At 43.1% G+C, this 144179-nt stretch overlaps 1 protein-coding gene across 1 annotated transcript; it reads right to left on the reverse strand.

The window, feature by feature from the left end:
• Positions 1–2874: 2874 nt before the first annotated feature.
• glipr2l (GLI pathogenesis-related 2, like) lies at positions 2875–64037 on the reverse strand. Its single transcript, XM_060825477.1, has 5 exons — positions 63868–64037; positions 63676–63784; positions 63463–63566; positions 55962–56039; positions 2875–5640 (listed from the first exon to the last, which is right to left on the reverse strand). The coding sequence occupies exons 1-5, from the start codon at positions 63878–63880 to the stop codon at positions 5480–5482; spliced, it is 465 nt and encodes a 154-aa protein (XP_060681460.1). The 5' UTR covers positions 63881–64037; the 3' UTR covers positions 2875–5479.
• Positions 64038–144179: the final 80142 nt, after the last annotated feature.

A 144179-nucleotide genomic window follows, 5' to 3' on the forward strand; every position in this document is an offset into this window, starting at 1 on the left:
TGTGCCCAACATCAAGCTTCCCAGCCACACAAGGAGAGAACCTGGAATCTAAGACATCCATGTCCCACCAACTGAGTAAGTGGCAGTCTTCATTCCACTGTCACTCTCACAGTACCCCACTGTCAGTATGATTCCGTGGACAACATTTCGGTTGCATTGCCCTCTCTCTGTCTCTGGTGTCTGGCACGTACCAATGGGATGGTCATGAGCCCAGTGGAGAAACAGCCTCCTCCACCTGAAGCCACCTCTGGGAAAAGGAGTTCTACAGCCTCAGAGGAGATATCGGCAGAGTGAAAGCTGCATTTCCCCAGATTGGATAGTTACACCTCACGAGTAATGTCAGTCTCCAGGAAGTTTAGGAGCACCTCACTGGGACTGCTCCACACTGACGGAGGATAGAAATGCCCAGGTTGCTGGCACTCAGAAGATGGCTGGAGACTAGACACCTGCTCAGCCCTGGGCAGGAGAGGGTCCAGTGGTGTTGGAGTCAGGGACTTTGTCCACATGCGCAGGGAGGAATAGAAGCTGCAGAAATAGGCAGGCATGTGGGAGTAATGGTCCTTATTTCCCAAAGGTTACAGAAATGCAGCTATGTTATGGCAACACTCAAGCATATGACTACCTGCATGAACAGGTTGCTGGTTGCCATGGAGAATGGTGTCCGGCATCCTCAGGGTCCCTCCAACCACACTGGATCAATATAGATTTCACCAGTTTCCTCATTTCCCCTCCCCTCACCTTATTCCAGAGCCAACCTTCCAACTTGGCACCACCTTCTTGAACTGTCCTACCTGTCCATCCTCCTTCCCACCTATCTGCTCCATCCTCCTCTCCGACTTATCACCTTCACCCCACCTTCATCCACCTATAACACTCTCAGCTACCTTCCCCTCCAGCCCCACCTTCCTCCCATTTATCTCTCAGCTCCCTTAACCTACAAGCCTCATTCCTGATGAACAGCTTATACCTGAAACGTTGACTCTCCTGCTTCTCGGATGCTGCCTGACCGGCTGTGCTTTCCAGCACCACACTCTTCGACTCTGATCTCCAGCATCTGCTGTCTTCACTTTCTCTTGTCCTCTGGATATGCACAGACCTACAGTCCATCGCCCCAGCCACTGGTCCTCAGGAGAACAGGCATGGCAACTGGGGGTGGGGGGAAAGGGGTTTAGGGTGTAAAGAGCACTCCAGGTGCCTGTTCCTCACAAGGAGACAGTGGTGCCAGGGGGCACCCAGAGGAGAAACCACACACAGACCGCTCAGATCCCGAGGTGACCCCTCACATCCATGCCACCTGCACCAGCTCCCACCCCTCAAACTGAGCACACTCTCCTTGCCTCTGACAAGATACCCCTCATTGTGTGAGGACTGTGCAGACACTCATGCTCCTGGGTAGGGGAGTAGCTGAGATGAGAAGGGTCTCACTGCCGAGCAGGGACTGTCCCCACTAACTGCAGACCCTGAGGCTGCTCTGAGATGTCGTGAGAGGGAAGGAAAGAAAAAAGTACTTTTTGAGGGAACCTTGGTCGCACAAGGCACATGTATATAAAGTATCACATTTGTAGAAGTTTATTCGGTTTTGTGACACATCTGTTTGTTTGAGTCTTGTGTAGCTCTTCACACCTAAATTGTTGATATGACCCTGGGCATGTCTTATCGACCTTTCCCCTGAAACCCTGGCAGGAGATGACCATGCCAGGAGTGGGCACTCACTGTATTCCCCCTTGAGGTTAGGTTAACCCTCCCTCCCACATGGCCCTTTTCCCATCCATGCCATCCTGTATCCCGCTTCACAAAACTGTCTCCTCCTTTAAGATTGTCATCCACCCCTGCTGCCCCCGCGTCCCCACACTCCACCCCTGCCAGGAAGTAGTTCCCGAGACACCCTCTTACGGATGTGCTCCTGCCATTCCATCTGAACAAACCTGATGGACTGACTGTGGCTAACTCCGTTGAGAGATCAAAGCAGGAAAACTCTGGATGGGAAGTGCCCAGAGCCCTGTCTGATGCCATACATACCCCTGACTGTATTAGCTCTGCCCCAGACTGAGCACTATGGGTCCACAAGACTAACCCTTTCCCCAGAGTGCGGAGCCATGGACACTGGAATATAAACCTCCTGACCAGACGCCTGACCATGGTGAATTTCCTGGTTGGTACCAGAGATTCCCCTTGATGTTCTGTGCCAGGCTCCCCGACTGACTGGTGTCTCCACGGACTTCAATAAGGACTACTCCACCAAGAGTTTGAGATGTTGTCTGCCTGTTTCGGCCACATTCTGTGTGCCTGCTGTATGAGCTGCTGGTACATGGAGCGGGTGTGAGACTGATGTAGTATACTGCATGTCTGATCCCTAGACTGACTAACAAAGCAAGCCACATGTTGAGAATTCTGAGCATCTAGTGTGCTCTCAATGGGTGGCCAGATAGGAAGCTGTAAATTAATGAGATGTACAGTTAATAAGGCTATTAACAAATAATAATTCCCCTATATAAGCAACTTGCCATTGCCCGGTGAGAATCTCACCTCAGCAAATAGAACCGAGTTAAAAGATAAAGTGATGGCACGATAAACCTTGCTGGATCTCTGACACAATTCTATTACATTTCTTGCCATAGTTCTGGTCATTCAGGCCCTTATAAGATTTAGTCATGGAGCTGGTTAGGAATATGGGGCTTCTTTTACAAAAGAGTTTCCTTGCTTTCCAGGTAGAAGAGCTGGGAAACATAAAACTAACTGAACAGCAATATCACTGAAAGATATGTCTTAACATAAAGAGACATATTTCCATCAGCAGTTTTCATTGTAGATGTGGACAGAGGAATTGAAATTGGGCAAAGCTTATAGCAGGAAGTAACATTATTTAGCCAGGAATTATATGCAGACATAAGATTTTTAATACAGAATAATATTTCGATTTTTCTTTTGAAAATGTAACAGTGCTCAAATATAGAAAGGCATTGCTAACAAGTATTCAGCTTACAAGCAAATCATAAGAATGTAAGAGGAGTTGGCCATTCAGCCCCCCAACCCTGATCTGCTACACAATAAAAGCATTTCTGCCCTATTCACATATTACATGATTCTTTTAGAACTCAAAAATCTTTGGTCTCAGTCTCGATTATACGCATTTAATATGTTAATATGTTCCATTATAAAAGAAAGTGTACAGCATTCAAGTTTCATAGACAGAAGTTAACAGTTATGGTGTCAAAGAAAATGTGGAACCATTTTCCTTTGCAATCCTATTACACAGAAAACATCCTAATATAGTATAAAATCATGGGTAGCACAGTGGCTCTGTGGTTAGCACTACCGCCTCAAACCCCAGGGACCCCAGGTTCGATTCCAGCCTGGGGTAACTGTCTGTGTAGAGTTTGCACATTCTCCCTATGTCTGCATGGGTTTCCTCCAGGTGCTCTGGTTTCCTCCCACAGTCCAAAGATGTACTGGTTAGGTGAATTGACTATGGTAAATTGCCCATGTGTTAGGTGCATTAGTCAGAGGGTGTTGATCTGGGTGGTTTACTCTCCGGAGGGTCGGTGTGGACTTGTTGGGCCGAAGGGCCTGTTTCCAAAATGTAGAGAATCTAATCATAAATGGGAAATCCAATGCTTAAAGGGATTGAGGTGGTGCAATTGCAGCCAATGGGAAAAGAAGCTTGAAGAGATCATGAAAACTAAACCTCTCAGTCATCATCAAATGGTTTTAATTGAATATTTTGTAAAGAAATGTGCAACGAATTTTCATTCCTTGATCAGTGTCCTTCACTGATTGTTTGCAGTGACATGGTTAATCCTAATCCTAAAGTCAGAGTAGCTTTGTAGATTGGTTTCTTTCCCAACTTCTGTCTTTCCTATGGTTAGGAAACCATTACATTTTATACAGGCTTTGGTCTGGAGAAATCAAATTCCCAGTGCCTCATGCAGTTGATTGTTGAATCTTGTACAACCAACCAAAATACGGAGAGTTTCAAGTCTCATTTACGCCAATACAACTTAAGTGAATTGGCCACGTTAAATTACCCAGGGGTTGTATAGATTAGGTGCATTAGTTAGGGGTAAATGCAGAGTAATAGAGTAGGGATATGCCTCTGGGTGGGTTACTCTTCAGGGGGTCAGTGCAGAATTGTTGGGCCAAATGACACTGTAGGGATTCTGTGATTTTAACTTCCTTTTCCTGGTTGAGTGATCTTTGTTACTTATTAACTGAAGCCCCAGAGTACTACTACCATGGAACTGAATCCCTCTTTAGGTAGTTTGTAGTAGGAAATGGAAAACATATGAAGTACTTTTATGATTGCCACCATTCACATTAATTCCACTGCTTAGTTTAGTCCTGTGTTTGTTTTGCTGGAGAATATCAGTGGTCAGTCGGAAACACAAAAATATGAACATATATTTGCATGTGTCTTTTCTCAAACCAAACTAAGGAGAAGGTGTCACTCTATCTACCCGAAGTCTGAGAACACATTTGGATTATCTTAAAGCATGTGGTTAGCTTCTAAAACTTTTCTGGTTCTGCTGCCATTGCTACTTCAAGAGCCAACACATCTCTGTAACACAACCATCTGGATTCTCACTCAAACTGGAAACGGTGTTGATTTCATTTTTTGAAATGGTGGATAGTTTCAATACCATTCCTGTTCAGCCAATTTACACCATAGAATCAACACCATCATATCTAATCTTTTTTCAAAAATTAAATACAAGCTTGCTCCTCTTTGGACTAACAGGTTGGGCAGCGAGAACCTGCAGCCTGCAATCCCCACTTTGGGACTCTCTGGGGAGTAATCTGATCTCAGACGGAACAGGGACAGATTGCACCAAGATGCTACATTTTGCCTCAGAAGAGTCAAAGCGTTCCTCATCACCATGCCTGCTCCCAGCTGGAGGTGAAGATGTGCTGATGTAGCTGAGATCAAGGTTTGTCTAAGCTGTGATAGCTTTCCCTTTATCCCCAATAATAGGTGGGGCTACAGTGAATATGTGTGTCAAAGCCATTCAAGTGAAATGCCCATCTAATGACTAAGAAGGGAAGAATAAATGACTTGCTGAATTACTAAGAGTAACCTGCATGCTCTTGGACAGCCTGAGATCTTGGTGAGATTGCAGAAGGATAATGTGCTCAGTGAAAATCATGTTTCATCCAGGCCCTAAATTGCCATCCACTGCAGTAAGTTATTTTTACACAAAGCCCCGGTAGTTGGGGGTTGTGGAGCAGCAGAGAGTGACATACAGCAGGCTGGCTTTTCATTCTGTCTGGTTTCAAATGGTTGGCTTGTTTTGTAATTTGTAAATAAGGCACAACAGGTTTATCAGAAATAAGACCTTTTAAGCATTATATGAGGAAATGTACGATGAAGATGTTGCAGGATCAAATCATTGGGTGATAAATGATAAAGGTGAATATCCAAGAGTTCATATCCTTCTTTCTTTACTACTGATGGAATCCACAGTCCTTTTCAAATTCTAGAAATTTACTTCTTCAGAGGCAGAACATTTTCCTCAAAATAGCCCCGGTTTGTGATGTTGCCAGCTGGGAAATATCGAGCAACTACAAACGATGAGCCATCGGAGGCTGAGGCCTTCCCAACTCCCAACTTCCTGCTGCCTTTCCAGATCATTGCTGTAAAGTGACCTAGACAAGAAATAAGACGACAAGTTAAAGGCTGGAGTTTCCTTTGGGAAATGACCATCAATAAGAGAGCACTCACCCCTTCTCCCTCAGTGCCCAATTATTCATCAGTTAAATTCAATTCCTTATTGCTCACCAGTTAATCATCAGCCAGTTCAGCATGCTTTATCAAACCACATACATGTATGCCATCGCTCAGAACACAATCCAAGCATTGTGTCACGATTTCTTGATGGCTAGCATTTGTTTGCATATTCAATAAGATAAGATGAATACTAATGAGGTGAGTTGTGCCATTAGTGTGTTTAACAAACAATAATCCCCCTTTAAAAAGCACATCATCGCTGCCTAGTGAGAAACTTGCCTTGCTGCCCAGCAAATCCATAAAAGATGCAGCAACGTCAAGATGTACCTTGCCAGACTTCTTGCCCATTTTTGCCAAAACTCTTGCAATAGCCATATTGTTCAGACCCCAATAGGTTTCTACCCGTGGCATATCAAAGAGTTGAGACAAGGTCAGAGAGAAAATACAGGTAATTCTGCTATAACACTGTAGTTGCGTAGCAGCAAAATCTTGCTTAATAGAAAATCACTTAATATAAATAATAGGGCCTATGGAAAACATGGGGTTTGGAACAGACCAGCATAAAAAACATTCACGATCGCTCAAAATTACCCAAAAGCCTAATACAAAGTACAGCCTGAATGAAGGCTTAAACCCTATTTATTAATGGAATAAAAGTAAATTTAACACATCACATTGAAAGAATACGGTTAATACAGGGACAGAGGGTGTACAGGTGCAGTTGTGGTTGTATGGCAAGTGGTATGTATAAGGGTAATGCAGGAATTAAACAAGAATTCTCTTGACTCAGACGGAGAGCAATGAACATTCATTAGTTTAATTTGTTGAGATGAAGCTGTTCAATGTACAGTGCTGTATCTCTCACCTCTCTGACAGCAGCTGACCTTGGAGCATGTGCAGAACAAAGCGTGCGAAACGATCCCCACTGGAATCGCGCTATCGCAAACAGAGGTAAGTATTCTCAAAAATACCCTTCCCTAATTCTTCAGTGACATTATAGCCAAATCACACTGCTGAAACACACTTTATATGTAGTAATATGACCAATGGGGATCAGCGAGAATGAAAACAATTCACCAGCAATCACCATGATACAAAAAGACAAAACTAAAGGTCCTGTATTTGAATGTGTGCACCATTTTAAACAATGTCACTGAAATGACAGTGCATGTTTAAGTAAATCAACATGATCTGACAACTGTCATGGAAACATGGAAACACAGGTTTAAGAATTAGGTCCCAAATGTCAGACAGACCTCAATGTGCAAGAGAAGTACAAAGCTATATAAAGGTGGAAGGCGAACACTGTTAATCAAGGATGGCATTTGTGCAACAGTTGGAGATGGCATGGATTCAGCAGAGTAGGACCTAGAATCAATGTGGGTAGAGATGACGGATATTAAAGGAAAGAGGTCACTAGTGGGAGTGGTTCACAGGAACCGAAATGTGGGACAAATATACAAGCAGAAATACTAAGTGCTTGAGATGAAGGAACAGTACTAATCATGGTGACTTTAATCTACATATAAACATACACAGTGCCAATGGTAGCCTGGATAAGTAGTTTGTAGAATGCTTTTGAGATAGTTTCTTACAGCAACACATTTTGGAAATGACTAGAGAACAAGTTATATTAGACTCAGTATTATGTAATGTGACAGGTTTAATTAACGACCTCAGAGTTAAAGCACCCCTAGATAGTAGTGATGAGGAGAAAAAGTGAGGACTACAGATGCTGGAGGTCAGAGTTGAAGAGTGTGGTGCTGGAAAAGCATAGCCGGTCAGGCAGCATCCGAGCAACAGGACAGTCAACGTTTCGAGCATAAGTTCTTCATCAAGAATGGTAGCTTCTCCTGATGAGGTAACCCCCTCCTCTCCTGATGAAGAGCTTATTCTCAAAACGCCGACTCTCCTGTTCCTCGGATGCTCTCTGACCAGCTGTGCTTTTCCAGCACCACACTCTTTGACTAAGTAGTAGTGACCACAACATGATTGTGTTTTCAATCCAGTTTGAAAAGAAGATTAGGTCCAAGACTAGCTTTTTAAACTTTAATAAAGTTAGCCATCTGGGCACGAAAGCTGAAGTAGCTGAAGTGAGCTGGCATACTAGGCTAGTGCCTTAGATCAATAATAAGATTTCTCAGCTTTCTTTGCAAACTTACCCATTTCCCATGTGTCACACATTCTGGCATTCCGCTCGATGTACCTGCCCACTCTCTGGGCAGACGTACTTGCCATTGCCGGTACCTCCCAGGATTCCTGAGCCAGTTCTAAGGCCCAGTCGTGCTTTCAGTCAGAGCTGACCTACACTTTCCTATCAATTACTTGGTGAAAGAGAAATTAGTGCCTGCTTTGCTGACTGTAACTTGGGGGCCAACCTCTTCCCTCAGGACCAGCAGAGGAGATAATGGCCTCTAATGCTATCAGCCTACTCCAAGCTTCCCAGCTGGTTCAGTGTGCGTGCAAGGTCCAGCAAAAGGCTCAGCCAAACAAAAAGAAGGTCAATGACCATCTCTGTTCTGTAATCACCTCTGTCCTAGGCCCCAAAGGATCCTTCCACATCCGACAGAGATTTACCTGTACTTCCACACACCTCATCTACTGTCTCCGCTGCTCTTGATGTGGTCTCCTCTACACTGGGAGACAGGATGCCAAATTGTGGAACATTCCAGAGAGCATCTCTGGGACACACACACCAAACAACCCCACTGCCCTGTGGCCAAACACTTTAACCCAATCCCCCCCATGCCACCGCTCAACTCCACTCAGGACATGCAAATCCTGGGCCTCCTCCACTATCAAATCCAAGCCACCCGACATCTGGAGGGAGAACGCCTCATCTTCCACCTTGGGACCCTTCAATGGGATCAATGTGGATTTCACCAGTCTCCTTATTTCCCCTCCCCCCACCTTAGTCCAGATCCAACCATCCAACTCGGCACCGCCCTCTTGAACTGTCCTACCTGTTCATCTTCCTTCCCACCTATCTGCTCCAACTACCCCTTCGACCTATCACCATCACCTCTCCCCACCTTCATTGACCTATCACACTCTCAGCTACCATCCCAAAAGCCTCACCCCTCTCCCATTTATCTCTCTGCTCATGCTCAAAACGTCGACTCTCCTGCTCCTCGGATGCTGCCTGACCGGCTGTGCTTTTCCAGCACCATATTTTTCGACTCTGAGCTCCAGCACCTGCAGTCCCCACTTTCTCCCTGTTATTATTTTCTTGCCTCACATGCTATCTCTTCTACCTCCCACAGCCCAGTCTATCACTCTCACATGCAACATCTCACTCACTCACACCCAGCCAATTCCCCACACTACTTAATGCATGGCTTCTACACTGCCTACTGTCACACTCAGGACCCCTCACTGCCTCTCACCCATCTACACAGGCTGTACCAGACATTCTCATCTAACTCCATCCCTCTCTATGCCTCATTCCAGAAGGAAAGAGCCGGCAATATGGCAGATAGAGCCAGGGTGAGTGGTGGGCTGCCTGACAAGCAGTATCTCACTGCCCAGAAGACAGGCGCCTGCTGTGACCACTCTAAGCGGCTGACTTGTCCCTGGACTGATAGAGGTTGCCCTTGATGGCTGTGTCAAGACTCTCTGACTGAAAGGCATCTTCTTTCACTTGAGTGAGGACCACTCCGCTTAGACATTGAGACATAGCTATTTGGTTGAAGCACATGCAGTATGTTTGCTGCAGAAGGTATGCTGGTACCTGGTACAGGTATGACATTGGCATGGCACACTGCCACACAGCAAGATGCCCACCTCTGGCAGCATCTGTAAGGAGAGAAAAGAGCTGACGTTTCGAGTCTAACTGACCCTTTGTCAAAACTTGGTTTCAGATTCCAGCATCCCCAGTAATTTGCTGTGAGCACAAAATCAGAGTGAGTGCGTTCGAAGAACAAGGAAGCAGCCTGGCATAGACCTAGTCTAATCCCTGAGGTGGGTGTTGGCCTGTGGGAAGGATCCTTGTAGCAGCATTGCAATGAGAGGTACTGGTGTGCTCCAAAGTGGGACAATGAGGTGCAGAACTGTGCTGTGAGGGGATCAGAGTTGCACCATGAAGGGGAGAAGCTGATACATTTCCAAAGTATGTATTGTCTAACAGACAATTAGTGCCCCTGGAACATGCCCTGAGATGTTGATGACTACTGTCCATGATAGAGGGCCAGAGGAGCGAGTAGTGAGCTGGAGTTGCCAGGTTACTGCTCCCAGTTTCAGGTTGGGTACTGTCACCAGATGGTTTCTATCTGACAGAGTGGGAAACTGCATATACGGGAAAGTCGACAATAAAATAAATAAAACTAAATAATTTTAGCAAGGTGGATACGGAAAGGATGTTTTCTTTTGCGGGTCAGCCCAGAACTAGGAGGCAGTGTTTTTCAAATGAGGGGTTCCTTCTTTCAGGACCAAGATGGGGAGAAACATTTTGCTCTCACGAGTTAGGCAACCTCAGAACACTGTATCAGAAGGCAGTGGAGCTGAGATCATGGAATATTTTTAAGACAGAGGTAGATTGATACTTGTTAATCAGGGGAAACAAGGTTTATCGAGGGTGGGGGAAGGAATGTGGAATCTGAAACACAAATGAATCAGCCATCCTCGCCTGGAATAATGAGCAGGTTTGAGGGGCTGAGTGATCTACTTCTGCTCCTGTTTCATATGATCATGTTATTCTATAGAACAGGATACCCCTTTCTTATTTTTTAGTACAATCAAAAACATCAATTCCGAACAGAATCAGTATAAAATGATTCACAGATCGTCAAAGTGTACTCAGAGAGTCAAAGAGACATACAGCATGGAAACAGACCCTTCGGTCCAACCTGTCCATGCCGGCCAGATATCCCAACCCAATCTAGTCCCACCTGGCCCATATCCCTCTAAACCCTTCCCATTCATATACCCATCCAAATGCCTCCACCACTTCCTCTGGCAGCTCATTCCATACATGTACCATCCTCTGCATGAAACAATTGTTCCTTAGGTCTCTTTTATATCATTCCCCTCTCACCCTAAACCTATGCCCTCTACTTTTGGACTCCCCAATGCCAGGGAAAAGACTTTGTCTATTTGTCCTATCTATGCCTTTCATAATTTTGTAAACCTCTATAAGGTCACCCCTCAGCCTCCGATGCTCCAGGGAAAACTGCCCCAGCCTATTTAGCCTCTCCCTATACCTTAAATCCTCCAACCCTGGCAACATCCTTGTAAATCTTTTCTGAGCCCTTTCAAGTCTCACAACATCTCTCCGATAGGAAGGAGACCAGAATTGCACACAACAGCGGCCTAACCAATGTCCTGTACAGCCGTAACATGACCTCCCAACTCCTGTACTCAATACTCTGACCAATAAAGGAAAGCATACCAAACGCCTTCTTCACTATCCTATCTACTTGCAACTCCACTTTCAAGGAGCTATGAGTCTGCACTCCAAGGTCTCTTTGTTCAGCAACACAGCCTAGGACCTTACCATTAAGTGTATAAGTCCTGCTAAGATTTGCTTTCCCAAAATGCAGCACCTCGTATTTATCTGAATTAAACTCCATCTGCCACTTCTCAGCCCATTGGCCCATCTGGTCCAGATCCTGTTGTAGTCTGAGGTAACCCTCTTCGCTCTCCACTACACCTCCAATTTGGATGTCATCTGCAAACTTACTAACTGTACCTCTTATGCTCGCATCCAAATCATTTATATAAATGACAAAAAGTAGAGGATCTGGTACTAATCCTTGGGGCATTCCATAGGTCACAGGCCTCCAGTCTGAAAAACAACCCTCCACCACCACCCTCTGTCTTCTACCTTTGAACCAGTTCTGTATTCAATGAGATCTAACCTTGTTAATCAGTCTCCCATGGGGAACCTTGTCAAACGCCTTACTGAAGTCCATATAGATCACATCTACCAATCTGCCCTCATCAATCTTCTTTGTTACTTCAAAAAACTCAATCAAGTTTGTCAGACATGATTTCTCACGCACAAAGCCATGTTGACTATCCCGATCAGTCCTTGTCTTTCCAAATACATGTGCATTCTATCCTTCAGGATTCCCTCCAACAACTTGCCCACCACCGACATCAGGCTCACTGGTCTACAGTTCCCTGGATTGACTTTACCGCCCTTCTTAAACAGTGGCACCACGTTTGCCAACCTCCAGTCTTCTGGCACCTCACCTGTAACTATCAATGATACAAACATCTCAGCAAGAGACCCAGCAATCACTTCCGTAGTTTCCCACAGAGTTCTAGGGTACACCTGATCAGGTCCTGGGGATTTATCCACCTTTATGTGTGTCAAGACATCCAGCACTTCCTTCTCATAATATGGACATTTTTCAAGATGTCACCATCTATTTCCCTACAATCTATATCTTCCATATCCTTTTCCACAGTAAATACTGATGCAAAATATTCATTTAGTATTTCCCCCATTTTCTGTGGTTCCACACAAAGGCCGCCTTGCTGATCTTTGAGGGGCCCTATTCACTCCCTTATTACCCTTTTGTCCTTAATGTATTTGTGAAAACCCTTTGGATTCTCCTTAATTTTATTTGCCAAAGCTATCTCATGTCCCCTTTTTGCCCTCCTGATTTCCCTCTTAAATATACTCCTATTGCCTTTATATTCTTCTGAGGATTCACTTGATCTATCCTGTCTATACCTTACATATGCTTCCTTCTTTTTCTTAACCAAACCCTCAATTTCTTTCGTCATCCAGCATTCCCTATACCTACCAGCCTTTCCTTTCACCCTGACAGGAATATACTTTCTCTGGACTCTCGTTATCTCATTTCTGAAGGCTTCCCATTTTCCACGCATCCCTTTACCTGCGAACATCTGCCTCCAATCAGCTTTCGAAAGTTCTTGCCAAATACCGTCTAAGATTGGCTTTTCTCCAATTTAGAACTTCAACTTCTAGATCTGGTCTATCCTTTTCCATCACTATTTTAAATCTAATAGAATATGCTCCCTCACTGACACTCCAGTCACCTGCCCTGCCTTATCTTCCAAGAGTAGGTCAAGTTTTACCACTTCTCTAGTAGATACATCCACGTAGTGAATCAGGAAATTGTCTTGTACACACTTAAGAAATTCCCCTCCATCCAAACCCTTAACACTATGGCAATCCCAGTCTATGTTCAGAAAGTTAAAATCCCCTACCATAACTACCCTATTATTCTTACAGATAGCTGAGATCTTCTTACAGGTTTGTTTCTCAATTTCCCTCTGACTATTGGGGGTCTATAACACAGTCCCAATAAGGTGATCATCCCTTTCTTATTTCTCAGCTCCACCCAAATAACTTCCCTGGATGTATTTCTGGGAATATCCTCCCTCAGCACAGCTGAAATGCTATGCTTATCAAAAATGTCACTTCCCCTCCTCTCTTACCTCCCTTTCTATCCTTCCTGTAGCACTTGTATCCTGAAACATTAAGCTGCCAGTCCTGCCCATCCCCGAGCTATGTTTTTGTGATTGCTATGATATCCCAGTCCCATGTTCCTAACCATGCCCTGAGTTCATCTACCTTCCCTGTTAGGCCCCTTGCAATAAAATAAATGCAGTTTAATTTATTAGTCCTACCTAGTTCCTGCCTGCCCTGAGTGTTTGACTCGCCTTTGTTCTCAACTATACCAATCTCAGATTGATCTCTTTCCTAACTATCTCCCTGGGTCCCACCAACCCCCCACCCCCTTCCCCCCCCTTTACTAGTTTAAATCCTCTGGAGCAGCTCTAGTAAATTTCCCTGCCAGTATATTAGTCCCCTTCCAATTTAGGTGCAATCCGTCCTTCTTGTACAGGTCATCTCTACCCCAAAAGAGATTCCAATGATCCAAAAATGTGAATGCATCTCCCATACACCAGCTCCTCAGCCATGCATTCAACTGCTCTATCCTCCTATTCCTGCCCTCACTAGCTCGTAGCACTGGGAGTAATCCAGATATTACTACTCTCAAGGACCTCCTTTTTAAATTCCTGCCTAACTCTCTGTAATCTCCCTTCAGAATCTCAACCTTTTCCCTTCCTATATCGTTGGTTCCAATGTGGACAATGACCTCCTGCTGGTCCCTCTCCCCCTTGAGAACATTCTGCACCCTCTCTGAGGCATCCTTGATCCTGGCAGCAGGAAGCAACACACCATTCTGATTTTTCGCTGCTGGCCACAGAAACACTGTCTGTACCTCGGACTAGAGCGTCCCCTAACACAATTGATCACTTGGAACCCTCGCTGCATTAGAGCCAGTCTCAATACCAGAAATTTGGCTGTTCGTGCTATGTTCCCCTGAGAATCCATCACCCCCTACATTTTCCAAAACAGCATATCTGTTTGAAATGGGGATAGCCATAGAAGACTCCTGCACAAGCTCCCTATCTCTCTTACCTTTCCTGGAGTTAATCCATCTTTGTGACTGTATCTGAGACGTTCCCCCTTCCTATAACTGTCATCCATCTCATACCATTGCTGTTGCAAATTCCTCCTTGCCTCTAACTGTTTCTCCAACTGATCCATTCAATCTGATAGGATTCGCACCCAACAGCATTTATTGCAGGTATACTCCGCAGTAACCCATAAACTCTCCTTAAACTCCCACATCTGACAATAAGTGCATATCACTCTAATAAAGGCCATTTTTGCTTCTTCACAATCTACCGACCCAGAAAATAACACCTTCTTATTCTTCTACAAAACTCTGCCCAGGTTAAATTAATAGTTATGGCTTATATTTAAGTTTAATGATCTTAGATCTTAGATTTCTTACAGTGTGGAAACAGGCCCTTCGGCCCAACAAGTCCACACCGGCCCTCCGAAGAGCAACCCACCCAGACTCATTCCCCTATATTTACCCCTTCACCTAACACTACAGGCAATTTAGCACAGCCAATTCACCTAACCTGCACATTTTCTTTTGGATTGTGGGAGGAAACCGGAAAACCCAGAGGAAACCCATGCAGACACAGGGAGAATGTGCAAACTCCACACAATCGCCTGAGGTAGGAATTGAACCCGGGTTTCTGGTGCTGTGCCACCCAAGAGACATATCTCAAAAAACATATAATCAAGAAAGAACCCACTGTACTTACTACTGCTGACTTTCTGTAGGCCGTGCTTAAAACAATCATTTATCTATTTCTGTACTGTGACTTCACCTAAACAGTTCCTCCAAGATCAGTTGTGAAATTCACTGTTTGTTAATTTTCCCAGGTGCGCTCCCATGTCCAGCGATACATGAATTCAAACAGCAAAGGCAATAACTGTGCAGGTACACTGTGGTGTCAGTTTCTTTGTCTCTCTCGCCTGATCTTTTTCTTTCTCAGGACAGTTAATGTCCATCCCCAGAGTTGTCCTTCACTATGACAGTATTATCAAAGATCCACTCTCTTGTGCAAGCAGGGTGAAACTTGTAGTTTCGTTTTAACTGCCCACAAATTGGTCTTTTGACTCGTAGCACGAGCTTCAGTAGCATCCTGATGTGGTGAGTCACACAGATGTTTGACCTCTAGCTGCTTTTACCTCTCAGATCCCAGCAGACAAACTGTGCCTGAGAGTTTTAAGGGGTATCACTGAAATCCTTTCCTTCTTGAAGCCCATATACATGGCAGTGAGATTTCCAAGGCCTCATATTCCAGATAGAGATACTAATTAGCTGATCTTGAATTAAATGGGCAATTTAAAGCACCACTATTGACAACCCAATATTCTCAACAATTTTCTGGGACTTTGGAGCCTGACAGACTATCCGCACAGGCTACTGCCATCGTCTCCACAGATAAACAACTTCCAACTTCTCAGTAAAAACATCTGGGCCCCTTTTAACCTCAAACCACCAAACCATCCCCATGTCAGAGCCAATATCAGAGCTGGCCACATGACCCCATTCATTTTTTTTAATCTTGAATTCAAGGCACAGTACTAAAACATAATCTTATCAATATTTTAATTGTAACAGCTGCCTGTCCAGATCCCACCCCAATAAAAACATCATGGACAGGATGGAGCTGGAGAATTAGCATGCAGGCTGGCAGATCTAATTTGTGACCTCACCCACCTCTGATCCAGGCACCTTTTGGGGCAAAAAACCCAGTTCTTATAATCTACATTGCCAAATGGTATGTAATATGGAAAAGATTATTTGAGTTTAGAGAGAGAAAAAGAAAAAGAGACAGAGAGACTGAAAGTGAGTGTCTGTGCTGCATATGGGTGTGCACATGTGGGTGTGTATGTGTCTGTGTGCATGTGTGTGCGTGTGCACGGGTGCATGCTTGTGTGCACGTGTGCGCGTGCATGTGCGCGCGTGTGTGTGTTCGTGGGTGCGTGTGTGTATGTGTGTGTGTAGGCTAAACTCACCGCAGTAACAGGTAAGTCCACATCATAGTTTTGCTCCCAAATCCTACTATTATGTATATTCACATCTTTGGTGGCCTTCCATCACTCTCTAGTCATTGTTAACCCAGGTGGAGTAGTTAAAAGGCAAATTAGGTAATGTTTATGCTGTTTGAGTTTAAGGAGGATTTCATTGCATAATCATTACGTTTGTGCTCCAGCTACAGAGTGTACCCAGAACTAGAAATATATTATTGAAGAAAACAGCATTGGCCTCTTGGAATCAGTTGTAGCATTTAGCATCCAGTGTTTAAGCAGCGACTTTACGGTGGACAAACACTGACAACACTACCATTACCAAATTGGGAAAGCCTTCAGCCACTGACAGCTCCAGATATTTTCCAGGCAACATTGTGAACTGCTGCTATTTGGAGGGAAATGTTCCATCTCCTAATAAGTAAGTTTGTATGACGCCAGAGCCCCTTTGGGAGCTAGCTTTATAATAGAAATTGTACAAGACTCTGAAGGTTACTAGTTTTCTTGTGAAGTATATTGCTTTACTTCACCAGCAACCATTAATGGCAACAGTACACTTCAGCAGAGTATGACTCATCATTCTGTCACCGTGTCAGTGAGCAATCCATTATCTATCTAGAGCAAAAGTCAATTTTGTTTTCGACTTCCCTCATCCACCCTTTCCTGCGTACTTGCTTAACACCAATTGTAAGTGCAATTTTTGTCAGTTCTGATGAAAGATCGATGATCTGAAACCCTGGATTTTCTGTGGATTGCAGTGTCAGGGCTGGAGATGGTAGTGGGGGTAAACCCTGCCCACCTACGACACCCTTCCTGCAGCAGTCTATGAACCAGATCGACTGCCCGCTTCGCAGGCACTAAATGGTAACATCACACCATTTGAACAGGCCTGGGATGTTTGTGGAGTCTGCCAAGCTGACTGAGACAGCCTCCCAGGAGCAGGCCAAGCAGTCCTTGGAGCAAGAAGATGATAGAGCCCAGAGAATGAGATGCAGCAACTGCAGCCCTGACACATTACATGGAAAGGTCTTAAAGTTATAGGTGCCATTATCTTGGGAGTTTTCCAAGGAGCAATCTGTAGCTTCTCCTCTTCCACATCTAAAAGTCACTCTTTGGTAACCTCACCCAGAATCTCCACTGAATTAACTCTGAGAAGATCACAGCCCGGTCTTTGCCCCTTCCCCAAAACAAATTCTGTGGCCTCACAGGACATAACGTAAAGGCAGATAAATTAACTGACGAGCACACCAACCATGGTTTAATCAAATAGCAGAGTTGGTTTGATTAGATTAGGTTCTCTACAGTATGGAAACAGGCCCTTTGGCCCAACAAGTCCACACCGATCCTTCGGAGACTAACCCACCCAGACCCATTCCCCCACCCTGTATTTACCCCTAACTAACGCACCTAACACTATGGGCAATTTAGCATGGCCAATTCACCTGACCTGCACGTCTTTGGAGTGTGGGAGGAAACCGGAGCACCCGGAGGAAACCCACGCAGACATGGGGAGAATGTGCAAACTCCACACAGACAGTTGCCTGAGGCTCGAATCGAACCCGGGTCCCTGGTGCCTTGGGCTACAATGCTAACCACTGAGCCACCATGCCACCCCCATGTGTGGCTGAATGGCCTTCCCTTGCTCCTTGCATTCTTCTGTCATCTCAACCAACATCCATCTACCGACTTCTGTAAATGAGCTTATCCAAAACACCATTGCCCAGTGCCTAATCCTAATTTACATCAGATTACTCCAAATCTAATCACGCTGGGCACACCATTCTCTTGTTTTGATATCATCATGCTGTTGGTTTACTGAATAAAATCAACCTTCTGCACTTTGCAAACACCAGGACTGATGTTTTCAAATGTCCAACACAAATTACTTTTCATTATTAACCAATTTATAGAGAGGGATCAAGCAATGATCTTAATTATGTATCTTAAAAGTCAGAAGTCACAAACACCAACAGGTTTAGTCCAACAGGTTTATTTGAAATCACGAGCTTTCGGAACGCAGTCCCTTTGTCGGGTGAAATGCCTAAAGTGACTTCACCTGATGAAAGAGCAACGTTCCAAAAGTTTGTGATTTCAAATAAACCTGTTGGACTATAATCTGGTGTCATGTGACTTCTGACCTTGTCCACCCCTGTCCAACACCAGCACCTCCACATCATGTACATTTTAAAGTCCTTACACCGTGAATCACTCAGACAACACCCTATCCAATAACAGACTTCAGGGCAATGACCGTTTACATGTTGAGGAAACAGATATTGGGGACATATATGTAAATATGCAAGGACAGATGGCCCAGTTTGTAAAATCACCTTCAAGTGACACAATACTTTCAAATAAAAACTGAAAATATAACTGAACAGAAAGATTTGCAGGCCTACGGGGAAAAGAGCAGACATGTGGATTAATTGGATAGCCCTTTGACTCTACGACTGTCATTCAATGAGCTGACACAGCCATGATAGGCCAAATGGTCTCCTTTTGTTCTATAAGATTCTATGTTTCAGTGTACACTCAGATAGCTCAAGCTGATAGATTCTGACAGACGCACACATAACATGGTGATGCTATAGACAGGAACTGTAATTTCCAGGGACCTGGTTCCATTCCACCCTCGGGCGACAGCCTGTGTGGAATTTGCACATTTATCCCATATCTGTGTAGGTTTATTCTGGGTGTTCTGGTTTCCTCCCTTGGTCCAAAGATGTTCAGGTCAGGTGCATTGGTCATGGGAAATGAGAGGATACAGTAGGTGGCTGGGTCTGGTTGGGATGGTCTCTTTCCACATGTAGGGATTCTATGAATATAGACAGATGAGGGAGAAAGCATTAAAAGAGAGTGCTAGTGGCTTTAAGAGGTGCTCACATATAATGTCTGGCTAATGTTTGGCTTCACTTTCATGATATCTCTTGAAGTGTTCCCCCAGGCCGACATCCTCAGCCCTGGGAAACTGGTTACTGTCAGCGCAGGCCATATCATCTGCATGGGACACAGCCTTCCAGAATAAGCTCTCTACTCCAAGCTCTGTTACAACGAGCCACGAGAACAGCTTACGACAAGGGCAGAGAAAACACTTCAGGGACATCTTCAAAGCCTTGCTCAAGTGTAACGTCCTCGTCAGCTCGTGGGAATCTCTTGACCTAGATCCATCTGAACTGGAGAAGGAGTATCCATGAAGGTGACAACAAGATCTCCAACAGGACCAGATGGAGGAAAAAAGCAAACTGCGGAAACAGCAAGTGAAATGTCAAGGCTTCCCAACACCCCCCCCCCCCGATCAAACACCTTCTGCCCACCGCCAGCGGGATATGTGTGATCCCGTGTTTAACTGGTTCAGGTCCACAAACAAATTCAAGAACAGCTTCTCCCCAGCTGTTATCAAGACCTTTGAATGGACCTCTCAAATGTTATTGTTGATCTCTGCGCCTTCTCTGTGGCTTTAACACTGTATTCTGCACTCTGTTCTGCTACCCTGATGCATTTATGTAAAGTCTGATTTGCCTGTATAGCATGCAAAACAATACTTTTCACTGTACCTTGATATGTGACAATAATAAATCAAATAAAATTTTTAAAAAGTCATCCTCAGTCTCAAGGACCGTGTAAACAGTCGGGGTAACAATCTGCACACATGAGGCCATTCAGGCTCCCACAAGGGCCATCACTAACAGGAAGGAATTTCAGTCCAGTCATATGTAGTAGCTCTGTGTGTATAGTCAGCAGTCTGCGTGTCCTGCAGGAATGTGCACATTTTCCTGGTGGCAATCATGACACCTACATGTTCAGGCATTCGTGGGTGTCCAAATATTTCACTCTCCCACATGCCTTCAAGATTGGATTCCTGGTAATAAGAGCTACTCATCAAAGAGATGGTCATTAACTCCTATGGGCTGCTCTAGGACATATTCGCATATAGCAAAATCTAGACCCCATTCAGATTTGACATGATAAAGGGAAATTTACGTTCACACGATGCAAGAGCCAGGCAATGACTTTCTCCAGCAAGAGACAATCTAACCATCTTGCCTTAACATTTAACGGCTTTTACTTTATTACCAACTTCCAGAAGGTTCCTACTGAGCAAAAACAGGACTCTGATAACCTCTTTAGGGCCTTTGGGAAATCATTAATTAATTTCCCTGTGGAGCTCACTGAATATGAGTTCCCTTGGTAACAGGCAATGGCCTGCCCAGTCAGAACTCATCACCTGAGCCCTTTATCAAGCCTTTTATCAAAAAATAAATAAAACAAAGTAGACTGTGATTTACTGGTGGCAGTTAATAGATGGTGATTTTGTGATGGGGAAAAAAAAATCATTCAGTTGTGTGTGATAGCATTTCTGGATATGAAAAAAAAAGACAGAAAAAGAAATCAAAGCAGGCCCAGGATTGGGTCAGCAGAACTGTTAGTCCTTGGCCACAACTAGCCTAAGCAAATCATGAGTAGTGGCTCCATTTTAATGTTCAACAATAAATGATGCTTTCTGGTCGAACTTCGAGTTATTACAAAGACAATCCACATAAATAATGTGACTTCAAGAGCAAGTCAGAGGCTGGGAATTCTACAGAAAAGCCTACTCCGGATTTCCCAAAACCGGGCCACCCATCTATAAGGGACAAATCAGAGTGTGATGGAATACTCTCTATTTGCCTGGATGAGTGCAGGGACATGGAATCCCTTCATCCAAGTCATTCATACGATCGTAAAAACCTGGGGCTCAGCACTAATCTCTGTGGCATGCCAATCATTACTTCCTGTCAATCGGAAGGTGACCTATTTATGCCTATTTTCTGCTTCTTGTTAGCTCATCGATCCTCTGTTCATGCCAATCTGTTACCCCCTACACAATGAGCTCAAGAAATTTGATGTCAGACAAAGCAGCCCACACCATACATACCCCATCCACCTTGTACATCATTCACTCCCTTCACCACTGATAGGCAACAGTAATGTGTACCATCAACAAGATTCATTGCAGCAATTCACCAAAGCTTCTTCAAACGCCCCTTCCAATTTTAATGACCTAGAAGGACAAGAACAGCTAGTACGTATAAGCGCCATCACTTGCAAGTTCCCTTCCACTCTGATACTACACTTTGACTTGGAACTATGTAGCTACTCCTTCACTATTGCCAGGTCAAAATCCTGAAATATTCTTCTGAGCTGCATGGTAAGTGTTCCTACATCCCAAGCAGTGCAGTGGTTCAAGAAGTCAGCTCACCATCGGTTACACAGGCAGGGGAAAATTCTTCCTTACTTCTTGTTCTTGGCTATCAGTAATATGATCTGTTTTTTTTGAGGGAAGGAGATAAAGGAGAACTGGTGGACGTACTGTATTTAGATTTACATACGGCATTTGGTAAGTTGCCATATCAAAAGTAATGTGGAAAATAAGCTCATTGTGTAGAGAGCAGCACATTGGCATGATTAGATGGTTGAGGCTGGCACAGTGTCTCAGTGGTTAGCACTGCTGTCTCACAGTGCCTGGACCTGGGTTCGATTCCAGCATCTACCTGTGTGGAGCTTACACATTCTCCCCATGTCTGTATGGGATTCCTCCAGGTGCTCCGGTCTCCTTCTACAGTCCAAACATTAGGCAGAGTGGCCATGTTAAAATTGCCCTTAGTGTCCAAAGATATGTAGGCTAGATGGATTAGCTAGATGGGCGGCACAGTGGCACAGTGGTTAACACTGCTGCCTCACAGCGCCTGAGACCCGGGTTCAATTCCCGCCTCAGGCGACTGACTGTGTGGAGTTTGCACGTTCTCTGCGTGGGTTTCCTCCGGGTGCTCCGGTTTCCTCCCACAGTCCAAAGATGTACGGGTCAGGTGAATTGGCTATGCTAAATTGCCCGTAGTGTTAGGTAAGGGGTAAATGTAGGGGTATGGGTGGGTTGCGCTTCGGCGGGTCGGTGTGGACTTGTTGGGCCGAAGGGCCTGTTTCCATGCTGTAAGTAATCTAATCTAATCTAATCTAATCTAGCCATGGGAAATGCAGGGACAGGGAAGTGGGTTGGGTCTGGGTAGGATGCTCTTCAGAGAATCGATATGGACTCGATGGTTTCCACACTATAGACATTCTTTGATTCTGTGGTCATCTAATGGGAAAGAGAATAAGCATAAATGGGTCATTTACTGACCAGCAAGATGTAATGATTAGTGTCGCACAGAGATCTGGGACCTCAGATTGCTACAATTCATGTCAATGGCTTCAATGAACAGATCAAGTTTTGGCGTATTTAAGTTTGGCGATGGCACAAAGAGAGGAGAAAGTAAGTTGTAAAAAAGAAGACAGAAGACTACAAACTAATAAAAATAGGTGAAGTAATGTCTGGTAAATGGTGTATAAATGAAATTGTTCATTTTGTTAGGAAACAAAAAGTATATTCTCTGAACATTGCAAGATAGCAGAGTTCTGGGATACAATGGGGTCTAGGTCTCCTCATGCATGAATCACAGACAGAATCACGTAAACAGATACAGAAAAACAAACAGAATGGAATTGTGTATTGTCAGGGAATTTGAATACAAAACTAGGAAAATTATGCTTCAGTTATGCAGAGTATTGTTGAAATCACATCTGAAATAGTGTGCACAGTACTGCCATCCTCATTTAAGAAAAGATGTAAATATATTGGAAGCACTTCATAGAAGGTTTAGTAGACTAATGAAGCTAGGTAGACTAATCCCATAGCAGTATGGTCTCGGTGATGAGCTGGCGAGAATAAATTCCCGTCCAACTCTCCTGGTGACTGGGCAGAAACTCCCACCATCCAGGATATCCTGTCCTGTGCACACACTGTGTGAGCCAACATCCACAATAAGCAGTGGCAGCTTCTTTTCCACACCCTGAAAAGAACCTGCGCTGAGCGCAACTGGCACCAAAAGCCCTATTTGACACGAAGATCATCAACACTGACAGAATAGCCTTTGTCACATAACGGAAAGCTGTTCATAAAAGTCTGTTCAGTTACAATGACTGCAACAGTACATTTCAATCTTATTCCTATTTCTGCACTTGAGTTCATGCACACCTTGAAGCCACCCTTAGCTTCAGGATGCATCATCAGGTCAGCATGAAGGAACATAATGTAATAGGAGACATTAGCCCTTATTGTAAAGGATTGAAATATAAAATTAGGGAAGGTTTGTTACAATGTGACAGGAGACTGGTAAGACCAATTTTGAGTATTAGGGAAACCACATCTGTACAGTTTTGGTCTCCTTACTTAAGGGACAAAAATATCTCTTTAAAGATATTTGTTTGTGAAGGCATCCCAGGGTAGACCAGCATTTATTGTCCATCCCTAAAGAACAAAAGGCAATTAAGAGTCAACCAAGGACAGGAGTAGCCATTTTGGCTCATTGGGTTTGTTCTATCACTCAGTAATATCAGCACTGATCTGGTTGTGGCCTCAGTGGTACTTTCTTGTCCGTCCTCCATAACATTGACTCCATGTTACTCAAACATCTTTCTAAGTCAGCCTTGAATATAATCAACGGCGCATTTCCTCTGTTCTCTGGAATGATGGCAGATTTCCTTCCCTAAAGTGAACCTGACAACCAACAGTGCTAATAGTGAAACTTTATTGCACTAGATTTTTATTGAATTCAAATTCCATCATCTGCCATGGTGGAATTCGAGCCCATATCCTCAGATTATTAGCCTCGGGTTCCAGATTACTAGTCCAGGGACATTACCACCACAGCATCGCATCCCTCTAAGTTGGAAGCATTGCATTGAAAGTATTCGGTGAAATGTTACTGGGCTGATTTTAAGGATGCAGGAATTCTATTTTGCAGGAAGACTGAGCGGGTTGGGCCTACACTCATTGGAGTTTAGAAGAATAAGAGGTTACTTATTGAAAATATAAAATTCTAAGAGGGTGAAACACGATAATTGCTGAACAGACATTTCTTCTCATCAGGAAATCTAGATTTCCAGACAGAGTTTCAAAATAAAGGCTCTCCCAGTTTACTTGGAAATCAGGAGGAAAGCCTTGTCTAAAAGGATTGTTTCTCTTTGGAATGCTGTTCCAGAGAACAGAGGAAATGGGCCATTGATTATATTCAAGGCTGACTTAGAAAGATGTTTGAGTAACATGGAGTCAATGTTATGGAGGATGGACAAGAAAGTACCATTAAAGCCACAACCAGATCAGCGCTGATATTACTGAATGATAGAGTAATCCCAATGAGTCAAAATGGCTACTCATGTCCCTGGCTCTCATCATCTTATGAATCAGAAAAGAATATTTCTAGAATTATCCCTGTTCCCATCCAGTTTCCACAAGTTTTAAGTTTTAAAGAAAATCTTGAAAGTTTTTTTTTACTCTCTGGATGTCTCATAGTGAGTATCTACAAATTATTTAATTTGTAAATCAGTGGTGTTCCAGAAACAAATGGACCAAACTAGAACTACTTAATGAACCAAACTCATCTAGTTTGTGGTAGTAATGCAAGTGTGTAAAATGCAATGTGTTCCAAATTCACACGAGTCCAAGTTGTGGAATTCACTGCTCCACATTGCGGTGGATTCAAGAACACTGAATAAAATCTAAGGAGAAGATAGACCTTTAACTAGTAATGGGAGTTGAGCCCCAGCCCTGCTCCAATCCTAATTTCTCAGTACTCCCCACAGTAGGCTATTGCACAAAATATGGAGACATGGGATTGCGGGTGATTTAGTGGTTTGGATCAGATATTGGCTAGCTGAAAGAAGACAGAGGATGTGACTGATGGGATAAGAGTGGTGCTGAAAAAACACAGCAGGTCAGGCAGCATCCAAGGAGCAGGAAAATCGACATTTCGGACAAAAGCCATTCTAGGTTGATAGGGTTGTTAAGAAGGCATACGGTGTGTTAGCTTTTATTGGTATCGGAGCCTTGAGGTCAGGCTGCAGCTATACAAAATTCTGTTGCGGCTGCACTTGGGAGCATTGTGTATAGTTCTGGTCACCGCATTATAGGAAGGATGTGGAAGCGTTGGAAAGGGTTCAGAGGAGGTTTACTAGGATGTTGCCTGGTATGGAGGGGAGGTCTTACAAGGAAAGGCTGAGGGACTTGAGGTTGTTTTCGTTAGAGAGAAGGTTGAGAGATGACTTAATAGAGACATATAAGATAAACAGAGGGTTAGATAGGGTGGACAGTGAGAACCTTTTTCCTCAGATGGTGATGGCTAGCATGAGGGGACATAGCTTTAAATTGAGGGGTGATAAATATAGGACAGATATCGGGGTAGTTTCTTTAATCAGAGTGTAGGGGTATGGAACGCCCTGCCTGCAACAGGAGAGACTCACCATCTTTAAAGGCATTTAAATAGTCATTGGATAAACATATGGATGAAGATGGAATAGTGTAGATTAGATGGGATTCAGATTGGTTTCACAGGTCGGCACAACATTGAGGGCTAAAAGGCCTGCACTGCGCTGTAGTGGTCAATGTTCTACAAGAGCAGATGTGTACTCCTGAAGCTTTATAAGGCTATGGTCATAACCGCAATTGGAATATTGTGAACAGTTTTGGACCCCATATTTAAGGAGTGCTGTGTTGGCATTGGCATTGGGTCCAGAGGAGATTTACAATTATGATCCAGGGGATGGAGGACTTATCAAGTAAGGAGTGATTGAGGACTAAGGGTCTGTACTCCCCACGGTAGGCTATTGCATAAAATACGGAGGCATGGGATTGCGGGTGATTTAGTGGTTTGGATCAGATATTGGCTAGCTGAAAGAAGACAGAGGATGGGATTAGAGTGGTGCTGGAAAAGCACAGCAGGTCAGTTGGATGAGAGGAATGATTTGATTGAAACTTACAGAATAATGAGAGATGTGAATAGAGTGAACGTGGAGAAGATGTTTCCACGAGTAGGAGAGATTAGGCCCTAAGGGTACAGTGAAGGGAAGGCTCTTTAGAACCGAGATGAGAAGTAATTTATTCAGAAGGTGGTTAATCAATAGAACTCATTGCCACAGAGTTCTGTGAAAGCCAAGCTATTGAGTGTATTTAAGACAGAAATAGATAGGTTCTTGATTAGTAAGGGGATCCAGAGTTATGGGTTGTAGGCTGATGAAGGGCTTATGCTCGAAACGTCGAATTCTCTATTCCTGAGATGCTGCCTAACCTGCTGTGCTTTGACCAGCAACACATTTGCGGCAGGGGAATAGGGTTGAGAAACATATCAATGAATGGTGGGATGGACTCAATGGCTTGAGTGGCCTAATTCTGCTCCTATATTTTTTGGTCTTACAGCCACAGTTTATAGCTTGTTGGAGTCACATGTCACATTGGCAAGAGGTGATTTGCATATAAATCCTGCAAACATTTCCTCCTGTACAATTTTGGATAGCTAACTTTTAGTATTTCATTTAGGTGGGTTTTTTTCAAATATTTAAATAATTCTGATGTTTAACAACAGCTGCAGAACATTAAGTGATCACAAAATGACCTATTCAGCTTCATCACCTTGAATTTAACATTTAACAGTGCTCCGATCAAAGGAGAGGAATAAACACGCCACAGAATTTATGAATGTGCAGTTCTGTCAGCAAGAGTATATGGACAAACTCATAGGAAATCTAGAGCTACAAGCCAGGATTAAATATTTTCATGTAGGGATCAACATTCTGCTAAGTAGCTGAAGCTTTTGGCTTTGAGAAGGATCCATTGCTCAACTATATCTGACTGTTCAAATTGTCTCCCCATGTGTTGTTTCAAGGAGAGGTTGGGAAACATGCAGACTGCTGAAATGACAGCATAGCCTGGCATCTGGCCCAGGCTGATGAACCGAGAACTCCCCTGTAGACGTATTTAAAATCAGTCCACTATTAGATTAGACTTACAGTGTGGAAACAGGCCCTTCGGCCCAACAAGTCCACCCCGACCCGCCGAAGCGCAACCCACCCATACCCCTAACCTAACACTATGGGCAATTTAGCTTGGCCAATTCACCTGACCCGCACATCTTTGTGACTGTGGGAGGAAACCGGAGCACCCGGAGGAAACCCACGCAGACACGGGGAGAACGTGCAAACTCCACACAGTCAGTCGCCTGAGTCGGGAATTGAACCCGGGTCTACAGGCGCTGTGAGGCAGCAGTGCTAACCACTGTGCCACCGTGCCGCCCGTAATTTCACTATTAGTATAGTGAAAGTGTAACATTTATGTGGACCTGCTTCAACAACGACTGTCACACAGTGTGCTGTACGACAATGCTGCTGTCATCCCAGCCATTTGAGAAGCAGCTGTCAGCTTCCATCTGTTTTCTCAGACACTCTCTCTCTCAGGCTGTTATTGAATTCCAGAGGACCCCCTCTCACATCTTCCATTATCCTTCAGTAAATCTAGATACTGAATATGGCCAGGCTGTTTAATGTAGATAGGTCGGTGCAGAATTGATGGGCTGAAGTATCTCTCCTGAGCTGCATCTCGATGACTATTCAGCTGCGCCAGCCACACAATCAAGTCATATCTAATTCTAGAAAGGGTTAGCAAAAATACTCGCAGAACTGGCGAGGGAAGATTGCGCATGTCATCTGTTGCAAAGGCAGAATAAGATTGTAGCAGTAAGGATATCTCACAGTATTGTGTCTGTGAAATAGAACTGAAATCTGACCACCACACAGTTATAATAATCGCGACAATTAAGGCATGCCAAGTCCACATGCTAAACAAAGTCATGCCAGGCTTCTATCAGAATCCATTTGCTAAGTCCTGCAATGATGGCGATCTAGTGAAAGGGACAGGCCTGTGCACCTCGGAATCCTGAGTCAAGAATTTACAGACGGTGTCTTTGGGTAACAGTGTCTGTACTGACTAGTTCTTTTCACAATACTCCCTTGCTCACCTAAAATCGAGTCAGAGGCCAGAGATCGTGCCTTAAAAAGCAGACACTTCCTCTTGGTTGGGAAGTCACATGCTGCAGAATCACCATCTTTGTGGTCAAAGAGAGAAATCTCTATGTTTTGCAGCTTGGAATGTCAGAACACGAATGGATAATCTCATGTTTAGTGACCATCTGGAAAGAAGAACAGCAGTTTTATTACGTGAACTGTCAAGACTCTAAATTGTCATCACTGCCCTCAAGGAGACCTGCCTTCCTGAGGATGGGCAGCTGCAGCTACATACACCTCTTCCACTGGAGAGTAAAGGCTGATAGTCAGCCACGTGTCTAGGAAGTTGGTTTTATCATTCAGTAAAGGATCTTGGATGCACTGCACAATTCCCCAAAAACTCCCCAGAAAAGGCTCATGACATTTTGGCAGCAGCTCAGCCATAAGTGAATGCACCACCACAGCCAGTGCCTGTGCCCTCACCCATGACTCTAATGAAGGTGTTTTGGGAAGCGACCATACTAGCATTGATGATGTCCTCACTACATTCCAAAAGAAGGAAAGATCATCCCTTCTGGCGATCATTAATGCCCGGATTGCCCATGACTCTTGACATTTGGTGAGAAAGCATTAGAAAAATGGCGTGGGAAATGTCAATACAAATGGTGATCTCCAGCTGCAGTCAGCATGACCTTATTATAAACAGAAGGACAGATACAAAACCACATGGAGGCATCTTAAATCAAAGACAGGCACCTCTTGGGTTAAGTCATTGCTGAATCAAAGATCAGAATAATACAGGTATCACTTATTGCACATGAGAAACTGATGCTTCCACAGCAAAACGTTGATTTGTTCAATTAGTGATGAACATCAATGTCTCACTCCCAACTGAAACCTGAATGAAAATGGAATTCCACGTACAGCTCACAGTCTCAGATCAGTGAGACCAGATAAAGTCAGCCATACTGGGCTCCTGTGCCCAGACCATTCAGTTTGAGCCTCAGCAGAACTGGCTCGATAAAAACAATGCAGAAGTATGTGGCCTCCTGGAACAAAGCCAAGCAGTCTTCATTGCCTGCTAAAACAACCCAAGGCCAGAAGCCAAGAGGGCTGCACTCCAGCAGCTCAAGACTACGCCAAAGATAAATTTATATGATAGAAAATTAAGTACTGGAAGAGAAAGCCTGAGAGATCAAATAATGTCGAGATTATGGTGCTGGAAAAGCACGGCAGGTCAGGCAGCATCCGAGGACCAGGTGAATCAACGTTTTGGGCATAGGCCCTTCATCAGGAATGAGGCTTGTGGGCCGGGGAGCTGAGAGCTAAATGGGAGGGGGGTGCGTCTGGGGCAGAAGCTGAGAATGCACTAGGTCGCTGGTGGGGGAGAAGGTGATAGGTCGGAAACGAGGATGGAGTGGATAGATGGCAAAGGTGATGGACAGGTCAAGGGGGAGGTGCCGAGTTGGAGGCTTGAGACTGGTATAAAGTGGGGGGAGGGGAAATGAGGAAATTCTTGAAATCCACATTACAGGGTGCCACGGCGGAAGATGAAGCGTTCTTCCTCCATAGGATGGTTAGGGATAGGCAATGGAGGAGGCCCAGGACCTCCACCTCCTTAGTGAAGTGGGAAGGGGAGTTGAAGTGTTCAGCCACGGGGCGGTGGGGTTGATTGGTGCAGTTGGCCCAGAGATGTTCTCTGAAACAATCCACAAGTTGGCATCCTGCCTCCTCCATCGCCAAACCCTAACCACCCGACGCCTGGAGGAAGAATGCCTCATTTCCTGCCTTGGGTTCCTACAACCACACGGGATTAATGTGGATTTCACCAGTTTCCTCATTTCACCTCCCCTACCTTATCCCAGTCCCAAGCCTCCAAGTTGGCACCGCCCTCTTGACTTGTCCATCGTCTTTCCCAACTATTTGCTCCACCCTCCGTTCATACCTATCACCTTCTCCCCATCTTCATCTACCTCTGCATTCTCGGCTACCTTACCCCAGCTCCACCCCCCTCCCATTTATCTCTCAGCACCCCAGGCCCACAAACCTCATTCCTGACTAAGGGCTTATGCCTGAAACGTCAATTCTCCTGCTCCTCGGATGCTGCCTGACATGTTGTGCTTTCCCAGCAACGCACTCTCGACTCTGATCTCCAGCATCTTCTGTCCTCAGTTTCTCCTAGATCAAATAATGTGCTGACCATCACAATCTACAGTCCAAGTCTAATGGTCAAAATCCCCTTCAGTCAGAAGATAGTGGTTCTCTTCATAATTATGCCACCCACCAACGCTGAAAAGAATATTTCCAATAACCCCTCAATTGTGAGGCCTCACTGCCAGCTAGTAGTCTATTCCCCAGTGATAGTAGCCACCAACAACAGGAAAGCTGAAACAAATTAATCGAAAATACAACAAAAATTGTGTTTCCAACAGTATCCCAACTGAGCTCTTCAAAGATGACAGGATTTTGCTCACATCAAGTTTCTATGCATTCATCTATTGGTGAGGAAAAAAATGCTCCCTCTCACTTCAGAAATTCAACGTTTGTAACAATGATTTGAAGGTGCAGGTGTTGGACTGGGATGTACAAAGTTAAAAATCACACAGCACCAGGTTGCCTGACGACCGCCTGATGAAGGAGCAGCGCTCCGAAAGCTAGTGCTTCCAAATAAACCTGTTGGACCATAACCTGGTATTGTGTGATTTGTAACAATCTTCAAGAAAGGATCATAAGGCTTGAGAAACTTTCAAGTTATTTCCCTCATGTCCATAACAAGGAATCATGCTTGCTCCTAAATTTCTGTGTTTGAGGAAAACTCCGGGAGACGTTTTGGGGTATCAGACCTTCCAGAGAAATCTCTTGTCTGGCCTTCATTGCCAGACAAATCCAAACTAAATGTGAAGAACATCACCAGGGAATACATCAATTCATCAATTGAATCAAAGTATTGGACTCAGTAAGTCATGAGGCTGTGTTGAGAGTGTTGCAAAGAGTGCTGTCTAAGAAACATTACAGTAGATTAGATTCCCTACAGTGAACATGTGATGCCAGGTTCAGGGATGTCTTAAAGCATTGCAGGGCAGTGTGGAACATGTCACTAAAACATCATGGGTTAAGGAAAATAAATGAGGTCCTGTAGCAAATGAGAGAATTGGGTAGTTGATTAAAGAAAAAGATTATAAGATTGTAATCTCCAGATTACTTCCATTGCTACGCGCTACTGAGTAGCGAAGTAGGAAGATGGGTCAGATGAACGTGAGGCTAAAGGGATGGTGTAGGAGGAAGGGCTTCATTTTTTTGGAATCATGGGGACAGCTTCTGTACAAGCTGGACAGGTTGCACCTCAACTGATTTGATGGGGGGGGGGGGCGGGGTCAGAGGGCACAGAGTAGATATACAGTCCGGAACAAGGTCCAATCAGGTATGGAAGGAATGCAATGGCGGAGAAGACATCGGAGCTTGACTGGTAAAGCAGATGAACTGAAGAGCATTGATCAGCACAGGGGAATGATTATTGCAATCACTGAGACATGGTTGAAGGATGGACAGGACTGGCAGCTCAACATTCCAGGGTATCGAATTTTTAGGCAGCAGTGGGGAGGGGATAGTGAAGTAAGGGGTGGGGGGGCATTGCATTATTGAAAAAGGAAACCATCACAGCAGTAATGAGGGAAGATGTCATAGGCAGGTCTTCAAATGTGGCCACCTGGGTAGAGCTTAGAAATAAAAAAGGGGTGATTACTTTTCTGAGGCCTTTCAACAGTCAGAAGGAAATAGACGAGTAGATATGGAGGCAAATCACAGAAAGGTGTGAGAGAAACAGTTGTAGGACACCTCAACTTTTGTAAGATAACTGAGATCGTCTTTGTGTGAAAGGATTAGATGGGGTAGAATTTTTAAAGAGCATCCCGGCTGGCGTTTTGTACCAGAACATAGATAATCCCACCAGAGATGGGGCAGTGTTAGACCTAATCCAAAGGGACAAAGACGGTCAAGTGGTTGAAGTTTCATTGGGCAAGCATTTCGGGGATAGTAACCATAACTCTAAGTTTCAAAGTCATTAGGCAGAGGGTTAAAGATAGTGCAAAAGTTAACTGTTAAAACTGGGGGAAAGATGATTCCAATATCATTAAACAGGATATGACAAACACAGCCTGGGAGCAGCTACTTGCAGGTAAGTCAACATTTGGAAAGGGGGAATCCTTTAAAAGTAGTATAGTGTGAATTCAGGGCCAGACTGTTCCTCTAAGGATGAAAGGCGAAGGGCAGCAAGTCCAGGAAACCCTGGATGAATACGGATTACTGAGAGTTTGAAAAGGAGAAAGAAAGAAGCATATGTCAGATACAGCACATTAAAAACAGGGGAACCCCTTCAAATGTACAGAGTGTGGGAGGTTGCTTAAAAAGGAAATCAGGAGGGCAAAGGGGGGGGGGGGGCCATGAAATATCTTTGGCAGATGGGGTCAAGGAAAACCCCAAGGCTTTTTATAGCATACAGAGGAACCTTGATTATTCGGCATTCGATTATCCGAATATTGGATTATCTGGCAAGATCGCAAGGTCCCGATGCTCGGTTAAACTATGATATCCAGCATTCGATTAACTGAACAAAATACTTCCCGCCCGTGTCCTTCAGATAATCGAGGTTCCTCTGTATTAAGAATAAGAGGATTACCAGGGAAAGAGTGGGCCGATTAGGGAGAAACGGGGCAAGCTGTGCCTCGAGCCAAGTGGATGTGGGTGAGGTCTTAAATAAATACTTCACAGAGGAGAAAGATCTTGCAGCTGGGGTTATCAGTTGGCAAGGTGAGGCTCTAGAACACATTTTAGATGTTTTAGCAGGCATAAAGGTGTATCTATCTCCAATACCTAATGAAATATATTTCAGGCTGCTACCACAGGCAATGGAGGAGATTGCTGGGACCCTGGTGGACATATATAATACTACACTGGCCACAGGTGAAGTGCAAGATGACTGGAGGATAGCTAATTTGGTTCCTTTGTTGAAGAAGGGCAGTGGGGTTCGGCCAGGTAATTTCAGGCCAGTGTCAGTAGTAGGGAAATTATTGGAAAACATTCTGAAGGACAGGATTAATGAATACTTGGAAATGGAGGGATTGATCAGGGATAGTCAGCAGATTTGTTAGAGGCAGATCCTGTCTGATTAATTTAATTGACTATTTGAAAAGGTGACTAAATATATTGATAAGGGTAGTGCAGTTGATGTGGTTTACATGGATTTCAGTAAGGCCTTTGACAAGGTCCAACATGGAATGCTTGTCCAAAAGGGAATAGCCCATGGGATCCAAGGCAGATTGGCAAACTGGGTCCAAAATTGGCTTCCAAATAGGAGGGAATTGAATTGAATTTGCTTTATTATCAAGGAGCATTGTGAAACGGTGATGGTGGAGAGTTGTTTTTGTAATTGAATGCCTGTAACCAGTGATATAGCACAGGGATTGGTTCTGGGACCTTTACTGTTAGCCCTATGCATTAACAACTTTGATGAGAATATGGAAGGTTTAATTAGAAAGTTTGCAAATGACATGAAAATTGGTAGTGTTGTTGTAATTAGAACGATGGTCTCAGGCTGATATTAATCAGCTGATAAATTGGGCAGAGTAATTTACTCCCAATAAATGTGAGGTAGTTCATTTTGGGAGTTTGAATAAGGGAACAATTTACGCAGTGAATGATTGGTCCCTAGGGAGTACTGAGAAACAAAGAGACTTTGGTATAAAAGTCTATCGATCCCTAAAGGTGTCAGCACAGGGAGACTGGGTGCTTCATCAGGCATATGGGATGTTTGCCTTCATTAGTCAGGGTGTACAACATAGTAGCAAGGAAGTTTTGTTACAATTTTATAAAATATTGGTTAAGCCACAGATGTAATATTGTGTGCAGTTCTGGTTGCCACACTATTGGAGGGATGTGATTACACTGGAGATACTCCAGGATGTTGCCTGAGATGAAAAGTCTCAGTTATGAAGACAGATTGGATAGGCTAGGTTTGTTTACCCTGGAGCAGGGGAAGCTGCATGGGGAATCTGATTGAGGTAAATAAAACTATGAAGCATAGACAGAGTAGATCATGAGAATCTCTTGCCCATGGCAGACGTATTTAACACCAGAAGGCACATGTTTCAGGAGAGGAGCAATTGGCTTAGAGGAGATTTAAGAGAAACATCTTCATCCAAAGGGTGGGAGATATATGGAACGTGCTGCCTGAGAGGGTGGTAGAAGCACACACACTCTCATATTTAAGAAGCATCTGGATGAGTGCTTAGAATGTCAGGGCATAGGAGGTTATGGACCAAGCGTGGGTAAATGAGATTAGTGTAGTTTGGCATTTGTTGGTGAAAATAGACAAGGTGGGCCAAAGGACCTGTTTCTATGCTGTATGACTCTGTGACTCAAAAGCTTCAGTGGCAGATCTGAAGCAGTCACCTTCAAAATCCAGAGTCAAGATCAGAGTGGTGCTGGAAAAGCACAGCAGGTCAGGCAGCATCCGAGGAGCAGGAAAACCAATGTTTCAGGCAAAACCCCTTCATCAGGAAAGGATACAAGTGTCAAGCAAAGCTCTGAGATTGTCCCCACACTATTTGTAATCGACCTGACAGTGACTATTCACTTCAATGATTAGATGCCCTTTGGTGAATGTAATAAGTACTGCCTAGATGGAAAATTCTTTAACCTTAATCACCTCCATACCAATGGTATAAAGTGCTCACCACAAACATGCAGTGTTGCAGTATACTTTCCACCAGATTTGCAAGCTGCTTTTGAGTTCTTTAATTCTGTGTCCAAAAGACATGGACTGTCCTTAAATATTGCCAAACTAAGACTCATATTAACTCAGGCTTGGTCTGCCAAATATCTCACCTCCCATAAATGGTGAAAGCGAGAGTCTGGAAGATGTTAAGCACTTTCTGTACTTTGGCAGCCACCCCCCTCAAAAGGTCACCATTGAAAAGGAGATTCAACACCAGGTTAGCAGTAACAGTTCAGCCTCCTGAAAACTCCAACCATAAGTGTTCAACAATAAAAGTTCTGCAAGTCTCCAAAAGTCCAAGTGGCTGTTGTCACAAAATGCCTATATTGCAGTGAGACATGGACCTTGTATCAGTGACACATAAGAGTGCTAAATTCTATCAGCAATGCACCTTATGTATCCTCTAGATTCAAAGGGATGACTTTGAACAAACATTCATGCCCTTCAAGCATTCAGGCAAGACTCCTGCAAAGTGAACTATGATAGATGGGACACTTTGTCCAGGTGGCTGATAAACATTGCCCCAGCAAGCCCTAGTTTCTCAACTCTCAAATAGCTAATGTTCAAGTACAGGACAGGGCAAATACTTCAAAAAACATTCTGATACTCCCTCAAGATGTGGTAGCATTGACACTACTTATTTGTCAGGGCTTACTGCTAAATGTTCCAATAGTAAGAACTTGTCCATGGAACTGCATCGTGCTTTGAGCCTAGATGCTTTAATGATAAGGTGGTGAAGTTTCAGGAAGGAAAGAAAAGGAAGCAAATCCTGGACTCTAAATCCCACCATGTCACGGGGCACCTTCCTCTATGTGCTCTGTGGGTTGAGAATGATTCTGTTCAGTCACATGAAAACCAATGGCAGAAACATGCAAATGCAGAGTGACAGCTGATAATGGACACTGATCAGTTACCAGGTCTGGATTTTATCCTTCCCCCGCCTTTAACTGGAATATTGACGCCTAGTCCAGCAACTTTGTCACCACCACTCTCACTGAGAGCAGCTATTTCATGAAAGAACAGACACATCCTTTTACACCAGCTGCTGGATCTACAGTGCCTTCATTGCTGAGCAACATCGTTGCTAGACAAGAGCCGAGAGGCCTATCCTTTACTCACACAGATACCAATCACATTATGGGAATTTTCCACAGCTCAACATCTGTAGGAAATATGTGCAAAACAGCAAAGATTACAAATCATAGCCAAATCTTAATCTCGACAGATCACTTTCCTACAGTACATGGAGTATCCTATGATTCATTTAAGTTCAACCTCTCTCAGCTGTGTTCTCACAGAGTTGAAGCTAATTCACTTAAACCATGTGCAAAACCAACATACTCCTGTCTTAAGTGATAATCCTCCATTCAATAACAAAGCAGCTCAGTTGTATATACTGAAAATTATTTAAAGCCACAACTGGAAATTAAAATCTTGAAAAATACATTGGATAAGGGGGGAGAAGTCTGTAAACTTTACTTTTGAGCGCTCTCTCATTGACAAGATTAGCTTTCAGATGTTGGCCCTGTTTTCGGAGTTCAGTTGGTTGTTGGTGTCCTGGTTACAAACACTAATGTGCTGACTCGTTGCTAAACCAATTTCTGAAAAATCCAGGCTTAGCATTTGTCCAGGTTGCCTCAAGCATTAAAACAACAGCTTCTCAGAATTAATTCATGTTTTATTCCTTACTATTGTCAAAAATTGTTCAATTCCTTTTTCATGGACTTGGTCGAATAGCCTAATGTAAATCATATTCCTGAGAAGTGGCTATAGGGTGAGCATTTAGCCCAAGCCCATAATAGAACTAAAAGCTACGAATTTCACCATAATGGACAGCTTCACCGAATCAAGGAGAAGGTAAGAGAAGTTGACAAAATGCATAACTTTCATTCTGAACAAGGCACTTCTCATTTTTGTGAGGCCGAGCTCCTATCAAGCACATCTGTTTTACAAATATAGCTGACTATTTAAGTTATCAACTGCAATAAGATTTGAGGGCTTAGAGGTGGAATACCCAAAGTGCGTCGATTAAAACTTGGTGGATTCATTTCAATTAGCAAGTTACCCCTTTGGAAAGGCGAGATGTCCATTTAGATTAGTTCCAAAGCACATTTGAAGGTGGTAAGGTAGCTACTGCAACTCAGGTGTCCTTTGTAACAGTTAAGCATCACTCTACATTAATCTACTACATTCACACTCATTTCAAATGTCAGCAGAGCCGTCAAAATTAATGCTAAAACTGTCAAAGCACCAGTTCAAATTGTCAACAGTTCATCTGAAAGTTTGCTGTAAAGGGGATGTGTCAAAAGCATCAAAAGACTTATTAAAAGGGAGCTGTTATAGCATTCAACTGTTATTTCACTCAGTCTAATAAATTAAACATAAAGGTCTCCATTGCTGCATGACTGATTTATACAACAATATATCTGCCATTTCTTCATTTCATTGACTACTAGATCTGGTCATAGACTGTTTGATGTGAATAGGAATGGTAGGTGTAAGATGGAGGATGGTGGAACAGAAGCATGGGTTGCCATAAGGGGTGTAAATGGGCAGTGGGGTGATAGGTGGGCATAGGTCGACATGATGGGCATGAGGGGTCACGGATTGGAATGGAGGAGGCATGGTGAATGTATGGGGAGGGTGAGTGGGTGTGTGGAATTAGGATTGGAGGGATTTTAATTTTTATTAAATTAAACTTCAACAGACAGCTATGCACCCAGGGATCCATATTCTCACTCTGGTGTTGCCCAGCCTTATAAACTCTGCCACCCCAGAGGAATTATCTGACCTCTGGGGTGGCTTTTTCTTTCGTCGGGTTTGCAGAGCTGGGAAACATCTTGACCCTGCTCTCCCAACCCAGCAGTGGAAATCCAAGTCAAAGGATTGAACAGTGACAATCACTGTTAGCAGGTGATCCAAGGCTGAAAAGCTCTGTTTGACAAACTTCCTGAGTGAAATAAAGAAATAAAGACTTTACTGTTCTACTTGTTTGCTCTGCCCTGGCTCAGGTGCCTGCTAGCCAGTGTGAGTCCCCTTCACTGCACCTTTACTGCTGGAACAAGTTGTTTTCTTCAGCGTCATCTCGCCTCCACTGATATTCTCTGAGTCCTTGCCAGACTTCGGCAATGCAGCCGCCACCGATGCCACTGGGTACCACATCGGCCTGAAATTGGCTCTGCTGTCACCATGGGTCTGCTTCGGCCCTACCTTGTCAATGCAACCCGGTCTCATACTGGGCCCAAACTCACCTCTGCCGTTGACTCCATAATCTGCACTGGACTCAGAGGCTGCCAGGAACCTAAGCTCACCTCTGCTACAGCAGGAATGAATGTTTTGAGTGTTTTAGGGGAAGATAAGCCCAATATTCCCATGAACTTTGTTACACATAAAGCCTGCTCGACAGGTTGGCTGTGAATTACAAAGTGCAGCTTTTAAACAGCTGGTTAGCAATTAAACGCCAATTAGGGTTGAGTCGAAAGCATACAGCAATTCTTCACAATGGCACAGTGGAGACCTATGGGAAACAATGCTTCCTTTGATGGTGAAAATCTGGAAGCCTCATGTTTGCAGATATACCATAAGAACATGCATCTGCAGAGCGCTCTCCACAGAAATATCAATTCAAGTTGCATCAATGAGACGATCCAGTCTCAAAGGTTCCTGAAACCTGGCTGCAAGTGTGAATGTTTGCTGTGACCAGCTAAGGCCGAATATGCTGTTCACTGTTACCCAAATTTCTTTTTGTGCAAGTCAAGGATGTGGTATATTTCCAAATGCAACATCCACACTTTGCTGCGGGCGGTATTTCTAGCATATTATAGCTGGCTACATTTCCAAACTCAAACCTAATTGAAATATTAAAAACACATCAAAACTTTCCTTACGGAAGATCCAAGATGGCAGCGACCCAGCAAGTCCGAGTCTGTAGTACTCCACCCAAAACTCAGGCAGAGTGGGCTACCCACCTCCACTACACCTTCCAAACCATTCAAAATAGCTTTTACCTAATTTATTTAGTCATTCTGCATCTAGCGTGTGTAGTTTGGTGTAGTACTAAAATGACTAAAGGAAAGAATGCCCACAGCTCACAGCAGGCAGGATCCCCTCGCCCATCCCCTCCCCCTCCAGCAGCAGCATAGACGTCCACGGCCGCCTCCGGGGACTTACCTACGTTGGCGAGCCTGTACTCTTTAATTAACAAGCTGCAGGAGAAGATCGACGTCTTCATAGAGGAATCCAGGTCTAGGTGGGAATTGTTCTTGGCCGTGCCGCAAAAGCACGACCGAGATATTGAAAAAAATCAAACATCGCATTGGAGGGGCGGAGCTAAAGGCCGCGAACTCGGAAGTTGCTGCAGAGTCGGATGTTGGTCAGGTCTGGATGCTCGAACATCAAGTCCGGGTCTTAGAAGAACACATCGATGACCTCGAGAATCGGGGTCGCCGAAAAAATATTCGTTTGCTGGGCCTTCCCAAATGGGAAGTGGAAGGCCAGCCTGCAGTGGCTCCCTCAGATATTGAAGCTGGAGTCTGGATCAGGCCAGGTGCAGGTAGAGTGGGCCCACCGGTTTGTTATACGCAGGCCCAGGTTGGACCAGTGCCCCCGCACGGTCCTGTTCCGGCTTCAGTGTTACAGAGAGAAGCAAAAGCTTCTGGAAGCCTCCAGAACCCTCCGGAAGGATCCCCAAGCCATGATATATAAGGGATCTAGGATTATGCTGTTCCAGGATTTCTCTCCAGCTTTGGTCCACAAGAGAAGGGTATTTGATGAAACGAAGAAGCGTCTAATGGACTTAAACATCCAGTATTTCTTACATTACCCAGCGACGCTGCGCTTAGGCCACAAAGGATCCATCTATAACTTTGGATCGCCGGAGAAGGCCAAAGAATTTTTGGACTCTCTTAAATAGATTGTAAGAATGAATCCGTGTGGTCAATGAGGCTGTTTTGGTCCCCCCCCAGCTCCCCCCAACACCCCCCCACCCCGGCCCTCCCCTGGTCTACACTTTCTTTTCTTATTATTTCCTTTATTGTTTAATATCGTCTCTGGGGGGTAGGGAGGGGGGCTTATTTGCTCTCCAGTATGCGATTTCCTTTTTATTTATATAAGACGAGCAGTTTGGTTGATTCGTGTGGGGATGGTGTTTGTTCTGTTCTATCTCATTTCTTTCTTAGACAGGGTTTTCTTTTTCTGTTATCATACTTAGTTATTACCTGCTGAGATTATAACTTTATAGTTTTATATGCTTATACTTGGTATTATCTTTACAAAATGTATCTAGGCATTGGTGTGGGTGGGGGGGGTGGGGAGCTCACTTTCATCTTTAGCTTTATAGCACACTGGAATTTTACTATGTGGTGCCTGGGTTGAGGGTGGGGCGCTGGTTGGGATAGGATACGATGGGTTTACTGAGCAGAAGGGATGCCCTCTAGGAGTAAGGGGGAAAATCTCCTTTTAAATGTGTTTTATATTTTTCTTATTTAGAAATAGGTTTTCACTATATTGACGTGAGTGCATTAAAGAATTTCTATTTTTGTGAATTTTCTACAGTCTATGCTCAGGGTATTTTGGGTGGGGTTCTTCCTACCGGGATGTCTCGGAATTGCCTGGACGCTCATGGTTAATCATTCGATTAAGTGGTGCACCTGGAATGTTAAGGGGAGTACTTCACCAATCAAAAGGAAGAAAATACTATCAAACCTCAAAAAAGAAGGGACTGATATAGCTCTCTTACAGGAGACACATTTACTGGATAAAGAGCACTTGAAATTACAACAGGGAGGATTTGATTAGGCCTTCTTTTCATCGTTTAGTTCAAAAAGTAGGGAAATAGTTATTCTCATTTGGAAGAACCTTCCTCTTAAAATCCTAAGTCAGATAAAGGATGAATCTGGATGGTATATACTGATCAAAGCCCTCATAAATGGAGAGGAGCATGGGATTTTGAATCTTTATTGTCCTCCGGCACACTCTTTCAAATTTATAATGAAAGCTTTCTCCAAACTGATGGCTTTTGGGGTTTGTTATACAATTCTAGGAGGAGATTTTAACTGCATTATGGGCCTGGAGGTAGACAGGATACCCAAGAGTACTGTCGGTATATCTCCTAGATCCAGAGGATTGGCAGATTTGAATAAGGAGCTAGGATTAGTAGATGTGTGCAGGTGCCTTCATCCGCAAGGCAGAGATTTTTCTTTTTATTCTACTCTACATAAGTGAATTGATATTGGGAGCTTTTTGCTCCCTCTACTTTTCTGAATTCCACACTATCCTGTAAAATAGGTAATATAATAATCTCTGATCACGCTGCAGTATATATGGAAACCAAGACCAGGGACAATGAAACGACCCCCCAACATTGGCGTAAGGATTCTTTTTTAATGAAGGATAGTAAATTTGTAAAATATTTCTCTCAAGAATTCAAAACCTTTTTGGAAATTAACTCAGGTACAGCCAGTAACCCGTCAGTGATGTGGGAGACCATTAAGGCCTATCCGCGGGGTCTGATTATTTCATACTCGGCAGAAAAAACAAAAGGAAAGCAACAGCGTTTACTCGAGGCTCGCTTGAAGCAGCTGAGACAGCGTATGTTGATAGGCCCTCTGTTGTTAAGTTACAAAGGATTACAGCCCTTAGGACAGCCCTGAATACTGCGCTTACCCAAACGGCAAAGAGGGAAATATTATTTGCAAATCAAAGACTATATGAATACAGCGATAAGCCTGGTAGATACCTAGTGTTTCTCGCAAGGAAAAAAAAGGCCCCTCAAGCTATCACGTCCATCAGGGAAAGTGCTGGTACTTTGACTCATGATCATAAAAGGATCAACACAATCTTCAGAAAATTTTACTTTGATTTGTATAAATCACAGGATTGTGAGGATAGAGCTAAGAAGATGGAGTCCTTTAAAAAAACCTGGCCTTTCCGGACTTAACCCCGGAACAGGGGTCGATCCTGAATGCTCCCCTGACAATCCAGGAAGTACTTGACGCAATCAGGCAGCTTCAGAGCGGTAAAGCACTGGCCCAGATGGATTCCAGGCTGAATTCTACGAAGAGTTTATAGGGATACTGGCTGGCCCACTTATAGTCATGTATAATTATTCATATAGTCAGGGCTGCCTCCCTGCTTCGTTGAGAGATGTGAATATCTCTCATTCTCAAAAAAGGGAAGACCCCAGAAGATTGTGCATCATACAGGCCAATGTCTTTACTAAACGTAGATTTTAAATTCTTTCTGAAACATTAGCATTGAGGTTGGAGAGGGTTTTACCATGCATCATATAAGAGGACCAGACGGGGTTTATCAAGGGCCATAGATCATCTAATAATATTAGAAGGGTTTTGAATGTGACTCAAGTCTGTCATCAGAAAAGAATACCAGGAATAGTAGTCTCATTGGATGCGGAGAAAGCACTCGACCGGGTTGAATGGTCATATCTGTTTTACACACTGGAAAGGTTCGGTGTCAGAGAGGTATTCGCTAGATGAGTCTCAATATTGTACAATGACCCCAAAGCAGCCGTGATTACCAATGGCTTAGGCTCGGATAGCTTCAGTGTGGGTAGGGGCTGCTGTCAGGGTTGTCCTGTCTCACTGTTGTTATTTACGCTAATAATTAAGCCATTAGCGGAAGCTATACGGGCTGATTCTAATATGATAGGTGCAAGGGTTGGAAATCTCTTCAGAAATGTGGGACGACATTTGGGAAAATGCCAGGAAGATCGCTATATGTAATAGAACCCAAGCTACTCAATTAAAGATACTCCATAGGACTCATACAGCGCCAGAACATTTGGCAAAATTTAGGGCAGGAGCATCTCCAATGTGTCCTAAATGTAAAATAGAGGCGGACACTCTCACACACTGCTTATGGACATGAGATAAGATCCGCAAATAATGGGTCAGAGTAGCAAATGCTCCGACAGAAATCTTGGGAGCAGAATTAGGGTGGATCCAGTATCTCTTCTCCTGGGCTTTTCGAACCTGCCCTCCCTGGATGTGCACAGGAGGAAATTATTCTCCATTCTTTCCTTTCGTGCAAGGAAAAATATCTGAGTAAACTGGGGAGCTGAGGGCCGTCCAGGACTTTCGAATTGGTATAGGTTGGTCATGGAATGTATTCCCCTTGACTTCCTTACAAACATGGAGCACCAAAAAATTGAATTATTCTATAAAATATGGCAGCCCTTTCTGAACTATATGGATACAGATATCTCGGCCATTTTGTCAATGGTTTTTATCTCGTTGTGATAGTGGTTCTGGCTGGTCAGGGGACCCTCGGGGGGAGGAATGCCGTACATATAGGGGTTTATTATGACTTGATGTTAATTCGTTCTGAGCATGTACCTCATTATTTAATTATTACGTTATCCTTTTTATCTTTTTAAGTAATGTAAGATATTTTATTATACTTTCTGGTTAGTTATAGGTTAGATTAGTAGTTAGTTGAGTGCTTTTTCTTTTCTTTATTTTTTCTCTTTGTTTGCTACATCTTGGCCATTATTTATTTAATATCTAATTGTATATTAATGTTTGTATTTGTGTGTATTATTTTGTAAGTTTGTAATGATATGTTATATAAAAATTTTTTTCTTTTTCTTCAATAAAAATATCTATCAAAAGTAAAGCTTTCCTTACCACAAGACAGCATGGTGAGGTCAAAGGGCTAAAAATAATGAGGAAGCCAGTCAGGTTTTTGATCTGCTAACTGATCGAACATAGAGGCCTGAACTGTGTCAATATTAGCTTTGGCTTGCCATCACAGGCACTAGATATACTATTCATTTGCAATGGAACTATCATTGTGCTTTCATTGATTGACAGTTCTATAAATAGAAAGTGCCAAAATCCTTGAATAAATAGGATAGCTACTGGTGACTATGTTAGCTCCTGTGCAAGAATACTTTTACATTTTTATACAGAATCACAGTATAGAGCACCTTCCAGATCCATGAGAGAGTCCAAGCCTCGAAGGGCAGAATGGCCTACTCCTGCACCTATTGTCTATTGTCAGAGCAGATATTATCTGCATAGATAACCTTCCTCGACCAGGTTGGAGGTGGGTAATTGTGTACATGTTGCACATGGTTGAAGCAATGGCAGAATCCTGGGATAGCCCATTCATCTGGTTACTTCAGGTACAAGTTTTGTCACCCATCTGGACCCTGACCTCCTGTCAACAAGTAGCAGTTCGATGGCGTCAGTAACACAGGAAGGGAGAACTCTTGATATTTTGAAGAACAGGTCAATATGCCAGCCTATATCATTCACTGCAGGGAGCTCAAGGAAAAATGACCCCATTTTGAGATTTCTTTGAAAGCCATTTATAATGATGGGGGTTAATGTGAGAATCTGATCACGTACTTCATCCTTACCTAAAGCCTTTCCGGTCCATTCTCAGGATGTTTTCTATACTTGGGTTTGATGCACTGTAGAATTATACACTTTACTACCTTAAGGCATGTTGATAGTAGGAATACCAGCCAAGAGTTGGATGATTATTTGGAGTCTTTCCTGGCTTTGGCAGAGCGATGACTTTCAAGATACACCTGGATTTTAGCAGCTTTCCCTCACATGTGACCCCAGTAAAGAACTGGGCCAACTAAAAGAAGTCCCATGGCCAAGGTGGTTTAGGAGCTAAGGGACGATGTTTAAAATTATACTTCTTTACCATGGGATGCATGATTTGATTAACCTTGCGCTGAACAACAGTAAAAGATAGTGAACGAAACATTAACTTCCTATCAGCGATAGTGGAGACTCCAGGTAATAATTCTCTCTGTGACCATAATGCAGCATCAGCTGGACACGAGCTTCTTTCCTGGGCCAGGACAGCCTGTGTGGCATCCTGGAGACCTCAGAACTCATCAGTTGAGTGTTTCCTGGATCAGATCGTCTCTTGTAATCATTGACTCCTGGCGCCCTAGGCCTGGCACCTCCACGATCACCCAACTCACCCTGTGCAGCAGGAAGTGCCCCTGGATGCATGCCCTGCCCCAACCCTCTCCTATGTCCTGTTCCAAGAAAGTCGCACCGTCTTCTGTCTTTGCCTCTTCAGAGTGTACCCCCTTTTTTTGGGCCAAGTTATGAAATGTGCAGCAGCTCCCATCCTGACAATGCAGACAGAGAGAGTACATCTTCAGCAGGCCAGTGGCTTGCTCAGTGAGTGCTGTGCCAAGTTGACAACTATCAATGAAATTTTCTTTTATGGTGATTTTTGTGGTGCTCACACAGTGAGGAGCAGCCATCTCCACAGAGGATAGCCCTTGTCCTTTAGAATCCACTCCCAGAGTCAGTGGGAGAGATGAATGAGCATTGACTAGTGAAGAATGAAAATGTCATGGCACCTTGCAGGAAAGTGTGCACACCCCAGCAGGTTGAAGCAACAGGCCTTTCAGTAGGTGAATCATCCCGCTCCACTAATAGGTCCTTTGATGGCAACATGGGTGCAGTTAATACCACCCTGGACTCTGGGCAATTTGACAATGGTGGCAAAACCCAGCATCTTCTGAGCTTGGGGTCTGAAAACTTGATGCAGTCTCCAGCCTTGGCAAAGATGGCAGCTGTGATTTAGATTCTGGAAGTGTCCTATCAGCTCGGAAAATACTGAATGTAACTCCTCTATTCAGGAAGGTAGCATGGCAGAAAGCAGGAAACTACAGGTTAGTTAGCTTAATGTCTGTCTGAGGGGAAATGCTGGAATCTATTATGAAAGAAGTTATAACAGGGCACTTCGAAAATCTCAATGCAACAAGCATGGTTTTGTAAAAGGGAAATTGTGTTCATCAAATTTATTAGATATTTTTGTGGAAGTATCAAGTATTGAGGATAAAGAAGGACCTATGGATACAGTCATATTGTATTTTCAGAAGAAGGGTAACATATGAGCAGGGATAGAGAAATGGATCAGTGGTGCTGGAAGAGCACAGCAGTTCAGGCAGCATCCAAAATGCAGCGAAATCGACGTTTCAAGCAAAAGCTTTTGCTGCACTTTGGATGCGGCCTGAACTGCTGTGCTCTTCTAGCACCACTGATCCAGAATCTGGTTTCCAGCATCTGCAGTCATTGTTTTTACCAGGGATAGAGAAGTGGTTCGCTAACAAGATACAGCAAAGGCATAAATAGGTCATTTTGGTTTGGCAAGATGTAATAAGTGAGTCCCACTGGAATCAATGTTAGTGCTTTGACAACTTAAAATCCATTTCAATGACTCAGATGATGGGATTGAGGGTATGGTTGCTCGGCTTGCTGATGACAAAGCAGGGAAGTAAGTTGTGAAGAGGATGTGAAAGGAAAGGGCAGTAGCAGGTTAGAAAAGTGAGCAAATGGATTATAATGTGGGAAAGTGTTGATTCATCCACTTTTGCAGGAAGAACAAAGTATTTATTTATTATTTTAGTATTATTTCAATGAAGAGAAATAGCAGACCTATGGTCCAGAGGGATTTGGAGATTCAGATACATGAATCACAAAATGTGAGTGTAGAGGCACAGCAAGGGATTCGGAAGATAAATGGGATGTTGGTATTCATTGCAAGGGGAATGGAACATCTAAGTGGGGAATGCTTTTCTACAGCTATACAGGGCATTAATGATACCATACCTGGAGTACTGTGTACACACTTTTGGTCTTGTCATTTAAGAAAGAATGTAGCTGTGTCAGAAGCAGCTCAGGGAATGTGCACCTGACTGATTCCTGGAATGGGGAAAGGAGGTTATTGATTGAAGAAGGATTGGACAGTGGGGTCCTATATCCATGAGGGATTAAAGACTGAGACACAATCTTATCGAAACACTCAAGTTCCCGATGAAAGTTGGCAGATGAATCCTACAAGGTTGTTTGCTTTTGGAGAAGAACTGGGGGATACAGTTTAAAAATACAAGGTCTCTCACTGAAGACGAGAATTCTTTTCTCTCACGGGTCTGCAAGTCTGTGGAACTCTCACTCTCAGACCGGGGTGGACACAGGGTAATTGAGGTGGAGATGAATTCAAGATGAACAAGTTGGGGCGGGGGGGGGGAAAGGAGGAGGAGGAGGAGAAGGGAGGTGAAAAGTTTTGGGTTAGGCAGGAAAGCAGAGCTGAAGCCACAATCAAGTTAGCCACAGCTAAATGGTGGGTAGGCTCCGGGAGCCAAATGGCCTCTGACTGCTCCTGATTGGTATATTGGTGCATTACCATGGTGACGCAGCAGTTTCCAGCTGACCGTGAGATTTTACAGGGGCCCACAGCCCTGAGATGATCCAGCACAGAAGAAATTCAAGGTGATGGTAACACTGACTGCTGCTGACTGGTTATGGCAGTGAGTGAGGGAAATGTCAGCTCTGCAGTTACAGAAGGTACAGAAAACTATGATTATCTTCCTGGAGAGGAGCAGTCTCCTTGACATCCAGGTAATTCTGCCTCCTCCAGTCGATTCCGTGCCCAGGATAGGAGCTCCTACATCTTTGTCGCCCTCATCTTGCTACTGTACCACCCTGATGCCTGGGTCCCTTTGTCAATGCATGTGCTGCCCTTGCACTACTTTAATGGCTTTTACTGCAGCAGTAGCCATTCCCAGGTACACCTTCCACATCCAACAGGATAGCCAAGCTGGAGCGAGAAAGGGCCTCAGACATCCCGTTTTCCCTCTCCTTTGATAAGAGTGTATGGAATGAGGTCAGCCAACTGGAGCTCACAGAATATGAGTTCCCTGATTGGGGCTGTTAATCTGGTCCAGGGAGTTCTGGCTGACAGGTATAAAGGGAAGTTGCAGACGTACTGACACTCTGATAGCTGACGCAGAATGAGGCAGTACAAGACTGTTCACATGTAAATAAAGGGTGACTTGGTGATGGGGGTACTGACTTCTGTGGATTCATTTCAACGAGCACCTTTGATTCCTCAATCCATGCAGTGAACCTTTTCGGTCTGTTGCAATGCCTCTGACTAACCTTCAGAGTTTCCCTGCCTTCTGAGTCACCTTCATTTCTAGTCACACCTTTCTTCACTGGCCACCAACAAAGAACCCTTGAATTCAGCCTCCACCCACAAGTTTCCATTCGGTGTAGATATTTTTGAAATCAACCTGTTCAGAAAGATGTTATTGCACACCTCTGAGAGGGTGGAACTTGAACCCTGGTCTCCATTATCACTGCACCACAAAGGACCTCATCGACTGACTCTAAAGGCCTTAACAAGGTCAATTGTCCTTATAAGTAATTATTCAGAGGCATTGCCCTTTTCTTGCACTACTGAATGTAGTGGAGAGTGGAAACAGAGGTTGAACACTGTCTACTCTGCTCACAGTAAAAAGTGAGGTCTGCAGATGCTGGAGATCAGAGCTGAAAATGTGTTGCTGGTTAAAGCGCAGCAGGTCAGGCAGCATCCAAGGAACAGGAAATTCAACGTTTCGGGCTAAAGCCCTTCATCAGGAATCCTTGGATGGTTCCTTGGATGCTGCCTGACCTGCTGCGCCTTAACCAGCAACACATTTTCAGCTCTACTCTGCTCACAACCTGCTCTTCCTCTCCCCATCCTGTCGCAATTGCGTCCCATGGTGGGACAGCAATACCTAGCTCCAGGAATCGGCGGCTGGCACTTGGGATTGCAGGCATCACTTTATAATGCAGCAAAAAGGAGCTTGAATGATAAATCTGTCAGAACTGCTGCTGTCCACCAAGCCAGTGAGGATCAGAGCAAAGCAGGGTCTCCATGGGTGGTTCAATCAAGATGGAGGAAAGAGTCACAAAAGAAGTTTACTTTTAATACACAAACATCATGGCTGATATCACCCAGCTTCTAGGATAAAATGTGGACTTATAACTTCAATTCACATAGGATTCATGTTATTTAATGAGTACATGAAAGTTGTTATGCTTGCAGACATGAACAAGCAGCTTCTGAAAATATCTGGAGGCTGGTTACCACATTCATTATGATGCAAACAGTCGTAACCAATAACCTCAGGCCTTTGAATTATGTTCAACAGTCTATTAGCAAGAAGAAATAGTGGGAAGAGCTTCCAAAGAGCTTTGCTGTTTTGTCACACAGTATGCTAGTTAATGAAAACTGAGCTAGCCCCGCCACCCCCCCCCCTGTTGAAATGACACTAATTTTTCCCTCTTCTAAATATAAAGGTTGTAACTGATTCTCAATTGTAATGTGTATAATCAATTAAGGGACTAGACACGTGGAGAGAATAATTAAATAGAAGTGGCTTTTGTTAATTTTCCATTCATCAAATAGTATAGCTGATTTATCAGTGCAAATATGATCAAAGTGGTGTGGTTTTGAGCTGCACTGACCCTGAAGATTCTGGATGTGATTTTGTTTTACCTGCAGAATTAACTGGTAGCTGTTTGTTCTCTCTCTCCCTTCCCCCAGATCCCCATTAAACAAAAACTGACAAACTCTGGAAAATGAAAAAGCACTCAAAACATCATCTAAGTTTTTGAACACTTGTGAAGGCAGTATGAACAACATATAAAATACAAAAGAAAAGCTGGAAATGTTCAGCAGAGTTCTGACAAGCAGTCATCAACTTCAATATCAAGGCTATATTTCTCTGCTGCCAGACTTGCTAAGCATTTCCACATTTTCAGTGTTATTTGTTATTTGACAATCTTGTTCCCACAGTTAAGCCCAAAACCCTCAACTTTACGACTCATTTTCCAAGCTTTCTATCCAAAGCCTCAACTTGGACTGAAATCTACCATAACCTGCATGACTCAAGCTGCTTCCACTCACAAACACCCTCTCAACACTGTTCAATATGAAAATGACCATTTTCTATCACATGGTCACTAGCTCTCTCCATCTTACATTGTTCAGAATCATTCTAAGTGAGTGGGCAAAGCTTGGGAGATGGAATATAATGTTGGGAAATGTGAGGGCATGTACTTTGGCAGGAAGAATAGAGGGGATGAATATTATTTAAATGGTAAAAGACTGAAGAAAGCTACAGAAGAGAGGGAGTTGGGAGTCCTTGTCCATGAATCACAAAAAGCTGGCACCCAAAATTTGGCAGGCAATAGGGACGGCAAATGGATTGTTGGCCTTTATTTCAAAGGGAATGAAGTTTAAAAGTAGGGAGATTTTAAAACTATACAAGGTATTAGTCAGACCACAGCTGAAATAATGTGAAAATCTGGAGTCCATTACCTAAGGAAAGTTATACTGGCATTGGAGGCAGTCCACAGAAAGTTCACCAGTCTGATACAACATGCAGGGTATAGGAACAAGGAGAGGTTGAATCGATTGGGCCTGTACTTGTTGGAATTTAGAAGAATGAGAAACAACCTTATTGAAACATATAAGATTCTTGGAGGATTTGATAGGGTGGAGGCAGAAAGGTTGTTTGCCCTTAGTGGGAGAATCCAGGACAGAGGGCATAATCTCAGAATAAATGGTTATACATTTAGGACACAGATGAGGAGGAATTTCTTATTTCAGAGGGCTATAGTTCTGTGAAATTCTTTACCACAGGGGCTGTAGAAATTGAGTCATTAAGTATATTCAAAACGAAGATGATTAGATTCTTTTAATGAGTAAGGGAAATCAAGGGATATGGAGAAAAGACAAGAAAGTGAAAGAATATCAGATCAGCCATCATCTCATTGAATGGCAGAGCAGGCTGAATGGCCTATACTCAGAATGCTGTACTCATAATGGACTATACAGTCCTGGTCACTGCAGTACAATTATATATACCCTGTTTAAAGAGGAAGAGGGTGAAGGGTACAAAGGATTTTGAGCATGATCTCATTGGAAAAAGATGAGAAGTGATAAGATTGTAATTTTTAGAGTTATAAAGTGACAAGTTAATGCAGGCATAGATGGATGAAAATACAAAACTATTCTGGAGGAATACTTCAATTAGCAGGTAGTCAATCAACAGTCTGGGGGTTACAATTGACCCGAAACTGAACTGGACCAGCCATATAAATACAGTAGCTATAGCAGAAAGTCAGATATTAGAAACCCTACAGCGAGTAACTCACCTCCTAACCCCACAGAGCCTGTCCTCCATCTTCAAGGCACAAATCAGCAGTGTGATGGAATACACACCACTTGCCTGGATGGGTGCAGCTCCAACAAAACTCAACAAGCTTAATACCACCCAGGACAAAGCAGTCCATGTAACTGGCACCACTTTCACAAGTCACCACTATCTAGGAGGACAAGGGCAGATGGTAATGCCATCAGCTGCAAACCATTCCACATCACTCACTATCTTGATTTGAAAATATAATCGGTCTCCCATTAGTGTCACTAGGTCAAGATGCTGGAATTCCCTCCCTAACGGTAAAGTGAATGTGCCTATATCACATGGACTACAGGGGTTCAAGACAATAGCTCACTACCACTTTCTCTCCAGCAATTATAACTGAGCCAGTGACACCCAGAGCCTGTGAATAAATAACAAAATCTTTGGAAAAGGCTGCTTAGGGAAGTAATAGAAGCAGATAATGCAGACTTCTTCAAATGCTATTCTTTATTTAATTTATTCACAAAGTGTGGGTGCTGCTGACCAGGCCAGCACTTATTTCCCAGATAGCAGTGAAGAATCAACCACATCACTGTGGATCTGCAAAGTTAAAAATCACACAACACCAGGTTATAGTCCAACAGGTTTATTGGAACTATTTTGGACTGTAACCTTGTAATGTGTGATTTTTAACTTTGTACACCCGAATTCAAAACCGACATCTCCAAATCATGACTGTGGGTCTGGACTCATACATAGGCTATATCAGATAAGGAGACAAAAAAAACTGCTGGAATTCAAAATTGATAGGTATGAGGCTGGAAGAACACAGCAAGCTAGGCAGCAACAGGAGGTAGAGAAGTTTCAGGTGTAACCCTTCTTCAGGACTGGGAGTGGGTACAGAGGGAACTGCAGATAAAGGGGGTGATGGGGGCAGGGTGGTAAAGACAGATAGAGGGTACAACCTGATTGGTCAATGGGAGGAATGAATCCAGTTGGTGACTGGGAGTAGTGGAAGGGAGGTTATTTGAAATTGGAGAACTCAATGTTGTCTTACTTCCAGATTTTTACTGAACTCAAATTCCACCATTTGCTATGGCAGGATTCAAAGCCAGATCAATATCTGGGTCTCTGGATTAACAGTCTAGTGATAATACCACTAGGCCATCACCTCCCCTGAATTACAGCATTTAAAAGGCATCCGGATAGGTATATGAATAGGAAGGGTTGACAGGGATATGGGGCAGGTGCTGACAAATGGGACTAGATTAGGTTGGGATAACTGCTCAGCATGGACAAGTTGGACCGAAGGATCTTTTTCAGTGCTGTACATCTCTATGACTCTGAACAGACATTAACGAACCAGATGAGTTTTTACAACAATCAACAATCAGCTTCATGTTTGTGGGTGGCACAGTGGTTAGCACTGCTGTCTCACAACACCAGAGACCCGGGTTCAATTCCCACTTCAGGTAACTGTCTGTGTGGAGTTTGCACATTCTCCCCGTGTTTGCATGGGTTTCTTCCGGGTGCTCTGGCTTCTTCCCATAGTCCAAAAATGTGCAGGTTAGGTGAATTGGCCATGCTAAATTGCCCGTACTGTTAGGTGTAGGGGAATGGGTCTGGTCTGATTGGGTTGCACTTCGGAGGGTCACTGTGGGCTTGTTGGGCTGAAAGGCCTGTTTCCACACTGTAAGTAATCTAAACTAATTGGACTCTTAACTCCAGAGTTTTATTAAGTTCAAATTCTACCATCTACCATGGTGGGATTCAGAAGTGGATGCCCAGAACATTACCTGGATGTGTGGATTAATAGTCTAGCGATAACATCATGAGGCCATTCCCTCCCATAAATGCCAATAAAGTAAGAATCAAAAAAAACTTTTGGGATAAAATAAGGATGGATGGAAAAGAGTGAAACCGAAAGACAGAAGAAGGGAGACTGACAAGGCAGGGCAGAAAGAGAGAGAGAGAGAGAGAGAATGGGTAAAGGAGGCTGCAAGGGTAAAGAGACAGAAGCGAGGGATGCTGCAAGTTCAGTGCAGGACAGTGGGAGGCTTCAAGTGTACTGATAATGAAAGGGAGGCCACACATAAGAGAGAACCTTTTAAAATCTGTCAACAAAGGAACAATTTGCTAACTAGGAGCAAAAAAAAAACTTGAAATCCCTGAGGAAAGAATTCCTTGCCAATAAATGTGGATGTTTAAATTGTTCTCTCTGCTAAGTGAACTCTGACAAATGTAGTAAGTTTCGGAAGGAATGGGGGATTTTGAACTTTTGTTTTCAAGCTTTCTTATCAACGGTAGTTTTTCTCATTTATTTTCATTGTGGGTGCACAGACAGACTGTGATGTTAGTTAACAATATTGTTGTATAAAAATAATGCCAAGTTTGGTGGACAGTGAGCTCAATGGACCTTAAACTTTGTTTATCCAGCAAACGCTGTGCAGAAACTGAATACAGCTTAGAGTCAAAGTCATAGGGATGTACAGCACAGAAAGAGAGCCTTTGGTCCAACTCGTCCATGTTGACCCAAATATCCTATATTAATATAGTTCCATTTGCCAGCAATTGACCCATATCCCTCTAAGCCCTTTTATTCATGTACCCATCCGGATGCCTCTTAAATGTTGTAATTGTACCAGCCTCTACCACTTCCTCTGGCAGTTCATTCGACTCATGCATTACCCTCGCCACCCCTCAGGTCCTCTATAAATAGTTCCCTTCTCACTTTAAACTTAGGGTGACATGGTGGCTCAGTGGTTAGCACTGTTGCCTCACAGCACTAGGGTCCCAGGTTTGATTCCAGCCTCGGGCAACTGTCTATGTGGAGTTTGCCCATTCTCCCTGTGTCTGCGTGGGTTTCTTCTGGGTGCTCCGGTTTCCTCCCACAGTCCAAAGATGTGCAGGTCAGGTGAATTGGTCATGCCAAATTGTCCATAGAGTTAGGTGCATTAGTCAGAGGGAAATGGGTCTGGGTGGATTACTCTTTGGAGGTTGGTGTGGACTTGTTGGGCCAAAGGGCCTGCTTTCACACTGTAGGGAATCTAATCTTATGCCTTCTAGTTTTGGACTCTCCCAACCAGGGAAAAGAACTTGGCTATTTACCCTATCCATACCCTTCATGATTTTACAAACCTTTATAAAGTCACCTCTCAGCCTCCAAAGCTCCAGGAAAAATAGACCCAGCCTATTCAGCCTCTCCCTATAGCTCAAACCCTCCAACCCTGGCAACATCCTTGTAAATTTTTTCTGAACCTGTTCAAGATTCACAACACTTTTCCTAAAGCAGGAAGGCCAGAACTGAACGCAGTGTTCCAACAATGGCCTAACCAATGTCCTGTACTGCTGCACAACCTCCCATCTCCTATACTCAATGCACTCACCAGTAGAAGCAAGCATTCCAAATGAATCCTTTCTACCTGGGAATCCACTTCCACGGAACAATGAATCTGCACTTCAAGGCCTCTTTGTTCAGCAATATTCCCTAGGATTTTGCCATTAAGTGTACAAGTCCTGCCCTGATTTGCCTTTCCAAAATGCAGCATCTCACATTTATCTAAATTAAATCTGATCTGCCACTCCTCTGCCCATCGGCCCATCTGATCAAGGTGCCATTATACTGAGATAATGTTCTTCATTGTCCACTACACCATCTATTTTGGTGCCATCTGCAAACTTACTAACTAAACCTCCCATACTCACATTCAAATCATTTATATAAATGACAAAAAGCAGTGGACCCAGCACCAATCCTTGTGGCACTGGTCATAGGCCTCCAGTCTGAAAAGCAACCCTCCACCGCCACCATCAGCTTCTATGTCCAAGCCAGTTCTGTATCCAAATGGCTAGTTTTTCCCGGATTCCATACGATCAAAGTTTGTTAACCAGTCTAATATGCATACCTAGACAAAACACCTTACCGGAATGTGTATCTGGGACAGTTCCTTGCATGAATCTGTCTATAGCTATTATTTACTTGTAAAGATATTTTGAATCATCCATTAAATCAAATAAACATATCCAAATTTCATCAGAATATCAAAATATTCAGCAAAAAAGATATTCTTACTTGCAGTACTGACTGTACAAAAAGCAGAGTCACTCGATTAATCATAGCCTCTTCTGCTACTAAGGGGACTGAACAAATTATAGCTCTCCTTCTTTCAAACTTGAAGAGGAGCCTTTTTGAGAGGGTCTGGAGTGCAACTGGAATCTCATCAAATTATGCAAACCTATTTACTCAATCTAACTAAAGCCTAGAGATAAATGACACAAACAGACACAATCTCAAAATCTTTAACAACCGCTACTGTTCAGAGAAGCAGTCATCAAAAAATAAACAAAGTCAGTTAAATTTTGAGTGTTGGAAAGTAAGCCTTCAATTCAATAGAAAGAATAGTCAATTCACACTTTTCCCATGAAATAGGTTAGAGCAAGTCATAGTGCCAACCTTGTCAGAGTAATAACAGTCAAAGGAACACATACAGTTACAATTTATACATGGCCCAAATGCCCAGAGGCATGTTAAAATGAGCAAAGACTTGTATTATACATTTGATATTTTAAAAGGAGAAAACTGAATTTCCATGAGCATTGTCTTTCTTTCTCCTGGTTTGCCTATGCCACAGATAACTCACTAACATCATTCTCAGGCCAACAGGTATTAAATCAGAGGTGTACTTCTACCTCTCCCTGGCCTTTCCTGTTGGTAAGTAGCTTACAGCTCTCCAATGTATGTAATAACACTGATGAGGTTGGCAGCTCCGCTTAGAAAATCAGCATGCTTCAGGCCAACAGAGCAACTTACATCTTACTAATGAGCTGGATTCAAACCAATGCCCCAGAGGGGAACAGTAACATTGCTCAGTCTATTGACTTTTTAATTTGCAGATTTTCAAAACCAATGGTGAAAGTGAAGGGTACAGAAAAATCAACAGTCTTTTAGCACTGGAAAAGTGAAGTCTTGTAAAGAGGAAAGGAAGGTTTTGCAAGTATCAAACACCATGAGTTTAGTCATTTAGTTTTTCCGCAAAATCTTTATTCAGAATGATTAAATGGATGTAATTATTTGACAATCGCTGTCTTGGTCAGTGGTCATTAAGCATCTGCTCTTTTGCAACATCAGAAAATACAGAATAGACAGCTTCAGAATAACATCTAATAAAATCTTCCAGTGACTGTAAAGTTATTTGCGTGTTGAATACATCTTCAGCTTTAGAAGTAGCAGAATAGTCACTACATGAAGCAATTAACTAAAAATACGACTTACCTGTACCCGAGGAAAATCCAGGACAATTAAAATTGTAATTCTTTATCTCACTGTACCATCTTTCAGACACCTCCTTACCTATAGGAAGGAATAAAGAAGAATGTTTCATTCTGTTTCAGTTACCTTTTATTGAGAAAGGACATTTGGAGAACAGTGAGAGAATTAAAGAACAGTGCTACTTACCACAATACACAAAGTCACATATCATAGGAATATCTGCTTAAAATTAGCTTACACTGGTATATTCGGTTCCTTTTTAATTTGCATGAATGGACACAAGAACAGCTAACCCATTCGTTTTTGCAGGACTGTGTTTTTCAAGGTTTGTGGTTAATTGTTCATAATTAAAGCAGAAAAAAAGCCACAGTCACCCTATTTGAATGTGCAGGTCCTGAACCTAAAATATTATGTTCACTCCCAAGTCACGCAGCAGCAGGACTCCCAGCCTTAAGCACCTGTGTTAAAAGAAACTCATTATAACAGCAGGGTCTTCAATCCACGGAGAGAGGAGGGCTACACACAGGTACGAAAATGGAGTTAGCCTCACCACTGCTAGTTGCAAACCAGAGGCTTGTCATGGCAGACTATTTAAAAAGTCTACTTTTGTTCTTTGGGTCTTCATCCCAGCTGCTCTGTCAAATATTAGGCCCTCTTATCCAAACAACCCCTGAACCTACCCCCTCCACCCATGTCCAAGGTAGCGTATGCTCCATATCCACCTGATGGTCCTTCACAGATGCCATGCCAAGACACAACCCCCTGCCAATTCGCAATGGCCTCCATTCCAACTCATGTCCCAACGCCTATCCCATGAAAATATAATCCTAGATCATGTCAGCCCACCTAACACCCTTTCCCTGGACATATTCCATGCCAAGTCACCTAGTGTTCACCATAGGCAGACTTGAAATTAAATAAAGTTCTAAGTATTTATTACAGCCTATATTTTATTTTAAAAGTGCTCTTGTTCATGAAAGTTCATTCAAATCATTTAACCTCTTGGGTATTCCTTATAAAAACAAACAGACTTTCAGTGATAACCCCACAAAGACAGGAAATTCTTTAATAACTTCTTCGAGCTACCAAGCTGTGAAATCAGGACCCCGATCAGATAAGCAGTTTGTGTAAAAAACATGTTGACATAATGATAGCCATTGGCGTATGGTCAACAGTCACTACTATTGTAATTGCTACAAGACTTTTATTAACTCTCACTAACTAGATGTCATTTTTCTTATTTTAAAGGGCTAGAGTTTTAAGTCACTTTATAGCTAGATAGTTCAACTTACCTTATCTGCTTTTCAAGAATTTTTATAAATGCACTAAAACGTGTGAAATCCACACTATAAGCTGAAGCACTTTCTACATCAAAAAATGGACTGAATTGAAATGGATAATTATGTTCAGGTTGCTCCCCACCAACCCCCTGAATTGTTTAAGCCCACCCCCTTTCTCCTACACATGAAAAGGGTTCTGCTAGACTGGGTGGTGAGACTATAGGACCTGTAGTTGATCCACTGCTTTGAACTCTGCAGAGTCTCCATAATTGAACAGAAGTCCAGGCTGCCAACTGTGTTTCTCACTCCACAGATGCTGGCAGACTTCTGCTTTTCCTTGAGATATGTTGGTTTGGTTTTACCATCAATGACGAGAGGAAACAGACAGAGGTTTACTCAGCAATATTTTCATGCTCTGTTGAACGCCTTTCACCTTTCCTAGCTACTGTCACTTTTGAAGCAACGTCACTGAACTCAAACCTTAAATCTGATTTCTGTCCACATATGCTGCTAGACCTGCTGAGTTTTTCCAGTAATTTCTATTTTTGGGTTACTAATGTCTTTTAGGGAAGGAAATCTCCCAACTTTGCCTGGTCTGGCCTACATGTCACTCCAGCCCACAGCAATGGACAATTAGCGACAGGCAATAAATACTGGCTTTGCCCTGCCATCCCCCAATGCTACAAGCCATGAATAAATAAAATAAGATTCTCACTGAGTTTAGCTGAAACAATGCAAGAGATCAAAAAGGTGCAGAGGTGAATTGACAAATCTCATGGAAGTCAGGAACTAACCATACAAACCAATTCACATGGTAATAACAAATTTTGAATTATGTAAACTGATTGTGTTTTTTAAACAACACAGCAACATTCGAAGATTTGACAATATCAGTCTATCCAACCTTGAGAAATCATTAACAATTGGTAGTAATATTGGTTTAGTTTTTTGTGTGTACTAACAAAAAGCAAGTGAATGTGTTTCTTGGATGAAAGTGACAGCGATATGGCACTACGTACTGTTAATAGGCAGGGATCAGGAACTCAACATATGGAAGATTTCAAGTGCAAATTCACATTCTACTATTCCATGGAATAACACAATAGAATAGAGGTCCTTCAGCTCAGTGAGTCTGTACCGCAAAAAAATACCACCACCGATACCAGTCACATGTACCCACACTAGGCCCGGGGCCTTTAATGTTATGACACTTCAAGTGGTCATCGAAGTACTTTTTAAATGTTATGGAGCTCCCTGCCTCAACTATCCTCCCATGCAGTGCATTCCAGAATGCTAACAACAACTTGTGTTTCTGTAGTGCCATTAATTGATTAGATTCCCTACAATATGGAAACAGGCCATTTGGCCCAACAAGCCCACACCAAACCTCCCAAAGAGTAACCCACCCAGACATTCCCCTACCCTATATTTACCCCTAACTAATGCACCTAACACTATGGGCAATTTAGCAAGATCAATTCACCTGACCTGCACATCTTTGGATTGTGGGAGGAAACCAGAGCACCCAGAGGAAACACATGCAGACATGGGGAGAACGTGCAAACTCCACACAGACAGGAATTGAACTGACGCAGGAATTGAACTTGGGTCCCTGGTGTTGTGAGGCAGCAGTGCTAGTCAGTGAGCCACCATGCCACCCACAATTAGCTGGCCAAAAGAAGCACTTCCCAGTAGAAAACTCAAGTAACATTCAACAACAAGGCATGTTAGAAGATATTCAGCCAGATAATTAAAACCTAGACAAATAGTTTTAGGAGAGGAGCATCTTAATGGAAAAGATGTGAAGAGAATTAGGAGAGGATTCCAGACCATAGGGGTCACTGAGGGAATGGTGGATTAATGATGGGGGAATCAAAATAAGCAATGCACAAGACACCAGATTTGGAGAAGCAGAGAGGATTGCAGGGAAGGAGGAGAGGGGCAAGGCCTTAAATGAATTTGAAATCATAGATGAGAATTTTAACACTGGAGCACTGCCAGACTGGATGGCAATGCAGGTCACGATGACCGGTGAACAGGACTTGGTGGGATTCGTAACGTGGGCAGAGCAGAGTTTTAGATAAGCTTATGTTTCTGTCTGATGTGGAGGTGTTGGTGTTGGACTTGGGTGGACAAAGTCAGAAGTTACAGGACACCTGGCTATAGTCCAACAAGCGCATTTGAAATCACAAACAAGCGCTGCTCCTTCATCAGATGAAGTGACCTGATGAAGGAGCAGCACTTGAAAACTTGTAGTTTCAAATTAAACTGCTGGGACTATAACCTGGTGTCATGTAACTTCTGACTGTGTTTGCATAGGGTGGAGAATGGGAAGCTGGCCATGACTGCACTGGAATAATTAAATCTAAAAGGAAACAAAAGCAAGGACCAGGTTTTCTGCAGCCAACCATCCACGGCAAAAAACACCAAGTAACGCTATCAAGGTGGGAATTGCTGATCCTAATGATGGCACAGACATGTGGTCAGAAGCTCAACTCTGAGTCAAATGTAATACCGAGCTAGTGAATGGTGTACTTCAGCCTCAGTCACCAACTCCATCCTTCTCCCTGGCAACTGCCAAAGAATTAAAGTTTGTGGTGGGTGCAAAGGTGGTGCTTCCAGTTTTCACAATATTTTGGTGTACAATGAAATTTCTGCTCATTCAATGTTGAATAGAAACAAACAAAAGAGATGAGCTGCCAGAGGAAGTGGTGGAGGCTGGTACAATTGTAACATTTAAAAGGCATATGAATAGGATGGGTTTGGAGGGATATGGGCCGGGTGCTGGCAGGTGGGACTAGATTGGGTTGGGATATCTGGTCTGCATGGACGGGTTGGACCGAAGGGTCTGTTTCAATGCTGTACATCTCTATGACTCGAGAGAGGTGCTGGTGAGGTAGAGCTGGAACATGACAGGGGCAGAATTTCCCTCTCTCTCAGGTGGATTTAACAGTAGTGAGCAAAATGACTTAAACTGGGCAAAAGTCAACAAACCAGATTATCAATGAGAAAGTCTCTCCTGATTAAGTCCTCATGCCTTAGATAGCAAGTTCAGAATCTCACCATTGCCTGATGGGAAGTTTATACCTATGAATTTTATTCTTGTTTTTTAATTCATTCGAATGTAGGCTTTGTGGAATGTAGGCTGGCCAGCATTTATAGCCCATCCTTAGGTGCACATGAGAAGGTGGCGGTAATGAGCTGCCTTCTTGAACTGCTGCAGTCCATCTGCTTTGGGTTGACCCACAACGCTGTGAGGGAGGGAATTCCAGGATTTTGACCCAGTGACAGTGAAGGAACGGCGATATACTTCCAAGTCAGGATGGTGACTGGCTTGGAGGGGAACTTGAACATGGTGGTGTTCCCATATATCTATTAATTCGACTCGATGCGTTTCTCCTACATAATCAAGAAACTCCAAGTTGCAAAGGCTCAAATAGTAGAACAGACAAGGTACCTGGTGACTTGTCTTGTCAGCATCCACTGAAGCTCATGGGTTAACTATTGATCTTCTCCTTACACAAAGTTACTTATCCTTCACAAGGTGTCTCCATGGTCAAAGTCTGTGCTCTCCCTAGTCTCTACATCCATGCAAATCAACATCAGCAAAGCACCAGCCTCATAATATCATCATGCTTACTCTCAGTCCAATTCGTCCGCAACTAAAGGTATTTAAACATGGACCTTAGAGCTGAGAGTAAGCAAGGACTTACTTGCTTGTGGCAGCTCAATTTGCACAGAGGGACAGCCAGGCACCTTCTGTTCTGCACACAGGTTTTAGCACAGACATGGAGTCAGACAGCCTATGTGTCTTAGCCTGGTTTTTGGCACAACAATTCTTTTGCACTGAGTTAGAGACAGGCAGACTGTGTCTTAGCCTTCCTTTTAGTGCAAATGGAAAAGCAGGAAGCTTTTGAAAGTCACTGAGGAGTAAATGTATCAAACAGAGACAGGGTTGACAGATCATGGCTAAATGGCCTATTTCACAGTGGAGACTGCACTAACCGAAGCTGCTATCCCTGTCCAAGCTGCTGTCCAGGGTCTAGTGGAGTAACCTCTTATTGTGGTCATTCAGGAAGAAGATTGATTTTTTCTGCATTACACCAGTAACTCCAGATCCTTTTACGCATGGAGGGAAAACAGCTTATTGTCTTTTCTTGGGGTGGGCACCGTAGTTCAACAGACAGTGCTTGAAGAGCTGTCCAGCTGGACTTTAAATATGATGCAAAAGCCTTGGAAGATGGAAGCATCCTCAGTCCTTTGCTTGTTCCACAATTCACCAAGCAATGTGTCCAAAATCTCACTCACAACAAGCTGAGAAACATGCGACTGTGCAAAATAACTCAGGCCAAACTATGGCAGAAACGACACAATGAAATATCAGAACTTCAAATTGGAAAATCCTCCCAATAATGTTTACAGATGTCACTTAAGGACAGAATGGAGATTAGAAATAAGAGGGAGTCACCAATAAGTCTTTTCTGGGTTTGGTGGGGGGGGGGGGGGAGCAACCGTGCTAACAGTGTGGAAGGGGGTAGAGAAACAATTGCAAGTAATACTGTGCCTATGACTGACTAAATGAAGAATCAATGTGCAGGGAGAGTATTGGTGTAACATCAGACAGAGTAGTCATTCATAATAAATGCTGCAGCCAAGTTGAGAAGAATGTGAAGAGTTAATTCACAATTGCCATAGTCACAAAGACTTTGGTTGGGGATGTTTCAATGCTGTGGCAGAAAGCTGGTCAGATGGCCGCAAACAGGAAGTTGGTGTATACATGGGCACATTTTGGGGGTAGCAATGCATTCAAATTATGCAGAGTTTATTGTGGACAATTTATGAAATATCACCTTATGTTAGTCAGCCATATGAACACACTGGCGAGGAGAACAGTTCAGAATTTAGGAATTCTGTCAGAAGGAGCCTCCTGACTACCCAAAGCCTGTTCACCAGCAGCAAGGCACAAGTCAGGATTGTACTGGAATACACTCCACTTGCTTAGATGGGTGCAGCTCCAACGACACTCAAGCAGCTCTACACCATCTGGGGCAAAGCAACCCGCTTCTTTGGCAGCACAATTATGACCTTCACCATTCACTCCCTCCACCACTGATGCACAATAACAGCAATCTCTACTGTCCATACGGATGATGTGCAGGTGCTGGTGTTGGACTGGGGTGGACAAAGCTAAAAAACACACAATGCCAGGTTATAGTCCAACAGGTTTATTTGGAAGCACTAGCTTTCAGAGCACTGTTCCTTCATTAGATGGTTCCCTGATGAAGAAGCAGCACTTCGAAAGCTAGTGTTTCCAAATAAACCCTTTGGACTATAACCTGGTGTATGTGATTTTTAACTTTATCCATATGGAGGCATGGTGGCTCATTGGTTAGCACCGCTGCCTCACAGTGCCAGGGACCTGCGTTTCCACCCTCCAGCAACCGTTTGCAGGAGTTTGCATGTTCTCCCCGTGTCTGCATGGGTTTCTGCCAGGTGCTCCAGTTTCCTCCCACACTTCTAGGATTGTGCATGTTTGGTGGGTTGGCCATACTAAATTACCCATAAACTTTCAAGGATGTGTAGGCTGGGTGCATTAGCCATGAAAAATACAGATTTACAGGGGGATGGGTCTGGGTGGGACGCTCGCTGGAGGGTCACCTGTTTGGTTGAATAGCCTGTTTCCACATTGTGGGGATCCAGAAGGACAAGAGCAACATGGGAACACCACCACCTACAAGTTCCCCTCCAAGCCTCCCGCCATCCTAACTTGGAAATATATCACTGTTCCTTCACTATCGCAGGATTGAAATCCTGGAATTCCCTCCCGAACAGTACTGTGGGTCAACCTATAGCTGGTGGACTACAGTAACCCCCCACCCCCCCCCCCCCCCCCCCACTACCTTTTCAAAGGCAATTAGGGATAGGCAATAAATGCTGGCCCAGTGAACAACACCCACAAAAGAATGTTCACCACCACCACCACCTTCCCCAAGACAATCAGGGATGGGCAACAGATGCTGGCCTGGTCGGCAAAGTCCACATCCAACGTGAATAAAAAAAAACCTGCGGGCTGACTGACGGAAACATGGTAAAGATCTGTTAGATTCACCTGCCACTTCAGTCGTCTCCCAATGTGCAGCTTTCACCTCGTGGGAAAACCACCCCCCAAATGACCAGACACATCTATACAGTGAACAGGCCTCATCTGTGAAGTATGGTCTCACCGGGTTGGTCATACGATGCCCAGGCGAGGTTCTCTCCACACTGTTCGCGGCTGGATTCAGGGCTGTGTTTGAGGACCCGAGTGCTGGCCAGAACCTCCGCGTATCTGCACAGCGACACCGACAGAGACAGACAAAGACAGAGAGAGACAGAGAGTCAATGAGAGCAGGCAGCATCCAAAACCCAAAATCTCCAGGCAAGAAGAAGGAGCTTACTGTTTGGCATCTTTACAGAGTTTGCTGCAAAGTTGCAATCCCGGAACACCATGTTTCTTCCTATAATCGTTGTGAGTTTTTAAAACTTCACGGGAAAACTCCTTGGAAGCTGAAATAATACATGCAACAAATCACCATTACAGAATAAACACCAAGGGGGAAAGGGATTCAAATCCACATGAAAAGACTGACCTGATTTGCCCATGTTAAGCTTCTAGCTGGAGCTCTTGTGAAGAGTTGCTGAGGGATTTGTTACACAGCAGCCGCTGGTTACCTCACTCTCACCGCCAGCGCCTTATAAGGAGCAAAAGGCAGCCTTTTCCGGGATGGAGTCCGGAGACCGAGCGATGGCCACGTCCCACCGGCACTCCGAGCGCCACTCCCTCCCTCAGCTAGCGGAGTGCAACATCACCCCGGGGTCACACACATCCCACCCCACCCCACCCCACCTCGGCGGGGCGCAACAACTGTCCCAAGGTCATTCCCCCCCTCCCCTCCCCCAGGGTGTAGCTCTGCCTCAGGGTCACAGCCCCCTCCCCCCAAGGTGTAGTTCTGTCCCAGGGTCACTCCACCACCCCCCCCCCCCCGGGGTTTAGCTTTGCCCCAGGGTCACACCCCTCCCCCCCAGGGTGTAGCTCTAACCCAGGGTCACTCCCCTCCCCCCCCCCCCCCCCCAGGGTGTAGCTCTGTCCCAGGGTGTAGCTCTAACCCAGGGTCACTCCCCCCCCCCCCCCCCAGGGTGTAGCTCTGTCCCAGGGTGTGGCTCTATCCCAGGGTCACACCCCTCCCCCCCCCAGGGTGTAGCTCTATCCCAGGGTCACACCCCCTCCCCCAGGGTGTAGCTCTGTCCAGGGTCACTTCCCCCTCAGGGTGTAGTTCTGTCCCAGGGTCACACACCTCTCCCCCCAGGGTGTAGCTCTGTCTCAGGGTCACTTCCCCTCCCCCCAGGGTGTTGCTTTATCCCAGGGTCACTCCCCCCTCCCACCAGGATTTAGCTCTGTACCAGGGTCACTTCCCCCTCCCCCCAGGGTATAGCTCTATCCCAGGGTAATTCCCCCCCCCCCCCCAGGTGTTGCTCTGTCGCAGGGTCACTCCCCCACCCCAGGGTATAGCTCTGTCCCAGGAATACTCCCCCCCCCCCCCCCCCCCCCCGCATGTAGCTCTGTCCCAGGGTTACACTCCCCTCCTCCAAGGGTAGAGCTCTGTCTCACCCCCCCCCCCTCCCCGGGATGTGGCTCTGTCCCAGGCTCTAACCCCCACCCTGGGGTGTAGGTCTTACCTGGGTCACAGAACCCCCACCCCCGCTCCCATCCAGGCATGACTCTGTCTCAGTGTCACTTCCACTCCTTTCCCCCATCACTTGGGTCTATCTCTATCCTGTGGTGACCCCCCCCCATCACGAAGGGTGCATCTCTGCCCTGGAACCACTCCCACCAGGGATAACTCCCCCCCCCCCATGTGTAGCTCTGCCCCAAGGTCTCTCCCTCCACTCCCAATGGTGCAGCTCTGTCCTAGGGGAGTGGCCCGCAGTACTATCTCAACATTATGACTTCAACTGACAATACTGGTATTGCCCTCAAGCTCAATTTATCTGACTTTTACAATATAATTGTGAAACAAAGTATATTGAGAAATTAAAGATATTGAGGTCAGAATCCATTCACTTAAAGCTCAAAAATAGCAGAGAATTGCACTACTTAGCTCATTGTATAGACATACAAACAGCATTATAACATGGAGACATCAAACAGCAGAAGAGCATATCTACAGTGAAATCACAGAAACATAGAAGAATTGTGAAGTGGTGCTAATGGGAGTTAGCTTTTTTATGCTACCTTGTCATTGGTGGCTAGGTTGGCATTTATTGCCCATCTCTAATTGCCCTAGAAACAGTGATAAGCTGCCTTTTTTTTTAATAGATATTTTTATTGAAAATTTAACATGTTTTTACAAACTTACAAAAAATACACACAAATACAAACACTAATATACAATTAAATATCAAATAAGTAATAACCAAAACCTAACAACCAAAAAGAAGAGATAAAGAGAAAAAAAAGGAGAAAATAAAACTTAACCATCTACTAATCTAACCTATACCTAACCAGGGCGTATAATAAAATTTCTTACATTATTCAAGAAAAAAAAGGATAACATAGTGAAGTACACACTTGAAACTAATTAACATCAAGTCATAATAAAAAACAGTATTTGTACAGGACTCCTCCCCCAAGGGCCTCCAGACCAGCCAGAACCACTACCACAACTGGATGACAAAATGGCTGAAATATCTGTATCTATACAATTCAGGAAGGGCTGCCATATTTTATAGAATAATTCAGTTTTTTGGTGCACCATATTTGTAAGGAAGTCAAGGGGAATACATTCCATGACCAACCTTTACCAAATCGAAAGTCCTGGACAGCCCTCAGCTCCCCAGTTTATTAAGGTATTTTTCCTTGCACCAAAAGAGAGAATGGAAAATAATTTCTTCCCGTGCACATCCAGGGAAGGCAGGTTCAAAAAGCCCAGGAGAAGAGATACTGGATCCACCCTAATTTTGCTCCCAAGATTTCTGTCAGAGCATTTGCTACCCTGACCCAGTAAGTGCGGATCTTATCTCATGTCCATAAGCAGTGTGTGAGAGTGCCGACCTCTATTTTACATTTAGGACACATTGGAGATGCTCTTGCCCTAAATTTTGCCAAACATTCTGGTACTATATGAATCTATGGAGTATCTTTAACTGAATGGCTTGGGTTCTATTACAGATGGAGATTTTTCTGGCATTTTCCCAGATGTCGTCCCACATTTCTGTGGATATTTCCCACCCCAATTCCTGATCCCATGTTCTAAGCAATCGTTCCATGTCTTCCGAAACTTCATTATATAATAAATGATAGAGACTGCTGACCGAGGGTAAACCTATTGGCCACAACACTCTTCCCTATCTGACTTATAAAGGCTATCTCGTAACATAGTCTTTTTCTACATGTAATCTCAAATTTGGAAGTATTGAAAGAAGTCTCCATTAGGTAGTCCAAATTTCTGGTGCGGCTGTTTAAAAGACATCTTGAGCCCCTCATCAAACAGATCCCCTAAACAGGAGATACCCCTGGACCGTCAGGATTTAAATGTAGCGTCGGTGAGCCCCGGTTGAAAACCCCATGCCCCGACTATAGGAGTATAAGGGGAGGTTTTATGTGAATTATCCTCATTTTGCCGCATTATCTTCCAGGCTTTAATTGTGTTTAATTCTATAGGATTTTTACAATGGTCCATAATGACTTTCATCTTATCTAAAAATAAGAAGTTAATAAGAGGACACTTTGCTTGAGAAGCTTCGATGTCCAGCCAGATTGATTGCGGATCACACAAAACCCAATCAGCTATGTAGCTTAATAGAGAACTCAACTGATAATTCCTAAAGTCTGGAAAATCCAGCCGTTCCCTTGCTTGTGGAAGCTGTAGCTTCTTTAACTTCATGCGCGACCGTCTATGATTCCAGATGAAAGAACTAAGCCAACCGTATAGTTTGCGCAATGCCGGCCTCGCTAGCATCACAGGGAGCATTCTCACAGGGTATAGGGGACGGGGCAAGATATTCATTTTAATTAGAGCTATTCTACCTAGCCTGGAAATTGGAAGATCCCCCAACGTTAAAGGTCCTGCCTTATCCTTTTCAGTAGATGCACAAAATTGACCTTATACAGCTGGCCAAATACTGGGGTGATAAAAATGCCTACATATAAAAAAACCCTCCAGAGACCACCGAAAGGGAAAATGAGACAGTCCAATAAGTGGGACATACTAGCGAGACCGCCCATCGGCATGGCCTCCGATTTTGAGAAATTAATTTTGTAACCTGAGAATGCACCAACAAAATTAATAACTTGGATCAGGCAGGGCACGGATATCAAAGGAAAGAATCCATACTGAGAAAAAGGAGAACATCTGCATAAGGGGTAATTTTATGTTTATGAGTGCCAACTCTTGGAGCTATTATATTAGAATCAGCCCGTTTAGCTTCTGCTAATGGCTCAATTGTGAGTGTGAATAGTAACAGTGAGAGAGGACATCCCTGACGGCAGCCCCTACCCACACTGAAGCTATCCAAGCCTAAACCACTGGTGGTCACGCCTGCTTTGGGGTCATTATACAATGTTGAGACCCATTTAGCAAATACCTTTCAATGCCAAACCTTTCCAGTGTATAGAACAGGTATGACCATTCAACCCGGTCAAATGCCTTCTCCACGTCCAACGAGACTACTATTCCTGGTGTTCTTTCCTGATGACAGACTTGAATCACATTCAAAACCCTTCTAATACTATTAGATGATCTATGACCCTTGATAAACCCTGTCTGGTCCTCTTTTATGATATATGGCAATAGCCTCTCCAGCCTTAATGCTAATGTTTTAGAAAGAATTTTAAAATCTACATTTAGCAAAGATATTGGTGTGTATGATGTGCAATCTTCTGGGTCCTTTCCTTTTTTGAGAATGAGAGAAATATTTGCTTCTCTCAACGAAGGCAGGAAGCAGCCTTGACTATATGAATAATTATACATGTCTATAAGTGGGCCAGCCAGTACCCCTATAAACGCTTCGTAGAATTCAGCCTGGAATCCATCTGGGCCAGGTGCTTTAACGCTCTGAAGCTGCCTGATTGTGTCAAGTACTTCCTGGATTGTCAGGGGAACATTCAGGATTGACACCTGTTCCGGGGTTAAGTCCAGAAAGGCCAGGTTTTTTAAAAAGGACTCCATTTTCTTAGCTCTATCTTCATAATCGTGTGATTTAAACAAATCAGAGTAAAATTTTCTAAAGATTGTATTGATCCTTTTATGATCATGAGTCAAAGTACCAGCACTTTCCCTGATGGACGTAATAACTTGAGGGGCCTTTTCTTTCCTTGCGAGAAAAGCTAGGTATCTACCAGGCTTATTGCCATATTCATATAATCTTTGCTTTGCAAGTAATATTTCCCCCTTTGCCGTTTGGGTAAGTGCGGTATTCAGGGCTGTCCTAAGGGCTGTATTCCTTTGTAACTTAGCAACAGAGGGTCTATTAACATACGCTGTCTCAGCTGCCTTCAAGCGAGCCTCGAGTAGATGTTGTTGCTCTCCCTTTTGTTTTTTCTGCCGAGTATGAAATAATCAGACCCCATGGATAGGCCTTAATGGTCTCCCACATCACTGACGGGTTACTGGCCGTACCTGAGTTAATTTCCAAAAGGGTTTTGAATTCTTGAGAGAAATATTTTACAAATTTACTATCCTTCATTAAAAAGAATCCATACGCCAATGTCGGGGGGCCATCTCATTGTTCCTAGCCTTGATTTCCATATACACTGCAGCATGATCAGAAATTATTATATTACCTATTTTGCAGGATGGTATGGAATTCACAAAGGTCGAGTGCGCAATTCTAGTGTGACACTTATGTGGATTATAATAAAAAGAGAAATCTCTGCCTTGCAGGTGGAGGCACTTCCACATATCTACTAATCCTAGCTCTTTATTCAAATCCGCCAATTGCCTGGATGTGGGGGATATACCCGCAGTACTCTTGGGTATCCTGTCTATCTCCGGGTCCATAATGCAATTAAAATCTCCTCCTAAAATTGTGTATCGAACCCTGAAAGCCATCAGTTTGGAAAATGCTTCCATTATAAATTTGAAAGGATGTGCTGGGGGACAATAAAGATTCAAAATCCCATCTCCCTCTCCATTTATAAGGGCATTAATCAGTGTGTACTATCCAGATTCATCTTTTATCTGACTTAAGACTTTGAAAGGGAATTTCTTCCGAATGAGAATGACTACTCCCCTACTTTTTGAATTAAAAGATGAAAAGAAGGCCTGATCAAATCCTCTCTGTTGTAATTTCAAGTGCTCTTTATCCAGTAAATGTGTCTCCTGTAAGAGAGCGATATCAACCCTTTCTTTTTTGAGGTTGAATGCATTTTCTTCGTTTTGATTGGCGAATTACCCCCTTGACGCTCCAAGTGCACCACTTAATCGAATGAGTAGCCATAATTATCCAGGCAAGTCCGAGACCTCCCGGGAGGAAGAACCCCATCCAAAGCACCCCGTGTGTAGACCATAGAAAATTCACAAAAATAGAAATTCTTTAATACACTCACACCAATATAGTAAAAAACTATTTCTAAATAAAAAAATATAAAACATATTTAAAAGGAGATTTTCCCCCTTGCTCCCAGGGGGCATCACTTCCTATCTGAAAACCCATCGTATCCTCTCCCAACCAGTGCCCCACCCTTGACCCAGGCACCCTATAATAAAATAGAAAAATTCAAGTGTACTATAAAGTTAAAGTTAACGGTGAGTACCCTACCCCCCACCCCTACCAACACCAAGATACATTTTGTAAAGATAATACTACGTATAAATATATAAAACTATTAAGTTACAGTTTCAGCAGGTAATAATTAAGTATAATAATACAAAAAAAGTGAGGAAAACCCCGCTCTAAAAGAAAGCAAATGCCCCCCTCTCACCTGAAACAACTAAACCGCCTGGCCTATTACAAAAAAAAGGAAATCACTTAGTGAAGAACAAATAAGCCCCCCTCTCTACCTCCCGGAGATGATATTAAACACTAAAAGAAATAAGGTAAAAAAAGAAGGGTAAACCGGGAGAGGGGGAGACAGAACAGCATCATTAACAACATGGATTATTTCTTACAATCTATTTCAGAGAGTCCAAAAATTCCTTGGCCTTCTCCGGTGATCCGAAGTTATTGCCAGATCCTTCGTGATTAAAACACAGCATCGCTGGGTAGCGCAAGGAGTACTGGATGTTTAAGTCCCTTAGACACTTCTTTGTTTCATCAAATGCCCTCCTCTTGCAAAGCTGGGGAAAAATTCTGAAACAGCATGATCCTAGATCCCTTATATGTCATGGTCTGGCGATCTTTCCTGAGGGTTCTGGAGACTTCCAGAAGCATTTGCTTCTCTCTGTAATACTGAAGCTGGAACAGGACTGGGCGGGGGTTCTGGAGCGACCCGGGCCTGTATACAGCAACCCAGTGGGCCCATTCTACCCGCACCTGGCCTGATTCAGCCTCCAGCTTCAATATCTGAGGGAGCCACTGCTCCAAAAACGCTGCAAGCTGGCCTTCCTCTTCCCGTTCGGGAAAGCCCAGCAAAGAAATATTCTTTTGGTGACTCTGATTCTCAAGGTCATTGACATGATCTTCTAAGGCCTGGACTCGCTGTTCGAGAGTCCGGATCCGACCCATAGCCGATTCTGCAGCAGCCTCAGAGGTCGCGGCCTTTAGCTCCACCCCTCCGACGCAACGTTCGATTTTTTCAATAGCATGACTGAGAGCGACTCCCCCTGCTTCTGGATACCACTATGAAGATATCGATCTTCTCTTCCAGCTTGGTAATTACAGCAACAAGGCTCACCACCATAGGTAAGTCCTCCTGGGGCGGCTGCAGATGCCTCTGCTGCTGCTGGGGGCGGGAGGTTCCTGCCTGCTGCGAGCTGCAGGCATTCTTTCCTTTAGTCATTTTAACAAAGCACCAAACTACTCAAGTTTGATTCAAAATGACTAACTGTATTGATTAAAAGTTATTTTGAATGGTTTGGCAGATGTGGTGGGGGCAGGTAGCCCACTTTGCCTGAGTCTTGGGCAGGGCACTACAGACTCAAACTTTCTTGGTCGCCGCCATTTTGGATCTCTGAGCTGCCTTCTTGAACTGCTGTTGTCCTTGCAAAATAAAGACATCACAATGCTGTTGTAGAGGGATCCAGAATTTTAGGTGAGCAACAGTGAGGGAGCAATTTCCAAGTCAGGATATAAACTGTCTTGCAGGAGAACTTGTGGGTGGTAGTGTTCTGGTGTATGTACTGCCCTTGTACTTAATAACCCAACCTCCACAGCCCTCTGCAGTAAAGTACGCCACAAATTTACTACCCTCAGAAAAAATGTCTCCTCATCTCTGTCTTAAATGTGTGATCGCTATAAATTTTATCCTCTTGTCCTAGAGTCTACCATTTTGGGAAATAACCTCTCCCCATCCACCTTGACAAATGTCTGAGGAATTTTATATTTTAATTAGGTTAGACCTCATTCTTAACCTCCGTTAGGACGTAGAAGAGAAAATAGTGGGAGAAGTATATGCAAACCTAGCATCACCTTCTTCAAACAGCTTGACCTGTGGTAGCATGTGCAGATCAAGCATTGCATTGTTAGTTACCTCAAGACGCACAACTCCAGAGTGGAAAAAAAATCATTCTCTATTTCGAGCGACTGCCTGAGAAGGAGGAGGCTTAGGAGTGGAGATGGTGGTGTCAAGGAACATAGGAACAGGAGTCGGCCATTCAGTCCCTCAAGCCTGTCGTACCATTCAACAAGATCATGGCTGACCTATGGCTTAGTGACACTTATGAAATCCTACCTTGTGAGCAGTGTCTGGCTATTGCTTGACTGACATATTAACCAGGAGAAAGTGAGGACTGTAGACACTGGAGATCAGAGTCAAAAGGTGTGGCACTGGAAAAGCACACCAGGTCAGGCAGCATCCGAGGAGCAGGAGAGTCGACATTTCGGGCGTGCTGCCCGACCTGCTGTGCTTTTCCAGCGCCACACCTTTTGACTCTGACGTATGACTCCTGGGCCATTTCAGAGCACAGTGAAGAGTCAATCATATTGCTGCTGGGTTCATCATTACTGAGATGAGCACTGCATTGAACATTTATTAATTTAAACACCACTAGTGGTCACTGAAAGGATTCAAACCCCATGAGCATTTGTCTGGTGCCTTGAGATTGCTAGTCCAATGAGGTCAGCACCATACTATAGCCTCCCCTAGTGTCAGAGGACTGAGAATGGCAGATGTGACGACTTATTTGAAGAAACAGTGTAAGAACAGTCCTAGCAACTAAACAGGTCAGTTAGTTTAACCTGAGAAATGGATAAGGTTTTACAAACAATATTAGAAGAAAATAATCAACAGACATCTAGAGGGGATTGAGTTAGTTAAGGAGAGCTAGTGAGGGTTTGTAAACGACAGGCCATGTTTGACCAATTGAATTGAAATATTTGATACCTTAACAGAGAAAGTTAATGAAGTGAATGCAAATGTTGCTCATGTGTATTTTAAGAAAATGTTTCACAGTGAACCAAATAAAAGTTGAGTTGCAAACCTGAGGCTATGGCACAGGAGGAATAGTGTCAAATTAGAATTTAAACGATGGCTTAAGAACAGAAACCATGAGTTTTGATAAACAATGATGTTTTTCGGACTGAAGGTGATAGTGTGTTCCTAAAGGGTCATTGCCGGGATCAGTGATTTTCAGTTGCTATATGTATAAAAGACTTGGATTTTGGAAAATTTCAAAATATACTGTGATATCAAACTTGAAAGAATGGTAAACTGTGAGGATGATACTGGTTAACTACAGCAGGACATAGGTAGGCTAGCAGAATGAGCAGACACATTTAGTATAGAGAGATTGTCAGGTATTTTGGCTGAAGTTGTCGGGAGGAATAATGAAAGCAAATAATTAATTTGTTCTGAAGAATGTAGTGAAACAGAAGGAGCTGAGACTACATGTGCATCTTTGAAGGTGGCTAGACACAATGAGAATACGGTGAGTAAAACATCAGGCTAGAGGAATCGGGTACAAAAGCGGGGAAGTTATACTGAACCTTTATAAAACTCCAGTGAGACTACAGCCAGTGAATTACATCCAGTTCTGATCACTGCACGTTAGAAGAGATGTGAGAATCCTTGAGATGGCGGAGAGGAGATTTATAAGAATAGATCCAGCGACAAGGGAATTTATCTACCAAGTTAGGTTGGAGAAGCTGGGATAGTCCTCCTTGGAGCAAAGGAGATTGAGGGAGCTTTAATAACAGTTCTACAAGACTATGGCAGGTTTAAATACGATAAACAACATCATGAGTTGTAAGAGCAGAATTAGGCTGTCAGGTCTGCACTACCATTCAATGATCTAATAATCCACAACTCTATTTTCCTGCCTTTTCTCCATAACTGTTCTTTCTCTAACTGATTAAAGATCTGTCTAACTCAGCCTTAAATATACTTAACAACCCAGCTTCCACAGCCCTCTGTGATAAAGAATTATCCCTTACTCTGAGATTATGCCCTCTGGTCTTCAACTCTCCTGCCTTTACATCTAACAGTGAAGCACCTTAAGCCTGCATGTTTCAAAAGAATAAGTGATTTCCCTTCCTCAACAATTTTGTTTCCATTTCTGAGGATAGCCTGGCCACCAATATCCACTAGGTAAAAACAATGACTACAGATGCTGGAAAACAGAGTCTAGGTTAGAGTGGTGCTGGAAAAGCACAGCAGGTCGGGCAGCATCCGAGGAGCAGGAAAATCGATGTTTTGGGCAAAAGCCCTTCATGAGGAACCAATGTCCACTATAAACCCCTGACTCCCACAGTTACCTGACGATGATACATTCTTGCATCCTGCTTCCTGTAAAGACTCTATTCTACTCTCCCAGTTCCTCCTCCTCTCTTGCATTTGTTCTGATGATACCAACTTCAACAAGGGAGCCTCCAAAATGTCCATCTTCTTCCTCAGCCAAGGATTCCCCAGCACTGTTATCGACAGGGCCCTCAGCTGGGTCTGACCCATCTCCCGTACTTCGGCCCTCACCCCTTCTCTTCCCTCCCACAGCAGTATAGGGTACCCCTGGTCTTTACATACCATGAACTCTGGTAGAGTTCCTGAAGAAGGGCTCATGCAAGAAACGTCGACTCTCCTGCTCCTTGGATGCTGCCTGACCTGCTGCACTTTTCCAGCAACACATTTTCAGCTCTGATCTCCAGCATCTGCAGTCCTCACTTTCTCCTTACATACCATCCCACCAGTATCCACATCCAGAGGATCATTAGCCACCCTTTCCGTCATGTCCAGTGAGATATCACCACCGGACACATATCTCCCTCCTTTCCCTTGTCTGCTTTCCGCAGGGTCTCTTCCCACCAGGACACCCTAGTTCACTCTTCCTTCACTCCCAACATTCCTCCACAGCCCCACGGCACTTCCCCTGAAGTTGTAACATCTGACCGTTTATGTCCTCCCTCCTCAGTATCCAAGAGCCCAAACATGTCTTCCAGGTGAAGCAGCACTTTACCTGCACTTCTCACAATCTATTCTACTGCATTCGCTGCTCACAATGTGGTCTCCTCTACATTGGGGAAATGAAGCACAGACTGGATGACTGCTTTGCAGAACACCTACGTTCTGCCCACAAAAATGACCTTGATCCTGCAGTTGTCTGTCACTTCAACACACCAGTCGAGAGTGTGGCGCTGGAAAAGCACAGCAGGTCAGGCAGCATCTGAGGAGCAGGAGAATCGATGTTTCAGGCATAAACCCTTCCTGATGAAGGGCTCATCCCTGAAATGTTGATTCTCCTGCTCCTCGGATGCTGCCTGACCTGCTGTGCTTTTCCAGCACCACACTCTCGACTCTGATTTCCAGCAACTGCAGTCCTCACTTTCTCCTACTTCAACACACCAGCCTGTTCCCTGGCCAACCTCTCTGTCTCAGTGCTCCAGCAAAGCTGAAAGAACAGCCCCTTATTTTCCACCTAGAGACTGGACTCAAAATAGAGTTCAATGACTTTATGGTTTGAGCCCCCCCCATGTCCTTACCCCAACCCCCACATCCAGGCCTTGTTATCACATAGTCAGCTATTACAGACCACCCATTGTTAGCCACTCATTACTATTTACCCTTCTAGCCAGATCAGCATCTACTCCTTTTTCTGTTCAACTGTTCTTCTCTCTCTTTGGGCTCTATCCCCACCTATCATTGACTCCTCAGCCTCTACCTCACCACCCTATCATCTGCGTATAAACCAACATTTTCATAGCTACCATCAGCCACTCAACCCAAAACATTAACTCTGATTTTTCTCCACAGGTGCTGCCAGACCTGCTGAGCTTTTCCAGCAATTTCTGTTTTTGGTCTCTGATTTATAACATTCACAATACTTTTCAGTTTTTATTTCGGACAGGTGGCTTTATTGATGTATTATAAGGACACCCAAATCCCCCTGTTCTGCAGATTTCTGCAGATTTTTCCCATTTAAATAAAATTCAGCTCTTCTGTTCTTATCAAAGTACATAGCCTCATACTTTCCTACATTATATTCCATCTACCAAACTTGTGTTCCCTCACATAACTTGTATTTATTCCACTTCGAGTCCTTGTATTATTATTACTATCCGCCTGCTCAACTTATTTTGTGTCATCGCCAAACGTCAATAGAACATTTCTTTCTGACATCCAAGTCATTAAGATGTTACATGACTGTGGTCCCAGCATTGATCCTTGAAGCATTCCACTAATTACAGGTTGCCATCCTGAAAATGCTCCCTTTATCCCAACTCACATTCTATTTATTAGCTGATCCTCTGTCCATGCTAGTATATTGTCCCCTACACCGGGGTCTTATTTATTTAGAAGTATCCTTATGTGTAGTATTTTATCAAACACCTCCTGAAAATCCAATACATTACAGCCAGGGTGGCACAGTGGTTAGCATTGCTGCCTCACAGCACCCAAGACCTGGGTCTGATTTCACCCTGGGATGGAGTTTGTACATTCTCCTCGTGTCTCTGTGGATTTCCTCTGAGTACTTCGATTTCATGCCACAGTCCAAAGATGTGCAAGTTAGGTGGATTGATCATTCCAAATTGTCCCACAGTGTCCTGGGATGTGCAGGCTTGGGTGGATTAGCCATGGGAAATGCAGGATTACAGACTTGGGGGAGTCTGGTCAGGACGCTCTTCATAAGGGCAGTGTGGACTCAATAGGCCAAATGATCTGCTTTCACACTGGAGTGTAAGTTAGGCAAAAATTCCAATCAGATACCCCGGACTAAAACCCTCTGAACTTGGGACATCAGTTTGTAGAATTCACTTTTGAACAAAGAGTCACTGAGCTCTCTGGCTGAGACAATCCAGGCAATATGCAAGCCTAGGGGAAGCTGGCTGGAACAGGGGGTTAGCTAAAGGAAGCTGCAAATGCCTTAGCTAAAAGTAAATGAACGCCAGCCTGAAGAGCTAAATATCAAGACATTATGCAGCTGACAAAAACATGGAATCATTTGACTTTTAATCATTTGTTCATATGCGGAGAATGCTCATACTGAACATTCAACACAGTTCAACGACATGCAAACCTGAATGGGGAAAGACGTCACACTACCAGCAACACCCTAACCTACACCCAGAGAAATAATGGACATTCAAAACTATCAGAAACCCACTCACTTTAATTGTAGAACCATTCACACTTCATTAATACTCAGGAAGCTCATTCAACCCAAAGGGGTGGAACAACAGCTCAGTGATCAAATCCAGATTTGGTGGGAAATAAGGGAAACTGACAGTCAGTATAACTGGGGAACACTGAGTGTGAGATAAGGGACACTGACAGTCAGTATAACTGAGGAACACTGAGTGTGAGATAAGGGACACTGACAGTATAACTGAGGAACACTGTGTGGGGGTGATATGGGAAATTGACAGTCAGTATAACTGGGGGACCCTGAGTGGGAGATAAGGGACACTGACAGTCAGTATAACTGAGGAACACTGAGTGGGAGATAAGGGACACTGACAGTCAGTATAACTGAGGAACACTGAGTGGGGGTGATATGGGAAACTGGCAGTCAGTTTAACTGGGGGACCCTGATCTCTGGGTTTGTTCAGCATGAGGTCTGGCCAGAATTGAGAGAATCCACCACAACCTGTCACAGACTCAGGAAAAGAAGGAGAGCAAGCAATCTTCTCAATCACGAACTTCCATGTAATGACAAGAAGTGACTGTAGAGCCAAGAGACTGACTGGGGACAGTGTCAGTGACATCCACTATTGTCCAAGCCAACAAAAGCCAATTTCGGGGTGAGCATAAGGTCATTGAGTCTCTCTGCCCCAGCTCAGTAAGGTAGGGTAGGAAGGGTGGGATTCAGGGCCGACAGTGCAGGGCACTCCCCATGGAAGGGAAACAGAATGGGACCATGGGATTCGCGTTATCTCTCTCTCTCTCTCTCTTTTCACCTATCACCCAGTAAGTAACAGCTCTCTGTAATTCAAAATCCACTGTACCAAGTCAGGGCAGCAAGGGAAAACTGTGGTGTTAGTAGCTGTGAGACAAGTCTCACTTTACTTGATGCATTGCATTGTTTTTTTCGAAATACTCATTTTCTTGTCAGGGATTGTATATGTTCTCAATTTTGCTTGTTTTAATAAAATCAGAGTTTCCTCTGAAGCATCTGCCTCCTGTGTTTTTCATCACAGTACATCACACTATACAGCACAGTAGCTCAGTGGTTAGCATTGCTGCCTCATAGCAGTAGGGTTCCTGGTTTGATCCCAGCCTTGGGCAGACTGTCTGTGTGGAGTTTGCACATTCTCCTTGTGTCTGTGTGGGTTTGCTCTGGTTTCCTCACAAGATGTGCAGGTCAGTTGAATTGGCCATTCTAAATTGCCTGTAGTGTTAGGTGCATTAGTCAGAGGGAAATGGGTCTGCGTGGGTTACTCTTCGGAGCGTCTGTGTGGACTGGTTGGGCCGAAGGGCCTGTTTCCATATTTTAGGGAACCTAATCAAATCTAAACCCAGTGTCAGAACCTATTGAGATCGTTTGTTGGGTGTTCACAGAGGTAATTCTATATTCTGTTCTCTTTTGCTTGTGTTTCATTTGGTAATATACCAAATAAATTCTGTTTTGTTTAAATTTAAATGGTTGGGCCAGCTGCATCTCTCCTGGAATATCCACAACACCTTCTTAAAACAACTAGCAAAGTTAGGGTCTGGGCTCTTTTCTTGAAATGTTTTGACGGGGTTTGGCCTGGTCCATAACAGATTGGGGGCTCTTTGCAGGATTTGTTCTATTATTCCGATTTGAGATTGGGGAAGGCAGCGAGTGGTAGGTGTTACTGTCTTTTGTTTTGGGTGTTGGTTTCAGTTGGTTTAAATAGTGCTTGAGATAGCAATAGCTCTTTCAGTCACCAAAGAGTATTCTGGGGATGGAAGAAGTGACTTTTGGGGGTTTTGCAAAGGGTGATTAAGGCCAAGCTGCTGGAATTAGCAGAAAAACTGCAGTTGGAGCTGCCTCTTTCCATGAGGGGAGGAGAGATAACTACAGCAATAGCTCAACATATAAATTTGCTGTAAATGCCATCAGGATCTTTAGAAATGGCTAAAATTCAATTGAAAATGAATCAGCTTGAGTTAGAGACAAAAAACAAGGAAAGGGCAACGGAAATGAAACAGTTTGAATTATACTTAAAAGCAGAAGAAAAAGAAAAAGAATGAATCACTTCAGCAGACAAGAAGAAAAGGGGAGAGAGGAAGGGGAGAAAGAAAGGGAGTTTGAACTTCAGATATTGGCACTTAGACAGGAAAGTCAGCTTAAGTGAGGGTGTGCAAACTCATGGTAGCCAAAGGCCTGGTGAGAAACTATTTTAAATGTATTCTCAAGTATTGCCGAAATTTGATGAGAGGGATGTGGAAGCCTTTTACATCTCATTTGAAAAAGTGGCTAAACAAATGCAGTGACCAGTGACCATGTGAATTTTGTTCATACGAACAAAACTTGTAGATTTAACTAGTGAAGTATTCACATCACTATCAGAGCAGGTATCTGGGGCGCATAAGGAGTTGATGAAAGCCATTTTAAGTGCATCCGCCAGAAGCCTACAGGCAATTTTTCAGGAATCTAAGGAGGGACCCTGATCAAACCTAAATTGAGTTCGAAAGGAGCAAACAAAGTAATTTTGATTGGTGGATAAGGGCATTAAAAATAGAGAAAACCTATGATGCTCTTAGAGAGATGATTATTTTGGCGTTCAAAAGCTCTTTCTGAAGTATTTAGAACTCATGTGGAAGGGCAGAGAGTTAAACAGCAAGATTAGCAGCTGAAATGACTGATGATTATGAGTTGATCCATAAATCAAAGTTTGGCTTCCAAAGTCAATTTCAACTCGTGAGGGATAGAAATTGGGGAAAAGAGAAATCCTCACATGGAATGGCAAAAGCAGAGCTCGGTGAAGATCATAAGGATAACTTACCACAGGGTTAAAAGGAAATCCTTGAAGGAAAAAGAGAAGTTAAAAAGCTCTGGTGTCGTCACTGCAATAAAGTAGTCACATGAAATCACAATGTTGGTGGGTTCAGAAAAACACTAGGAAGCCAGATGTAGGAAAACAGGATAAGCCAGTGAATTTTGTTGGAGTGGTAATGGAAAGCACAGTGAAGGTTAGAAAGCTGCATCAGAATGTAAAACCTGGTCAGAGATTGGTTGAGGAGGAAGGGCCAGATCTTCTTAAACCATATACCTGCGAAGGTAAAATGTACTCGCATAGGCCAGGAGCAACAAAGAGGTTACAATATTAAAAGGTACAGGACCCTCTTAGTTTGTGATGTTGAAAGATGAGGAGATATGTACCTCTGAAGGACTATTGCCAGAAAATGTGCTAGTAACCAGAATTTATGGTGAAGTAAGCACTCAATTATTTAAAGTGAGGTTAGAATGTCCAGTGAAGAGTGGAAAAGTTGTGGTAGGAGTACTGGGCAAACTCTCAGCTCCAGGAATACAATGTGTCTTTGCTAATGATATAGCTGGTTTACGAGTTGAAAAGCCAGTGGAAACTCAGGCAACTGAACTATTGCAGGACACATATCCTGGGAGTGTTTTCCTGACTAAGTGTTTACGAGGTCACAGTTACCAGTTGAAACAGGAGAGATCAAAGAGTACAGAAAAGAAAGCTGAAGTGAAATTAGCAGAAATGCTGTTTAATCAAAATGTTGACACAAACCAGGAGCAGTTAGATGACAAAGCAGACATTTTAGCTCAAATAAATTAACTGAGTTACAGCAGAAAGATTAAAATTTAAAGCAATTGTATCCAAAGGCATACACAGAAAAAGATTCCAAATGTATCCCTGAATGTTACTATTTTAAAAATGATGTCTTAATGAGGAAATGGAAACCATCACATATTCAGGCAGATGAGAAATGGGCAGAGGCTCATCAAGGGGGGATATAGAAAGGAGATGTTGCAGGTAGCACACGAGCTACCACTAGGGGGTCATTTGGGAGTGTGAAAAACTCAAGCTAAAATACAAAACCATTTTTACTGGCCTAGACTGCAGAAGGATGTAGTTGTCATACATGTCAGATAATTGGAAAACCACAGGCAATAATAAAACCAGCACCTTTAATACCTATTCCTGCATTTGTGGAACCTTTTACAAGAGTCTTAATTGATTGTGTAGGACCCCTACTGAAAACAAAAAGTAGGAATCAGTATTTTTTAACAATAATGGATGTGTCCACTAGATTTTTCGAGGCCGTTCCATTACGCAATAAAAGGATTGTAGAGGAATTACTCAAATTTTTCACTAGATACGGACTGGCCACAGAGGTACAATCAGATCAAGGGTCAAACTTTACATCAAAATTACTCAAGGAAGTTATGGACAGCTTAAGAATACAACAATTCAAATCTACTGCGTACCATCTAAAGTTGCAGGGAGCACTAGAAAGGTAACACCAGACATTAAAGACCATGTCAAGACTATCAAGATGATTGGGATAAGGGAATTCCATTTGTAATTTTTGTGATCAGAAATGCACCAAATGAATCAACCAAATTCAATCCAATTTTGGGCATGAAGCGTGAGGACAACTAAAATTGATTAAAGGAGAAATTGGTAAGTCAGAATTCAGAGACAATGTATTTGGACCATGTGTCAAATTTTCAGGAACGATTAAATAGAGCAGGAGAGTTGGCGCGACAGCATACATTGAAACAGGAAGCAGACAAGAAATCAAAAACTTGCAGTTTTGCCATCAGAGATAAGGTGTTAGTGTTACTTCCAGTTTTCGGTTAGCCTTTAAAAGCAAGGTTTAGTGGACCATATCAAGTCAAAAGGAAAATGCATGAGGTGAACTATTGGAGTTTAAAACTCCAGAGAGAAAGAAATCTGACAGTGTGTGTCATGTGAATATGCTGAAAAGGTATTTGACAGGGAAGGAGAGCCAAAGGAGACTGTGTTATTAGTTACAGCACAGGGAGAAGAACCAAGTTCAGAGGATTCTGAACTGGACATTCCTCAAATTAAATTGGACAACAGGAGGCTGTCAAAACTGGGAAAAATTATTGAGTTACCTTCCAGAGGAAAATCAAAATGATCTGAGTTATTACTATCATATGGGGAGATATGTGGAAATAAGCTAATTTCCACATTTAATGGAAGTATTAACCTAGTTATGCATGATGTAGATATAGGTGATGCTATTCCAATTAAGCAACATCCCTATAGAAATAGCCCTCTAAAGCTGGCATAGGTTCAAAAGGAGATTGAACATACTCTAAGATGACATAATCAAAGTGAGTTAACAGTGACTGGAGCTCACCCATCGAATGGTGCCAAAACCAGATGGTCCAAAATAGTTATATGTGGACTATTGCAAAGTTAATGCAGTTACAAAAACGGATGCACATCCAATTCCACATTTTGAAGACTTGTTGAATAGGTGGGACATGAAACTTATATTTCTAAGTTGGACTTTCTCAGGGAGTACTGGCAGGAACCTTTGTTCGAAAGAGCGAAGACAATTTTGGCTTTCGCAATGCTAAATGGACTGTGTCAGTTTAAAGTTATACCCGTTTGGTATGAAAAATGCACCAGCTACATTTCAAGACTAACCAATAAGGTCACTGCTGGATTACCCAATTGCTTAGTTTATATTGATGACCTGATGATTATTAGTTACATACGGAAGGAGCATTTGCAACATTTATCAGACTTGGTCGATTGACTTTGGACTGTACGCTTGGTGGTAAACCTGGCTAAAAGTGAATTTGCCAAAGTCTAAGTCACCTTCCTGGGTCATGTAGTTGGACACAGAGAAATGGCCCCCAGAATGCAAAACCAAAGGTAACTGAGGAGATTCCCATACCATTGACAAAGAGAACAGTACTACAATTGCTGGGATTGAGTGGATTTTATCGCAAATTCCTACCGAGTCTTAGCAGTATTTCTGCTCCACTCACTGAATTGCTAAAGAGAGGCAAGAAGTTTCAGTGAACAGCGAGCTATCAGAAGGCATTTGACAGCCTGAAAGCTGTATTAACTACTGCCCTAGTATTAGCCACACCTAATTATGCAACGCCATTCAAGGTAGCTATCGAAGCAAGTGATGTGGGTGTCAGTGCTGTGCTCTTGCCAGAAGACGAGAACGTAGAAAGATCTATCAGGTATTTCTCTAGGAAATTGAACATTCATCAGCAGAAATATTCGATAGCTGAGAAGGAGACTTTGAGCTTGGTGTTGGCTTTACAAGATTTCAATGTTTATGTTACCAGTAATGTATCTGAGACAATTACAAACAATGATCATAACCTATTGATGTTTGTGGAGAAATTTAAGGACAAAAATTCTAGACTGTTTAGATGGAGCTTATTGTTACAGCCATTTAATTCAAAAATTGTGCACATGGCAGCATGAGAAAACATGATTGTCATTGCATTGTCAAGACTTGAATGAGAAATGGAGGCGTTTGGTGGCAGGAGTGAAACATACTGAAACAAAATGTAGTATTTGTATTTGCATGATTATTGTAATGTAAATGTATGTTGTAGTGTACTAACAGTTTAAGGTTAAGGGGTTTTAAAATGAAACCATCTTTGGATATTGATGGTTCTTTTTGTTTTACAGGGAAAGGTGTGATGATGCTGCTCCTTTAAGAAGGTTATGCTGAGCTTGGCTTTTTTGAGATAATTTATAAAAGCCGTGTTTCCGAAATGTCTAGTTTTGAAGGGTTATTGGGCCAGTTTGATTATAGCTAACAGAAACTGCCTTAGGAAAAAGGCTTTCAAATTGTAAAAAAAAATCACTTGTACAATGAAATGGGAGTAGCCAGTTCTCCCAGCTCAGTTTTTCTCTGGTTTGGTTTGAGCAGTCTGGTTGTTCACTGAAATCAGTCAGTTTTGAAGCTGTTAATCCAAGAAACAGCTGCATGGAAGGTGGTGTTCCATTGTGAATCTCTCTGCTCTCTCTCTCTCTCTCTCTCTCCCCAGTAAGACCCTGTGTTTGATTTTATCTTTTTTTGCAAAGGGGTGTTTATGGGGATTGTTGTAGGAATTTGGAACAGCATCATTAAGTTGGGGTAATCTGTTGAGGTTTCATATAGGTTAAGTTATTCTATATCCTGTTCTCTTTTGTTTGTGTAATATTGCAAATAAATTGTGTTTTGTTTAAAACTAAGTGGGTGGGCCAGCTGTATCAGTCCGGAAATATCCACAACACCTTCTTAAAGCAACTAGCAAAGTAGGGGCCCAGGTTACTTTCTTGAAATGTTTTGAGTAGGGCCTGGCCTGGTCCATAACTCATAATGACAAATAATTCCCCTTTCTGAACCAGATTGTTTGCACCATTGATGTCACATTTGACCCGGCAATGAGCTTCTGAGCTCAAATGCACATCATCTAAAAGACTAACTGTTGCCACCTTCTTAATATTGCCCAGTTTGCCCCTTTCTCAACTCATCCACTCTCATTCATTGCACCACTACAAACTCAACTATTCAGATGTATTCCTCACATATTCTAATCTTTCACAGGTTTGAGATTATCTGAAACTCTAGTGCTTATGTTCTTACTCACATTTAAATCCTGTTTACATCTACCCCCTCTCACCAACATTCCAGCCTTTTCCTGTAATCTCCTTCACAGCCACAACCCTCTCCACTGTTGTAGAACCTTGCTAACCTTCATGTCACCAGAACAAACATTTTTAAAAGATTACTTTCTCTCCTGAGTGGAGAACCTGCCATACTAGTGAATTTATCAGAGGCATCCTAAAAGAGGCATGAGGTCCTTCATTTGCACCATCTAATTCTAACCGCTGGAGCATCCTTGATGGTCAACACTGCACCAATGGCAGCTGTGCTTCAACTGCTTAGGCTCTAAGCTCTGTAATACTCTCCTCCTTCAATGTCTTTACCTCTCTACCTCATGTTCCTGCAATAATCCCTATGGCTGAAGTTTCCCCCTCCCTGGAGATAATGGGAGGGGAAAACAATTGGGCAAGTTTGTCCTGGAAAGAAACTCAACCTCTTCCTGCCACCTCAGCAATTAACTACTGGTCAAAAAAATCCAATGGGTCCAACCTCACTGTCCATTAGTGGCAACTGAAGGGTCTCAACTCAGCAAATCCCAAATCATCTTCCTGCCCAGCAGCAAGAAAAAGACCAGTCTGGGGCAATTGGAAGCACAGGTTGGGGGGGATGTTAGTCTCCAGAATCCAAGCTGCTGTCCTTGCCTCCTACTCCAATTGAACCCTGTGCCTCCCAAAATCACAAGATGTTTGGTGGGGGGGGCAAGGGGGAGTGGGGGAAGAGAAACTGACCTTCTCGCTGTTGAATATTCTGAGGACTTTAGGTCATGACCAGGGAACCTGTGTCACCAGTACCATCACCAGGGTAAGGGCAAAGCACTCTTACCTATTCAGCTATCAGCTTTTAATGAACTGATGGTTGGGCAATCCGGTGAGTCATCCTGCCAGTAGGGGCAGTGTAACACACTCACTGCTGCAAACCCCCAGAAAATCATGCTATATGTCTTTGACCAAATCTTTGGTCACCTGCCCTCCTTTAAGCTCAGAGGATTTGATATCTGACTTTGTTTTATAATGCTTCTCTGAAGCACCTCAAAGATATTTTATTACACTAGAAGTGCTATAAGAATACAAATTGTTGTTATATCTTGGCTGAGCCAAGAGAAGGTTGCTTAAAGAGGCAGCAGTTCCTGGGGGAGTGGGGTGGGATATGTCTCCTCATTGTGGCTGTTTTCCAGGCAGAAAGCAAGGGGAGTTGGGGCTGTAGTCATGGACGATAGAACGCCTGAAAGACATTTTTCCCCACGTTGATTCTTCAGGCTTTTGTGGCAACCACCAGAGACAGAGATTTGCCCCCTGCTTATTGTAAATGAGCAGCAGCCTAACGCCTGATTTAGGACTACTCTGCTAAACCAGCCAGAACTGGACCATCTCCACTCAGGAAGCTTCAGCAGTGTGTAATCCTTTCAAAGAAGTTTGATGCGGAGCCAGAGAGACAGCTGTCAAGAGACCCGTTGTCAAAATCTCCACAGGTCTTCGCTGTCAGCTGCTGTCAGTGTGAGAAATGAAGTCAAATTCATCCTCTTCAAAGGTGCAAGCTGTGTCCGGAGGTGCAACAGCATAAAAATAGATTAGGCCATCTCTTGAGTCTGTTTCAGGAATCAATCAGATTGATTCTATATCTCTTCTTGTTTTCACCCAAAATCTGTAAGCACTGGTGTTAAAATTTCAAATGGCCCTGCATCCTTCGGCCTTTTCAATCCTGAACAATCAAACTCTAATTGAAAAAGGATCCTCGCTGACGTTCATTCCCACCCAAAAGAAAAGAATTTTTCTGTGCCTCAACAATTTCAAAGCTTACTTCCTCTCAGCAGCTTTAAAATTCCCTTATAAAGGAAAATAAAAGTTGTTTTTTTACTTAGAACCTTATGAAGGTTGGCAATCCTCCTCCCTGACTATAATCTAAAATAAGTCAACATCTCCTCCAGGCCACATGGGATAGAAAAGTAACCTGGAAACATGACAACAAGTTAAAATTTAATTAGAGGGACGGAGACTGGAGATGTCTTCACATCACATTTTAATTTAAGAACAGATTGAGTTATTCTTCTGATGAGATGTTAAACTGAGGCATTGCCTGCCCTCTAGGTCAATATAAAAGGATCCTATTTCAAAGAGGATCAAAGACCTGACCCGTGCCCTGAACCAATATTTATACCATAAACAAGATCACTCAAACAGATTATGTGTTTATTTGTCCGCATTACCATTAATGGAATCTTCCAGTTTCCAGATTTTGCTGAATCGTTTCTTTCAGCAGAGCTCCGTCAGCACCTTTCAAACTGATCTGGAAGGATAAATCCACCAAGGAGGACAAGGGCAGCAGACCATGGTCTGTCCATGAGTAACCAAACTGGACAGCCCTGACCTCCTGCTTGAACACCTCCCTAACTGAATGTCTAACCCTCAGGACGGTCACCGTGGATACAGATGGCTGACTGTGACGCATCCTCCAGACTTCAAAGTCCAGTCCCATGACCAAGAATACCCCAAGTGGATGCCTGACCATCACCAATCCCCAGAACAGGTATTGGAGTTCTCCCTTGATTCACTACACCAGCGCAGTGCTACATGAGCATGTGATATGAGATTAATGTAGCACAGTGCTGTACAGCAAGATGTCTGCACTCTTGTTGACCAAGAAGACAAGCTGTCTACTTGTTCTACAACACTAATTGGCACAGGAAGGTAAGTCCACGATCCTGTGAGCATGCGGTTATGTATGAAGTGAGCAAGCACTATGACAGCAAGTGAGCAGCTGTCAGATGCCCCTCCTCCAATCCTTCTGGTGGAAGAAAAGGTCACTATTGGAACTTACAGGCGTTCCATGTGTTTAAATCTTGTGTTACAAGGTGACAATATTGACTACTTAAGAGCCTCAAGCAGGACACAGATGGGTAGAGCACCTCAGTCCTACCCTTCCCCTTCTTAAAATTATGGGTAAGTCTGTGGCTTGTTGGATTGTGTCTAAAGGTCCCCAGCGACTTTACCAGGCTTCCTGCCTGCAAATCCAATGCCAGAGAACTGTTAACCTCTGCCTCCATGTGAGAAAAAACCTTGGTACATCTCACCCATCTACCACCCTGTTTTGTTCATATATTTCTAAACACCCTGAATCCTGTCTAGTTCCTTGCTGAAAACTTTTATGGTATTAATTGCCATGAATCTGTTCTGTGTTTACATTGTCCTTGCAGTAAAATTTTCTTTTGTTTATCTTAATTTGTAAATACAATCCTTACATAAATAAAATATGTGGTACACAGGCTTACTTGAATCCAACTTGTTCACAACTTACGTGATTATAAACAGTTCTCTCATATACTTTTATAGGTTTCTCATTTCAAGTGACAAAAAGATTCACAGTGGTCAATCTTTCCTCAAACCATCATCCCTTAAACTCTGGTGTAACCAGTATATGCCTTTCGGTATATCCTCCAATTAGTGAATATCCTTTTTGATTTGAGTAGACCAAGACTTCACACAGTACTCTAAATATGAACCTGGACCAGGTTGTTTTTAAATGGCCTCACTGAGTTTATTGTTATACCCTTTGTAAAGTTCCCAGGTTTTGTTTAAGCAGCTTGGGAACACTTATAGCACTTACAAGTTTAGTGTCCTGGCCAATAAAATCTGACGATCACTCTCCTGTTCTGAAATATTAAGCACTTTCCCAGTCAGCACGGTTCATATCAATCTATCTTCTGCCATCACCTTATATTTGGTTGTACTAAACACCAACTGCCTCTCCTGATCAAGCTTGACAAAGTCCTATTACATTTGTACATTCACTATTTGCCACTGATCGCAATTGGGTAGTGTCTGCAAATTTGGACACTTTATGCACAATGTCATTCCCTAAATCCAGACTGTCAGATATATGACCTACAAGCTCAAGGTGTTCATTTACATTAACTTGCATAATAATTCTAACAGAAATAAGACTTGCCATTTAACATAGGGGTCACATTTGTCATTTGCCAATCCTGTGGGATCTGGGTTAGAACCAATACACTGGAAAATAGATTTATAAGAAGACAAACCATCTTTTGAGTCAATTCTGTCAGAACATTATTAGGATGAAAGCATTTGGAACAATATCCTTTCCTTTAATTTTAAAAGTGATCAGTCAACATTATCTGCAAACTGTGTCACTGATTCTCAGATTTCTCTCCCCATTACTTTTGTGATCAGCAGCAGTTCCTCTATCTTTGGACATCACTTCTCCACAATCATTTTCTCCTCACTAACTTCTCTTTACATCCCTTTATTTGCTCACATCGTACTTAGAATAATTTACTATCCTGCTTTCTGTTTCCAGGTAGGATTCTGTCACTATTCCTCTTTGCTAACCTTATTTGTTCTTTTGGTGCCCCTGAAACTATCTTTATAAATGCTAAATTTAGTGATCTCGGATTAAGCCCCATTCTCTGCAACTGGATCCTCAGTTTCCTGACCCACAGGCCACAATCAGTGAAGATTGGGGACAATATTTTATCTTCACTAACACTCAACACTGGAGCACCCCCAGCAGTGCGTACTCAGCCCCCTACTGTACTCACTGTACACCCATGACTGCGTTGCCAAATACCAGACTAATGACATTTACAAGTTCGCTGATGGCACCACCGTAGTCAGCCGAATCTCGGACAGCGACGAAAGAGACTACAGGTGGAAGACCTGGAAAAATGGTGCACTGAGAACAACCTAGCTCTCAATGCCGGTAATACCAAAAAACTCATTATTGACTTTCAGCAGGTTGTTACTCATGCCCCCCTACACATTAACAGCACAGAGATGGAACAAGTGGAGAGTGTCAAGCTCCTGGGAGTGGTCATCCACAACAAGCTTTCTTGGACTCTTCATGTGGGCGGAGTGGTTACAAAGCCCAACAATGTCTTTTCTTCCTCAGGCAGCTGAGGGAATTTGGCATGATGGTGAATACCCTTGTCAACTTTTATAGGTGCACCATTGAGAGCATTCTGTCTGGATGTATCACTACCTGGCATGGCAACTGTACCATTCAAGATCAGAGACGGTTACAGAGAGTGGTGAACTTGGCCCGGACAATCACAAAGGTCAACCTCCCATCTATTGAATCCATCTACCAGGGCCACTGTTAAGGAAAGGCCACTAACATTCTCAAAGATTCATCCCACCCTAGCAATGCTTTTCTACAACCTCTAACATCAGGGAGAAGGTACAGAAGCCTGAAGACACACCAGCTGGTTTCAAAACAGTTTCTACCCTACTGTTGTTAGAAGACTGAATGGACTCAAACTCTTAGCATTTGCCTGTACCTGTGTTTTTGTTTTTGCCGCTGTTTACCTATTATTTACTGATCTATGCTACTTAACTATGTGATCTGCCTGTATTGCTCAGAAGACAAAGCTTTTCACTGTGCCTCAGTACACGTGACAATAAATTCAATTCAAATTCATTTCAATTCCTTTCCTGAATGCTGTCTGATACTCTTGCCTTTCACAACCTTGCAAAAAAATTAGCCAAACTATTATTACTCTTTTATTCAATCCTGGGAACATTTCTGAGATAAAATATTTTTGCATCTTATAAAGGATCCCTTTGAACTATTTTCTTTTCATTCTGCATCTTTTCCCTCCGGCATCCTTCCCCACTTTACCATTCATAGCAAATCTCTCATATCCTTAATATTGTTTATTTTCAAATCAGTCTTTTCATTATAATGTAAATTCTTGTCATTTTCGCCAACCTAGCCTCTCTGGAATAATGTGCATCAGTTTTCTTGCTTCTGGTTTCTCTATTCTTCCCTACCCATTGGTAGAACTAAATCTAATATTGTGCTACACTTTGGGGTCTCCATTGCAATGTGTTTTAAAACAAGCCCCTCACAATTTCAGCAAACTCCTATTTGCAAGCACTATGCACTCCAGCTAATCTCACTGATATTCACCACATTTGCTGTTGTATTATTGCATAGATTCCAAATGATAGAACTTCAAGGCAGTTAGATGGCATCACATTCTGTCATTAGAGTATCTGCCTCGCCTTCTACTCAAGTAATTCTACTCAGTCAGTTATGTGTGTATTACATGCAGTAACATCAATAGGCAGAGAAGACACAAGTCTGTGATATTGTAGCCATGTCAACGGCTAGTATTATAAATAAACTTCAAGATATCTGAGCCAACAAGACTCACCTTTCTGTGCTACGAATTACAAAGTAACTATGTATTAGTAGCTATTGTCTAATCATCTTCCACAAAACTGCATCATACTTTCTTTAATTATTTGGTGGATGGTAACATATTCTTGTTGTTAATTTTCCTTTTACTGTTCTTTCACTTTTATTCTGAGCTTTAGGAGCAAGGTCAAATTCTATCTCTGTGTAAATATGAACACACAAACAAAGATCAAAAGTGTGTCGCCATTCAGTCAGGTCATGGCTGGTCTGATTTTAACCTCAATTCTACATTCTTGCATACTGCTGATAATATTTCATCTCCTTGGTAATCATGATTTTTTTTAAAAATTCATTGATGGAGTTTGGGTGTCATTGGTTGGGCCAGTATTTTATTACCCAGCTGTAATTGTCACAGGGGTAAGTGTCAACTGTATTGGTATGGATCTGGAGTCACTTGTGGGCCAGACTAGGTAAGGACAGCAGTTTCCTTCCCTAAAGGGCATTAGTGAGCCAGATGGGTTTTCCCCCAGCAATTAACTGTATCATGACCATTCTTAGGCTCCATATTTGATGCTGAATTCAAATTTCACATCTGTCATGGCAGGATTCGAACCCAGATCCCCAGTTCATTACTAGGGTCTCTGGATTAATAGCTAGCGATAATATCACCAGGCCATCTATCTACTTCTGCCTTAAAAATGTTTAAAATTGCTGCATTCACTGTCATTTTAGGAAGGGAATTCCAAGGACTCACAATCCTCTGAGAGAAATTGCTTCTCCTCATCTTTGTTTTAAATGGACACCCTCTTATTTTTAAACTATGACCCCTTGTTCAAGATTTTCGCCCAAGAGGAAACATCCTTTTGACATTGACCTGGTGAAGTCCCATAGCATCTTATATGTATCAATTATGTTACCTCTTACTCTTCGAAACTCCAGAGAATACAGACTAATCCTGTTTAGCCTATCCTCATAAGGCAATCTGTTCATTCCAGATATAAATCTAATAAACCTTTTAGAACTGCTTTTAATGCATTGACATCCTTCTGTAAATGCAACGATCAGTACTACACACAGTAGTCCCGATGTGATCTTACCAATGCCTTATAATACCAAAACATAACCTCCCTACTCTTACATTCAATTCATCTTGAAACAGACCATAACATTCTGTTAGCTTGCCTGATTACTTGCTATACCTGCATACCAATCTTCTGTGATTCACAAACTAGACCACCCAGATCCCTCTGCATCTCAGAGCTCTGTAACTCTCTCTATTTAGATAATACGCTTTTTGATTCTTTCTGACAGAAAAAACAATTTCTCACTTTCCCACATTACACTGCCTTTGCCAGACTGTTGCCCACTCACCCTACCTATATCCCTTTGTAGGCTCCTTATGTTCTCTTCATGTCTAACTTTCCTATCTTTGTGTCATCAGCAAATTTAACTACCAAATCTTTGATCCCTTCATCCAAATCGTTTGTATAAATTGGAAAGAGTTGAGACCCCATCACTGACCCCTGTGGTACACCATATGTGATATGTTGACAGTTTGAAAAAGAACCATTATTTATACTCACTGCTTCCTGGTAGTTAGCTTTCTATCCATGCCAATATGTCTTTAGTAAGCTTTGATGTGACAACTTATCAAATGCCTTTTGGAAATCAAAATAGACATCATTGACTCCCCTTTATCTACAGCACAAGTAATAATTCCATCCCGTCTTCTGCTTTCTCAGTCCTTCTATAAACCACAAACTAATTAATCACTTGACTTTAAGCAAGGGTCAGTCACTCTATTAATCACATCTATTAATCTTTAGGGTCTCACTCCTGGATCATCTGTTTGATTCCATATCTTCCGTACTTTAAATCAGCACAGAATAGCTTTTACTCTTTTATTAGAGTCATCGAAATGAATTGAATTGAATTTATTATCACATGTACGGAGGCACAGTGAAAAGCTTTGACTTTTGAGCAACACAGGCAGATCACAGAGTTAAGTAGCATAGATAAATAAATGTACAACAGAGTAAATGTAGAAATGTACAGCACGGAAACAGACCTTTCCATCCAACTCATCCATGCCGACCAGATATCCCAACCAAAACTAGTCCTATCTGCCAGCACCCAGTCCATATCCCTGTAAACCCTTCCTATTCATATACCCATCCAGATGCCTTTTAAATGTTGCAATCGTGCTAGCCTCCACCACTTCCTCTGGCAGCTCATTCCATACACGTACCATGCTCTGCATGAAAAAGTTGCCCCTTAGGTCTCTTTTATATCTTTCCCCTCTCACCCTAGACCTATGCCCTCTACTTCTGGACTGCCCACCCCATGGGAAGAGACTTTGTCTATTTATCCTATCCATGACTCTCATGATTTTATAAACCTCGATAAGGCCACTCCTCAGCCTCCGACGCTCCAGAGAAAACAGCCCCAGCCTATTCAATCTCTCCCAATCGCTCAAATCCTCCAACCCTGGCAACATCCTTGTAAATCTTTTCTGAACTCTTTCAAGTTTCACAACATCCTTCCGATAGGAAGGAGAGCAGATTTGCATGCAATATTCCAAAAGGGGCCCAATCAATGTCCTGTACAGCCACAACCTGACTTCCCAACGCCTGTACTTAATAGATTAACCAATAAAGGAAAGCATATCAAATGCCTTCTTCACTATCCTGTCTTACTGCAACTCCATTTTCAAGGAGCTATGAACCTGCACTCCAAGGTATTTTTGTTCAGCGATACTGCCTAGGACGTTATCATTAACTGTATAAGTCCTGCGAAGATTTGCTTTCCTAAAATGCAACACCTCGCATTTATCTAAATTCAACTCCATCTGCCATTTCTCAGCCCACTGGCTCATCTGATCAAGAACCTGTTGTAATCTGAGGTAACCTTCTTCTCTATCCATTACACCTCCAATTTTGGTATGATTTTCAAACTTACTAATATACCTCTTATGCTTACATTGAAATCATTTATATAAATGACAAAAACGTAGTGGACCCATCAGCAATCCTTGTGGCACTCCACTGGTGTGAAAAGCAACCCTCCACCACCAGCCTCTGTCTTCTACCTTTGAGCCAGTTCAGTATCCAAATGGCTAGTTCTCCCTGTATTCCATGAGATCTAACCTTGCTAATCAGTCTCCCATGGGGAACCTGTCGAATGCCTTACTGAAGTCCATATAGAGCACGTTCACTGCTCTGCCCTCAACAATCCTTTTCATTATTTCTTCAAAATACTCAATCAAGTTATTGAGACATGATTTCCCACACACAAAGCCATGATGACTATCCTAATCAGTCCTTGCATTTCCAAATACATGTACATCCTATCCCTCAGGATTCCCTCCAAAAACTTGCCCACCACCGAGGTCAGGCTCACTGGACTATAGTTCCTTGGTTTGTCCTTACCACCTTTCTTAAACAGTGGCACCACATTAGTCAACCTCCAGTCTTCCAGCACCTCACCTGTGACTATCGATGTTACAAATATCTCAGTAAGAGGCCCAACAATTACTAAGGTGATCATCCCTTTCTTATTTCTCAGTTCTACCCAAATAACTTCCTTGGATGTATTTCCAGGAATATCCTCTGTCAGTACATCTGTAACGCTATCCCTCATCAAAAACACCACTCTCCCTCCTCTTTTGCCTCCATTTCTGTCCATCCTGTAGCATTTGTGTACTGGAACATTCAGCTGCCAGTCCTGTCCATCCCTGAGCCATGTCTCTGTAATTGCTATGATATCCCAGTCCCATGTTTCTATCCATGACCTGAGTTCATCTGCCTTCCCTGTTAAGCCTCTTGCATTGAAATAAATGCAGTATAATTTATTAGTCCTACTTTGTCCCTGCCTGCCCTGACAATTTGACTCACTTCTTTTCTCAACTGTACCAGTCTCAGATTGATTTCTTTCCTCACTATCTCCCTGCACCACCACACCCCCCCCCCCACCTTAGTACTTTAAATCCTCCTGAGCAGCTCTAGAAAATTTCCCTGCCAGTATATTAGTCCGTTCCAATTTAAATGCAATCCGTCCTTCTTGTGAAGGCCAATTCTACCCCAGAAGAGATTCCAATGATCCAAAAATGTGAATCCTTCTCCCGTACACCAGCTCCTCAGACACGCATTCATCTGCTCTATCCTCCTATTCCTGCCCTCCCTAGCTCGCAGCACTTCTCTTGAGGATCTTTTTAATTTCCTGCCTAACTTTCTTTATTCTCCCTTCAGAATATCTACCTTTTCCCATCCTATGTCGTTGGTTCCAATGTGTACAATGAACTCCTGCTGGTCCCTCTCCCCCTTGAGAACCTTCTGCACCCTCTCTGAGACATCCTTGATCCTGGCACCAGGGAGGCAACACACCATTCTGATTTTTCACTGCTGGCCACAGAAACGTCTGTCCGTGCCTCAGACTATGGAGTCCCCTAACACAATTGTTCTCTTAGAACCCGAGGTAGCCCTCATTGTATTAAAGCCAGTCTCAATACCAGAAATTTGGCTGTTTGTGCTACATCCCCCTGAGAATCCAACACCCCTATATTTTCCAAAACAGCATACCTGTTTGAAGTGGGGATAGCCACAGAAGACTCCTGCCTTACCTGCCTACATCTCTTATCTTTCCTGGAGTTAACCTATCTATGTGACTGTATCTGTAACTTCTTTTCCTTCCTATAACTGCCATCCATCACATACCCTTGCTCTTGTGAATTCCGCATTGCTTCTAACTGTCTTTCCAACTGATCCATTCGATCTGATAGGATTTGCAACCAATGGTATTTATTGCAGATATGATCCTCAGTAACACATAAACTGTCTCTAAACTCCCACAGTTTAGTAGAGCATATCACTCTACTAAAGGCCATTTTTACTTCTTCCAATCTATGGACCCAGAAAATAGCACTGACTTACTCCTCTACAAAACACTGCTCCAGGTTAACTTAATACTTTTGGCTCATATTCTTAAGTTTAATCCAGTGACACGTTTCAATAAAACATGCAATGAAGAAGGAATCCACTCTACTCACTACTGCAGACTTACTGTAAGGCCACACTTCAAAATATTCACTTATCTGTTTGTCTCCCAAACAGGTTTATCCAAGATTAGTTGTGAATTTCACTGTTTGTTAATTTTTCTTTCTCTTTTTCCTAGTTATTAGATTAGATTACTTACAGTGTGGAAACAGGCCCTTCGGCCCAACAAGTCCACACCAACCCGCCGAAGCACAACCCACCCAGACACATTCCCCTACATTTACCTCTTAACCTAACACTACGGGCAATTTAGCATGGCCAATTCACCTAACCTGCACATTTTTAGACTGTGAGAGGAAACCAGAGCACCCGGAAGAAACCCGCACAGACACTGTGCCACCCATTGTTATCTTTATGGTATTATTGAGTGGCAGAGCCACCTTTAAGGGTTGGTTGGTTTGCTCCTGTTCCTACCACTTATACTCTTAGGAAATGTTTTTAACCAACAGTCTGTTCTGCTCACCCTTTCCCTGAAATACTAATTTAAATCCACCTCCACAACTTCATTAACCCTTACTGCAAATACATTATTCATTTACATCTCCTTTCCAAACATCTTCACTTGATCTAGAACTGCTTCCCATATTCCCAAATCTTCCTCCTGCATCATCTCTCAAGCTTGAATGAATGGATCTATCTGTCTTTGACTGAACTGCCCAGTTTCATGGCACTAGTAATTCACTTTGAACTGTCTTTATTCTGCACGCTATCTTTTCATACTGTCACTGCCTCCATTCTCAGCTTTGCAATGTATTAGTGCCTACATGGATATAATACTTTGACTATTCTTCCTCCTTTTCCAGGTTCTTTTTACACCTAAAACATAAGTTCCTACTTTCTGCCACCAGGAAGCTAACATATTATCACAACTTCACAAATAGTCAAATGGTGGTGGTGAACATTTCCGTGATTTGTTGTACTCCCCTAAAGTAACCACTCACTCCATGGAACCATGGGCATCTTTTCTGATGATCCTCCCCAGTAATCCCTGATTTTCATCATGGGCTCTGAGTTGAGACTGGCCAATTTCAGATGCACAGGGCTCCTTTGCTTTTCCTTCCCTCCTTACAGATTGTCACATTTGTCCTGTTCCTTACTCTCTGCTGCCTGTGGATCAGCCAGTTCAAGGAACCTTTCCTGCTGCATGATATGCATAACTCTCAAGTAATGGAATCTTCACCTTCTGCATGTGTACCCCTCCTGATGTACCTTTTAGATACAGGAAGGTTAATACTATCTGTGCCACATACCAAATAGCTCTGAAGTTGCTGATCTGATTCTTCTATATTTGTTGGATAAATAGTTTTGCTGAGTGGGTCAAACAACCCAGTCATGAAGGGCCTGTTGGGAATTGCTCTGGTAGAGGGGTGGGTCCCAATCTGTTGTAAGGTGAAATGCAAACCTGGCCTGTGATTTTCCAAATCATTGCCATATGCAAGTGAGCAAATCCAAGTATTAATGGAAAATCCCAACATTATCCTCTCTGAAATAATTGATACTGCAAACATTGGCCCTCAGATTCTCCATCTCTAACCTGAACCAGCAGAATTTTAATTCAAACATGCATGCTGACATCTGAGCTAAATTAATACTAGCTGAAAATATGTTTACTGTAATCTTACAGAAACCAGAATATATGCTATAAAAGGCCATAACACTCCACTATTTTCGTCTCCACTGTGGGAATAAACTCAAACAGATAATTAATTCACATTTCAATTCCTAAGTTCCCAACAGCAAATATTTTCCATAATTGTTCTGGCTTCCTGATTATCATCTCCCCACTACAAAAATCTACTTAAACCATCAGGTTGGATTCTTCCCCATTCACCTGCCTCTTCCTCTGCCTGACCAAGCTGGTCCTCACTCTGAACAACTTCTCCTTCAAACTCATCACACTTCCTTCAGGTCAAAGGGATGGCCATGAGTATCTGCATGGCTCCCAGTTATACCTGTTTCTTTGTGGGATATATAGAACATTCCTTGTTCCAGTCCTACTCCGGCCTCCACCCACAACTCTTTCTCTCATTGATTGATGACATCATCAGTGCTGATTCCCTCTCTCATCCAGAGTTGGAAAAGATTATCAATTTCGCTTGCAATTTCCACCCAATTCACACCTTCACCTGGTCCATCTCTGACTCCTCCTTCCCCTTCCTCGACATTAAAGTAACTCCACAGAGGCCAGTATCCTGTCACCAAGTCACCCTTTATTTACATGTGGAGAGTCCTTGACACTGCTCCAGATTCCTCAGAGGTCCACCTGGCCGACCTCATTACAATCACTCCATCCCTCCCTGTCTGAGTTGGAAGATGTTGGACGTTTTTTTTGTAGCTCCTTCTGAGGCATTTTAGCACCAGATCAGGTTCCTCTGACACTGGCGGTGTGTAACGCACAGTAGCTCACCTCTTACATCTGGAGTGTCTCAGAAGAATTTTATTCTCCCCTTCAGGCAGTAAAGGCATCGAGGCTGCGATGTCCACTATGCCCATCTCAGCTCCAAAGTGTCTTCAGCTATTGATGGTGAGGGAGAACCCATGGGTTCCTGAATAATCAGAGAGGCTATCGAGGAGCCAGGTGTGTTTTTCTCCCACGTCATTCGCAAGTTTGCAGCTTTCATATGGCCCACGTGTATTTCATATTATTCAGAAATGTCACACCTACCCAAACCTTATGTGTCACTGGATCTGAAGTCACGTTGGCCTTGCCTCTTACCCGTGCTGGGCCATTCCTGCGGTTCATACACACCACAGTCTGTTCCCTGAAGTAAACAGTCTTTCTTGCTTAGCGGAGTCTTGTATCTGGCAATGGTGAGCCTGATGCCGTTTCACTCTCCCCCTCCAGGTCCGGGAAGGTTAGGTTTAACCTGGTGTGGTGTCTTCACCCCATCAGTAATGCTGCTGAAGCTATCCCTGTAGTTGCATGAGGGGAGATCTGATAATCATACAGTAACAGGGACAGCTTGGTATGTAGTGAAGCTGTCACCTGGTTCTTAATTCTGGATTAGAGGTGCTGGAAAAGCATAGCAGTTCAAGCAGCATCCGAGGAGCAGTAAAATCGACGTTTTGGGCAAAAACCCTTCATCAGGAGCCTTCAAAGTTTGGACTGCTCTGTCAGACCATCGGATGAAAAATGGTATGGAGCTGCCTCTACATGGCAAGAAATGTGTTGCTGGTTAAAGCACAGCAGATTAGGCAGCATCTTCCTTGGATGCTGCCTAACCTGCTGTGCTTTAACCAGCAACACATTTTCAGCTGTGATCTCCAGCATCTGCAGACCTCACATTTTACTCTACATGGCAAATACCATTTGACTTTAGGAAATACTCAAATTCCCTACTGCTAAATGATAGCCCGTTACCTGTGACCAACACTTCCAACAAACGATGTGTGCAGTTTTTCAATTGTCATCCCAATTTTTGACAAATGAACTCTGTGCACATCCAACCACTTTGAGTGGGAATCCACAATGACTAAGAACATTGAGTCCATGAAAAGACCTGCAAAGACAACATGTAATCGAGTCCAGGTTTACCCAGCCTTTCCCATGAATGTGGAAGAGCTGCTGGTGGTAATTTTGTCCTTGTTGGCACTCTGGGCACTGCGATACCAATGCAGCTTTGTTCACATCCAATCCTGGCCACTAGACATAACCTCGCGCCAATATCTTTATTTTGGAAACCCTGGAAAAGTCTGGTGGAGTTTAGCCAGTATCTGGCAGTGACATTTGCTTGGGACTATCACTTTGCTCCTCATAATAATATGTTGTCCTCTACAATGATCTGGTCTCTCCGGCTCCATGAAGGTTTCAGTTCTGGTTGGGATGGCCCTTCAGTTTCCCCCATCACCACTAGCTGTTTCAGTTTTGCCAAGACTGGTTCTCTCTGCATCCATCGTCTGATATTGTCAGCTGTGGCTGGAAGTGTGCCCAGAAAATTTAAAATCATTACAGACTCTTCCAGTGCTGGTGCCACTGGTGGTATATCTGACAGCAGGAGGTGGCTCATCTGTGTTTGCTGTTTGGCCTCTCAAATGGTGTTCCAACTTATAATTGCATGCACTTAGTCATAGAGTCATAGAATCATAGACATGTACAGCATGGAAACAGACCCTTCGGCCCAACCCGATCATACCGACTACATACCCCAACCTAATCTAGTCCCATCTGCCAGCACCCAGTCCATATGCCTCCAAACCCTTCCTATTCATATACCGATCCAAATGCATCTTAAATGTTGCAATTGTACCAGCCTCCACCACATCCTCTGGCAGCTCATTCCATACACGCACCACTCTCTGTGTGAAAAAGTTGCCCCTTAGGTCTCTTTTATATCTTTCCCCTCTCACCCTAAACCTATGCCCTCAAGTATATTGGTACATGTCCTATTGGTATTAATTGTAGCATACTTCTGGGAATCTTCATCTAACCACGATTGTAAGTTCACATGGCTCATGTCCAACTTTGTGAAGGACAGCTCCCCTGTGCCAGCTTTGTGCATAAATCCTCCAGAGGAGGAATCTATCCAGCTGTAAAAAGAGGTTTACAGTTTGTTTAAAATCCCCACAAATGTGAGCCAACTTGTCAGGCTTCACAGTCAGTATGACTGGTGCTGCCCATTCCACAAACTGGACTAGTTTGATGACTCCTTCACTTTCCAGCCCTCTGATTTCTGCCTCTACTTTTGCCTGTAAGGTAAATGGCACTTAGCTGGCCTTGGAGAATCGTGGAATTGTTCCCTGGTCAACATGTAAGGTGACCTTGGCTCCTTTGAAAGGCACTAGATCTTCCTGAAAAACCTCCGGGTCTTTTACTCGGTCTTCACTCAAGCAGCCATTTTCTGTCTGAAGAGAGTCGAGCCAGTCTAAGTGAATCTTTCTCACCAGTTTTGCCCCATTAAGTTTGGGTGCGAGCCTATTACTACAATCACTGGCAACTGAACTAGCTGCTTCTCATAAGAGACCAGAACTGAAGTTATACCCTTAATCTGTAAAGGTTCCCTGGTGTAGGTTCTCAGTCTAGCCGAGATCTCATGCAAACTTCAGGATTGGAGTCCAGAGTGATTTTTATTAAAGATAGGTTCTGTGATCTCTGAAATGGCTGCGCTGGTATTGATCTCCATTAGAACCAGGTGACCATTTTTTTAAATTAAATATTTTTATTGAAAATAAAATTTTAAGTTTTTTTACAAAATTACAAAACTGGTACAAAATAGTATGACAACTTTGTAATATGATAGCAATAATAGAAAACAAACTACTACTCTACTCCACAAACTACTGAAATATGAAAAAAACAACTCTACAAAAACTGCAATTCAATAAATAACCAAGGAAAAAAAATAAACAAATGAAATAAAATCAAACCAAGTTATAGCAAGGTAACTTACATTATATTCAATTAAATTACTACACTTAGTGCAATCTCACTGAAGCTCCCCACCACTGAGAGCAATAGTAAGTAAACCCATACATGTTCAGGCTTCTTCCCCCTGGGGCTCCCAGATCGATAGCCACAACCCTCTCGGCTACACAAATGCCCTGAATAATCGAGCCAATATGAATGCATCAGTATAATTCAGAAAGGACCACCCTGTTCTGTAAAACAATTCCGTTTTTCATGCACCATGCTCGTAAGGAAGTCTGGGGGATGTGTTCCATGACTAACCTACGCCAATTCAAGAGTACTGGGGATTCTCCGACACTTAGCTCATTAGAATGTTCTTCCCCGCTCAGAAAGAAAGAATATTAAACAATTGCTTCCCATGTGCATCCAGATAGCGGAGATTTGGAAAACCCAAAGGGAGGGACACTGGATCCAAATTAACCTCAGTTCCCAAAGCCTTTGCCAAAACACTTGCGATGACATCCCAATATCTGCAGAGCTTGTGGCATGACCACAAGCAATGAGTAAGAGTGCCAACCTCCATTTTACACTTGGGGGCACACTGGGGACACTCCTGTCTTAAATTTCACAAGCCATTCCGGTGCCAGGTGAGCCCTATGAAGTACCTTCAGTTGAATAGCCTGGGTCCTTTTTTTTAGGTTAGATTAGATTCCCTATTGTGTGGAAACAGGCCCGTCGGCCCAACCAGTTCACACTGACCCTCCGAAGAGTTTTCTTTATTGGTCAGATTATTGAGTCCAGGAGTTGAGAGGTCATGTTGCAGCTGTACAGGACATTAGTAAGGCCACTGTTGGACTCCTTCCGGTCGGAAAGATGTTGTGAAACTTGAAAGGGTTCAGAAAAGATTTACAAGATCATGCCAGAGTTGGAGGATTTGAGCAATAGGGAAAGGCTGAACAGGCTGGGGCTGTTTTCCCTGGAGCATTGGAGGCTGAGGAGTGACCTTATAGTGGTTTACAAAATTATGACTGGTATGGATAGAAATAAATGGACAAAGTCTTTTCCCTGGGATCGGGGAGTCCAGAACTAGAGGGCATAGGTTTAGGGTGAGAGGGGAAAGATATAAAAGAGACCTAAGGGGCAACTGTTTCACGCAGAGGGTGGTACAGGTATGGAATGATCTGCCAGAGGATGTGGTGGAGGCTGGTACATTTGCAACGTTTAAGAGGCATTTGGATGGGTATATGAATAGGAAGGGTTTGGAGGGATATGGGGTGGGTGCGGGCAGATGGGACTAGATTGGATTGGGGTATCTGGTCACCGTGGACAGGTTGGACTAAAGGGTCTGTTTCCATGCTGTACATCTCTATGACACCCATACCCATTTCCCCCTGATTAATGTACCTAACACTATGGGCAACTTAGCATGGCCAATTCACCTGACCTGCACAGGTTTGGACTGTGGGAGGAAACTGGAGGAAACCCACGCAGACACGAGGAGAATGTGCAAACTCCACGCAGACAGTCACCCGAGGTTGGAATTGAACCTGGGACCCTGGCACTGTGAGGCAGCAGTGCTAACCACTGTGCTATCATGCCAACAAATCAAGATCTTCCTAACATTTTCCCAGATATCCTTCCACAACCCTGATGAGATTTCTACCCATAATTCTTATATCCCATGCGATCCAGATGACCATTTAACCAGAAGTTTATTTGGATTGGTTCTGATTTGGATGTTGCTAAGCAGTTTAATTGTTCCTAACCTAATGTAGTTGTGCTTTCCAGGGCAGAATCGAACACATCAAGCTTCCCAAATAATAGCATGTTGCCAGAAATGTTTATTCTAAGTTAAAGACGACTGTTGTAAGCGGGTTTCTTCAGGAGCCTGTTTTCTTTTGTCGCCACTGAAATAACTCCACGGAAGTTGGTATCCTGTCACCAAGGCACCCTCTATTTGCACATGGCAAGTCCTTGACGCTGATCCAGCTCGCTCACAGCCAGCTCTTAGAGAGAACACAACCTCTGACACTCCTGTTTTTTTTCTCTTAACCCCCACACTACCGCCTAACTGTGGTAGTGCTTATTTTTTCCCCAGCACCCATGGTGTGTGTGTGCAGGTGTGAGACACAGTGAGAGACACAAAGTGCACGAATCTTCATTCAATTTCCACCACCAGGAAGAAAGGAAAACACCGGAGTGACACTCCTGTTTATATCTGTCACTCAGGACTCCCTGATTGGGGCTGTTAATCTGTCCTAATCAGGGAATCAGGGAACTCCTACTACATAGAACATTACAGCTCAGTACAGGCCCTTCAGCCCTCTATATTGCGCCAACCTGTGGAACCAATCTGAAGCCCATCCATCCTACATTATTCCATTTTCATCCATATGTTTATCCAATGACCGTTTAAATGCCCTTGAAGTTGGTGAGTCTACTACTGAACTATGAGGTCCGCCTGGCTGACCTCATTACAATCACTACAGACTTCTCTGATTCTATTTATGGGGATAGGCAGGCCATTGATATTCACTACAAACTCACTGACTCCTATAGTTACCTGGACTACATATCCTCACATCCTGCTTCCTGTAATGACCCCATTTCATCTCCCAGTTTCTCCATCTCATTGCATCCATTCTAATGATGCCAGCTTCTGGAAACGGGGACCTCCGAAATGACCACCTTCTTCCACAACTGAGGATTTCCCACCACTGTGATTAACAAAGTCCTCAGCTGTGTCCAACCCATCTCCCACACTTTGGTCCTGAATACTTCTCATCCCTCCCACAACAGTGCTAGGGTCCCCTAGTCCTCACTTAACATCCCAATCAGAATCCACATCCAAAGGAGTATAAGCTGCCATTTCCACCACCTCCAGTGAGATGCCACTACCAGACACATATTCCCCTCTGCTCCCTTGTCACACTTCGCAGGGACCATTCTTTCCAGGACACCCTGATCCATGCGTCCTCCCTCCCAACACTTCCTCACACCACCATGGCACGTTCCCATGTAATCACAGCAGGTATAACAGTTGCCTGTATCCAAGGGCCCAACTTTGAGGAGAAGCAGTGCTTTACCTGCACTTCATTCAGTCTAGTTTAATGCATTTGCTGCTCACAATGTGGTCTCCTCTAAATTGGGGAAACAAAGTGTAGACTGGGTGACCACTTTGCCGAACACATATGTCCTGCCTGCAAAAAAAAGACCCTGAGCTTCCAGTTGCTTGTCATTTTAACACACCACCCTGTTCCCTGGCCAACGTCTGTCTCAGGCTTGCTGCAGTGCTCCAGCAAAGCTCAGCACAAGCTAGAAGGACAACACCTCATATTCCATTCGGGAACCCTGCAGGCTTTTGGATGCAATATTGAGTTCTGTAATTTGGGGGCATAAGGCAACTTCTCGCATCTCCTTATCCTAATCCCTATACACAGGCCTTGTCATCACATGGCTGCTACCATTACCAACCCATTGTCAGAGACCGATGGCCCCCATTAGCAGCTATCCATTCTCCCAGGTTGACCTTTACACAGTCCCTTGTCTGTCCAATTGTTGTTCTCTCTTTCTTTCTGGGCTCCATGTCTACCTATTGTTTACTCACGCGCTACCCCTGCTCAAACACACCACCATCACCACCACTAGTGCCTTGATCCTTTGCAATTTTCCAACGAGTGCAACAGGTCCACAGCAGACGCAATCTCCCTCATCCAATTCTTATCTCTGGAACATCTGGATAAAAAGGATACTTACATCAGGCTCCTACCTATTGACTACAGCTCTGCCATCAACTCCATAATTCCAAACAATCTCATCTCTAAACTCAAGATATAGGTCTTGACTCTCCCCTCAGTAACTGGATCCTCAACTTCCTGATCCATAAACTGCAATTAGTAAGGACAGGCAACAGTACCTCCTCCACCATAATCCTCAACAAAGGTGCCCTGTAAGGCTGCATACTTGGCCCCTTACTATACTCCCAATACACTCATAACTGTGGCCACATTTCACCCCAACTCCATTTACAAGTTTGCTGACAACATACTGTTGTAGGTTGGATCTCAAACAGCATTGAGACAGAATACAGGAAAGAGACTGAGTGCTTAGCGGCATGGTGTAAAGGCAATAACCTCCATCAACGTCAACAAAATGATGGAGCTGGTCATTGTCTTCAGGAAGTGGATTGGAGGGCACGTCCCTGTCTACATTAATGGAGCCGAGGTGGAGACGATTGAAAGCATCAAGCTCCTGGGAGTGATGATCATCAACAAGGTGTCCTGGTCCACCCATGTTACTATGACGGTCAAGAAAGCAGAACACCATCTCTACTTCCTTAGGAGGCTATGGAAATTCGGCATATCCACAAGGACTCTTGCCAATTTTTATAGATGCACCACAGAAAGCATCTTAACTGGATGCATCACAGCTTGGTATGGCAACTGTTCTTCCCAAGACTGCAAGAAACTACACAGAGCAGTGAACACAGCCCAGTCCATCACCCAAACCAACCTTCCATTCACTGGCTCCATCTATACTTCCCGCTGCCTCGGGAAAGTAACCAACATAATCAAAGACCCCTCCCAACTTGGTTATACTCTTTCCATGTCCTTCAATCCAGCAGAAGGTATAAAAGTTTGATTACACATACAAACGGATTCAAGAACAGCTTCTTCCTCACGCTATCAGACTTTTGAATGGACCTCTCAAATGTTAATTCTGATCTCTCTCTCCCTGCACTTTCTCAGTGGCTATAACACTGTTTTCTGCACTCTATTCTGTTATGCTGATGCACTTTGTATGGTACAATCTGCCTGTATAGCATGTAAAACAACATTTTTCACAGTCCATACATGGGACAACAATAAATCAATCTCAAAAACTCATGTATACAAACCTTTACCTAGCTACAATCAATTCTGAAGCAGAGTCACTGAAATGTTAACTCTGCTTTATCTCCAATGATGCTGCTAGGTTTGCTGAGTTTTTCCAGCAATTTCTGTTTTCAATTCTGTTTGTTTGTTATGTATTATCTTCCTGTAAAATACCTTGAGACATTTACCATATTAAATATGTCATATACATATCTCCTTATTGACACTGATCTTTTGTGTACCCTCCTCCCTTTGCCTCTTCATCGGCAACTTTACCTTCAGTTGGCCAGAACACACACTTTGCCTGAACTTCTCCTTTTTGTCTCTCTCTGTATGTCTCTCTCTCTCTTTAAGATTCTGTTTATTACCCACTTTTAAATCAAGCTTCTGATCACCTCTCCCAGTAGCCCCTTCATGGTCTCCATTGTTTGGCTGACAAGTTTCTCAGGATGGTTTCAACATTAAATATTCAAATTGTCATTTATATAATCAAGGCCAGTTGGGTTTTTGAGCATTGAATCCCCTCAGCCACGTAAAATCAGGAATTCATTTTATATTCCCAATGCAAGTTCCCATCTGAGCCACACACTCTCCCAGCTTCTGGGTTAAAAACCTGGAACTTCTTCCATATCAGTATTGTGGGAATCCCAAGGCCCCAGGTGCTGCAGTGGTTTAAGAAGGAGTTCACCACCAGCTTCTGCAAGGTGATTCGAGATGGTAATAAATGCTGGCCCAGCCAGCAATACCCATATCCCATAAATGATTAAAAAGATCTTAATCACTCCAACAATATTGCTTTAAGTATCTATTACTTGATGATGTTTGTAAATTGTATTATAATATTTACACAATGACATCAGTAAATGCAGTTTATTATGATTCACAAGCATTATCAAATGGATAGTTATAGCCATTTGGATTTTCAAAAGGGTTTTGAGAAGATTCCACACTGAAGGGTGGTAAATAACTTCAAGCACGTGGAATGGGGACAGTGTACTGGATTGGGGACAGTGTACTGGAATGGGGACAGTGTACTGGAATGGGGACCGTGTACTGGAATGGGGACAGTGTACTGGAATGGGGACAGTGTACTGGATTGGGGACAGTGTACTGGATTGAGGACAGTGTACTGGATTGGGGACAGTGTACTGGAATGGGGACAGTGTACTGGATTGGGGACAGTGTACTGGAATGGGGACAGTGTACTGGATTGAGGACAGTGTACTGGATTGGGGACAGTGTACTGGAATGGGGACAGTGTACTGGATTGGGGACAGTGTACTGGAATGGGGACAGTGTACTGGAATGGGGACAGTGTACTGGATTGGGGACAGTGTACTGGAATGGGGACAGTGTACTGGATTGGGGACAGTGTACTGGATTGGAGACAGTGTACTGGATTGAGGACAGTGTACTGGACTGGGGACAGTGTACTGGATTGAGGACAGTGTACTGGATTGGGGACAGTGTACTGGATTGGGGACCGTGTACTGGATTGGGGACCATGTTCTGGATTGAGGACAGTGTACTGGATTGGGGACAGTGTACTGGACTGGAGACAGTGTACTGGATTGAGGACAGTGTACTGGATTGGGGACAGTGTACTGGAATGGGGACAGTGTACTGGATTGGGGACAGTGTACTGGATTGAGGACAGTGTACTGGATTGGGGACAGTGTACTGGATTGAGGACAGTGTACTGGATTGGGGACAGTGTACTGGAATGGGGACAGTGTACTGGAATGGGGACAGTGTACTGGATTGGGGACAGTGTACTGGATTGAGGACAGTGTACTGGATTGGGGACAGTGTACTGGATTGGAGACAGTGTACTGGATTGAGGACAGTGTACTGGACTGGGGACAGTGTACTGGATTGAGGACAGTGTACTGGATTGGGGACAGTGTACTGGATTGGGGACCGTGTACTGGATTGGGGACCATGTTCTGGATTGAGGACAGTGTACTGGATTGGGGACAGTGTACTGGACTGGAGACAGTGTACTGGATTGAGGACAGTGTACTGGATTGGGGACAGTGTACTGGATTGAGGACAGTGTACTGGACTGGAGACAGTGTACTGGATTGAGGACAGCGTACTGGATTGAGGACAGTGTACTGGATTGGGGACAGTGTACTGGATTGAGGTCAGTGTACTGGATTGGGGACAGTGTACTGGATTGGGGACCGTGTACTGGATTGGGGACCGTGTACTGGATTGAGGACAGTGTACTGGACTGGAGACAGTGTACTGGATTGAGGACAGTGTACTGGATTGCGGACAGTGTACTGGATTGGGGAACGTGTACTGGATTGGGGACCGTGTACTGGATTGAGGACAGTGTACTGGATTGGGGACCGTATACTGGATTGAGGACAGTGTACTGGATTGGAGACAGTGTACTGGATTGAGGACAGTGTACTGGATTGGGGACAGTGTACTGGATTGGGGACCGTGTACTGGATTGAGGACAGTGTACTGGAATGGGGACCGTGTACTGAATTGGAGACAGTGTACTGGATTGAGGACAGTGTACTGGATTGGGGACCGTGTACTGGATTGGGGACAGTGTACTGGATTGGAGACAGTGTACTGGATTGAGGACAGTGTACTGGATTGGGGACAGTGTACTGGATTGGGGACCGTGTACTGGATTGAGGACAGTGTACTGGACTGGAGACAGTGTACTGGATTGAGGATTGGTTAACAGAAAGAAAACAGAGAGTAGGAATAAATGGGTAATTCTCAACAGCAAGTTATGCCTACTTAATAATGTCCCAGCTGTGAACAACCTATCTCAGTGATTCGGGCCCAGCACCAAGTGAATTATTTCTGAGTTTGCATATTACACGCAACAACATGTTGCTCTGTGTTGTGAGGAGATTGTAAAGAGGCTTCGAGGGGATTTTAACAGCCTGAATGAATGGCCAAGAAAGTAGCAGATGGAACAGTGGATAGAATTCTCTCCTTCTTTAGAGGTGGCAAGAGAAAGATCAGGAAAGAGAAATAATTGGGTGAGCGAGTCTTTGAAACAAATGTACCTTCTTCTTGCAGCCTCAGCATAAGGAGAAAGTCATAGAATAATAGCGTCATAGAGATGTACAGCACGGAAACAGACCCTTCGGTCCAACCTGTCCATGCCAACCAGCTATCCCAACCCAATCGAGTCCCACTTGCCAGCTTCTGGCCCATATCCCTCCAAACCCTTCCTATTCCTATACCTATTGAGATGCCTTTTAAATGTTGCAATTGTACCAGCCTCCACCACTTCCTCTGGCAGCTCATTCCATACACTTAACACCCTCTGCATGAAAAAAGTTGCCCCACAGGTCTCTTTTATATCTTTTCCCTCTCACCCTAAACCTATGCCCTCTAGTTCTGGACTCTCCCACCCCATGGAAAAGACTTTGCCTATTTACCCTATCCATGCCCCCCCATGTTTTTATAAACCTCTATAAGGTCACCCCTCAGCCTCTGACACTCCAGGAAAAACAGCCCTAGCCTATTCAATCTCACTCTATAGCTCAAACCCTCCAACCCTGGCAACATCCTTGTAAATCCTTTTTGATCCCTTTCAAATTTCACAACATCTTTCCGATAGGAAGGAGACCAGAATTGCATGCAATATTCCAACAGTGACCTAACCAATGTCCTGCACAGCCGCAACATGACCTCTCAACTCCTGTACTCAATTCTCTGACCAATAAAGGAAAGCATATCAAACACCTTCTTCACTATCCTATTTACCTGTGACTCCACTTTCAAGGAGCTATGAACCTGCACTCCAAGGTCTCTTTGTTCAGCAAAACTCCCTAGGACCTTACCATTAAATGTATAAGTCCTGCTAAGATTTGCCTTTCCATAATGCAGCATCTCACGTGGAAAGCAAATGATATGTTGGCCTTTATTACCAAAGGTTTGAGCACAGGAACAGGGAGGTCTTTGTTTAATTGTACAGAACAGTGGTGAGACTACACCTCGAGAATTGTCTTCCGTTCTGGTCCCCTTGCCTAAGGAAACATGTACTTGCCACTGAGGGCGTATAGCAGAGTTCACCTGACTAATTCCAGGGATGGTGGGGCTGTCCTATGAGACTGAGGAGACTAGCTCTGTATTTTTTATAGATTAGAAGAATGAGAGGTGATGTCTACAAATTCCTAAAGGCAGATACAGGGTAGAGGCAGAAAGGAGGTTTCCCTTAGCTGTTGGGTCTAGAAACAGGTGACGTAGCTTCAGAATAAGGGTCAATCCATTTAGTGGTGAGATGAGGAGGAGTACCTCCACTCAGGGGCTAGTGAATCGTTGGAATTCTCTACCCTAGAAAGCATGACTATTCAGTCACTGAGCTTGCTCCCAATTGAGCTCAATACATGTCCAGAAGCTAATGACACCAAGGGATGTGGGGATAGTACAGGAAAATGGTCTTGAGGTAGATAATCAGACATGATCTAGAATGGAGGAGGTGACTGAAGGGGCTGAATGGCCTAAACCTGCTCTTATGTTTCTACAGGCCCGATGCTGATTGGAAGATTCGAGTCATAATTTTTAACAAATGGGTGAACTAGGGCAGTTCTGGGGACATTGTCAAAACATTGCCACAGAAAGGAAGATTTAGTTACTGATTTCAGTTGAGTTTGTTAACTGGGGCAACTGTGTCTAGGTTAGATTAGATTCCCCACAGTGTGGAAACAGGCCCTTCAGCCCAACCAGTCCACACCGACCCTCTGAAGAGTAACCCTCCCAAATTCATTTCCCTCTGACTAAAGCACCTAGTACTACAGGCAATTTAGCATGTCCAATTCACCTGGCCTGCGGGAGGAAACCTACACAGTCACGGGGAGAATATGCAAACTCCACGCAGATAATCACCAGAGGCTGGAATCAAACCTGGGTCTCTGGTGGTGTGAGGCAGCAGTGCTAACCACTGAGCCACCATGCCACCCCAAAGGTCCCTCTTCCAAAGGGAACGGTAAAAATACAAGTCGATGCAAACATGTCCAGTCTTTCCCACAAAGGAGCAGCACAGAGATGGAGCTCTCTGTAGCACCATATGCCCCACATTTGTGAAGAACTCAGACTCGGAAGACCCAGCCAGACCCTGACAGTGTCAGGTGGGAATATCTGGGATATTGTTACCATATTACATTACAGGTAACAAACTAATCATATCTACATTTCCAATTTGTAAATATTTAGTTGAAAATGGAGTTGTCTTGATCGTTGGCCATTAGGATCATTGTTCAAAGTTCATCAAGATTTGTAAGTACAGTCAATCCCAGGTTGCAAATGCTTTCTGTTCGGGAGTCCATTCACAAATCAATTTGTTCATAAGTTAGAACACGATGCTGGACAATGTAAACTTTGTAAGAATGGGAAATGTTCATATGTCAGATCTTGAAAATTACACCACTGTATGGGATTGTATTCATAAGGACAAGCATTCATAAACCACAGACCTCCTGGATTGAGTTGACTTTGGCTCAAAAATGTGAAACAGCATTTACACAAGCAGACCACAAGGTGGCACTGTGGGCAGGTCCATGATAGTTTTATTCGGTTTATTTTTATGAATTGCTTAAATGTCATTAATAAACAAATTTGCTTTCCTAGTATCCAGTAACATAAACCACATTAAGGGCATGCTTTGGATAGCTATCTCAGTGATTTTTAAAACTCCTTCATATATGTTCAAGCAGCTTGCTTCGTCTGCCACATGAAGTTTTCAAGGGATTCCACCAATGGAGTATTTCCACCAAACTGATGGAGAAGGGAAAGTTCCCACAATTAACAAAGCATTCCAACTGAGTACAAGAATGATTACATAAATGGTGTAAACTCCAGATTAATTTTGGATTTGGATGCATTTGCAGAACAATCCATGTATACTTTCCTACAGGGCTGTTGAAGCTGACTCTGTGAATTACTCCTTTTAGAGTCGGAGTCAGGGATGTACAGCATGGAAACAAGTCTTTTGGTCCAACTCATCCATGCCAACCAGATATCCTAAATTAATCTAGTCCCATTTGACCCATATCCCTGTAAACCCTTCCTATTCATATACCCATCCGGATGCCTTTTAAATGTTGTAGTTGTTCCAGCCCCCACCACTTCCTCTGGCAGCTCATTCCATACATACATCACCCTGTGCACAAAAACGTTGGCCCTCAGTTGCCTTAGAAATCTTTCCCCTCTCACCTTACACCTGTGCCCTCTAGTTTGGACTGCCCCACCCTGGGGAAAAAGACCTTGGCTATTCACCTATCCATGCCCCTAATGATTTTATAAACCTCTATAAGGTCACTTCTCAGCCTCCCACGCTTCAGGGTAAATAGCCTAGCCTATTCAGCGCAAACCCTCCAACCCTAGCAACATCCTTGTAAATCTTTTCTGAACACTTTCAAGTATAACAGCTTTCCTACAGCAGGAAGACCAGAATTGAATGCGGTATTCTAAAAGTGGCCTCAGCAATGCTCATGTGCCACGGCATGACCTCCCAACTCCTATACTCAATGCACTGACCAATGAAGGCAAGTTTGCTAAATGCCTTCTTCACCACACTGCCTACCTGCAACTCCACTTTCAAGGAACTATCCACTTGCAGCCCTAGGTGTGCATTTCCCACTGCATCAAGGTCTGAGCTAACCATTACTTGTGTGTGCTGTGAACTGCTGACTGCTCCGATTATTGATATTCCCCACACTGGATCATTGGAAGCATCACTAATGGATCCAGTCACAGCTGGCTGTTGTCACTCTGCTAGATTTTTATGTGACTGACTGCTTCCAAGGATCCACTGGAGACTTGAGAGGGATCTCACAGTCCTCAAATGGTAAATCTATTGAGGCTGTAACTGCTGCAGGTTGTGCCAGAACACAGTGTTTCACTTTGTTTCCCCATCTCGAGGTCAGTGCTGCAGTCTGGGCACAAGATATTGCCAAAGTAACTGGCTTCCACCAAGTGTAGGGTGCAGTAGCCCGTGCACTCATTGTGTTAACATGGCCAATATAATATCGCAGCTGACTTCATTAAGAGAAAAAGATTCCATTCTGTCATTGTACAACTCATTTCTGATCATCAGTGTCACATCTTAGATGTTTGCACCAGATACTTTGAGTATCAAATACTCCCATGTTCATGGTTCGTTTCAAGGTTCAGATGCTTTACAAGGGCCTCTCCTTGCTATCATGGCTGATGACTCCAGGACATGAAGTGGAGCCTAGATACAACAGAGACCATTCTTTCACCAGGGCCATTATGGAGCAGGTGATAGGATTCCTGAGGCAAGGTTCCGATGATTTGATGAGTTTGGCAATACCTTGCAGTACGCTTCCGACAGTGTGTGTCACATAATCACAGCATACTGTGCCCTGTGCAAAAGGAGCAGGCAAAGATGGGGTGTGATGGATGGTGGCAGTGGAAGTGTGGCAGCAGTGCGCTGAGGAGGAAGAAGACAGTGAGGAGAACATTCAACCTGGTATGGTGATGCAGTATTGGACATGACAAACCAGGGAGGACTTTACTGACACCTGGCTCCAATAGAGGTGATTGAGTCAAGTCACCATTCATTGTTTGTATATTTGTTGTTGCTCAAGGACATGGAAGATACAGAATGTAGGTAAATAGATGGTGATATATTGAAAAATGTCCATATTACAGAGGAGGAAGTGCTGGATGTTTTGAAACACATAAAAGTGGACAAATGCCCAGGACCAGATCAGGTGCACCCTAGAACTCTGTGGGAAGCTGGGAAGTGAGTGCTGGGCCTCTTACTGATTTATTTATATCATCTATAGCCACAGGTGAAGTACCAGAAGACTAGAGGTTGTCCAACGTGATGCCAATGTTGAAGAAGGGTGGTAACAACAAGTCAGGGAACTATAGACCTGTGAGCCTGACATCAGTGGTAGGCAAGTTGATGGAGGGAATCCTGAGGGACGGATGTACATGTATATGAAAAGGCAAAGACTGATTAGGGATAGTCAACATAGCTTTGTGTGTGGGAAATTATGTCTCACTAACTTGAGTTTTTTGAAGAAGCAACAAAGAGGATTGATGACAGTAGACGGGTGGACGTGATCTAAATGGACTTCAGTAAGGTGTTCAACAAGGTTCCCCAAGGGAGACTGGCTAGCAAGGTTAGACCTCATGGAATACAGGGAGAACTAGCCATTTGGATACAGAACTGGCTAAAAGGTAGAAGATAGAGGGTGGTGGTGGAGGGCTGTTTTTCAGACAGGAGGCCTGTGACCAGTGGAGTACCACAAGGATCGGTGCTGGGTACACTACTTTTCATCATTTACATAAATGATTTGGATGTGAGCATATGAGATATAGTTAGTAAGTTTGCAGATGACACCAAATTGAAGGTGCAGTGGACAGCAAAGAAGTTTACCTCAGATTACAATGGGATCTTGATCAGATGGGCCAATGGGCTGAGAAGTGGCAGATGGAGTTTAATTTAGATAAATGTGAGGCGCTGAATTTTGGGAAAGCAAATCTTAGCAGGACTTATACACTTAATGGTAAAGTCTTAGGAAGTGTTGCTGAACAAAGAGACCTTGGAGTGCAGGTTTATAGCTCTTTGAAAGTGGAGTCACAGGTGGATAGGATAGTGAAGAAGGCGTTTGGTATGCTTTCCTTTATTGGTCAGAGTATTGAGTACAGAAGTTAGGAGGTCATGTTGCGGCTGTACAGGACATTGGTTAGGGCACTGTTGGAATATTGTGTGCAATTCTGGTCTCCTTCCTATTGGAAAGATGTTGTGAAACTTGAAAGGGTTCAGAAAAGATTTACAAGGATGTTGCCAGGGTTGGAGGATCTGACCTATAGGGAGAGGCTGAATAGGCTGGGGCTGTTTTCCCTGGAGCGTCAGAGGCTGAGAGGTGATCTTATAGAGGTTTATAAAATCATGAGGGGCATGGATAGGGTAAATAGGCAAAATTTCTTCCCTGCAGTGGGGGAGTCCAGAAGTAGGGGGCATAGATTTAGAGTGAGAGGAGAAAGTTATAAAAGAGACCTATGGGACAATGTTTTCAAGCAGAGGGTGGTGTATGTGTAGAATGAGCTGCCAGAGGAAGTGGTGGAGGTTAGTACAATTGCAACATTTAAAAGGCATCTGGATGGGTATATGATTTGGAAGGGTTTGGAGGGATCTGGGCCGGGTGCTGGCAGGTGGGACTCGATTGGGTTGGGATACCTGGTCGGCTTGAACGGGTTGGACCAAAGGGTCTGTTTCCATGGCTGTACATCTCTATGATTCTATGACTCGAAGGCAAGCTGCCCCTAGTTACTCTGGTAACTCCATTCTTCGAGTTGCAGTTACAATGACAAGCAGGCAGACCTGACGATGTAAACCTCAATTATCCAGCATTCAATTAACTCAATATTGGATTACTCGGAAAGATCGCAATGTCGCGATGCTTGGCTAAACTATGTTATCCAGCTTTCGATTATCTGGAATTCGATTAACTGATTAAAATACTGCCCGCCTGTGTCCTTAGGATAATCGAGGTTCCTCGGTATTTACAAATGTGATATTCTGTTTACAGTGAAGTGTGACCTGTGCCACCAATGTTTGCACAGAAGCTTTTCTGTTTCATTTTCCTCCCACTATGCCTACTCTATAGGAGTATTCCTGACTGACAGTGTTTGACCTAGTGCACAGCTTGGGTATGCATATGATGCAGGAAGCACGAACCCAGGTAGATTTCTCTATTGTGACTGTTTCATACATTTCTGTGAGAATTCCCCACTATTCAACATGGCTCTGCCTATATTGAAAGCTTTTCTCCCAATGACAGAATATCAGTGCTGAGTGCAAAGTGCTCCTGATAGTGCATGGCCTGCCTCATGTTTTAGGTCATATTTTGTATGATTTCTACAGCATGAAATGAGAATTATTTTCATTCCAATTTTGGAAACTAAGATCAGTGTTCATTAAAAACATTTTAATAAAAAATATTTTTAGTACACATTGGAGATCAATTTCCGTTACAGTTAAAATATTGATGTCTTCAATAGATTATAGCAGAAAAACAAATGTGCAGGGAATAGTACAGCCTGCATACTGAGTTTGATTTACACTTCAATGGTACAATAACCTACAATATCAATTCTATGATTATGTTTCACGGTAACAGTAAGCAAGATTAATTTTAGCTGTAATATTTTTAAAGGCATAACTAACCATCATATGCTGAAATAGTTTAAGATCGTATGCTGCCCAATGACACTTAAGGACAACATTTTCAAATTACTCTGCTATACTACTTGATTATTTCCTTCAGGTGGGACTCTATACATAAAATTGCAGCTGGACCATACGGAAAGCCATTCTTCCAGGATTTCTGCTGGCTGAACTGGGTCCTTTCACCCACTCCCTCTTTGGCTGCCTTTAAATATCAGAAGCCAGTGACCAGCACATTTCCTGAAGAGGCAGAAGGTGTAGATGTACACAGCCCCTTTCAAATCAATTTACATTAAAATGGAGTTGTATGAATGGAGCTTTGGATTTAATGTAAGAATGGAGTAACACTTTGTAGCATGGGCCAAGGTTAAATGTGGCCTAAAAAAAAAGACATGAGCAACTTGTATTTTAATCCCAAATGATTTCAGTTGAAGCATCATGCTAAGGCCTGTGAGAAAAGGATGAGGTAATTTTCGAATCAACATAATGTGGAAGCAGGTCACTCAGTCGAGCAAGTCCACACCGACCCTCCAAAGAGCATCCCACCCTGTAAGTCTGCATTGCCTATGGCAACCCACCTAATTTGCATGCCATGGACATTTTAGCATGGCCAATCCATCTAACAGTGCATCTTTGGACTGTGAGAGGAAACCCACACAGACACAGGGAGAATGAGCAAACTCCACACAGACTGTCGCCTGAAGCTGGAATTGAATCGTGCCACCTTTTCTAGAACCAGCAAGAGAAAGTTATTAAAAGTAGGGCCTCAGTACGTACCCCACTTCTACACAGGATTAGCACCGAATTCCACTCAACAAATCCCTCTCTTTCAATCTGAGAATGTTGAGCAGCCTGGGGAAAGAACCATCTTACATAAGTAAAATGTTCAATTCAATTCAAACTCTGGATATATTTGCCTTTTAAGACATGCTATTTGTTGTGCAACAAAATGTGATCTTCACATGCTCCAAGTGATCTTTTACAGCAGAGATCACAAACTCGTGTCAGTTTAACGTTGTGTACTCTGGTGCTTGAAAATCAATGTGGCACTGAGCCTTATATTGATGTGGAGCTGGCATTCTATCAACATAGATTATAAAGATAATGGTCTTAAACTCTCTGAAGAACTGTGGATTCTTTTCAGGATTCGTGCTGCACTTTGTAATAACAAACATTTTCCATTTCTAGAAAACACACACATATTCAGGATGACCAAAATGCTGAACACAAACTTATGATAAGACAGCAGTGATGGAAAATTAAAAATATATGTCTCCCTTGGCCTGTGTGGATTAAGAACATAGACAATGTGACATGAATTGGTGAGCCAATAGGTAACATACAATTTGTCTTGTCACAGGCTGCTCTCAGTTGAAGCTGCTGGTGAAACTTACATTAAAGCTCTGCTAAATCTCTCGCTGCACACCAAAGATAATCAGACCAGAACTCCAGAGTCTCACTTTAACATGATAATCTAAATTCTTCAAAGCTGAGGGGTTACATTTTACAAGCCCATAATCATGTCCTCCCAGTAGCAAAGGAGTGGTTACGATGTAAGTAGCATTTTACCATCTGTCATTGTTTTCCTTATCACCTTCGAATGGTTCTTAGATAGAAAACTGACCCTTTCAAAGTGAAGGAATCACAGGAATACATTCATATAAATGCTTTCCCTGGGAGTGTATTCCATATGGCGATTAGCACACTATAAGCAATTTCTTCTAATCTTTAGTTTTGCTCAAGACATACCAATCTTATATTTGTGTAGTTCTGAAATCTCAATCTGGTGTTACATATCCTGATTACAACAGCATTATCTACATTTTACAGCATTTTGCAACATTTTACAGCATTATACAGCATTTTAAAGAGATGGACTGTGCCTTGACAAATCAAATCACTTTTTCTAATGTGGCAGATTTACATCCAACTAGTTTTCTTCAAGAATATTTTTGGTCTTGAGTGGGAGAGGGGTTATCATGGAGCCATAAAATATTAAAAACGAAACTCTGGAGGATAGGAGCAGAATTATATATGTGTGCTGTCCTCTCTGCTAAAGGTGGAGGCTTTCTATTGAACAAGGCATTCCAATGTTTTATAATCTTATAAGTTTACATTTAATTGTGTAATTCCATTATTATAAGCCTTGCTGATTTATCTTTTTTTATCAATTTGGTTCGGAGCTGTGAACTGCGAGCTAAGAGCTGAAGGTGACATTTGGACTCTAAGCAAAAGAGAGCAACCAACTTCTTAAGTGTTTATGAGGCCAGGCCTGAAAGCTAAGTATAGGTTGTTTCTTGTATAAAAAGAGCAGTGTGGGTGCTTCAGCTCCATAGAGACTTTATGTTCAAACAGGTGACAGATGTTGAATGTTGACTGGGACGTCATGGGGAGACAAACCAGTCTAACATAAAGAGGTCAGTGTTGGAACTGATTTTTGAACTGTGTTTATGTCAGGAGGATTGTGTTTCTTAAAACTACAAGATGGAGCATTGATTGCTTGCTGGTTGTCCTCTCAATATTAAATTATTGAAAGTTTGGAGAATCGAGTCACAGTTGTAAGAAGAAGCAAATAATCCTCAGAGTATACCAGAAGCTAGTTACATGCATCTGTGTTGCCAGAAACCAAACAAGATGCAATCCCATGTGCCTGGGAGATTCCAAATCATGAAAACAGTTGAAGTGAACTGTAATTACATTTCATTTTTTTCTTTTGATTTACCTGTTAATTATGTCTATTTATCTGTCTGTGTTTGTGAGAGTGTGGGGGCTAGAGTCAAAAAGGATTGGGTTTAAATCATAGATATTAATTAGGTTACTTTGTGGTTTAACTTTGCTCTGCTAAAGTTACTGCATTATTCATAAATTCTTCAATCTTTGTTTACGCTGGAAACCTGGTATGTAGTATTGATTATTTACAAAGTCTAGAACTGGTTATTCAAAAACTCTGGTTAGGAACCATTGGGGTCAAGTTTGAGGGCCATTGGGTATTTCAGTTTTATTGTGGTGTGAATACAAGGATAAGAAGGCTGATTTAATTCGACTGTCTGTCTCCAAGTCATAACACCATGCTTATCTCAAACAACTATGCTGTTTTCGAAAATGTAGAGGGTAATGGACTCTCAGGGGAATGTAGCACGAACAGCCATGTTTCTGGTAGCAAGACCGACTCTGATATGATGCGAGGTACATCGGCTTCCAAGTGGCCAATTGTGTTAGGGGACTCTCTAGTCAGACATTTCTGCAGCCAGCAGCAGAAAACCAGAATGGGGTATTGCCTCTCTGGTACCAGGATCAAGGATGTTTCAGAGAGATTGCAGATTGTTCTCAAAGGGGAGAGAGACCATCAGGAGGTTTGCCGTGCACATTAGAATGAACGACATAGGAAGGGAAAAGGATGAGATTCTCAAAGGAGAATATAGGAAGTTAGGCAGGAATTTTTTATTTTATAAATATATTTATTAGCGAATTTTTTTTTAACTTCATAAACATATAAAATTATTGAAAAATACAATCAATAACAAATATCAGTATAATTAAAAGAGAAAAAACACAAGTTACAATACAACTACTATCTACTAACTACTAATCTACCCTATAATACAAAACAAACTCTAATACTATGCAAAGCAACACCAAAAAAAAGTAAGAAAAGCAAAAAAAAACCTAAAAAAACCCACAAAATACAGAACAGCTATGCTAGATGCAAAGGTCCCAAACAAAGGAACGGGAGCATTGTATACATACCCGTATTAACTCAGGAGACCCCCTCCAGGGCCCAGGGCTTGACAAATCTAACCATCCTGGTTAAACAAGCGCCCTAGTTAGGATAACTGACTAATCTATATCCAAATAACTCAAGTAGGGCTGCCATGTCTTAAAAATGGTCTGTTGTGTGGTGCACCATTTTGTAAAAGAGTCCAAGGGAATGTGCTCCATAATTAATTTCTGCCATCCCAGCAATCCCGGCAGGTTCTCAGACACAAATACTCTTCCGTGCACAGTATGCAAGAATATTAAATAGTTTCTTCCCATGCCTGCCTAAAGATGGTAAATTTGGTAGACCTAAGAGGAGTATCTACTTTGACTTCAGTCCTCAGTACCCTCCCTATCTCTCCTGCCACAGCGCTCTAATAAACATGGAGCCTGTGGCGTGTCCAGAAGCAATGGGTAAGAGTATTTACACTTATTTTACATTTGGGGCACATTGAAGATGCCCCTTTTTTAAACTTTGCCAGATGGCCTGGTGCCAGATGAACCCTGTGCAGGACCTTTAACTGTGTAGCACATGTCCAATTACAGATTGAGATCTTTCGAGTATTCTCCCATATGTTCTCCCATGTTTCAGACAAGATCTCCACTCTCAACTATTGCTCCCAGACCTCACAGAACTGGTTAGTATCCTGCCAGGCCCTGCCACCCAGCAGGCGAGAAAGGCAGCAACAATCTCTCTGTGATCGGCTTATAGGGCTTAGTGAAAAGCGTAGTCTTCTTCTGGATGAAATCCCTAGCCTGAAAAAAAACAGAAAAGATCTCTGCTGGATAATCCATATTTTCAGCTCAGTTGCTCAAAATACATCATAACCTCCCCCTCAAACAAGTCTCCTCTCGCTGCCCATAGTTTGAATCGTGAGTCTATCATCCCTGGTCGGAACCCTGGCATGCCAACGATAGGTGTAAGTGGTGAAGTCTTGGATAAGCAGCCCTCACTCTGATGCATCGCCCTCCATACCTTGACTGTACTAATGACAATGGGGTTCCGGCAGTGGTCCATAACTGTCCTCATCTTATCCATGAACAACAGGTTAATAAGAGGGCACTTTGCCTGGGAGGCCTCAATATATTGAGTTTGGATCGTTACTTACCCAATTGCAGACAAAGGACAGCAGGGAACTCAACTGATACCTCCTGATGTCTGGGAAATCAACTTCTCCCCCTTCCTTGAGGGAACTTAGTAAGTTTGATGAGGGGCCGCCCATGATGCCAGACAAAGGAACCAAACCAACCCGTAAACTTCTGCAGCATTGAGCTGGGAAATATCATAGGGAGCATTCGCATGGGATAAAGCAAACGAGGAAGAGCATTCATCTTAATGAGAGATATTCGGCCCAGCCATGAAATTGGAAGAGCCTCCCATCTCTGGAGATCTCGCCTAATATTGTCGATTAAGTGAGCAAAATTAGTCCGAAATAACAGATCAAACTTGGGGGATAATAAAAATGCCTAGGTACCGGAACCCTGCCCGTGACCACTTAAAAGCAAACTTGGGGTCACCTTCAACTTCTGGCACATTTTTAAGGTTCCCCAAAGGTATAACCTCTGATTTTGCAAGGTTAATCTTATATCCTGAAATAGCCCCAAATGAATTGATACATTGTATCAAATGGGGTACAGACGTCATCGAGTTCAATAAAAACAGAAGGACCTCATCCACATACAGTGTAATCTTGTGTGCCCTCGATCCCATTTCCAGAGCGGTTATGTGGATATTCTGACGAATGGCTTCTGCTAGCGGCTCTATCACCAATGTAAACAACAACGGTGAGAGGGGGCAGCCTTGCCGACTACCCTTACCAATCCTAAAATTCCCAGACTTCACTTCGTTGGTGATGATCGTGGCCAGAGAGTGGTGATATAAAACCTCCAACCACCTAGCAAAGACCCCACCCAACCCAAACTGTTGTAAGACATAAAAAAGGTAAGGCCATTACACCCAGTCAAATGCTTTCTCTGCATCTAAGGAAATCACCAACCCCTGATTTGACCGTTGCTGACAAATTTGGACTACATTCAGCAACCGTCTAATATTATTAGAGGATCTACGGTCTCTTATAAAGCCTGTCTGGTCCTCTTTAATAATACGGGGCAACATCCTTTCCAATCTCAGCGCCAGGATCTTGGACAGAATCTTGAAATCTGAATTTAATAGGGAGATGGGCCTATATGAGACACACCCCTCAGGAACTTTCCCCTTCTTAAGAATTAAGGAAATATTAGCTTCTCTCAAAGATGTTGGTAAGCATTTGTGCATATAGGAGTGACTGTACATCTCCAACATTGGCCCTGACAGAATCCCAATAAACTCCGTATAAAATTCACCCGGGAGACCATCAGGGCCAGGCGCTTTCCCACTCTGAAGTTGCCTAGCTGCTTCCTGTATTTCCTGAAATGTCAAGGGGGCATTAAGGAGAGTGGCCTGTTCCAAGTTTACCCCTGGGAGGTCCAGGTTCTTAAAAAAGGTCTTCATTTTAGCCCTCCAGTCCTTGCAACCTTCAGACTGATACAATTCAGAGTAAAAGCTCCAAAAAGCCTAATTAATCTTTTTAGCATAGTATATAAGGACCCCGGCGCTGTCTGTGATTGCAGTAATGGATTGGGGAGTACGCTTTTTCTTAGTCAGGTACACTAAATACTTCCCTGGCCTATCCCCATATTCGAACAGCCTTTGTCTAGCAAAAGCAAGTTCTTTCTTTGCATTTTGTGTCAGTTTTGAATTCAAGGCAGCCCGGAGGGCGTGATCCTCTGTACCTTAGTCACCGAAGGCCGTGCCTCGGTGGCTTTCAACTGCATCTCAAGTAGGCGCTGCTGGTCCTCCTTCTGTCATTTCCAGCTAGCCGAATAGGAAATAGCTAATTCCCTAGCAAAGACCTTAGCAGTCTCCTGCAGCATAGATAGACTACTAGCCGTGCCTGAGTTGATAGTCAAGAATTCCTGAAACTCCTTTAAAATGTATTCCACAAATTTGGAATCCTTAAGGAGAAAAGGGTCCAAACGCCAGTGTTGCAAACCCAGCCCTACACTCTTGGCCTTAACCTCCAAATATACTGCCGCGTGATCAGAGATAGCTATATTCACAATTTTACAACTTATAATCAAATCCAGAAGGGTCGAGGGAGCCAGAAAGAGGTCAATCCTCATGTGATATTTATGTGGGTTTGGAAAAAAGGTGAAGTCCCTGCCAGTAGGGTGAAGACATCTCCAAATATCCACCAGCCCCAACTCCTCACATAAATCATCCACCTGCTTGGCCTGTGAAGAAATAGTTGGGGGCCCACAAGGCATCCTGTCCACTGTCGGATCCAAAAGACAATTAAGACCCCCCCCCCCATAATAATGTGCCGTGTTCCAAATGCACTCAACTTAGAGAAAGCTCTAATCAAAAATTTGAGGGGATGCACTGCAGGATAGTAGACATTTAAAATGCCATTTTCCTCCTCATGTATCAGGGTTTTAAGTATTACAAACCATCCCTGCTCATCTTTCTCCTGCTCTAATAATGTAAATGGAAGATTTTTCTGGATAAGTACCGCCACTCCCCTACTTTTAGTAGTAAAGGATGAAAAGAATACCCGGTCATAACCCCCCTGTTGTAATTTCAGGTGTTCCCCATCATCAAGGTGGGTTTCCTGTAACAAAGCGATATCAACTCTTTCCCTCTTAAGGCTAGAAAGCACCTTTTTCCTTTTAACAGGCGAATGACTTCCCTTAATTTTCCAGGTGCACAATTTAGCCATTTCCCTTTTCAGAGACCGTTGAACCCCTCGGAGGGAGAACCCTGCGCCAAGCATAAGTAAATAAATACTCATTGAGTCAAAGAACCAAATATACAAAAACTACTCTATTATAACTATAAACAACTATTACTACCAAAAAACTACAAAGAAAACCAACTATAAAACCTTGAATGGAAGATTCTTTCCCCTGCCCATAGGGGGCACTCACCCTACCCATCCCCTCCTTCATAGCTCTTTCAAACCCGGACTGTGCCCCAGCCTTAGGCCAGAAAAAAAACAAGGAGATGATCCTTAAATCAACAGAAAAAAGACAAAGTCAGGATGAGCACTCCACCCACCCCTGGCTTCATGTCACCCCTACTTGTGACTAAAAGAGAAACAGAACAAACAAAAAAAAGGAGAGACAACAAAGAACATCCACAAAATTTCCCATCAGAAAATCCAGTTATTAAAAAAAATAGGAACAATATATTCCAAGGTATTTTCCCCCCTTTCCAAAAAGGAAATTATTAGGGAGACAGAAAGGAATAAAAAATAGGTAGGGAAAACAGGGGGAAGGATAGAAAAGAGAACAACATTAACCATATTCTTGAGGCAAATCCGTCTATTCTAACGTGTCTACAAAGTTTTTAGCTTTATCAGCTGAGTCAAATGTATAAACTGAGTCCTCGTGGCTGAAGTGGAGCTCTGTGGGGTTAATCATGGAATACTGGATGCCCAGGTTCCTCAGCCTCTTTTTAACGTCATCGAAGGACTTCCTCTTTCAAATTACAGCTGCAGAGAAATCCTGGAAAAACCTGATTTTTTACCCCTTGTACAGCAGTACCTGCAGATCTTTTCCCAGGGATCTGGAAGCTTCTATGACTTTTTGCTTGTCCTTATATATGTGGAAGTGTACTAGGACCGAGTGGGGGCACTGCACTGGCCCTGACCTGTGCACTGTAACCTAATAAGCCCTTTCAATCTGCAGCCTGCTGGACGCGAGCTCATCGAGATGGTCTCGCAAGGCCCGCACCTCTCGCTCCAGCACCTGGATCCAACTGGATGAGAGCTCCAATGCAGCTTTTGAGGCCTTAGTTCGATCCTCCACCTCCTCCAGCCTCTCCCCGAGGCCCTGGATCTCCTGCTGTTGCTTCTGCAGCATGAATGTGATAGGTTGGACCTGGGCACAAATCTCCCCATGGATCTCCTCAATCACAGCCTGAACTTTCAAGGTAAGTCTCTCCATCGCCGCAGCCAATTCCTGTGAGTCTGTCAGATCCCCGGGGAGTTCAGGAGAGGCTGTTGCTGCTGCAGTCTCTGGTGTTGGTAGGTGCTGCAGGGGAGTGTCCTCCCTGCTGCTGTTTGCTCACGCCTCTTCCCTTGGGCATCCTTCCCACTCCCAAACATTAACAAATATGTGTTCTGTAAGGTTTTAAATTAATAATTCCACCACATAAGTTGGCCAGGGATGGCAAAAAACACCGGTATGCCTTGGCTGTTAGGCAAAGCTGTCCACAGCAGTTCTACAGAATCACCGCCATCTTGCCGAGTCTAGGCAGGAATTTAAAAAAAAAGAGATCCTTGAGAGTAGTAATATCTGGATTAGAACAAAGAACAAAGAAAATTACAGCACAGGAACAAGCCCTTCGGCCTCCAAGCCTGCACCGATCCTGATCCTCTATCTAAACCTGTCGCCTATTTTCCAAGGATCTGTAAGCTTTTGCTCCCTGCCCATTCATGTACCTGTCTAGATACATCTTAAATGTCACTATCATGCCCACCTCTACCAACCCCGCTGGCAATGCATTCCAGGCACCCACCACTCTCTGTGTAAAGAACTTTCCACGCATATCGTCCTTAAACCTTTCCCCTCTCACCTTGAACTCATGATCCCTAGTAATTGCATCCCCCAATCTGGGAAAATGCTTCTTGCTATCCACCCTGTTTATACCTCTCATGGTTTAGTAGATATCAATCAGGTTCCCCCTCAACCTTGTCTTTCTAATGGAAATAATCCTAATCTAAACTCTGAAGCATCAATTCTCCTGCTCCTTGGATGCTGCCTGGCCTGCTGCGCTTTTCCAGCAACACATTTTTCGGCTCTGATCTCCAGCATCTGCAGTCCTCACTTTCTCCTAAACCTAATCTACTCAACCTCTCTTCATAACTAGCGCATTCCATACCAGGCAACATCCTGGTGAACCTCCTCTGCACCTCTCCAAAGCATCCACATCCTTCTAGTAATGTGGCAACCGGAATTTTATGCAGTATTCTAAGTGTGGCTGAACCAATGTCCAACACAACTGTAATATGACCTGCCAACTCTTGTACTCAGTACCCTGTCTGATGAAGGAAAGCATTACTCCCAGTGCTACGAGCTAGTGACGATAGGAGTAAGGAGAGAGCAGATGAATGTGTGGTTGAGGAGCTGGTGCGGGGAGAAAGGTTTACAATTTTGAATCATTGGAATCTCTTCTGAGGTACAGGTGATCTGTACAAGAAAGACAGATTGCACCTGAATCAGAAGGGAGATTTCCAAGAGCTGCTCTGCAAGATTTAAACTTATAAGGTGAGGGGACCCAAGGAGATAGTGAGGAAAGGCATCAGTCTGGGACTGGTACAGTTGGGAAAAGGAGCAGGGACAAAGCAGAGAAGAAGGTAAAACAGTCAGGGCAGGCAGGGAACAAAGCAGAGAACAAGGTAGGACTGTCAAATTAAATTGCATTTATTTCAATGTAAGAGGCCTAATAAGGAAGGTCGATGAACTCGGGGCATGGCTAGGAACATGGGACTGAGATATCATTGCAATTACAGAGACATGGCCCAGGGATGGACAGGACTGTCATTTTAATGTTCGAGGATACAAAAAAATAGGTAGGATAGAAAGGGGGGGGGCAAGAGAGGAGGGGGAGTGGTGTTTTTGATAAGGGATAATAATACTGCTGTACTTAGGGAGGATATTCCTGGGAATACGTCAAGGGAAGTTATTTGGGTGGAACTGAGAAATAAGAAAGGGATGATTATTTTAATGGGATTGTACTATAATCCTCCTAATAGTCAGTGGGAAATTGAGAAACAAATTTGTAAGGAGATCTCAATTATCTGTGAAAATGATAGGGTGGTTATGGTAGGGGATTTTGACTTTCCATACATAGACTGTGACTGCCATACTGTTAAAGGTTTAGGTGGAGAGAAATTTGTTGAGTGTGTACAAGACAATTTTCTGATTCAGTATATGGATGTACTTTCTAGAGAAGGTGCAAAACCTGACCTACTCTTGGGAAACAACGCAGGGCAGGTGACGGAGGTGTCAATGGGGGAACACTTTGGGGCCAGCGACCATAATTCTTTAGTTTTTAAATAGTGTTGTAAAAGGATAGACCAGATCTAAAAGTTGAAATTTTAGATTGGAGGAAGACTAATTTTGATGGTATTAGGCAAGAACTTCCAGAAGTTGATTGAGGCAGATGTTCGCAGGTAAAGTGACGGCTGGAAAATTGGAAGCCTTCAGAAATGAGATAACGAGGGTTCAGAGAAAGTATATTCCTGTCAGGGTGAAAGGGAAGGCTAGTAGGTATAGGGAATGCTGGATGACTAAAGAAATTGAGGGTTTGGTTAAGAAAAAGAAGGAAGCATATGTCAGGTATATGGATAGATTGAGTGAATTCTTAGAAGAGTATAAAGGCAGTAGGAGTACACTTAAGAGGAAAATCAGGAAGGTTAAAAGGGGACATGAGATAGCTTTGGCAAATAGGGTTAAGGACAATCTAAAAGGATTTTATAAATACATTCAGGACAAAAGTGTAGCTAGGGAGACAATAGGGCCCCTCAAAGATCAGCAAGGCAGCCTACATATGGAGTCACAGGAGATGGGGGAGATACTAAATGATTCTAGATTAAAGTGGTGCTGGAAAAGCCCAGCAGTTCAGGCAGCATCCGAGACGCAGGAAAATTAACATTTTGGGCAAAAGCCCTTCATCAAGAATAGAGGCAGGGTGCCTGCAGGGTGGAGAGATAAATGAGAGGAGGGTGGGGGTGGGGAGAAAGTAGCATAGAGTACAATTAATGAATGGGGGTGGGGATAGAGGTGATAGGTCAGGGAGGAGGGTGGAGTGGATAGGTGGAAAGGAAGATAGGCAGGTAGGACAAGTCATAGGGACAGTGCTGAGCTGGAAGTTTGGAACTGGGATGAGGTGGGGGAAGGGGAAATGAGGAAACTGGTGATGTCAGTGCACCAGACTACCACTGCACCCTCTTTATCTGCTGGTTTGATGATAAGGTCGGGATTGGGGCAGAGGGAGTGGAGGGCTGTGCGTTGTGAGGGTGAGAGGTTGGAGTGGGGCAGGGGGGTAAACAGGTTGAGACGGTTGATGTGATACTAAATGAGTATTTTGCAATAGTGTTTCCTGTGGAGAAGGACGTAGAATGTAGGAGATATAGAATGTGGGGAAATAGATAGCGACATCTTGAAAAATGTCCATATTACAGAGGAGGAAGTACTGGATGTCTTGACATGCATAAAAGTGGATAAACCCCCAAGACCTGATCAGGTGTACCCTAGAACTCTGTGTGAAGCTAGGGAAGTGATTGCTGGGCCACTTGCTAAGATATTTGTATCATCGATAGTCACAGGTGAGGTGCCAGAGGTCTGAGGTTGGCTAACGTGGTGCCACTATTAAAGAAAGGTGGTAAGTAAAAGCCAAGGAACTATAGACTGGTGAGTCTGACATCGGTAGTGGGTATGTGTCGGATGAAATCCTGAGAGATAGGATTTACGTGTATTTGGAAATGCAAGGACTGATTAGGAATAGTCAACATGGCTTTGTGTGTGGGAAATCATGCCCTGAAGAAGGGCTCATGCCCGAAACGTCGATTCTCCTGCTCCTTGGATGCTGCCTGACCTGCTGCGCTTTTCCAGCATCTGCAGTCCTCACTTTCTTCTCGTGTGGGAAATCATGTCTCAATAACTTGATTGAATATTTTGAAGAAATAATGAAGAGGATTGATGAGGGCAGAACAGTGAATTTACTAAGTGGACTTCAGTAAGGCGTTCGACAAGGTTCCTCATGGTAGACTGGTTAGCAAAGTTAGATCACATGGGATACAGAGCAAACGTGTCATTTGTACACAGAACTGGCTCAAAGGTAGAAGACAGAGGGTGGTGGTGCAGGGTTGCTTTTCAGACTGGAGGCCTGAGACCAGTGGTGTGCCACAAGGATCGGTGCTGGGTCCACTGCTTTTCATCATTTATATAAATGACTTGGATGTGAAAATAGGAGGTATAGTTAGTAAGTTTGCAGATGGCACCAAACGTGGAAGTGTAGTGGACTACAATGGGATCTTGATCAGATGGGTCAACGGGCCAAGGAGTGGCAGATGGTGTTAATTGAGATAAATTTGAGGTACGTGTACTTTGGAAAACCAGGACAAGATTGATACGCTTCATGGTAAGTTCCTGGGAAATGTTGCTGAACAAAGAGACTTTGGAGTGCAGGGTTCCTTGAAAGTGGAGTCACAGGTAAATAAGATAGTGAAGAAGGCATTTGGTATGCTTTCCTTTATTGGTCAGAGTATTGAGTACAAGAGTTGGGAGGTCATGTTGCGGCTGTACAGGACATTTATTCGGCCATTTTTGGAACATTGAGTGCAATTCTGGTCTCCCTCCTATCAGAAGATGTTGTGAAATTCGAAAGGGTTCAGAAAAGTTTTACAAGGATGCTGCCAGGATTGGATGTTTCAGCTAAAGGGAGAGGGTGAATCGGCTGGGGCTGTTTTCCCTGGAGTGTGAGAGGCTGTGAGGTGACCTTATAGATTTTTATAAAATCATGAGGGGCATGGATAGGATAAAAGGTCTTTTCCCTCGGGTGGGGTAGTCCAGAATTAGGATGAGAGGGGAAAGGTTTAAAAAGGACCTAAGGGACATCTTTTTCATGCAGAGAATGATGTGTGTATAGAATGGGCTGCCAGAAGTGGTGGAGACTGAAACAATTATAGCAACTAAAAGGCATCTGGATGGGTATATGAATAGGAAGGATTTTGAGGGATGTGGGCCAAGTGCTGACAAATAGGACTAGATTAGTTCAGGATATCAGGTTGGCATGGATGGGTTGGACCGAAGGGTATGTTTCTGTGTTGTACATCTCTATGACTCTAGTATATGGGTGGTGATAGCTCTGGGAGCATGACTATTTACCACCTTATCCAATCAGATATTGTAAAAGTTCATGACTGGAATTTCTACAATCTTTCTATCTCCCATGGAAATTCTAGACAATTGGCGTAAACACTGGACAGAATGGGAAAAGAGCCAAGTATCCAGCTCTCTGAAGTTTGCTTCAAAGTTGTAGTGGAAGATTAGGTGCCAGTGATGTCATGTAAAACTCATCTCTAACTGAGCAGTGGGGATGTGTCAACTGGAATACAATATACTGAGTCAAGTCTCTAATATTCTAGTCCTGTCTCTGATTAATTTTCCCATCTGAAGCCTGCACTCTGACCAACATTCCTGAAATACAACCTCACTGTCATTTAATTTAAGCTTTAATTTTGTTCTGAACTTCATACATATTTTATGAGAAATTAAATGCTTATCAAGCTAAGGAATGCCAGAACTGAAGGCACAATACTTTTTGCCCCCACCCACTCTTAGTGAAATAAAGGAATGCTTTTAACCATGGATACATGTGCTAGGTCTTTTATAGAGTCTGTGTTGATGGTAACCACTAACTACTAGTAATCATATCATATTAAGAAATAGTAAAGTGGGTAGTCAATTGGTTGGGGAGATATTCGTTGGGTGGGGGGGGGAACACGGTGTAGGGTCAGAGTAGCTAGGTGCTCAGTTTGGGCAATTGGGAGTCAGTTGCCAAGTTATTTCATCACTAGAACAGCTTCTAATTTGTCTGATATTTGTTGGTAGCTGGCTGAGTAAATCATGTGATATAGTCCAAGTCTCTGGCTCTGAATCAGAATCCATGGGTCTCAGTGATTGGGATTCAGCCCATCAGGAGTTTAAACTCCCCACAGGTTCAGGTGTCCGGAATTCTGCATCTTCTGTCATTTGTCCTAGCTCCAACGATCTGGACACCAGAAGGTTTGGGGTGCAATTATCGACACAAAAGACAAGTAACTAATAACTTGAGAATGATTTCAAATTTCTAATCTAATTTCAAAAGCACTTTTGCACATAGAGTTTATCTTTTTTTCAATGAAGAGCCTCTGCTGTTTGTCCAGGTAGTTTTTCTCACCCTCACCTCAATCTTTCAGTATATAAACCATCAATGGCCTACTTTTTATGCTCAGTCTGTGACTCTTGGTTCTGGACTCCTTGGTCATCAGGAACATCTTTTCTGCACCTACCCTGTGTCATCCTGTGAGAATTTTTATCATTTTCTATGATAGCCCCCCTCAATCAGTCTTAACTAATCCAGTCTCTCCCCGTTTGTTAGTCCCACCACTCCAGGAATCAGTCTGGTAAATGTTATGCATGCCCTCAGTGGCCAGAATGGCATTCCTCAGATAAGGAACACTAGAGTATGATCCAACAACTCCTTGATACAACACAACTCCTCTCCTGACTCAAATCCCCAACCCAACCTAATACTCTCTCAACCGACTCTCGATGTACCCTAAGCACCCATTCATTTACCTGTATCGTACCAACTGCCATCCAAACCACCGGGCATTCCACTCACTCACCCTCACCTAAACCCTCACTCTCCTATCATCCTAACCATACCTTGCATGTTCCTATCACAGGAGCTGTCCAAGTGTCTAGCAGTGCTGCTGGGCATTAAAATCCCTGGCAGCTGTAAATGCCCATTCTCCCCACTGCTGGATATGTGGATTCTTGGTCAGGTTCATAACAGGAGGTCCCTATTCAGGAATCTCCAACAAAAGAAAACATCAAAAGGTAAGTGGGCGAAAGTGGGTACTGCAGATGCTGGAGCTTAGAGTCAAGATCAGAGTGGTGCTGGAAAAGCACAGCAGGTCAGGCAGCATCCGAGGAGCAGGAAAATCTTGATGAAGGGCCTTTGCCCGAAATGTCAATTTTCCATCCCCATGGATGCTACCTGACCTGCTGTGCTTTTCCAGCAACACTCTAATCAAAAGGTAAGTAGGTAATTTTTAGCATAAATTATCTCTCCACTTTGGAGGCTACCTGCCTCTATTCCTGATGAAGGGCTTTTGCCCAAAACATCGATTTTCCTGCTCTTCGGATGCTGCCTGACCTGCTGTGCTTTTCCAGCACCACTCTGATCTAGACTCTGGTTTCCAGCATCTGCAGTCCTCACTTTTGCCTGTTCAGAACTGAGATGAGGAGGAATTTTCACTCAGGACTGGGATCCTTTTGAACTCTATATGACAGAGGTCTGTGGATCTTCAGTCATTGAGCATATTTGTGACAGAATGATATATTGCTAGATATTAAAGATGCCAAAAGTATGAGGCAATGTGGGGAAATGCATCCAAGTAAAGATCAGTAATGATCTTATTGAATGGTGGATGAATAGGTCATTTTTGCTTCCATTTATTATGTTCTTACAATCAGTGCTATTTCAATAAAGCATCTGTCTTAACTGCTGACCCTGATACCAATGAATATGTTTAAATTTGACAAATTCATTCCAGTAAAGATAAATGTGAGGGGTGCACTTGATAGGAACAGTAAAGAAGTCACTTGCCCTTTGGATAATTTCAATCACTTGGGATTGAGGATTAAAGGAAGCCAGAAGCACAGGTACATAAATCACTAAAATTGATACCAAGGTTAATGAGACCATAAATAAAGCAAACCAAATGCCAGAGTTCATTTCTAGAGTTCATTACAGAACTGAAATACATAACTGTTGCATTAATTCATAGATAAAGTTGTTTGGTTGAATGACATTAGTGAAGAGAATGCAGTTCTAACCTTATATTATAAAGAAGGTTAAAGTGAAGGTGTAAAAGAGGTTCACAAGGACAACAACAGAATGGGAACTATGAGGAAAGATTAAAGGTGTTTGGGCTCATTCCTCTAAAAAGGTTGTGTTAGACATGAATAAAACACTTTATCTTGTGGGAAACCAAAACAGCAAACTATAGTACAGTTTGGTAACCAATGAATCCAATAGACAATTCAGGAGAAATGTCTTTACCAGAATGGGAATACCAGTCAGAGCTCTTGTAGCTAAAGTGATCAAGGGATATGGGGGAGGGCAGGATTAAGGTATTGATGGTCAGCCATGATCGTAATGAATGGCGGAGCAGGCTCGAAGGGCCAAATAGTCTCCTCTTGCTCCTATCTTCTATGTTTCTATGGAACATGCTACTACAAGGAGTACTTGGAGCAAATAGCACAGACATACTTAAGAGCAAGATTAATAAACAAGGAGAGAGGAGGGAAGAGAAGGGTTTGCTGATAGGATGTGATATGAGGAGGGTCACAGGAATGTAAATACTGATGTGGTCCAATCAGTCTGTTGTGTTGTTGCTCTGCAGAATTCATCTAATCCTGTGTAAAGTCTTAGCAATCTCTGCAAAATCATAACGCTTGAGAAATATTTGGGCACAGACAGGTCAGTTAGCTCAGTTGGCTAGACAACAGATTTGCATTGCAGAGTAATGCTAACAGCAAGGGTTTAAATCCTGTACCAGCTGAGGTTAGCGTGGAGATGCCACCTTCTCCATCTCCCCTGTCACGTGAGTCATGGTGCCCCTTGGGTTAAGCTCACCACAAGTTGTCTCTCTCTCTAATGAAAGCATGGTCCTCTGGGGACTTTATCTTTTACTTGTCTTGGAATAGGATAGAAATATTGCAAATACATTTTGCTCAGGATGTTTATTGATAAAAATAACTCAATATTTATGTTCCAGAGCACTCTTATTCTCAATAATTTTAAACATAATTTATCAAAAACATCTTCAACAGAACATCAATGGTGAACACCTGTGGGAGTAAGTGTATGATTGAAATGGAATTAATGTGGACGATCACACTGTTTAATTGGATTTTTCAAGAGAAAATACCAGGAGTCATGGCGAAAGCCACTGCCTTTATTAAGTTGAAGCACATTGAATATGTTTAGTTAATGAATGCATTTATGCAGGTCTGGCAGAACATATTGCATCCTGCCACTCATTAGCTCCATAACTGGAGACCTCTGAACCTCCTGGTTTACTCAATAAGATTTCGCAGCAGTTTGATCCAGCATTTACAAGGAAGGTACAGTCAAGAGCATGGGGTTAGGGCTGGGATTTTCAGGGAGGACCTTTTCTTCAAGTTACAAAAGAATGAAGTGCCTCAATGAGATCCAATATACTGAGATGCTGGAGGCAGAGAGGCCTATACAGGGACATATGTGAGTTCCACTGGTAGAATCCAGACCAAGCAATATCTATTCACCAGATCACTATAGATCTGGGCTCAATTAGACAAAAATAAAAGACACGGCAGAGTTTCTTTGGGGATCATCTGTTGAGAGATAGAATAAGCCATAAGCAGTATTAGTGTCCATCTGAATAACTCCTAATGACCACACTGATTCCAGTCCCATTTGACATAATCATGATTAAAAGAACGCATTTGACAACTTTGAGGAGCAGCCAGCATATCCCTGCTTAGGTGCTGGGGATTCCTAACTGCATGAAGACATGCATTTCTTGCAGTAAGATTTGATCTGATTTATAGTATTACAAGACAATTTAAAATTGATGACTGTTTTGATACCTCCACATGCACCATTTCCTTTCCACAAACAAAGCTGCAAATCAGACGTCCCACGGCACAAATAGATGTAGCACAGCCCACCTGCAATCATCCATGTGCGTCGTCCATATGCATCATGAAGGTCCTCCAGCAGCTGCTTTAATAACTGTCCAGAGGCCAAAACGTACATGTGCAAAGAAACAGAACTGCACAGTCACGGAATATATACACCACAGGAGGTGGCCATTTAGTGCATTGTGCCAACATAGCTTTCTGCATGAGGAACTTGGTATTCTCTATTTTGTGCCACTAGAATGCACCCTGTACTTTTAAGGTACTGCTGTTGTTTCTTACCTCAAAACAAATAGATTCTGCCCTTAACCCTCTTGGTCCTCTTCTCTCCAGTACTATAATATTCTCCTTAAACAAGATTGCTAGTCCTCTTCTTCTTTTTGTTTCCTGAACATCTTATATCCAGCAATATTTAATATGTAATCCTGCCCTTTCTGACACAGGACTTTGTCATTGCCACAGAATTGTATTCCCATTCACTTATCTACATCTACAGTTCAGCAATCTCATTTACCGTATTTCCTAAATTTACAGATGTGCACGTTAAACCTGAGTTAGGTTTTAGTGTGTTCCTTCTTAGTTGATCTTATCTAATTCTATACAATTTTTTCCTCCAGTGTTATCTGTCTGCCCTAATACTTTGTGCATCTTGTTTCTCCTTTCTGATGTGGTTCCCATTTTCCTCCTGAATCAATTTAAACCTTCTCCAACTTGCAAACTGCTATGCAAGAGCAAATATTTTAGCAGCTACCAAAAAACTTTATTTACACACAATATATTCACGTCTCTGAGCCTGCCCATCCACATCTAGCTGAGAAAAGATATCAAGAAAATCACAGAGGTAGTAAAGGAAAGATATTCTAGATAATTTCTCTCGATAAAAACAAGCTCAAGAGACCACGTGTGCCAAAGATTATCTATGAAGACATCCAGCTTCTATTTGATGTGAGTTCTGTCGTTTCCAAGAGATATTTCAGCTCCTCACAGAAGATGTGCAAAGAGTCAGCACCCTCCCAGCAGCTGCTAGTGTAGGATACAGCATTGTAGTCATGGTAGTGTCAGATGGGGCCAGAGTCAGTGTGGTCACTGGGAGTTATACATTAACATGGGCCAGATGGACGTTAACATCACTTCAGGATCTTCATACCACTCAATGGATGATCCCCAAAGAAATCTTCCTACTGTGCTTGTTTTTGTCTGATTTGACCCATTTCCATAGTGATCTGGTGAATAGATATTGCATGGTCTGGATCTTACCAGGGATCCAGCTGGTAGACCACTGATCCAACTCTCAACACAACTGTCAGGCTATTATTAAAGGTTGTGAAGAGCAACAGATAGTGCTGGAGAAACTCTGCAGGTCTGCCACACCTGTGCAAAGAGAAACAGCGTTAAGGTCTTTGAGTTGGATGACACTTGCTTGACCCCCTGAGCTACTGAGGACATGAGCAAGTGACATCCTTTGTGTTTGAGGACTTCAGCCAGTGGAGACACTTACCTCATTTTACATTTCACTGAGATTCCTTGCTATTATATTTGGTTAAATCAAACTGAAAGGCAGTCACTTTTGACCTCAACTTTGAAATTCAGCTTGCTTGTACAATATTGGTGCAGGGTTGCAATATGACCTGTAATCTACTCATCCTGACAGAAACCAAATCACTGGTGAGTAGGTTATGGGTGAGCATGTGCTGTTTAATAACACTGCTGAGAATGCCAAGCAGGTTCCCTTCTCTCCAGAAGGCTCTCCTCTCTCTCTTCTGTCAAAATAGAGATCTCACTAAGACTCAGCAGAAGGGAGAAGGTGAGGAAAATATGCTGAGGGCAGCTCAGTGGCGCAGTGACACTGTTCTGTAAATACCTCAGAAATATACTTTAAACATTTCCTTTTCACTGTTCATGCAGTTGTTTGTGTCTTTGTGAATGGCTCAGGTGCTTCGTTGCATCCTTTGGCATCATTTCATAGACACTTAATGAGGTGCAGACGATGGGAGCATGTGCCTGAGCACCCAGTACAACATGTGGGAGCAGGGACAGCATTGTGTGAGCAATTGGGTCATTCTGCTATGTTAGGCACAACTTCTGACTATTTCTGTCTTTGTGCAGGAATTTAGCTCTGTGCAACCTATAGAGAGGGTCAATGGTGCAGGATAGTCAGGAAGTAGACACCCACCATGCCCTGCGTGTGGGTCCCCATCTAATGTTCTTCACCTGTGACAGCTCAATGACTGGTTGTAACTGCTGACCCTCCCTCACACACATCGGTTCCCTCCCCCTGACCATTCTGAGTGGGTGTGGTTTGTGTACTATGGATGTGGGTACAGTTACAACATTTAAAAGACATTTAGATAAGTACATTATTTGAAAGGTTTGGAGCGATACGGGCCAAATGCAGGCAAGTTGGACTAATTTAATTTGAGAACATGGATTAGTTGGGCCAAATGATCTGTTTCCATGACTCTATGATTCTATGACTCTATAATTCCTCTAATACTCCCTGATGATTAAGATTTTTCTGCTTTCATGAACAGGACATAGTTGGGAAATTTTCTACTTTGTTTGGAAAATGCCAGAGTTTCGGCTGCACTGGAACTGCTTGACAGGAGTTGCAGCTAATATTGTAGCTGGATCCACTCAGGATCACAAGCATTAGCTCTGTCCAATGCACTCAGTCATTTATTAATACCACATGGAGTAAATTGAATTGTCGAAAGGCTCACTCAACTCAATACTGGGATGAAAGACTTAACTTGTGAAGAAAGGTTGAATAGTTAGGGCTTTTTCAGTTGGAGTTTAGAAGAATGAGAGGTGGCCTTGGTGAAATATGCACGTTTCTATGGGGATTTGATAGGTAGGATACCAGGAATACATTTTCTTTTAAGGTGGAGACCAGAATAATTGGACACAGGTTAAAAAGAGGTCTCCTTTTTAAAATGGAAATAAATTAGGCCTGGATTGTCAAATTTGTTAAAGTTTTTGTTAACATTTGGAGAGAAGGAAAATTTATTATTTTTTTTAAATATTATACGTTGTTTTATGTAGAATCCCATTGGCTGTTTTTGATTGTGGTGGATTGTCTCAACTGCTGGATTGGAATTTGTCCCAGCTGTCAAAATGTAAGCAGAGTTTTCAGAGCAGATTATTGAATGTGGATTGGCCTAAAAAATCTTCAGTGAAATGGAAGCTCTCAAAGATTTCTATTTTCAGCTTTATAGTCATAAAGTATCCACCAGACAGGGAAGAACATCAAGGTGAGAATAATTGTAATAATGCTGAATTAACACAGTTCAGTTGAGGTATACATTCTAATTCTTCATTTTATGAATATAACCATGTTCTCCAGATGTGTAGACAGAAAATCACATTCACACAAACACATCAACTGTAAACAGTGCAGAATGTAGTCAGGATCCACTGCTCCTACCAGGTGGGAATTGTTAAAATCAACCCTTACTTCTCTTTGTTGGATGATCTCTCAGGATCTTTGAAAATCATCCCCCATGATCTTTTCACATGTATATTCTATTCCTGGCTGTCCACCACCCTTGCTAACCGTTGCTTTGAATAGATGTTAACATTCGCTTTGTATGATATTTCATGATATCTGGATGTTATTATGTAATTTTGCCTCAAATGCATGATAGTAAGAAATTATAGCTAATTGTTGTCATTGCAAACCTGCTGAACAAATTTTAATGATGACTTCCAGACTATATTTTGCTCGTTTCTATCCTTGCCTTTTGTATTTTAACTCTTGCTATGTAATTTTAAAATTTAACAATGAAATTTTTTCTCAAATGTTCAGAAACCTGATTCACATGTTGAGTATATTTGATCACTCAAGCTTCCATCGTAAGTAGGTCAGGAAAACAGCAGAGTCTCTGTTTAGAAACATCTCACAGGAATATTATCACATTTTGGAGCCAATATTCTCTGTAATGACTGTGCCAAGCAATTTGCAATGTGAAATAATATTACCTCACTCACTAGCACAGTACGGTGTTTGTTTCAAGGGATTTGAGTAAAAACCTCAGGCTTTTTTTCACTCTCATAACAGCATAAACAACAGAAGTAGACTGCACAGAGTCATAGGCAAAAGTGAGAGATTGCAGAACAGAGGAGGCAAATGTACAAGCTATAAATCAGCCATCTTATTTTCCTGTTTTTGTAAGTTGTTGTCTGGAGTCTCATCCAAGTAACTCTTCTTTTACATAATGAACAATGGCAGTCTATTCAATTTGGTGGTTCATAGTTCAGAAAAACGCTGATGTTTATACAAAGTTACCTCTATACATGAGTCACTAGTTAATGATTAGGAACAGGAGTGCTACTCAGACAGTAAGCCCTCACTTCAAGGTATAGTTGCCTTCCTGATAATCACATCTTTATGTGAAACAACTTTAAACAAAGCATGGTTTCCCATATGAATCAATGTTAATGCCAGAGTTTGGTTCATGTGGACATTTGTTTGCTCAGAAAAAGCAACATACAAGTTGAAAATGTGTGTGTGTGTGTGTGTGTGTGTGTGTGTGTGTGTGTCACTGTGCATTCCTAACCAAAATAACTTGTACAGTAAAATTTCAAATCATACAATAGTTACAAACTTGCTTAAACACTTGTTTTAGCTTGGAATGATTTGCTTCCCCTCTGGTTGATGGGTTCTGAGATGCTCATAATCCAATGTGTAATGTGGGCAGGTGATGCTTGAAAGGTCAGAGTCCCTCTGCATTGGTGCATTCCCAAATGAAAATTTTGAAGTAATCACAGGACCTGGTATTGTCATTGGGCATGGTGATGTCACTCAGGCAATGATGTAGCCATGGAGGGATAGATTGAACCTGGCATTTCTAGGAGGAATGCAACCTTAATTAGGCACACAGATCCAAACAAAATGTTAATTTGAAATAATATTGACTGGAAACTTTAAACGGGTGTTTCGTCTGTGTTCTGTCCCTCCATAGCTGAAGATCATTAAACCTGAATGCAAATCATATGCCACTTAATCAACACAATTTCTGCATTGGCTCATGGGCTCCATTTGGTTTGTGTAGCTGCTAATCGCACCCATAGTATACAATCATGCCCCAAGTCATAGTCATAGCCATAGTCATAGAGATGTATAGCACGGAAACAGACTCTTTGGTCCAACCCGTCCACGCCGACCAGATATCCCAACCCAATCTAGTCCCATCTGCCAGCACCTGGCCCATATCCCATGAAACCCTTCCTATTCATATACCCATCCAGATGCTTTTTAAATGTCGCAATTGTACTAGCCTCCACCACTTCCTCTGGCAGCTCATTCCATACATGTACCACCCTCTGTGTGAAAAAGTTGCCCCTTAAGTTTCTTTTATATCTTTCCCCCCTCACCCTAGACTATGCCCTCTAATTCTGGACACCTCCACCCCAGGGAAAAGACTTTGTCTATTTATCCTAATCATGCCCCTCATGAATTTATAAACCTCAAAAAGATCATCACTCAACCTCCAACACTCCAGGGAAAACAGCCCCAGCCTATTCAATCTCTCCCTGTAGCTCAAATCCTCTAACCCTGGCAACATCCTTGTAAATCTTTTCTGAACCCTTTCAAGTTTCAGAACATCTTTCTGACAGGAAGGAGACCAGAATTGCACGGAATATTCCAACAGTGACCTAATCAATATCCTATACAGCCGCAACATGACCTCCCAACTCCTGTATTCAATACTATGACCAATAAAGGAAAGCATACCAAATGCCTTCTTCTCTATCCTACCTACCTGCAACTGCACGTTCAAGGAGCTCATTGTGACAGCAATATTCAAAGGAGCTATGAACCTGCACTCCAAGGTCTCTTTGCTCAGCAACATTCCCTAGGACCTTACCATTAAGTGCATAGGTCCTACTAAGATTTGTTTTCCCAGAATGCAGCACCTCGCATTTATCTAAATTAAACTCCACCTGCCACTTCTCAGCCCATTGGCCCACCTAGTCAAGATCCTATTGTAATCGGAGGTAATCTTCTTCGCTGTCCACTACACCTCCAATTTTGCTGTCATCTGCAAACTTACTAACTATACCTCATATGCTCACATCCAAATTATTTATATAAATGATAACCCACCACCGATCCTTGTGGCACTCCACTGGTCACAGGCCTCCAGTCTGAAAAATAACCCTCCACCACCACCCTCTGTCTTTTACTTTTGAGCCAGTTCTGTATCCAAATGGCTAGTTCTCCCTGTATTCCATGAGATCTAACCTTGCTCACCAGTCTCCCATGAGGAACCTTGTAGAACGCCTTATATAGATCATATAGATATAGATCATATCGTGTCCATATAGATCACATCTATTGCTCTTCCCTCATCAATCCTGTTTGTTACTTCTTCAAAAAACTCAATCAACTTTGTGAGACACGATTTCCCACGCACAAAGCCATGTTGACTATCCCTAATCAGTCCTTGCCTTTCCAAATACATGTAAAGTCTGTCCCTCAAGATTCCCTCCAACATCTTGCCACCGCCGACATCAGGCTCACTGGTCTATATTTACCTGGCTTGTCCTTACCACCTTTCTTAAACAGCGGCACCGTGTTAGCCAACCTCCAGACTTCCTGCACCTCACCTGTGTCTATTAATAATACAAATATCTCAGTAAGAGGCCCAGCAATCACTTCCTTAGCTTCCCACAGGGTTCTAGGATACACCTGAGCAGGTGTATCCACCTTTATGCATTTAAAGATGTCCAGCACTTCCTCCTCTGTAATATGGACATTTTTCAAGATGTCGCTATCTATTTCCCTACATTCTATATCTTCCATGTCCTTTTCCACAAGTCATCAGCATGACTGCAGAACACAACTGTTTTGAAAGTCAGAAAAATGTAACTGAGGTCAAGAGTGTTAAATAGTTGATATTGAATTTTCTGGTGGTTATTTACCAACTTACGTAGACCACAATGGAAATTAACCCCAGGTGCAGTGTAAAATAATGTAGTGAATTTAGTCTTTATTAAAAAATGATGAGTTACTCAAACAAAGCCACAATTTCAGTTGAAGTGTGCTGATGCTCAAACACATTTTGTTAGAGAATTCCAGCATATAGATTCACAAAAATAATTTCCTGTCCAACCACCCCCGGATCTTAGGCCACATCATCAGAAGATGAAATTCTCTGTCCAGGGATCGAGGAGGCGGGTAAACAACCTTTTGCATAAGTTAACAGCCAATGACAGAATGGTACGAACAGAGGGGTAGGAGCTTTGAGCCGGTGAACAGTGCAATAGCGTGACAGGATATAAATCTGGGACAGAAACTTCTAGAATATAGTAGCTCTTTGAAAAATTTATCAATCTGTTGGCAGCATTTGGGTTTTAATAGTTTGCTCCTCAGGACTTTGCTTTGACTTTGTGGTTTCCAGGGTAAGTCTGTGATGATCACCTATCTGCCGTAAGGAGTTAATTAAAAACATATAGCTTTACAGCAAACTGTCAGATATCCAGGTCTACTCTTGGGAACATATTAGCATCCAATTAACAAAAACCCACTGAGAATCTTGGAAGAAAAGTGCCTACTTTCTCACTTGTTGAGTGCAGGTGAAACGTAAGGAAATGAAATAAGATAATTTCTCCAGAGATTAAAACATTCCCCATTGTATATAATAATGAATATATTTTCTAGTCGGCAGCAACACTGTTGGCTGGGCCATATCAGCCAAATGGATAAATCGCAATCCCAAGGAAACACTCTATGATAAACTTAATATAGGTACAAGAATCACAAGTTGTGATACAAGGATGCCTTTAAGTGAGACTTTAAGTTGATTGGGATCATAGTCAATGTACAGGACATTTTCGCTGCTAACAAGTATACCTGCAGACAAGTAACAAGGAAGGCTGAGGGGGGGAAGAAAACAAATGATAAAAGAAATGGTCAGATAGCAGAAAGGAGAATTCACCAGGAAGGAGAAAAACTTGGGCTAACACCATTGATCTCTGCCAGCTGCAGAAGGCTCTGCCATTCATGGATTTGTATCAATAGTCACAACAGACAATGTTCAATCCAGAAATGGCATATACCTTGGACACTGTCCATCACCTCCTGAAATGAGCAGATACCAACATTGAAAGGTGCACCCATTACAGTACCAACACTGAAGTTAATGATATTTGTTCATAATCCTGATGTAATTTCCCATCTTCTGTATATATGTCTAGGGATATCATAATGGAAGTTACATTCTCTACTGGGATAGAAGAAAGAAATGAGAAGTGCCAAACCTGACACAATTATAGGAAAGGTCATTGCAATGTGGGTGGCATGGTGGCACAGTGGTTAGCACTGCTGTCTCACGGTGCCAGAGACCTGGGTTCAATTCCTGCCTCAGGCGACTGACTGTGTGGAGTTTGCACATTCTCCCCGTGTCTGTGTGGGTTTCCTCCCACAGTCCAAAAATGTGCAGGTCAGGTGAATTGGCCATGCTAAATTGCCCCTAGCATTAGATGAATGGGTCTGGGTGGGTTGCGCTTCGGTGGGTCAGCGTGGACTTATTGGGCCAAAGGGCCTGTTTCCACACTGTAAGTAATCTAATCTAAAAAAAATGTTGCTAATGTATTTTCATTCATTATGCAACTTTCTGGTTGCATTGGTGTGAGAGTTGGAAAGCTCAAGAAATGATGAGAAGGAACCTCATCTTTTAATGACAATAATATGAAACAATATGAATAGCTTGTCAGTATATTCCTCAGAGATTGATGGAGGGGCATATTATATTCTTGCTTGCTTCCTGCTGTTGGAGAGGGTGTTCAAGATATAATTTATAAATAGAGAAGAAAATCTATTTCAAAGCTGCAAAAAGATCTTGGCACTAGCAGCTTCCCACTGCTACTGCTTTACCTTTCCAATCACTTCACTAACTTACTGTTAGGATGCAGAGGAGGCTTCTGCAATTGCATTTTAAAGAAATTCTTCCCTCAGCGACAAGTTGATGCAGTTTGTAACAACTTTGCCTCTGAGTCATGAAAGTTCAAAGCTCAGACAGAGTATGACTCAGTCAGAAGTTGCAAGGGTTTTCCATTGTTGTTGAGGTCATCCTTTGGAAGAACTTTGAACCATGACCCTTTTAGCACTGCCGCGTAGAGGTTAAGGACTTTCTGGGGAGTTTTCCTTCTTTTCTGCAGCAGCCTCTGTATAACTGGTATACGTTCTGTAGTATATTTGCTAAAGCTGCTACAGAAATTCACCCCTCTTCATTCTCTACCAATGACACTATTCATAGAAGTTTACAGAACAGAAAGAGGCCAATTACTGCGAATGAAATAAATTTGTGAAGCTTATAATCACAAATATAAATTAAACTACATGATTTATTTTGATGAATCAATTCTAATGTGCATTTCAAATAAAGCAGATCTGATTTAGTTTTCTAAAACCTCCTTGGAAGTCAGAAATCATATTCTGCTTCTTTCCAATGTTTCCACTGGGAATGCTATTGATTAATTGGTGCACATTTTTAATATCATCCCGTCAGTGGTATTATGATGTTAATCATGCATCACTTTGTAATTACTGAAAAGCACCAAATTGCATTCCATCCTGCCAAACAAATGAGACCTGGAATGAGAAAACATTACTGAAACTAATCTCCAATACTTGTGGAGGTTCTGTTTTCTTAAACTGCAATGTCTCAAGCTATTCATTCTACCAGTTTCCACCACGACCTTTCAGCAAATGTTTAGATGTCGATTGTAACACCAAAAAGATTACTGACCAGTGGTTATGGCGCCAATGCTAATTACACTCTAAGGAAAAGAATTAAAACCACCCACCAACCTATGGTTCATCGTACAACTTCAGTTCACTAATTCTACTAAGACCATTGTTCAAAAGGCAGACAATTCCATGGGGAACAAAGTGATAAAAACCTCGCGTCACAT

Source organism: Hemiscyllium ocellatum, chromosome 5 (assembly GCF_020745735.1).
Source record: "Hemiscyllium ocellatum isolate sHemOce1 chromosome 5, sHemOce1.pat.X.cur, whole genome shotgun sequence".
NCBI classification, from domain to species: domain Eukaryota; kingdom Metazoa; phylum Chordata; class Chondrichthyes; order Orectolobiformes; family Hemiscylliidae; genus Hemiscyllium; species Hemiscyllium ocellatum.

Excerpts from the sequence above, each read along its gene's own strand:
- glipr2l (XM_060825477.1), bottom strand. Across the intron at positions 63,567-63,675 it reads CTCTGTAAAGATGCCAAACA|ATACGCGGAGGTTCTGGCCA; the intron begins GTAAGCTCCTTC and ends GTCGCTGTGCAG. Across the intron at positions 56,040-63,462 it reads GGCATCGTATGACCAACCCG|GTAAGGAGGTGTCTGAAAGA; the intron begins GTGAGACCATAC and ends TCCTTCCTATAG.